We start from the raw sequence: 144,179 nt of genomic DNA on the forward strand, positions 1-144,179 counted from the left end.
ATCTATATGACAGAGAGACTGGCTGTTGTCTCTACATGTGCAGTACTGTCTAAGGGACAGAGGGTGACTCTCATACTGAATTACTATACTACTCCATGTAAACTGAATGAAAGAAAATAAACAAGGTACATTCAGGGTTTATGATGGAATTAAAGGCAAAGAACATTTTTGTTTCCTGTATGCTCCTAGATCACTGTGAAATCTGAAAAATTTTTATAGTGTAAAGGAAAAGATAGCATTAAGGTTTATTATAATTGAAGAGAGATTTGATAAAGTTTCTCTGGATCTTTGCAGCCCACTTGCTGTCCTGGCCTCTGTTGACAGATGTCCAAAAGAAGGACGCAATTACAAAGATATGTCAGAGAAAAAGCTGCTTCTTTCTGAATTTCTACGTACTTGTGTAGCCTAGCAAAGTGGCCCACACGCGATGAAAAGAGTTTCTCTCCCTTTTTCCTTACGAAAATGTAGAGACAAAGCAGTCCTAAACAGTAATTGGGATGAGACATTTTTAATCATTTGCTCTCCCCCACTGGTTTCAGTTTTAGAAAGAATAAGGGACCCTTGCTGTCTTGTCCCACTATCCCATAAGAGGCAGGGCAAAAGGGAGAATGGAGACTGAACTTACATCAAACTGAGGAGAATGGCCTCAGTCCAGTTCTGCCTCAAATCACTTTGCCCTTGCCATAGGAAGCCCCATCTTCTTGCAGGGGAGAGAAAGCAGAGAAGCGTGGGTTTCCCTTAGGACAGGAACTCTCAAACTTTGAAGGCAACTACAGTACATAAGTTCCAGGTAAAATGTTCACAGAGCATACCTTATTATCAGGATTATCAGGGTCAGCTTCCTACCAGCACACAGCTCAAGGCTCGCTGGTGTGTGATTTAGTGACCAGCTGTTACTGTTAGACTCTGTCAATAATTTCAGCTTTGAACTTACCGTATAGAATTGGAGTCAAGTGCACTGCTGAGGGAGCATGGACCAGAAGAGAGAGAGTGTGTGGATGTAGCAGCTAGTTTCTTCCAGCCCCATTTACATACAATGTTTGGGATACACCCAGAGTACAGAATTCCAGTTGGCCTATGACTGATATGGACTACACGGTTAGTGAGTACCATCCACAACTTACTGAGCTGGGGCCAAGAAAAGTGGAAATGGTGACTCACTGAAAAGGTCATGTCACAATTTTCCTTGGAGTTAGAGTTTGCTCCCAAAGTGGAAAGCATGCAATACAGATGTGAGAGACAAAAAAATTAAGGAAGCCTATTCCATAGAGTAGTCGCCCCTTCAGGTACTAAACTCTAGAAATAAATGGCTCATAAATTTTCAACTACATGCCACCCCTAGTCAAGTTTGCATCATTATCCTTGGTCGTTTTGGAATGTAAATTATTCTTTTGTCTAGTTACCTGTCCACTGGCCACTTAGTAGCCTTTGAGATTATAAAATTGACTCTTATAGAAGTACTGTGTTTATGTGAGAAAACACTTACTTTACTTTATAGAATGCAAAATATGAGAGTAAGAATCCTTGCAAGTTTATAAGAGCATAGTTTGAAAACTGTTCTACTTTTTATCAATTGTTATTTAATCTCTTATGTCACCTAATTTATGAATTCAACTTTATTATACGTATAAGTGACTAGAAAATGCATAGCATGTGTAGGGTTCAATACTGTCCTCGTTGTCAGGCTTCCTTTGGGGGAGGTGTCATGGGACAAAGGACTCCTGTATGCTACAAATGATGACATAGAAGCAAAGAAAAGAATAACCCAACCGTTCATTTTCATCTTTACTGAGTACAGAATACTGCTAGAATGCCTACCGAGAAGTGAAATGCAAGAAAATGAATTATCTTTCTGCAGCAATCCTATCATTATGGTTTGAGCAACAAAATACCAGCTGTGTAATTTTGAGGGCCTATATGGAAACTAAATGCTCTCACATTTGCATTCTAAGCAAGCCTTGCACAACATAAAGAAGAATGGTCAAAATAACTTTACAGTGATTTTAAGTATGTTAGTGTGATAGGCAACAGCAAACAAAAAACATCACAGCATGGAGAGAGAGAAAGAAAGGAAAATTCTTTAGAGCTACAAATCTTTGAACAACTCCTTATCCTGCTTTTTGGTCATGGAGCCTCCCAATTCCTTTTTCAAGTTATATACCTCATCCTACTGAAAATGTGTGTGACATCCCTGATACTTTTCTACTGTGGTCTCCATTAACTAAATGTTATTCACTAACTACACTGATTTCATTAACCTTGATTGGTTATGACAGGTGCCTTACCCATTAGAATACACACTTAACACCCTCTTAAAGATTTTTCTCCTCAAATAGAGCAGTGGGGTTGACAGGCTAGCATGATACAACTAATCAGAGCTGGCTTGTTTTTCCTTGAGAAGGATAATCGGTGGTAGCATCAAAGTCCTTTTTAGGGCCGGCTGCCTAATGACTGTCCCAGCTACTGGAACTTTAAGACCTTAGATAAATGGCTCTTTGATCTTTCTCACTGTAATCCATCAAAGTAATACTTTAGTTAAACTTACCGTAAGGCTATCCCACGAAATTAGTGAATAAGTCATCTAAAATTGAGCTTAGCTCAGTTATCCCAATAAGATCATCAAAGAAGTTTACACAATAGGTGTGTTAGTTACTTTACTCATTACTGTGGCAAAATATTGGGAAAAGGAAAGTGCTATTTTCAGTGATTTTGAAATAGTAGCACTTGTTCAGTTGGCCATATTTCACAAATGTCTATAGACATTTTTCGTATGACAACCTGGGGATTAAGATAAAGATGAGTATATAGTAGGTAAAGGTCAGAGATACTGCTAAGCACCTTACAACACTCAGTAATCACACACATTAAGAATTATACAATCCAAAATGCCTATATTGCCAAGGCTAAGCACCCCTTACTTCGGTTAGAACTTAGACTAGCACCTACTGTAAAGTATCCTGCTGATTTAATATTTCCAACAGGAATGTACTAACTTCATGACTCCTATCTTCCAGAGTTTTCAAAGCTATTAGACCAGGGCAAATTTGATCCCCTTATCTCATATAATACAATGAAACCATAAATGAGCAAGATCAAACATTAGCCTAACGGCTAACATATTCTCTTTCAGGGGTGAGAGGTGTAGTTTTTACATAGCCCTGAGTGTCCTGGAACTCACTATGTAGAGCAGGCTGGCCTGGAACTCACATATATCTGCCTCCTTCTCTCACCCAAGTGCTGAGATTAAAGGTGTACACCACCATTCTGAGCCTCATTCAAGATTTTTATGCTTTATTTTTTTTTTTGAGAGAGGGTCTCACTTTACAGTCTTGGTTGGCCTGATGCTCAATATGTAGACCAAGGTGGCTGTGAGCTCGCAGAGACCCTCCTGTTTCTGCTTCCAGAGTACTTGGACTAAAGAAATGCTCACCATTCCTGTTAGGATACAACCCCTTCCCCATTTTCCAGGATAAAGAAATTGAGGGTCAAAGAGGCAAGTGACAGGCCCTTCTCAGTTTCATAGTCTCTGTTGAGAAGTCAGGTGTGATTTTGGTGAGTTTGACATTATATATTACTTGTCCTTTTCCCCTTGCAGCTTTTAGTATTTTTTCTTTGTTCTGTATACTTAGTGTTTTGATTATTATGTGGTGGGAGGACTTTCTTTTCTGGTCTAATTTATTAGGTGTTCTGTAGGCCTCTTGTATGTTTATAGGCTGATCCTTTAAGTTGGGGAAATTTTCTTCTATGATTTTATTGAAAATATTTTCTGGGCCTTGGAGATGGGAATCTTCTTTTTCCTCTATTTCTATTATTCTTAGGTTTTGTATTTTCATGTTGTCTTGGATTTCTTGGATGGTTTGTGTTAGGATTTTTTGAGATTTATCATTTTCTTTGATGAATACATCAATTTCTTCCATTGTATCTTTCACACCTGAGATTCTTCTGTCTCTTGTAGTCTGTTGGTTATGTTTACCTCTGTAGTTCCTGTTTTCTTCCCTAAAGTCTTCCTTGCCATGATTTCCTCCGTTTGTGTTTTCTTTAATTTTCCAATTCTATCTTCAGATCATGAATCATTTGGTGTATTTCCTTCACCTGTCTGACTATTTTCCTGTTTTTCCTTCAATTTCTTCACCTGTTTGTTTGAACATTCCTTTGTTTCTTTTATTTCTTCCAGTGATTTAATATTTTCCTCTGTGAAGGCCACAAACTGTTTGGTTGCATCTTCCTTTATTTCTTTATGGATGGCCATACTGTTTGATTTTATCTTCCTTTCTTTCTTTTCAGATGGTCATAATCTGTTTGACTTTATCTTTCTCTATTTCTTTACAAATTTTATTTGTTTCCTCCATTATCCTCTTCATAAGCATAGCTATAAGGTCATCTTTTTGCATTTCACTTATGTTAGGATGTCCAGGGCTACTTGCCCCTGCCTGGATAACTGGGTTCTGGAGATGCCACATTGCTTTGCCTTTTGTTGGTTGAGCTTTCATGCTGGCCTCTATCCATCTGGCTATCTCAGGTGTTGGCTGTTAATTTCTGGTGCCTGCTGAGGTCCTTTGGTAGGGAGAATCCCCTTGGCATTAAGATGGTTGTTCCTAAAGGAGGCCTCCTCAACTTTTTGGATATGGTCAACTGAATGGTGGTGCTTCTCAGGAATTGCCACAGTTCACCTTAGGCATGTGGACCTGTGTGGTAATTGTGGTTGTTGTTGATAGTCAGGGCATCTGTTCTCTCACCAGGAGAAGTCCTGGAGACAGCTGCTCTGCTCCTGGGTTTCTTGTTCTGCTGCTGTTGCTGCTTTTACACTGTGTTTGCTGGGTGCAGCCCTCTTGAAGAACCAGGAAGCCTACCAGTTTTTTTTCAGCTTAGCTAGGAAGACAGGTTGCACCTTGGACAGTATCTGTGGGCTGATTCCATGGATCCCAGGCTTCTGTAGGTCTGAGGCTGGAGCTCTGTGCCCCAGGACCCAAGTGGTAATCAGTGGCAGGTGAGTACAGCACCCATGCATCCAGCAGGAGCCTAGAGCCTGTTGGAACCCAGAAACATTTCCAGAGCTGGGTGCCCTGATGTTTCCCCTACCTTGACCCAGAAACTCTTCCGGGTTTTAGCTGGGTGATCACAGAATGGACCCGATTGCTTCCCATACAGTGGGTTCTCCCCTCACTTGGGAAACACAATCGCTGGTGTTTTAGGGCCCAGAGTTTGGTCTGTTGGTCACTGTGCAGTCACTGCTGCCCTGCTCCTCAGACACAGAGAAGAGCATAAAGAAAACACTTCAAGGTACAGACGTGGGCAAGCACATATGGAATAAAAGTAGCCCAGGAGACAATAGCAAGAATTGGCAAACAGGATTACATCAAACAAAATTCCATGCAAAGCAAAGAAAACAATTAGCAGACTAAGTAGGCAACCTAGTGAATGAAAAAAAAAGAAGTTTGCAAACTATATAACAAAAGGATTGATATCTAGACTATATAAAGAAGTGTAAAAATTCAATGCCAAAGGAACATATACTCCAATCAATAAATGGGGTAATAAATTGCACAAAGATCTCAAAACAAGTAAAAATTACCAATAAATACCTGGGGTTTTATTCAATGTTTTTAGCCATCTGGAAAATGTAAAGTAAAACTATGCTGAGATTCCATCTCAACCCAATTGGAATAGCTGTAATCAAGAAAAGAAACAATCGCCTTTCACCTCAGCACTCAGGAGGCAGGGTGTATCTCTGTGAGTTCCGGGGGTCTACAGAGCAAGTTCCCAGACAGCACAATGAAACCTTTGTCTTGGAGAGAGAGAGAAAGAGAGAGAGAGAGAGAGAGAGAGAGAGAGAGAGAGAGAGAGAGAGAGAGAGAGAGAGAGAGAGAGAGAGAGAGAATTTTAAATGCTGACCAGGATGCAGGGGGAGCTCTTCTACATTGCTAGTAAATTCATCCAGGTAATAAGGTAATAATTATGGAAGTTCATCAAAAGTCTAAAACCAGAACTAGCATGTTACCGAGCTGCAGCACTCCTAGGACTACACCTGGAAGGAGTCAGCACGCCGCCATAGATACACCTGCACACCCATGTTTGCCATAACACAAAGCTATTTTGAAAGGTCTCAGGAAAATCATGGGGACGAAAGGCAGGCGGTCTTGAGGAAACCAGTAGCCATGACAGAGCAGGCCCACTAGGTGGCAGTGCGAGCTCATTTTGAAACCTCCATTTTCAGCTTCCAGGAACACCAACATCCCTGTAGCTGGCAAGCAGGATGTTCACAAAAAGCCTCTTATGAAGCCCTGGTTCAAGTGCACAGTAAAATGCCACCCAGCAGGCACCTGCAGACCCTAAGAAACACCCATTTTTGGGGAACGGAGGTAGTAGTAATGCTGTGAGGCCAGGGTGGGTGTGGAAGACAGCATTTTCCCTGAAAAGGTGAAGCTTTCTGAGCCCCATGATTGATTGGCTCAGGATATGGGATGCCATCCCAGAGCTGAGATACTCAGTTAGGACCTCCCTCTGCATTTCCCACTTCTAATGCCTGGAGCACTCCTCAGCTTAGTAAGATTGTGCTAACACTTCTGTGAAAATGTAAAGGAGCCAAATTTGACTGAACAGTTTGACAGTGAATCCAAGTTATAGGGCTTCTGGTACAGTTTGAGATATGTACTGTATATCCAATGTGCTGGTGGATGTCTTTATCTCAGCACTTCGGGGTACCCGAGGCAGGGGGATATGTGTACTTCAAGGCCAGCTTAGGCAACACAGTGGAATCTTGTCTCTGAAAAGTTAGCTCATGGGGGCTAGAGCAATGGCTCAGTGCTAAAGGGGACTGCTCTATCAGGGGACCCAATTTCAGTTTCCCAATCTTCACAACTGACTGTAACTTCAGTTTCAGGAGATGCTTTGCCTGTAGCTTCTGTGGATACCTAAACTCATGTGCACACACCTCAGAACACACACACACACACACACACACACAATTAATAAATAATAACAAGGAATCTTTAAAAATTACTTCATAATAATTTATCATAAACTGACTCTAATCTGGACATTCTTTGGTTGATACTGGTTGGCAGAGACTTTTATATGGATTGAGGCTCAGAATGAGTATTTATCAACCAAATATCAAAGGCCTAAATCATACCGCCTCCCCAATACTTTTACTCCTGCCGTCCAAGTTCTATAAAGACACAGGGGACAACGGGACCCATGTAAGGAGGGCCCTTGTATTAGTCAGCTTTTTCTAGAAAACAGAACTGATTTCCCACTAGAGATGTATTTCCATCCTCAGGTGTTTTGCTGCTGCTGCTGCTGCTGCTGCTGCTGCTGCTGCTGCTGCTGCTGCTGTTTTGACACAGGGTCTCAGGTATTCCAGGCTGGCCTTGAACTTGCTATGAAGTTGAAGATGACCTTGAACTTAGGATACTCCTGCTTTTCTTATCTTAACTCATACATAAAAATGTAAACTTATAAATACTAATGGAGTGCCAGTAGAGGTTTTTATACCTGCATGAGGTGCTGGTGAAAACAGAGTAATATTTAAATTACCCTAACTTAAAATATTTAAATTAAAACCACATTATCTTTTTAGTATATCTTTTTCAAGGAGAAAACACTGAAAATTTCTTCTGTAACTTTGCAGTAGACCACCAGAACTTCCTACTCATGTATGTAACAGGGTTGATATTTGATCTCTATTTCCCCGTCTTCCTCTCCCCTCCCACTAGTGATCTTGTTTTTATTCTCAACTTCTTTGAGACGAACTCTTCTTTTATATGTTTGTGTGTGCAGCAAGCACATGCCTATGTGGGTATGTGCATATCTGCATGCAGGTGCACATGCTAGTGAGTACATGTGCACGTGGAGGCCAGAGGTCAGTGTCAGATGACTTCATTGACTGACACCTGCTTTTTTGAGACAGGGGTCCCTCATTGAACTTGGGGCTCATCAATTTGACTAGAATGGCTGTGCCATGAACTCCAGCATCCCCAGCCGTAAGGTTACAGGCAAGCATCACCGTGCCAAGCTTTTACATGAGTGCTAAGGATCTAAACTGTGGCGTGCATCCTTGCGTGGTGGCCACCTTCCTTACTGAGTCACTTCTCCAGTCCCTGAAATGAACTTTAAAAATCCCACATATGAACGAGACCATGCAATACTTCTCTTTTTTATGTAATTTATTTCACCTAACATAATGATGTAACGAATCCCTGCTCCATCCATACTGTGCAAATGACAGGCTTTCATTATTTTTATAGCTGAATGATATTCCACTTCATATATACATACAAACATACATACATATATACATACATATATGTGTGTGTGGTCCACATGTTCTTTATTATTCACTTGACAGACATATAGAAACTGAGGTTGTTTCCATTTCTCAGCTACTATAAATATTGCTACACTAAAGATGAATGTGAATATTTCTCTTCAAAATACTAACCTCACTTCTTTTGGATACATCCCTGTAAGTGGGACTGCTGGATCACAGATAATTTGTTACTGAAGAACCTCCATACTGATACCTGTAGTGGTTGTGCTAATTTACATTCCCACAAATGGTCAGTGAGATGGCTCACTGGGTGAAGTCCCTTGCTGCCATTCTTGATGACCTGAGTTTGATCCTTACAACTCATGTGGTAGAAGATGAGAACCAACTCCTGTAAATTTTCCTCTGACTTACACATACAAACTGTGGCACATGTGTATACACAGACACACACTAATAAAGAAATGTAAAAAAAAATTAAAGAATTATCTTCATTTCACATGTTTAACACCATTTACTACCTTTTGTCTTTAGTGTATGTATATGTCATTATTACCCTAATTTGGCTTGTGTTTTCATGGTTAGTAATTTTAAACACTTTGTGTATCCTCATTGATCTTTTGTATGCTTTTATTTGGAGATATGTCTTTTCGATCTAGTGTCCATTTTTAATCACGTCATTGTTTTTTCCCATTTTTTGAGGTTTCTAAGTTCATAGCACATCATGGATATTTCCTCACTCTTTTTCCTTTGGCTGTTGAAAAGGGTTTGTTTTTTTTTTTTGTATTTTTCTTTTTTTTTTTTTTTTTTTTTTTTAGTTTGGTGTTATTCCACTTGTCTATATTTACTTTCATTTCCTGTACTTTTAGAGTTATGTTAAGAAGAAAAAAAAATAAAAACAGATTGCCCAATCCAAAGTCCTGAAGTGTTTCCCGTGTTTTCTAATAGTTTCATATCTTACACTTAAATCTTTAATCCATTTTAAGTTATCTTTGTGGATTATTACAGAGCTATGGGTCCAGCTACAGTCTTCTTGTGGCCATCCTGTTTTCTCAGAACAGCCCCATGTCATGAAAAGTTGCCTGTTTTCCACTGTGTGTTCTGAGCACCTTTGTTGTAAATCAGCTGGCTGTGGTTGCATGGACTTATTCCTGGATACCCTCTGTGCTTTTATGTGAATACTATGACATTTTGATTACTATGGTTTAGTGGTTAGTTAGCATAATGTTTCCTACTTTTCCCCCCTCTTTTTCCCCCTCTTTTTGCTCCCCCTCTTTTTGTTTCATCCTCTGACTTTTACATCCTTAGAAGTTCCTGGAATTGAGACCTATTGATACTAATGGACAAGTAAAGTGGTTTTAAAAAAGTATGTCCACAACTTCATTGATAACACCTTTCTTCACAAGATGTAGCTTACTTCTGTTGGGTACAAACTAGATATGAAGGACATATGATGTATTACTTCCAAGTCTTAAGATAGATCACAACTTTCCTAGAGTACTGTTTTTTTGGCTTTCTCCCACTCTGAGGGAGCCCACCATAGCAGGAGTGCACCCAAACAGCCCAGTGGATTGGTCCATAAGACGGGGAACTCGTTTCCTTTAGTCAGAGCCACCTTAGAATCAGCTACTCTATTCTCAGTCAGGTCATCGGAGGAAGGCCTACGGGAAGTCAAGACAACAACCTCACAGAGGTCCCGGAGGCAGAAACAGACACCCAGCTAAACCACTCCTGGATTATGGGGTCCACAGAAAGTGTGCGATAATAAATGTTGCTTGTTCTAAGGATTTGTAGAAAATATTCAACTAGAATGATTTTGGATAAAAAGAGAAAGAACAGCTCATACTTATTTATTTTATGTATATGTGTTTGGTCTGTCTGTCTGTCTATCTGTAGTGTACCACATTTTTGCAATACTCATAGAAGCCAGAAGTGGGTGATGAATCCCCTGGAACTCAAGTTTAAATGGTTGTAAACCACCATGCGGATGCTGAGAACTAAAAGTGGGTCCTCTTCAAGAGCAGAAAGAGCTGAGACATCTCTTCAGCCCCAAGATTCATCTAAAGTTTTTAATTTTATTTTATGCATATGACTGTTTTATCTGCATGTATGTCTGTGCATCACATGTGTCCTTGCGGCCTGGAGAGACCAGAAGACGGTGTTGAATCTCCTGTAATTGTAGTTAAAGATGCTTGTGAGCCACCACATGGGTGCTGGGAATCAAACCAGGTCCTCTGGAAGAGTAGCTGGTGCTCTTAATCACTGAGCCAACTCTCTAGCTCACCCCCCAAAAAAAATTTTAAAAAAGATAGAAATCAATGCACAGAAGGGTAAATAAATAATAAATATATGGAATTTCAAAGGGTATAACTGCTAAGGAAAGAAAGGAAGAAAGAAAAGTCAGAGGAAGCTACATCCCAGCCTGCTAATGAAATGAGTCTTGTTGTTGAACACTAACTAATGCTAAACTATCCAAATGCCCCGCAACAGAAAGTCAGGTAAACAAATTGTAGCACACACGTACAATAGAGGGCTATTGAGTGATCGAAACCAACAGACTCCTGATGACACACAACGTTGGATGAAGCTCAGCGACATTATAAGGGATGAAAAAAGCTAGACATGAGGAATGCAAACAGCATGATCCCGCTATCAATGGAGTACAGTTTGATGGTAGACTTTTTGACACTAATGCACAAGGCCCTAGGTTTGAGCCATAGCACTAGCTATCCGTATGCGTGCGTGCGTGTGTGCGTGCGTGCGTGTGTGCATACAATCCCAAAATGAAGTTGAGAACTATGAAGAAGTGAAGTGACGCAATGGGACCTCCTGAGCTTATTTGGTTGACGATATCACGGATGTGCAGATTTTTTTGAAGATTATAGGGCTACACTTTTAGAATCGGGCTCAAAAATTGGGCTTTGAGTGTAGTTCAGGGCAACAGATTGCTATCCGAATATGTGTGAAGCCCAGGGTTCCATCCCACATATAGCAGCAAGAAAAAGAGCAAGAACCTATTTCCTGTTGCTCTAATCCGGGATACTTAATTTCCACCTGAGAAGTCTGAAGAGAGCTTTTTCATTATTGGTGGTGAAAAAGACATCTTTCTTCAGCAAGGCATCCAGAAGACATCCACTCTTTCTCGCCTCCACTGCTTCCGTGTGGATGTTCCCACACAGAATCCCTGCCTCCAACCCTGCTTGCTGCAGTCCTTTCTCTGCAAATCAGCTATGTCAATCAGGTCACAGCTTTCTCCTGTTTAAGCCTCCCAATGCTTCCCTAGCACATTTAGAAAGAAATGCATGTTCTTCTTTGTCCCACAAAGCTCTCCATGAACAGGCCTCACTATTCACTCTGTCCCTTTATATTGTGATCTCGCCACTCTGGCCTTCTTTCAGCTCAAAAGCACCAAGCGCTTCCTGATTCCAGACATTGGCTGTCCAGAAAGCTCTTCCCTGTTCTTCTTTTCAGTGATTAACTCTGACACTGTCACTCTTTCTCTATTTCTCAGAAAGGCTTTCCAAACCCACATTTCACTCTTGTTTTGCATTCTTGTAGCCCAACCACATTATGTTATGTTCTCTCTTTTCTTTTTCTTCTTCTTTTTTGTTTGTTTTGTTTTTCGAGACAGGGTTTCTCTGTGTGTACACTTGGCTGTTCTGGACTCACTTTGTAGACCAGGCTGGCCTCAAACTCACAGAGATCCACCTGTCTCTGCCTCCCACAGTGATGGGATTACAGGTGCATGCCAACACTGCCTGATTGTTATGTTCTTTTTTTAATTTATTTTTTATTGTTTTGAGAATTTTATGCATGAGTACTGTATCCATATTGTTTAATTCTTTTATCTCCTTCTGTGACCCCCAACTCCTTCTCAAATTGATGAGCTCTCGTTCTTTACTTATTGTTACACACATATGCAGAAATATATGTATATAAAACGAATATATGTAAAGACACACATACATATTTATTTATTCTATCAGTTTTGTTCCCTTAGAGAACCTTGAATAATATCATATTGTTGAGAACTCATGGTTGCATCTTCCATGAAGACAGCAGCTAGCAGCTGTTCCTCTGACTTACAATCTTTCTTTGTTTTTGAAACCCAGTCTCTCTTCCTCACTGTCCTGGAACTCTCTCTGTAGATCAGATTGGCCTCTAACTCACAGAGGTCCACCTGTCTCTGTCTTCTAAGTGCTGGGATTAAAGGCGTGCAGTACTATGCCCAGCTTTTTAAAATCTGCATGTGCTCTTTATTGAATGTCCATGTGTCCTTTACCCACTATTTTTTTTCTGAAATTTTTTGCTTTAAATTTTTGAATTTTTTTCTATTTTTAATTACTTAATCAATTAATTAATTAATTTTATTTACTATAATTTACTCACTTTGTATAACAGCTGTAGCCTCCTCCTCTATCCCCTCCCAATCCTGCATTCCCTCCCTCTTCTCCCCCCATGGCCCTCCTCCAGTCCACTGATAGGGGAGGCCCTCCTCCCCTTCCATCTGACCCTATCCTAACTGATCTCATCAGGACTGGGTGCATTATCTTCCTTTGTGGCCTGGTAAAGCTGTACTCCACAGGGGGAGGTGACCAAAGAGCCAGCCACTGAGTTCATGTCAGAGACAGCTCCTGTTCTCATTACTAGGGAATCCACTTGGAAAATGAGATGCCATGGGCTACATATGTGCAAGGGTTCTAGGTTACCTCCATGCGTGGTCCTTGGTTGGAGTATCAGTGTCAGAAGAGACCCTTGTGCCCAGATTTTTTAGTTCTGTTGCTCTCCTTGTGGAGCTTCAGTCCTCTCCAGGTTTTTCTATTTCCCCCTTCTTTCATAAGATATCTTGCACTCTGCCCAAAGTTTGGTTATGAGTCTCAGCATCTGCTTTGATACCCTGCCGGGTAGAGTTTTTCAGAGGCCCTCTGTGGTGGGTTTCTGTACTGTTCCCTGTTTTCTCCTTCTTCCAATATCCGTCCTGTTGGTCTTTCTGAATGAGGATTGAGCATCTTACCCAGAGTCCTCCTTCTTGCTTAGCTTCTTTAGGTATACAGATTTTAGTACATTTATCCTATACTACATGTCTAAATCCACTTATAAGTGAGTATATACCATGTGTGTCTTTCTTTCTGCTTCTGAGATACCTTACTCAGGATGATCTTTTCTAGTTCTCACCATTAACCTGCAAATTTTATGATTTCCTTGTTTTTATTTGTTGAGTAGTATTCTATTGTGTAGATATACCACAATTTCTGTATCCATTCTTTAGCTGGGGGACATCTGGGTTGTTTCCAGGTTCTGGCTATTATGAATAAGGCTGCTACAAACATGGTTGAGCAAATGTTCTTGTTGTGTACTTGAGCATATTTTGGATACATGCCTAGGAGTGGTATAGCTGGATCTTGAGGCAGCACTATCACTAATTGTTGGAGAAAGCACCAGTCTACATAGTGGTCCTTTGTACACTATGGGCCTCCAAATATTTTCTTCCAGTTTATAGTTAATCTGTGTGCACATACATGTGTGTACACATGTGTTTGTGGGTCCTTGCATGTGTGTGTATGCACACATGCATATACATATGTCAGACATTCTTCAGTTGTTCTTCACATTACTGTTTTTTTTTTTTTTTCAAAAGCATGAAGGTTATTGTTTTATAGTTTTTTTTCTTACACTATCTTTGTCTAGTTTTGGTGTCATGGTGCAATTGAAATCATAAAAAGAATTGCAGAGGACTTCTTTTCTTCAGGTAGATATAGTGGATAACTAGTGTGAGTTGTTTGTTAAAATACTTGGCAAAATTACCCACTCATTCATACTGGCTGAGTTTTACTTACTTATGTTTTTTCTGGAATTGATTGATTTTACTAACTTCCCAAATGTCTGTATATGAAGAGTTCTTCATGGTGTTTCTTTATGGTTTCTAATGGCTTTTTCTGTAGTTCTTTTAAGACTGGGGTTCAGATTGTTGATTTGATACTTTTTTTCCCTAAGGTAAGTATTTAGTAAATACATTTGCTCCTTAATTTATAAAACTGGGCTCTACAAATTGTGATTTGCTAGACTTCATTTGAAATTACTTCAGGATCTGTTTTTTTTTTTTTTTTTTTTATTTCAAGACAGGGTTTTTCTGTGTAGCCTTGGCTATCCTGAACTCACTTTTAGTAGAACAGGCTCACTTTAGGATTTTTAAAAAACGTTTTCTTGGGGCTTTTCTTTTCATAGGGGTTATTTAGAAGAATGTTCTGTATGTTTCAAATGCTTAGAAATTTTCTTGTTCAATTTTATTCATTGTATTATGAATTGCTTCTTTTGATTATGATCAAGTGGAGATTTCATTATGGTTGATAGTAAAATGTAAATCTGTTCAATTCTTCTGTAAATTTGAGATTTGCTTTGTGGTGCAAAGTATCATCTATCTTAGTATCATGTTCCAAGGTTATATGAAAAGAACATGCACCCTGCTGTTGTTGGGCAGAATGTTCTATGAATGCTAAGATCCCTTTGCTTGATGGTGCTGCTGAGCTTCTCTTCATCTGGTTTCCTCTTCGGCTGCTCTATCAGTTGTTGAAACATTAGCCACAATTGTAGATTTGTCTTTTTCCTTCCCACTGTGCTAATGTTTTCTTCCCAGACAGCTCTGCTCTGCACTTTGGCATGCATTCATTTAGGATTTGGTGAAATGGCTCTTTTATCACTATATCCTCTGTCTCTGATATTTGCTTTCATTGTTCCTGACTTCCTATTGGCAATTTGAACATTTTGAGAACTTGATTGTGGTTATCTCTAGTACTTTGCTGTCTTTCTCTCATTGCAGCTTTGGTTCGTGGTTGCTGTAGGGATTATACTATCCATTTATAACTTATCTTTGCTGCCCTTATTGTACCAATTCAGGTTAAGTGTAGAAACTCTGCCTTTCAGTGTCCCTTTACATTTTCTGGTTTAGAATGTGATTATCTTTTGTGTGGTGTTGATTCTTTTTTTTATTTTTAATTTTTTCACAATTTATTAATTATATATCCTGATTGTAGCCCCTTCCCTCAACTCTACCCAATCCCACCCTCCCTCCCTCTTCTCCTCATCCCCTTCCCCTTTCTCTAGTCCACTGAAAGGGGGTGTTCTCCACTATTGCCATCTGCCCATAGCTTGTTAAGTCTCATCAGGACTCCTTGGATCCTCTTCCTCCGTGGCCTGGCAAGGCTGTGTGGTGTTTATTCTAAACCAAGGGTTTTATGCTTACTAGGCAAGTTGCTCTACCAAAAAACTGTAGTTTTAGCCACTATAACTGCCTTAAATAGTTCCTTCCACATTTATTGATGACCAGCTCAAGAATTTTTGCTTCAACCAGAAATATGATTTGGAAAACTCAAGAGAGGACAAAAAGTACTTATCTTATTTTGTGTATTCTTTTCTTTCTTCTTGACAATGATAATTGTTTTTGTGTTTCCTGTCTATTTATAGAAGTTCCTATGAACATTCTTTTCTACTGGTCTCACAAACTTTTAGTTTCTCTTCACCTGAGAATGTCTTGATTTCACCTTCATTCCTGGAGGGAAATTTGGTGTTGACAGCTATTTTTGCAACCCTTAAAGATATCACTTCCTGTGGAGCATAATGTCATATAGTTGTAATCCCTGTCCTTGGAAAGCTGAGGCAGGAGGATCAAGTGTTTGAGCTTAAGACCATCCTCTATTACATAGCAAGACATCAAAAAGCAAAACAAAACAAAACAAAAAACAAAAACAAAAACAAAAAACCCAGTCACTTCCTTTACTTAACTTTCAGGTTTCTGATGAGAAAATGCCATTATGCAAATAATTTTTCCCATCCATAGGGATGTCAGTTCTCCATAATTTCATGATTTCCTTTTTTTTACTTAGTTCTCAGATATTTAAAACAATTAACTGGGCTGGGCAGTGGTGGTACACACCTTTAACCCCAGCATTTGGGAGTCAGAGACAGGGGGTCTTCATGAGTTTGAGGACAGCCTGGTTTACAGAGCAAGTTCCAGGACAGCCAGGGCTACACAGAGAAACCCTGTCTCAAACAAACAAACAACCTCCCAAAACAATTAAGTGTTTTGTTTATATTATTATCATCATCATTATTGTTGTTGTTGCTGTTATTATTTGGTAGGATGGCTTGAGACAGGATTTCTGTGTGTAGTCCTGGCTTTCCTGGAACTCAGTCTGTAGACCAGGTTGGTCTCGAACTCAGAGATCTACTACCTCCAGAGTGCTGAGATTAGAGGTGCTTGCCACAACCACCCAGATCTTTAATATTTTCAAGTTTATGTATTCATGGGGACATACCTGCCACAGTGTCCATGTCAAGGACAACTTTCCAGAGTCCATTTTCTCTTTCTACTGTTGATGATTATTAATATTTATTATTGTTTATCTTTTAGTTAAACAGTGTTTATTTCTAAACCAGCTGTATACTCAAATCACCACACAGAGACTAGAATGCATTTAGTTAACGTAGAGCACAATGCTGGGCAATGATTACTCCATCCTAAACTTGCATAGCTTCCTCCCATTCAGATTTCCCACATTATACTTGCTTTTAGTCATATCTGAGGTCTGGTTCCTCTCCCCTGGTGGTTCCAGGTTCTCTTCTCCCAGATCTTTCTTCTGACTCCCTCCCACTCACTTCCTTCTCCTCCCCTCAGGACCAGGATGTCCCTATTCTCTCCATTGCTCAGCATTGGCTGGTTATTTTATTGAAAATACAGAGAACAAATGGCATGTTTACACAAACTTGACACAAGTAATGCTTAGAATAAACATCACAATACAGTGTCCAGATTGAAAACAGATAGCGAGGTAAAGAAATCAGGATTTGAATGATCAAGTGTTAATTGCATACATTCCACAAGGACATTATATCAATATTCTACCATGTGTGGAATGATCTGATGAATGGATAGTGAAACTGAGGTAAATATGCACAACGGATAATCATTCAGCTATAAAGGAAATGAAATCATGAAATTTGCAGTTAAATGGATGGAAGTGGAAAATAATTATACTGAGTACAATCACCAGGCTCTAAAAGACAAACATCACATGTTCCTTCCTATACAAGAATCCTGGCTTCAAATCTTGTCTGTATTTAACATGGAGTATACATTGCTCTAGGGAGAGGGAAATGAGAGGCCAGGGAAAGCTTAAACCAAAGAGGAATGCAAGAAGAAGCTACTTGGAAACCTATGATCTTGCAATCCACATAAAAAAACACAGCGAGAGGGGAAAGTAGAATATATGTAATATGAAATAGCAGAGGGATAATACTGAGAGCTAAAGGAGTAAGCAGGAGTGAGAACTATGCGTAAGGGAAACAGAGGTAGGGGTATGTGAACCAAACTAAGAATACATGAAGAAGCCTTATGAAACTTGACTAGTTTGTAAGGTAATACAAACATCTTTTTCTAAAGGAGTTTGCACAGAAATTCTCACATTAGTGAGCAGTGCTGCAACCAGAAAGTATGGGTATTTTCATGAAAATCTCGGTTCAAGGCTCAGGTTATCTTTCTACAAGTTATTGATCCAAGAGGTCATTGTCCTTGATTGCCCAGCTTAACTACGGTTAAGAGGATAAGACCCTTTTGCGGAAGATGCCATATACTTTTGTTTCACTAACACAGAGAAATCAGTCTTAAACTAACCATGAAACTCTCCTTGCTGGTTAATGCTGGAAGATGCTTTGAAGTATCTCAGTAAGAGTAAGAAAAGACAATTTTATTCTATTCTAAGATGGCTAGTTTTCATAGTGCTAGAAGGACCTATTCAGGCTGCTGCAGAAGAAAACACATCAAAGGGATCATCCAGAACTGGACCTTACATACAACAATACTGACCTTCCAGGCACTATTGGCGTAATGATGGCAAGGCTGTTTATTGAGACAACCATTTGAAGTATGCCCCATAGGAGGGAGTTCGTGCCTGACATTGTAAACCACGGCTCTAAAAACCACGGCTAGGAAAGTCATAGGCCCTAAAGGAAAATGATTAATATCGTTTTGCTAATTGGTCATGTTGTCAAACTACCTTATATGTATTTGTGTTTATAGCCATAGATGTGTCCTACTTCCAGCCTTGATTGGAGACGTTATTGCAGTGGATGGTAGTTAATGCAGAGACACATTCTCACTGTTCAAAACACCGAGAATAAGCAACTCTGAGCGCTCAGCCATAAATAAAATGTCAATATCAACATACCCGGCCGCACCTCACCCATGGCCACCAGGGCTTGAGAACACCATGGAAGCAGAAACAGAGTATGAAAAAGCCAGAAGATGAGGAGAAGTGTTGTGATATGTTCTCCTCCTGATAGCATATATTGTTGGACACACAAACTGACAGCAGCAGTGGTTACTCACAGAAGACCTATGCAAGATCAAGCCAATTAAATATTCCAGCATGGACTTCGGAGGGGCTCTTGCTAAGAGGCTCTTGGCCATTGGTGGCAACTTAGGGAGGAAGAGTCGCCTTTTCTTAGGTGTGGGAGCATTGGAAAGTTATTTATGCCTAGTGGATTATCTCCCACTCATGCACATCTAAGAGTGCTAATTGCTCAAATTTTTTTTGGTTCTGTTGCTCTCCTTGTGGACCTCCTGTCCTCTCTAGATCTAACTATTATTTCCCACTTTTTTCATAAGATTCCCTGCATTCTGCCCAGTTTGGCCATAAGTCTCAACATCTGCTTTGATAGTCTGCAGGGCAGAGCTTTTCAGAGGCCCTCTGTGGGAGACTCCTAACTTGTTTCCTGTTTTCTTCTTCTGGTGTCCATCCTCTTTGCCTTTTGGGATGGGGATTGAGCATCTTACCCAGAGTCTTCCCTCTTGATTAGTTTCTTTAGGTTTACAGATTTTAGTAGGTTTCTTTTATATTACATGTCTATATGAGTGAGTATATACCATGTGTCTCTTTCTGCTTCTGGGATAGCTCACTCAGGATGATCCTTTCCAGATCCCACCATTTACCTGCAAATTTCATGATTTCCTTGTTTTTCATTGCTGAGTAATATTCCATTGTATAAATGTACCACAATTTCTGCATCCATTCTTCAGTTGAGGGGCATCTGGGCTGTTTCCAGCTTCTGGCTATTACAAATAAAGCTGCTACAAACATGGTTGAGCAAATGTCCTTATTGTGTACTTGAGCTTCTTTTGGATATATGCCTAGGAATGGTATAGCTGGATCTTGAGGAAGCACTATTTGAGCACAGGAGTCTTTCCTGAGACTCATACTGCAACCAAGTACCATGCATGGAGATAACCTAGAACCCCTGCACAGATGTAGCCCATAGCAGTGCAGTGTCCAGGTGGGTTCCATAGTAATGGGAACAGGGACTGCTTCTGACATGAACTGATTGGCCTGCTCGTTGATCACCTCCCCCTGAGGGGGGAGCAGCCTTACCAGGCCACAGAGGAAGACAATACAGCCACTTCTGATGAGACCTAACAGTCTAGGATCAGAAGGAAGAAAAAGAAACCCTCCCCTACCAGTGGACTTGGGGAGGTGAGTATGTGGAGAGAGGGATTGGGAAGGGAAGAGGGAGGAAACTAGAGGGGGGATACAAAGTAAGTAAAGTATAATTAAAAATAAATAAAAAATATGCACAAGAAAAAAAAAGAGTGCTAACTGTACTTAGTGGGATAAAAAAAGATAAGAAAAAACAACAACATGAATTTGGAAGATGTGAGGAAGTGGCTATGAAAGGAGTTGGAGAGGGGGATAAAGAGTGGGATATTATCATTGTACACATGTATGCCATTTTCAAAGAATAAATTAAATTGAAATGCAGGAGGGCTCAGCTAGTGAGAGTGCCTGAGTGCAGGGCTGCTAATCTGATTCTGGTCAGAAGATCCCACAAGGTTACAGGAGAGAAGGAATCCCTTTGATCGCCACATGTACAACTGTCTTCTGACCTCCACATCTGGAAGCTTGCACATGAGCACGCATGCACACTTGAATTTCTGGGTTCGTTCGTTAGGTAGACATAGGAAGAATTTGGGAAATCTGCATTATTAAACATATCTTAGCCAATGCTGCTGAAATCAGTATTAAAATTTTAAGACTTTTGCCTTGGGGGACTGAAGAGATGTCTCAGCCATTAAGAAAGAGCCCTGGCTGCTCTACCAGAGGGGCTGGGTTCAATCCCTAGCACACACATGGCCACTCACAACTGTATAACTCCTATTCCAGGGGATTCAACAGTGTCACACAGTCACACATGCAAGCAAAACACAGTGCACATAAATTTTAAAAATAATTTAAAAAAAGACCACTGCCTTGAAATAGCTACCCAATTATTCTGAACGGACTAATCATTAGAATTTCCAGATAATCATTAGAATTAAGTGACTAATAGAATGGACACCCAAGTGTTACCTAACCCCTACTACCCAGATATTTTGATTCTATTAGTCTGGAAGGAGACTAGAATATTCAGTAGTTTCAAAAGTTTCCCTGGAGGTCATTTCAAAAGCGTTTGTTGGACTGTGGGAAGAAGACCTCTTAGAGCTGAGATCTTAAGGTCTCTCTAGGATGCTGTAGATGCTCAATACGGAGCTATTTTCTTGAGGAGACATAAAATTGTTGGAGGGCTTAGGTGGAGAGATGGATTAGCAGCTAGGTGCACTTGTTGCTCCTGCAGAGGATCCAGGTTCAGGTCCAGGTTTTCAGCTCTCACATGACAGTTTACAATGGTCTGTAAGTGCAGTCCAAGGGGATCTGACATCCTTTTCTGCTCTCTGAAGTTACCAGACCCACGTGTAGTACATGGATGTACATGCAGACCAAATACCCAGACACCTAAAATAAAAATTAATTTAAAAAAAATTTAATTATTGACTGCACAGGGTGGTGGTTAATGTATTTTTCAAAGTTTAAAAAGTTTTCCTATTCACAATAGCATTCACAGTAGCATCATTCAAAATATACCTAAAGTGGAAACAATTTAAATATATTTATGAACTGGTGAATGAATGTTCAATTTGTTATATCTAGACAATGGAATGATACTCGTGTACTTAAATGCTCATAGATTGTACAGAATGATGGGCCTTAAAAATAGCTGACAAAATGAATGAAACCAATCACAAAAGGCTACCTATTTGGTGACCCTAATCAGAACTAGTGGTTAGGGCTGATGACATTTGCGGAACATGCGGAGGTAATAGCTATAGAATTTCTTTGGGGAGGGATGAAATGTCCTGAAATCAAAGACTGTGGTGGTTGTAGACTATATACAACACATTGGAGTCTCTGAAATGGATGACTTTCAGGGATGCGGTTTAAATTAGTAGTGCTGTTTGCCTTGTGTGCCTAAGGCCTCGGATTTAATCCCTAGAACTGCAAAGCAATTTCAAAAAAATTAAAAGGCTGGATTTTATGGTCTATGTATTCTATGTCAATAAAAACCCTCACCAGGTAATATCCAATTCAGTCTAGTAACTGGCACTATAATTGTGTCCTCTGTGTGTTCTGGCCGTATTACGTGAAGTGACTATGATATTCAAGAAATTTAGAAAACAGCCTTGGGTGATAAAGAACAACTAAAGGGTTTTCTCTCTTATGTAAAAAATATGTTCTTTTCCCCACTGTGGAGGTTCCTTAACAAATTAAAAAATGGAACTATCATTTGACTCAGCTATATCACTCCTGGGCATATACTCAAAGGACTCTGTTCTGCCACAGAAATACTTGTATATCCAGGTTTATCGTTGCATTATTCACAATAGCAAGGGAATAGAAATGGCCAAGATGCCCATCAACAGAAGAAAGGCTAATGAAAATGTGGCATCTGTATGCAATGAGATTTTATTCAACCAGAAAGAAAAAAAAATAAGATTATGAAATGTGTGGAGAAATGGATGGATCTGGTAAGTATTCTATTATGTGAGGTAACCCAGGGTCAGAAAGACAGAAATCCCATATTCTCTCTCATAGGCAGATATTAATTATATCTTATTTCTTGACTATTGCACACGTATGTACAGTGTATTGTGATTATATTCACTCCATTACCTTCTCTTATACTTCTTCCTTTCCTATGAGCTCCTTCTTTTCACCTAGTCTCCCTCTCCTCCAGTAACCAGTAACAATCACTAGCTTCTTATCACAGGATGGAGCTTCTTAGGCATCTCTGTACCTTCGTGGAAAACTGGCAGATGGCGAACTTTCAATGTTTCAATCTGTGTAAATAAGGGTGTGTGTGAGAGCATATAAAGACGATGAAATTAGACGGAGGTCATGCAGGAGGAAAAAAAGTGATGAGGAGAGAAAGGAGGTCAAAAGGCACATGTGACATGAAAGTGGAGAGGTTATTGGGAGGGAGGGCACAAGAGACAGAGTAGGAAGAAAGTGAGAAAGCAAAATAATTAAAATAAGTTTTATTTGAAAAATGCCAGTATAAGTGGATGAAGAGAGGGAACTGGGCAGGAGAACGAGTGGGGAGAAAACCAAGGGTGGGGATCAGATGTGGGGAGAACTGGGGTGGGAGGTGAAAGGGCTGGGAACAAAAAAGGGAAACTGAGGGGAGACATGTCTTTGTTAAGCTGGAGGCCTGCTACAGGGTAGGCTCCTGGGAGGACATGGGTGTGACTCTAGCTGAGACTCCTATGGGTGGGGGGAGGCACATGAAGACTGAAGTGACCATCTCCTAGCCAGGCAGGACTAGTGGAAGGAGGGGAACAACAACTCACTGACAAAACCTGTGATACAGAAATTACCCTTCCTACAGGAAGTGCAGAGATAAAGAGGGAACAAAGATTGAGGAAATGTTCAAGCAATGATTGGCCCAACCTGAGACCCACCCCAGGGTAGAGATCCAGTCTCTGACACTATTAATGATGTTCTGCTCTGCTTGTAGACAGGAGCCTAACTAACTTGACTGTTGTCTAGGAGGCTCCAGCCAGCAGAGGATCCAGACAGATGCTGGGACTTGCAGCCACGCATGGGGCAGAGCTCCAGAGGTTCTGTGGAATTGTTGGGGGAAAGACAAAAGACCTGGAGAGGAAAGGAACCTCACAAGAAGACCAACAGAGACGACTACCCCAGTCCCATGAGGGATTTCAGAGACTGAGACATCAACTAAGGAACATTCGTGATCTGGACCTAGGCCCCTGGATATATATGACCAGTAGGCAGATTGGTCTTCTTGTGGGATGCCTGGCAAGTGGAGGGGTGGGGGCTGTTTCTAACATGGACTCTATTGCCTGCTTTTGGATCACTTCTTCCTGGCAGCACTGCCTTGCCTGGCCTCAGGGGAATGAAGATATGCTCAGTCCTGATGTGACTTGATTGCTGGAGAAGGTTTATACAGGGGTAGGGGGAGGTTCCCCTTTTCTGTGGGGAAAGGGGAATGGAAAAGGAGGAGAATGGGGGAACTGGGAGGAGAGGAGGGAGGGGGCACTCTTGCATTGTAAAGTAAATAAACTGAAATAAAAAAAGGAAAAAAAAGAAAAATGCCATAATGAAACGCAGTTCTTTGTATGTTAATAAAATGAAATGAAATGAAATAAATGCTATTTCCTGAAACATTTTGGTGACTTATTAGAATATATTTAATTTAATCAGAATCATTGACCATGTGTTTGTCAAGCAGCAATCGACTGTTCACATATTTGATCTGCTTTAAACAATAGGAAATGGTCTGTCTATTTGGTTCTTATGTTTTTTTTTTTGTTGTTGTTTTTGTTTTTGTTTTGTGAGGGTTTTGTTTGACTATTTTCAGACAGGGTTTAACCTGTAAAAGTAATCTTCTATTTGCCTGATTTAACTGTTGTCTTGGAGGGTTACTGCCTCTGTGGCTAGTCTAGGACTAGTCCTGGAAGCTTGTAGCTTTCATGCAGTCTTATCTAGGCCTAGAATGTTTTCAGCCTCTGAGACTTACTGCTGAATAAGCTCACCCTTTCTAGCTCTTTCTGAATTCTGGCTGGCTGGCTCAACTCAGCTGTTCTGGCTCACCTCTCTAAGCTGATTCAAACTGGCTTCTCTGAGTTTCTCACTAAATCGCTCTGCTTGGCCTCATATTAACTTTGGCAATCTGCTCTAATCTCCTGGCTCTTTCTCATTCTCTGGCTTGTTCTATCTTCAACCACTCTCTGTAAAAAGTATCCTGGTAAAACTGCTTCTGAATTCCATAAACTAGACTGCCATGAACTCAAGTCCACTGCACTGCCTCTCAAATGGTTTGGAAAGTGGATAAAGTATATGAGTTAACTTACAGGAAATTAAATACAAGTGGCCCATAAAATTATGCAAGTTGTTCAGCTTACACTAATTAAATAAATACAACTCCTGAACAGCACTGACTAGAACTCAGAGATCTGCATACCTCTGTCTCTTGAGTGTTGGGATTAAATGAATGTACCACCACACCTGGACCTAAGCTTTTCTTTACCTAAAACTTGCTCTATACTAGCCTGGCTTGAACTCAGAGATCTGCCTGCCTTTGATTTCTGGGATTAAAGGTGTGTCTGTATTCTAGCCAGAGTAGCCATGTTGCTGGATTAAAATTCACCAATACTAACACTTTCCATGTTTTTTCTTGCCTTTGGAATACAGATATGAACATTAAAAATAAAACCATGAATGTACTAAGAGAAAATATTTAATGAATTTATGATGCCAGGATAGGGAGAGCTTTTAACTCCTGACAAGAAATTCAGAAGCCATAATGGGTATGAAAGCCAAACTTAATGGGAGAAAAATTAAAAATTTTTGTTAGTATTAAAAACAAGGTTAAAACATGTATTAATAAATTGAATTAAATAGTTACAACACATGACTGGACAATAGTGTTACTGTTTAACAAGCTCATGGAAAATATTTTTAAAATTCAAACTTCAATGGTTTGGAAAGTGGATAAAGGATATGAGTTAACTTACAGGAAATTAAATACAAGTGGCCCATAAAGTTATGCAAGCTGTTCAGCTACACTAATTAAATAAATATAAATTAAAACAACGATATGGCAACTTTGCCTATTACCTTTGCAAAAAGTAAAAAAGAAAATAATTAAAAGTACCTTGTTTGGACTTAAATATGGAAAAGAGGTTCAGACACTGTTTCTATAATGAAAATTGATGCAAAAACATCAAAAGGAGAATTTATTTTGGAGCCAGATGCGAATCTTGTAAGCTTCAGAAACTTCCTAAGATTTATTTATATTTTCTGAGCCTTCATGAACCTTTTTCCAGAAGGGACTCTCTTTCAATATGCAGGAAATAGCTATACTACATTTCCAAGGACTTAATCTAAATGAGTCAGTCAGTCAAGGTATTGGAAGCTCCATTATTCAAGGGTGGGGAAGTTTCGAATTAACTTCTCTCAGGGAAAATGTAGACAAATGTCTATTACATTTCAGAGACAGAGAGAGCAAACTAACTAATAGTTGCGTCCAGGCTTACCTTGGTGAAGCACTGTGAATACTGAGTTTACTTATAGAGCATAGATGAACTCCTAAACAGCAACACTGAGGCTCACCGTATCACACACAGGTGGCAATTTCCCCATGACCATGTAGATGGCGCTTTCCCTCCAGTTAAACTTCTATACTCCAGAACCTCCTGAGACCATGAGACCAGGAGCAACTTGGGAAGAATTACATACAGTTGGGAGAGAGGTGTACAGCTGGGAGGGAGGTACAGGAACACGAGGCTGGAATCTCAGCAGAGGATCTAATGTTTCTCCCCGTCCTGTTCTTCTTTTACAAAGGGATGCCAACAGGCTTAATCTTGAGGGTTGCTTGTGAGTAAGTGCAGCTGCTCTGACTAAGATGGCAGGGGCTCTTATAGTGCTTGGATAATGTCCCAGAATGGGAAGGTACATCAGAAAGAGTGAGGTGCGTGGTTCCAAAATAGATGTTCTATCCTTTTAAAAACTTGATTTGTTTATAAATAGGAAATTTTAAAAGATGAAAAAGATTCAGTCTTTCTTTTTTTCTGAGACAGGGTTTGTCTGTGTAGCCTTGGCTGTCCTGGAACTCACTATATAGACCAGGATGTCCTCAAATTCACAGAATTCTACTTGCCTCTGCCTTCTGAGTGCTGGGATTAAAGGCATGCACTACCACTTCCCACCTAGGTTTATCTTTTTGTGGGGGGATTGGAGTGAATTGAGATAGTGTCTCTTATGTAGCTCAGGATGGTGTCATACTCACTATGTAGCCAAGATTGATCTGTCTCCACCTCCCGAATGCTGGGGATACAGGCATATACAATCAAGTTCAGATGGGGTGTTGTGGATTAGACCCACAGCATAGTGCATACTAGACATGATCAACTGAACCAGGTTCTTTCTCTTCCCCTCTCCCTCTTCCTTTTACTTCCCTGCTTACCTCCCTTCTTTTTTCCTTCCTTTTGTTTTATGAAAATGAATTCTTCTCTCATACAATAGAGCCTGACCACAGTTTCCCTCCCTCCATTCCTCCCAGATCCTTTCCACCTCCCACTCTCCCGGATCCATTACTCCCCCCCATTTCCCTTAAGAAAAGAGCAGGCCTCCAAGAGACACCCAAACACAACAAAACAAGATACAATAAGACAAGTCAAAGCCCTCATCGTTTGGACAAGGCAACCCAGTAGGAAGAAAAGAGTCCCAAGAGCAGACAAAAGAGTCATAGACACAGCTGCTCCCACTGTTACTAGTTTCATAAAACCACCAAGGTAACAACTATAACATATACACAGAGGACCTGGCGCAGCCCTATGCCGGCTCTGTGCTTGCTGTTTCAATCTCTGTGAGCCTATATGTGCCTTGCTTAGTTGGTTCGGCAGGCCGTGTTCTCCTGGTGTCCTCCATCCCTCTGATATATATAGTCTTTCTTCCCCTTCTTCCATGGGGTTCCCTGAGATTTAAGAGGAGGGGCCCAATAGAGATCTCCAATATAGACTCTCTCTGTGTGTAATGTCTAGCTGTGGTTCTCTGTATCAGTTCCTATCTACTGCTGGAGGAAGTCTCTTTGATGATGACTGGATACAGCACTGATCTATGAGTATAGCAGAATATCATTAGGAATAATTTCTCTTTCTTTCTTTTCTTTCTTTCTCTCTTTCTGCAGTTATGTTTAGTTCCACCTTAGTCTCTAGGCTATCCAGTCCCCAATTCCTGGCCCTCCAGGCAGTTTAGGGCTTGGGCTCCCTCTCATGGCAGGGACCTCAAGTTAAACCAGATATTGATTGGCTACTTTCACAAGTTCTCTGCCACCATTGCTCAAACAGAAACTGCTTTTGTAGCTGAATTGGTGTCCATTTCCATAGCCTGCAGAGTACCTTTCCACATCAAATAGACTAGAACTTAGGGGTGAAGGCTTCATGCAGGAACCTGTTATACCTTTCTAGTTCAATGATCTGTGTGGGTGTTGTCCTTGACAATAGGGCACTGTCAGTTTTCAGGGAGTGACACTTTGCCCTAGCATCAGCCTGAGTAGTTGAGGGATCTCCATGGGACCCGATAGGCCAACAACTCAACTGAAAGTAAACCCAGTCCCTCCACTGGAAGCCTTGCCTGTGTACAAGAGATGGCCAGTTCAGATTCTATATCCTCCATTACTAGGAGTCCTATCTAGGATCACTTTCATAGATTCCAGAAAATTTCCACTGCACTAGGTTCCCACGAAAACCCCCAAGTGACCCCCCATTCCAGCTGTCTCTCTCCATACTCTCTCCACATCCCTCACCTGATCCTTCCTGTTCTCATTCCCACCCACACCCAGTGTATCCACAGAATCTAATCTATTTTCCCTTCCCAGGGAGATTCATACATTCCCCCCCCCCATTGCCCTCCTTTTTACCTATCCTCTCTGGGTCTGTGGATTATGGCTTGATTATCATTTACTTAACAACTAATATCCACTTATAAGTGAATACATACCATATCTGTCTTTCGGGGTCTCACTCAGGGTGATTATTATTTCTAGTTGCATCCATTTCCCTGGAAATTTCATGTTGTCTTAAAAAAGAAAACAAAACAGTTGAGCAATGTTCCACTCTGTAAATGTATCACATTGCCTTTATCCATTGTCTGGTTGAGGAACATCTAGGGCCTATTTTTTGTTTGTTTGTTTGTTTTTGGTTGTTGGTTGTTTTTGAAATAGGGTTTCTCTGTGTAGCCCTGGCTGTCCTCGAACTGACTTTGTAGACCAGGCTAGCCTCAAGCTCAGAGTTCTGCCTGCCTCTGCTTTCTGAGTGCTGGGATTAAAGGCCTGCACCACTACCACCTGGCTAGGGCCAGTGTTTCTATACACTGGCTTTTCCATGGTTGCTGGATTTAATCTCCTATCCAGTCTTTGACTCACCTTGATTTCATGGTATATTAAGTGTTTAGAAGTTTATTAAACATACTATCCTAGGTGAGCTTCTCTGCAACCAGAATCCGAGTTAAGGGGTTGGAGTTTTAGAATTTATTACAGAAAAGCCTTCAGGAAGAAGGGAGTAAAGGGGGCAGAATAGTGCGGGGGGACAGAGCTGAGCAAGAATATGAGTTTCAGCCTGCACCTCCAAGCCCGAAGCAGATTAAGACCACAAAGCAAGGGGGCTGTGCTAGGCAATCATTGACTTTAGGTTGGGTGGGAGGATGTAGCAGGCTGCTGATGTAGTAATGCTTAATGATCTCCAACCAAGGCACTTACCAGACATCCAAGCACTTTTCCAGAGAAGGGGAGTCTGGCCACATTCGGATGATGGGTGAACTGGCTAAGAAAGGAAGAGCCACAGTTTCAAAGCCTCAGATGCCTACTCCTCCTCCTATTTCTTTTTTTTTCTTTTCCCTTCTAGTTTTGTTTTTATTTTTTGAGACAGGGTTTCTCTGTGTAGCCTTGGCTGTCCTGGCCTAACTCTGAAGACCAGGCTGACCTCAAACTCACAGAGGTTTTTTTTTTTTTCCCCTAAGCCTAGGAAAGCAGGTCGAAACACATATCTGATGAGCTGAACACCAAGTGATTTCCTGTGTTCCTGTGTGGCCATGTAAAGAGAACAAGCTCTGCTGCCAAGAGTTCTTCTATCTCCACGTGACAAGAGAGAAAACCAGGAGACTACATTTGAGACAGAATGACTTGAGATAAACTGGCTTAGTACAGCTAAGCCAAAGTTCTGACTTGTTACATTTTGAAGTACATATTGTAATAGGAGTCCAGTGCTGTTGACTTTTAAAAAGAGCCACAAGGAAGAGAAAAGAATGATGAAAAGAAGCAGTGTTTCTTCTTTGATTAGTGAAAATGGTTTTCACTAATCAAAGTTGGTTAAGAATTTTTCATACCAGTGGTTTTCTCCAGAATTGAAAGAGAAAAGCACAAGTTTGTCAGCGCTGTGGGCTAAATAGGAATGTTCAAAGTTGGAGCTTCTGGAAGGGGAGTCACATCATGAATGAATTAACTTCATATATGAATGCATAGCATAGTTAGCTTTAGAAGAAGGACTTACTTATAAAAGTTCTCTCTTTCTCTGTCTCTCTCTCCTTCTACACACCACAACATGGATCTTTCCTTTGCCACATCCTCTGCCATCACATCCTGCCTCCACAAGCTTAAAACCAACTGGACCAAGTAACCACAGACTGACATTTCTGTAACCATTAAACAAATTAATGTTTCCTTCTTTAAGGGCTTTTGTTTTTCATGTATGGTGTCACAACAATGCAAAGCTGATGTACGTCTTTTTTTTGGGGGGGGGAGATGTGAACAAATGTGTATTTAACACCTGAAGGGGTACCAATGACAGACCAAGGGAACAACTCTATCCAAATCTAGCATAGTGAACCAATGAATTTATTACGCTTCTTTACAGGATCCTGTATGGTGATTCTAAGGCAGCTGCATGACCAAAAAAGCTCACGCTAGTGTGAGTGACATTCTTGGAGCTCCCTGCACGACATGCAAGCAGCTGAGCTAGTAGATCTCAGCTGCTCAAAAAGCAAAGGAGAGAAGTTCCTTTCCCAGCACTCATTTCAACTTGTAAAACTTGTTGGGGTGGGGGGACCTTTGTGAATCTCAAATTTTAAGGTTCCTGAGACTCATCAACCTCTTTTCTGTCTCCCTACTCTACTAGAAGGGAGTGTTTTGTGCCGAGGATATTGCTCCCCAAACTGGACACTAAAAGGATACAGCTTTCGTGGGGGGTTACCCATGCTGGGGTGGATTTTTGGTATCTCATGTTCCTTTAAGTAACTCTTCACTCCTACTTCTGTAACTTCTGTAACTCCTACTTCTGATAAACCCACTGGTTCCCTGAGACTTGGGAAGAATCATTTCTTTGGTCTGTTGTCAGTACCTTATCTGGGGTGAGTAGACCTTTTGTTCATATCTCCTCAGGAAACATCATACAACTAAGGCAGACTGAAAACTCAGGGGCTGGGGGACAGAAAGAAGATAAATTTGAAAAAAATATCTAAAAGGCAGATGGCTGGCAGGATCTGATGGCCTTGTGCACGTAGGGAAAGGAAGAGCCGAAAGGAAGTCCTGGGTTTCTGGAAAAGATGAAGCTGTCACCAGGGTGCTTAGACTGTGTGTCAGGTGCACCCCGGTGCCACCCACAGAATACAGATTCTGTTGCCTCCAGTGTTCCTGATCCTAGATAACCACAGGGACCATGCTGCTACTGCCTCCAGGGCAAGAGCTAGAAGGAGACTATCATAGAAGGAAGGAAGGGGGAAGATAGAGATTTCACGATTTTCGCCCAGTGGTCTCTACACCCTATTTGTGACAGGAAGTTACCCAAGTGACAGAACCTGTTGGGAAGCTTGTGTCAGGTCAGCACTGGGCCAAAGTTTCATCAGCAGCTATTTTTATTTTTAGCCTATGCCACATCTTAGAGCAATCAGGTCTATAAATGTCCATACAGCTTGCCATGCCTGGGCCCCAGGCAGAGGGGAACAGCTAAAAAAGGATTGTGCTAGGTCTCGTCATGGGCTCTTAAATGCCCTTAATCAGCAAATGTCAAAAAATGTTATTTTGAATTTCTGTGTTCCCCATCACCATTACTAAATCTCTTCCCATTGGGTTTCAGAAAAGAGTGTCCTAGGAGCACAAGTAGATGGACTGTTATCAACAGGTAAATTACAAAAACAAACAAATAAACAAACAAACAAAATCCCTGATCCTACAGTGTCCTACAGTATGGTGCCACCTGGAGCTGGGTGGCTCATGACCTCCTTTCTCTGACTCCTTTGTAACCTGCTACTCTGGCTTTCCTGGGCTCCTCTGCTGAGCTTCTTCAGATGTATCTTGGCTTGCTGGGCTAGTTGCCCTATTGCTATTATTAAGGAGTTCTGAGAGTTGCTTGAGAGTTCTGAGTGAGGCAGCTAATCAGCTTAGGGGCCTCAAGTCTCCACACCTTTGTTAAGAGGAAGAATAGGCCTTATCTCATAAGACTCTGACACTGAGATAAAATGCACAGAGAGTAAGCCCCTTGTCTTGCTTATGCTTAGGGAGTGAAGCACCCTCTAGGCAGCTTAGTCATTTTCTGAGGCTTAGTTTTAGACTTTACTATGCTAATTTGTTTCCTAATTATTTCTATTTACAAGGAATGACTCAAACTCACCTTATCCCCTTCACACATACTGGCCCTCTCTACCTAACTCAACTTTTCTTACGGTTTTGTCACCATCTAATATACTAGGTATCTTCTTGTTTTACATTCTCTGGCCCCAAAGGCAGGGGTTTTGACCTGTACTATCTACTGATGTTTATTTAACCTGTAAAACATTTCAGAAGAGCAGACCCTGGGGAGATTGCTCAGCGGTTAAGAGCATTTGCTGCTCTTTCAGAAGACCTGGTTCCAATTCTCAGCACCCATATGACAGCTTACAATCATCTGCAACTCCAGTTTCAGGGGGATCCAGTGTCCTTCTCTTGCCTTCTTGGCACCAGACACTCACTTGGTACAGACTTAAATGCAGGAAAAAATACTCATTCCCATAAAAAAAATAAATGGATAAATAAATATATAACCCAATGCTGAACACACAGAAGATGTTAAATAAATATTTGTTGAATGAATCCCCTCTCCTATGCAATTATTGCCATATTCCCCACTTTAGCCCATTTTCTTTACCCAAGTCAAAATACTGGTGGTCCTCCATTACAAGCTTTTCCTCAGACCGGTGTTCAGTCCAACATTAAGACTTTATATTCTCCAGTGTTCCTAGCACCCACATGTTTCTTTCCAATCCTTAGTCAGAAATTTATTGCAACTACATTACAGAAGTAGACTGCTCAAGTCTTCTGGACTCCACTCATACAGATCAACCCCTATGCTGCAAAGAGAATGCTTTTATTGAATCTGTACATAACATAAACTTTTTATTATTTTTCCAGTACTTGGTAACTGAACCCAGTGCCTACTGCATGGTAGTTCTTAATCACTGACCTATATTCCCAGCCAATTTGTGTTTTACCTACTTTTGGAAAAAGATCTCATTAAGTTACCCAGGAAGGCCTTAATCTCTTTCTATAGACCTAGAAGTCCTTGTACTTGTCATCATCTGCCTCATACTCCTGAGTAGCTGTGATTACAGACCTGAGCCATTAGACCCATCTATAAAACTTTTATAAATATCAATTCATAAAATATTCTTAACAATCCTGTGAGGTGCCATTATTATTAACATTATGTAGATGATGAATTTGGAACAGAGAGAGGTCAGATAACATGCCCAAAGCCACACATTGACTTATTGCAAAGTTAGAATAATAACTCAAAAATACTTGCCTGCCGGGGCCAGCCGGGCAGAGTCGAATGGTTCTTGAGTTGGGTGTGAGGATTAAAATTAATAAAATAAACACACAGCACACAGGAAACTTTTTAAAGGTCCAGACTCGACAGCTTTTGCAAAAGGCAGACTGCTGCAGCAAGCAGTGCCAGCAGCCAGTCTCCAGTGCTGCCTCATCCTCTGCCTCCAGCCTTCTGACCCCTTTATTTATTTTGAGGAGTTACTTTAGCCAGTAAAACATCTCAGAACAATAGGTCAATTTGCACAAGGAGGCTGAGGAAGAGGTGTAACCCTCACAAGCTATCCCACCTGTTGTCACAAACAAAAGAAGATGGACTTGCAAGTTCTCCTCTGCCATTAGTAAAGACCTGCTAAAAGCCATCTCTCCGCTGAGATTTAAATATCAAAGCAGGCCGCTGAGTCACGGCTCCCGACACTTGCCCTTATAGCAACAGTTCCTCCATTGACTTTCATATAAAAAGCCCATCCAAGAAATTTTAAATAAAACAAAGTAAGACTAAGTAAATAAAAATTGTAGAAATAACAGTCCTGTGGAGGGGAGGCAATGGGAAGAAAAGACGGAGCCACACAATAAGTGAAAGATTATGTTTGCTGTCAGTCATGGTGTAAAAAAAACAAAAAAAGGCCGTAAAGTAGGATGAATCTAGAAGAAATGGAAGGTGGTAGGCCAACAGTATATATATGATATATGCCAACAGTATAGTACTGCCCTAGCATTCACTATATGAAACTCCATGGTGCATACAAAAGTATTTGTATGAGGCAGGCAGGTAGGGTCAGGGAGCTCAGGAAGGCAAATATCAAACAGTTATGCCACCAGTAGGAGAATGTACGACACAACACTGGGCTTGTCTATAAACAGGTCACTGAGGACATCTAAGCAGTTTCCGTGGAGTTCCGGAGAAAGAATCCAGACTGTATGGGCTTACGAAAGGTAAGGGTATGGGAAAACAAGATGGGAGACTTTATTCCTCTCTTAGCCATGAAAAACAGCCTCGAGAGACAGGTCAGATCTTCTTAAGATGTGGTGATTGCCTGGTCAGTGCACACCTTTAATCACGGCACTTGGGAGGCAAAGGCAGGTGAATCTCTATGAGTATGGGGCCAGCATGATCTACAGAGTGAGTTCCAGCACAGCCAGAGCTGCCTAGAGAAGCCCTGTCTAGAAAAACCGAAAGTGAACAAACAAAAACCAACCAAAAAAATGATGATCAGGGCACGCTTAATGGCAAGAAAGTGAGAAGTGAAATAGGCTTACACTGGAACAAAGTATCACTTCTACCTATCAGCAGCCTCATAAAACATAAGTGTAGCGAGGCCTGCTTGCTAGGTAAAGGAAACTGGCCAGAAGAGCAGTATTGGGTAGGAATTCCTTCCTAGGAAGCATCTGGTGACACCAGACATAAGATAGGAAGAACTGGAATGAGAAAGTATGATTGAGGATGAGGGTAGTGAAATAATTCAGGGCCTATTAATGAATAAAAATCATCTAAACCTAAACAAACCTAAAATTGGGGAATAGTAGGAAAGATTTGATTGAGAGAGACAAACAGTGTGCTGTAGACTCTAAACAACTTTTAAGGTACACAAGGCAAGCTGCCAAGGTGACATTTCAAGGGTTTGCTCTGCAGAGGTCTACTGGGGCCCAAATCTGAAAGGTCCTGGATCCACAGTGACAGGGATCAGGTCCTACTACCTTCTTCAGGTGAAGGATGCTGGGGTGGGGACAATGATACAGGGCTGAACAGCGCTAGGAAAGGATATGGAAAACATTACCCAACCACTAGAGAAGAAAAGGAAAGAATGAAAAGCATGATGATTTTGATAATTTCTTTTAACAGATTTATTGAGCAAGTACTTTGCACCAGAAATCATAGGCTTTGAGTACCTTCAGAAAGCTTACAGTCTAGTAGGAAGGTCAAATCGATCCAAGGAGTAGGTGGTCTGAAGCATAGAAATATGCAGAAAGACCTCTTGGGTCTTGGTGTTGATGTTTAGCACACAGGCCTACACAAGGTACCATAATAGAGCTCATACTGAGAAAGCCAGTTGGGGTTTTGGCTTAATCTGTGTAAGTATATACATCTACTAAGTTGCTACGTTTTGTATAGTGCCACTTTTGCATTTTATAATGAGATGTGGACATTTTTCAGATTTTAAGTTTATATCACTGTGTTTTTCTACACTTGAGCTTATGCCAAAAAGAACAAATAACATGTGTTATTATGTGTTATTATGTTCGAAGAAAAATGAATCTGTTATAAGGCATTTGCCTGCCAGGGGAGAATCTCTACTCTGTGGGAGCTGCATGTCCTCAACTCTAGAGAATGGTATGACTGAAGCAAGCTGTTGTACTTTGATAATGCTAGCAAGTCACTCTTGAAAACTTCCTGCAGTGTTCACCTTCAGGGGCATTTTTGTAAGATTCAGCATGTACTATTTAAAAGAGAGATCCTTTCCTGATTACAAAAGTAAGGTGTAAGCAAACTTGAAAAGAAAGCATCAGAGATATTTTATGATTTTTTTTTTTTTTACTTTGAATTGTGTACATGTGTGTATTTCTGCTTGTGGGTATGTGCACATGAGTGTGGGCTGGAGAGGTGGTTATAAGCCTGATATAAGGGCTAAAAACTGAAATCAGATCCTCTGCAAGAGCATCTGGCGCTCTTACCACTGAGACATCTTTCTAGCCTCTAAAAGAGATTTTTAAAAGTCATTTAAAATGCCATTTGTGGACTAGTGTTCAACAGTTCTATACAAACAAATAAATAAATGATGTCACAATAAAATATAAACTCCTTGTGAATAGTACTGTAATTATTCAAACAAAAGGTACTTGGGAGGCAGAGGCAAGCAGATCTCTGAGTTCAAGGCTAGCCTGGTCTACAAAGCAGAGTTCAGGACTGCCAGGGCTAAACAGAGAAACCATGTCTTGAAAAACAAAAAATCAATCAAACAAACAAAAAACCACCAAAACCATAATAAAACCACTGCATTTATTTGGCTAAGTGAGACTGTTATCATGATCATCATTTGACTTTAATGAAGATTATAAATTAGGCAAAACTGTACAACTTCATTCCCTAAAGTTGTATAGAATTTTCATTTGGGCCCCAAGATCTGTACCAGTGCTGTATAATCTATTTTTCTTAACTATGTGTAGGACCTGTGACATGCTTCTAGTCAATAGAGTATTGCAAAGGTAATGGATGTCACTGTCATAATTATGCTACATTTTATAAGGCACTATGTCAGCAGATTGGAGAAAGAGCTTTCCCTGCTGGCCCTGAAGAGACAGCTGCATTGTGAACAGGTGATGGAGAGGGCTGTGAAGCCAGGAACATTAGCAGCAGTCAGATAGATCTGTGGGTGGCCCTCTGCCTCTATACATACAGTCATAATGAGGTGAATTCTGCGAAAAGCTTTCTTGAGCTTTACCGGGAGGATTATTTCCCAGCTGAGCTCCCAGGTGAAAAATGTGGCCTGGCCAATACCCTGACCACAGCTTTGTGAGATGGAGCAGGGAATCCACCTAAATCAGACCCTGAGATAACACTTAAGTATGTGCTAAGCTGCTGAATATGTGATAATTTACTACAGCAATACAAAAACTAGCACACAGTCACCCATTGGTCGTAAACCTCATGTAGATAGTCTTTCTTCAGTAATATTTAATGATTTACCTTTGTTTTTAATTACGTGTGTGTGTGTGTGTGTGTGTGTGTGTGTGTGTGCGCGCACATGTGTTTGGTGCCCACGGAGGCCAGAAGAAGGTGTCAAATCCCCTGGGCCTGGACTCATTCTATGTGGGTGCTGGGCACCAAACTCATGTTCTCTGCAAGAGCAGTAAGCACTCATATCCAATGAGCAATGTCTCCAGCCCCTTCCCCAACAATATTCAAAACAATGAAAATGAGGGATTTTCATGTCTTTCTACACTTATTTCCCCAGTAATTCTCTATATTCCAATACACTGACCTGAAAGGCATCATGAACTGTATGGTCTCTGGTTGACTTGTGCTCACATCATTCCTCCTAACCCAGATTTCCCCTTGTTCCTTGCCCATAAAACCTTCTGAACTTCTAGACCATGAACAATTGCTTCCACATTGTTTTTTACTTGTATCACTTTTTTTTTGTCTGTGTTTGATAAACCATCATGGAATCACTTCTGAAATCTTATTTCTCAGAAAACATTATACATGTATAGATATATACATACATAGACCATATACATAGAATGTCTACAAACAACATAGAAAACATTTGCAGATAGGTGTGTGATCTTTTTGTTAAAATTGTCCATTCACTGAAGCCCAAATATTCCAACCTGTGTATAGCACATTACTAGAAATACTCTGCATTATAATCATCATCACCATCATCATCTCATCATCATCATTATCATAAGTGGTGCGGAGGAACCAAACTCATGGCCTCACATGTGCTGGGCAAACACTGTGCTGCAACTCTACCGAAAAATAATGTCACAGCAGTTGGAGCAGCCCATGCTTGTAGGATATGCTGAAGCATTCGGAGACTGAAGGATTAGTTCAGGGCCAGCTTGAGATACAAGTTTAAAAATTGAGTCATATGAAGTACAAAAGCAACTGTAGCTGGCCAATTAATCAGTACTTACATTGGGTCAGAGTTGATCACTCCCTTTACTTAAAATTAAGTTTCAGTACCATCAACACTACGTATTTCAAAGATTAAATGAGTTTACTATGGGTGCCTGACACTTTTGTGGACGTTCAATAAATGTGAGTTGAAGCAGAATACCACCCATGGATAAAAACTTCACAGAGACAACAGTGGTTGAAATATCGTAGGCTGGCCAAAATTTCAAAGCCGAGAAAGCTGTCCTTAGAAAAGGAAAGCTTAGGGTAACTGTTTCAGCAATAGTTTCATTTTTTAAAGTGGCTACATGCTGAATACAACCGAGAAAACGACACATAAACACTGATCAGGAAGAGGAGACTAATCTAAAGGAATTCGAACAAGTCTGGCCAGGAAAGAAGTTTGCTGTTACTGAAATGTTTTGGTCTTAGCCACTGGCAGGATTGATTGATTGTAGTTAGCAAGCATTTTCTGTGTAGTCTGTGTAAACATCTGTTTCTGTACAACTGTTGCTCAATTCTATTTTCCTTTCAAATTACCATCTTTGAAGCACAAAAGAAAATTCATCCAAAGGACCAAACAAATTACCCTAGCGGCTTCAAAGCCTTTAAAGGAGAATCCGAACTTAAAGAGGGTCCTTTACTCCCCTGCCCATTATCTCCAGCATGGGTTCAAACTACACTCTTCGGTTTGGCCCAAGTCCCTCCCTTTACCCTGTCATCTAATGAATATGCAAATTAAACATAATTGGCAGCCAATGGCGTGGGTTCTGGTCACATGGTGCTGATGGTAGGTGAGCAGACCGAACTTGTGTCAGTGAACAGAGAGGGCTCTCAGTCTGGGGCGAGCGCTCTAGTGAGCGTGGACGGATGCTTCGGCAGTAGTCCTGGGCAGCAGCAGCAGCGGCGGGCAGTAGTGGTGGCAGAAGAGGGGAAGAGAGACGGCCCTGAGACCCACATATACTCACACTTTCAAGTTCCCTTGGAGGGAGAGGAGTTGGGGCTGCAGAAAGGGGAGGCCAGGAGCGGTCCCATCTATCCTATCCTGTTTCCCCCTTTTCCTCTTGCTCCCTGTCTCTGCTAGAGTTCAGGATTTGGGTAGCCATACGTGGCATTGAGGGAAAAGGGTCTGGGAGAGTGGGGAGCAGAACCAGAGGTGTAGTGGAAGATGCCCATCCTGCTGTTCCTCATAGATACGTCCGCCTCCATGAACCAGCGCACTGACCTGGGCACCTCCTATTTGGACATTGCCAAAGGCGCTGTGGAGTTATTCTTGAAGGTAAAAGGAAGGGAGAGGAGAGTGGGGTTCGCTCCTGCGGGATGGGGGGTGTTGGACTGAGGTGCTTCTGTAACGTTTGTATCGCTTCCCCTCGTTTCCTATGCGACCCCTCCGTCATCCCTCGCCCCGCAGCTGCGCTCCCGGGACCCAGCAAGCCGCGGAGACAGGTACATGCTGGTCACCTACGATGAGCCTCCGTACTGCATCAAGGTAAACAGGCCAGCGGGGGAAGCGGGGAGCGGGAAGAGCGTGGGCGTCCGCCTGCCTGGGCTACTGATCCCTTTCGTCTCCACCCGTGGCGGTACTGCGTCGCCCTGCAGGACCGGCTGGAGTGAGGGGCGCCGAAGGCCAGGAGGAGCGGGGCAATCAGCGGCCGCCGGGGTTCTCAGGGAGGGGTCCAGGGATGGGCAGCCCGGGTAGAGAAGGCGCAGGAGGGCCGAGCTTGCAGTGCGGTGGCTGCAATTGCCTTGGAAGATGGCGGACATTTTGCTTTTGTATGAGGCAGCCGGAGGCAGGGTGAGGGCGCTGCTGAGATGGAAAGGAGGGAGGGAGGGGAGGAGGCAGAGGAAGGAGGGCTCAAGGCCCTTGGTGAGGCTTCGGGCCCCTTCGCCTGGGACTCCGCCCTGATGTGCTCCTAGCCCAGCGCGGGCTTTCCTGGCCCCTGGGCTCCTCCTCTGGTCCCTCCTTCCATCCCTCGGCCCGCCCCACCAGGGCTTCCTCTTCGTCCCCCCGCCCCCTGCTCCTGTCCGCTTCTCCTTCACCGCATCTTCCCCTCCTCTTCCTGCCAAGTGCGGGGGCCGCACTAACGCGGGCCTCCCAGAGCAGCTCATTTGCATTCAAGGCCCTGGACCCCGCCCCTCCCTCGCCCCCGCCCCTCCCTCGCCCCCGCCCCCATCCCTGTCCCTCCCGCGCCCCCACCCGCTCAGAAATGGTTAGCCTGTGCTGCTCACAGCTCCCAGACCCCGCATGCTCCTTTCTGCTGTGTGCCCAGTCAGGTTGAGCCCAGTTCTCAGTTACCTTAGCGACTATTGCTGTTTCATTGGAAATTCCTGCGAAGCAACCACGGAGTGTGTGTTGTCGGGGTGAGGTGGGAGGGGGTGCCCGGGTAGAACCTTCATAGGGAACTGGTTTAACAGGGGCCAGAGCTTTATAGGGAGCTGACCTTCCTATTTGCATCCAAAATTAGGTTTGTATTTAGCTACATAGGGATTTTCCAAGGGGACAACTGGACTCAGCACTGGTCAGATTCAATGATTTGATTCTCAGGGTCTTATCCTTAGCCTTTGTGGAGTAGTTATTTGTGTTCCTATGGTGAAGAGATAAAGAACTGGTTTGCCTGCAGTGGCTAGATAAGAGGAATTCAAACTGTTAAATCATCCTGCATAAGGATCATGCTTGTTTGTTACTGTTATCCTTGATGTCTTTCACTAGTGTGTCACCTTTCCGTTTTCCCCTACCCCCAGCACACACACACACACACACACACACACACACACACACACACAAGCACACGTCTAACGCATCTTAGTAAATTTACAGGAAGTTCAGTCTGGATGTGTTGTAAGCCTTGGTTTAGTGAGTTGTTTTAATGAAAGGTACCTCTCAAAGTAAATTGGCCAAGGAATGTTCTTTCGGACAAAGTGAAAGCGAAGAAATTGATTTGGTAACTCTTGGCTTTGACCAAAGGTTTAATTTGTAGGTTTTCCCCAACACTATTCTGGTTTCGCTGGTTGGTTGTCAATTTTTATTTATCTCCCCCCAAAAATTTTGAGCTAGTAGACATCTTACAAAATGTCATGTTTTTAGAGATGTTGGTTTCCCAGGGCAGCCAGGGCTAACATATTGAGAACCTAGGGCTGGAGTCCTAAACTTCAGCAATGTAGCACTTAAAAATATGAAGACTTGCAAACATTCTGTCCTCACCATTGAAAAATAAAAGAAGATTCGGAGTCCGAATGATTTACATCCTTTGACTACCACTACTAACAACAGTAAGAGCCTACCGTATGTATTGTGGCTATTGGAGGGGATAAGCTACAAAAACAGTGTTCTTATATATCGTTTTCTTTAAAAGGGCAGCTTACTGAGCATTTTGCAAGGACTGATAATAGTTATTGGAATTACATTATAGCCTGTCATGGCATTGCATGCCTTTAATCCCCAGGACTCATAAGGCAGAGTAAAACGGATCTTTATGAGGTTGAGGCCAGCCTGGTCTACACAGCAAGTTCCAGGGTTCTATAGGAAGACTCTTTCTCAAAAAAGAAAGAAAGAAAAAAAAAAGAATTATGTGACAATATTTACAGAATCCATTCCCTTAGAAAAAATAAGATGTCTTGCCCTACTTTAACAATCATTATTACATCTTTAAGTCTAGCACTGGAATTCTGTGGCTCATACTACCTTTTTCAGTGGTAGGGATAAAACTCAGGCCCTCCTGCATGCTAGGCAACTGTTTTGCCACTGAGCCACATTCCCAGCCAGTGTGCTTATTTATACTGTGTTTTTGCCTCTTTTTTTATTCAGCAAATTATCCTGAGTTGCCACATACTTTTTAGTGGCTGTGTATCTTAGCCACATGATTAAGAAGCTTTCAATATTTGTAGGGAATAGAAGAAAATGTTCCATATTATATTTAGTGAAAATTTCATTTTTTTCTCCTGCCACGTTACATTCTCCTCTTAAATAGGAAGCATTCTTCCTTTGATTTCTTTCCCCATGTAGATCAAGTGTGAGAAGATACTTTGAATACAGTTTAATTATTACTTTTTATAATTATAATTATTGTTTATTTTATGTGCATTGGTGTTTTGCCTGCTTGTATGTCTGTGTGAGAGTGTCAGATTTCCTGCAACTGGAGTTAGACAGGTGTGAGCTGCCGTGTGGGTGCTAGGAATTGAACTCGCATCCTCTGGAAGAGCAGCCAGTGTTCTTAACTGCTGAACCATCTCTCTTGCCCCTCTATGTTTAACTATTTATCACTTACTCTTTATGCTTTCCCAAACCTTTTCAGGTTCTTCATTTTACTTAGGTGAAAGGAAAGGTTAAGCATCAAATAATATGCTTATCCTTCACCAACATTACTATTGACAGGCCATTATTTAGGGAAGAGTTTTCTGAATTTTTTACTTTGCATTTACCTTTTGCCTTGTTCAACTCTCTCTGCCTGTGATCACTTCATTCTTTTGCTTTTTAGGTTGCAGCTTGCTTAGAAATTTAGAAATTTTAGGCCATCTGGTGATACTTTTCTCAAAATTGAGTATAGATTTTCACTTGCTAGTAGCTGGGAGCTCTGTAGGACTGTTTTCTGTCATACATGCTACCAAACAGGTCTTTCTTTGATTGTCAGCAGGCACTTTAGTTCCTGCGTAACTTCACTCTCCATTAGGGGCCCAAGATCCTCCAAGCAATGTGATGGTTTGGTAGTGTTTTATTGGTAGCAAATATCTCTGCAGAATAAATAAAGTAAGTGTCATTTTCACTTTCTCTGAGGCTGCAGAAGCTTTGTAACATTTGCTTCTAAGATATGGATTATATCCAGCTCCAAATGCTTCCAAATGAATTTTATTTTGCTAGTGGGTCCTCTTCTGTTGCAGCTGTAATAGGCATGAGTGGTGCATTTTCGTAGATTTCTTAACAGGCATGCAACTCTTCCCAGTATATCCACTTACAAGCTTTGACAATAAATCTTGTGAGAAGTTACTAGAGCAGGAATTTTCACTAATGTATGCTGTTGAGTATGTAAATACAGTTTTTACCAAACACTTAATAACTTTGTACTGCATACCTCTTGGCACACAGTTGTCTACTCTTTTAATAGTAGTCATACTTATTCTTTGCTGTGTGCTGTGTGTGGATGGAATAAAACTTCACTTGGGGTGATGCAAACATTGTGGGTTAAATCTCTGTTAGTGTTGCTTTGTAAACGTTTCACACATCATGTTACAAGTCTTAACACTATAAGTATATAGTACTTATACACGTTCATTGTACATAGCTAGGATAGCACTGTTCAGTATTTTATAATACACTATATATAATATACAGTGTATCCTTGGAAGATGAATATAGTGCAGGGCTTTAAAAATGTTGTGTGAGAGGTTTTGTGGCAGTAATTATAGTTCTTAATAGTCTTGGCTGAGATTCTGCTGTCTTGTATTGTTTAGTTATGAATCATAATTTCCTTTTATTCTGTGATAGGGAGAGGCTGGCTTGTCACAAAAAAGTAAGCCATTAACCTGGGTTCTCTCCTAGTATAAGTATTAAAATGATTTTATATTAGGAGCCACCTTATAAAATTTATTTTTATTTAAAGGAGATTATTTTTAACATAACACAGAATCATCTTTCCAGAAATAGTTGAAGCACATGTCTAAATAGTAATGAGAATTATGTTATAATAAGATATACACCCTAAGCTAGTAATTTGAAAAAGTGAGTTCTCTTTTTTTTTTTTGTTGTTGTTGTGATTGATTTTTTTTGTGACAGGGTTTCTCTGTGTTGCCTTGGCTGTCCTGGACTCAGATTGTAGACCTGGCTAACCTCAAACTCAGCGATCCGCGAGCCTCTGCCTCCCTGAGTGCTGGGTCACATACATGTGCTACTGCCACAGGCTGAGCAGTTCTCATGGATGTTGCTTTTTCACATTGTGTAGTTACTTTTGCTTACTGGTACTGGTGTCTGCATGCCTTTGTCAGTATGAGCTAGAAGGAGGAAGAATTCTGGCTTACAGACCAAGGAAGTAAAAAAAAAAATGATCCATGTAACATTTATTAGGATTTTAATTAAGATATTAAAGGAGCACCCTTTTTTTTCCTTTTCCTTTTTTTTTTTTTTTTTTTAAGTTTTTCCAGTGTAGCCCTGGCTGCCCTGGAACTCCCAGACTCTAGATCAGGCTATTCTCGAACTCATAAAAGATCCACCTGCCTCTGCCTCCTGAGTGCTGAGATAAAAGGCATTCGCCACCACCACCTGGGTAAAGGAACAACTTTGTGGCAGTGGAAGAAGGGGACTCGAGACAGGGTTTCTCACTCACTTTGAAGATTAGGCTGACCTCAAACTCACATCGACCCACCTGCCTCTGTCTTCCAGAATGCTGGAATTAAAGGTGTGTGCTACCACACCCTCTTAAGGGAGGAATTTTTAATGGAGTCCTCCATTATGGTTGAGAATCTGTAGAAATGCTTTAGGGTGAAATAGTTACATGACCCGTGAGAATAAGGTTCCTTTTTTTGTTTTTTCCATGACAGGGTTTCTCTGTGTAGCCTTAGTTGTCCTGGACTCACTTTGTAGACCAGGCTGACCCTGAACTCACAGAGATCCGCCTGCCTCTACTTACCGGAATGCCGAGATTATAGACATGCATCACTGCACCTGGCTTCCCCCCACCCCTCCAGGGTTCTTTTAAAAGTAAAAATCCAAAACTGCTCAAAAGTAGCACTTTCAGTTTGATGATTAATTATTTCCCCCATGATTTTGCCACCCCAACAAAGTCTCTATATTGCCTTGGTTATACTGAAACTTCATGTAGACCAGTCTGGCTTCAAAATCAAAGAGTTCATCCTCCCTCTGGCTCCTAAATTCTGAGGTTACTGGTGTACACCACTATGTCTAGCCTGATTTTGGCTTTCTTTCTCACTTTCCCTCCTTACTAGCCATTATGAAGCATTTGAAAGTAGTTATTATAAATTAACAAAAAAGAAAATTCATTCTAGAAGACTACATCTCTGGCAAAGGTATAATTTTCTAAGTGCAATGTTCAGACTAGAGAACAGTGATAAAATTGTAGAAATCTATCTACTTTGTATCCCAGACCTCTTACATCCATTCATTCTTTAAGTTTTCCCATTTGTCACTTCTCATCTGGGCTACTGTTACAGCTGACATTCAGTTGCTAACAGGTCTTGCCCTCCAGCCATTCTTTCCCTTCATGGTTAACAGTTTGTTAGTCTTTTAAATAAAATGAAATAGTCATTTTATTTTTTCTGTGAAAAATTCATCAGGCCACTCGATAAGGTGGCTTATGCTTGTAATCCCGGCCTGGCCTGCATATCCATATCTTGTCTCCAGAATAAAACCATGCCCAGAATGGTGGCATACTCCTGTGATTCCAGCACTTGGAAGGTTGAGGCAGGATGATTGCCGTGAGTTCTCAGCTATCCTGGGTTACATAGTGAATTCAAAGATAGCCTGAGCTAAAGAGTGAGATATTGTCTCCCAAAAAGTGGATAAATTAAGAGAAAAAAATCTGTCAGGATTTTCCATTAGAGGTTAGAATAAAGCCCAAACAAACACCTTGGCCTAAACACTAGTCATGGCCTTTATCTGGATCTGTGTTACCTTTCCAACAGTGTCTCCCCACTTTCTTCTTTTTGCATGAACCTGGGCTCTAATCAACACAAGTGAAACCCTCATCTCCAAACTCATTATACTTCTAACTTCTGTGTCATTGTATATGTTGTTCTCTGTAGTTTGGACATATTTCAACTAATTCTGTTTCATTTGACTAGGATATCACTAGATACCCAGACAGACCTTGAATTTGTAGCAGTCCTCCAGCCTCAACCTCCAGAGTGCTGAGATTACAAACTTGTGCCATCATGCTGGGCTTTGTTTCATTGCTCTATCCTCCTGCTTTAGCCTCCCGGGTGCTAGAATTAAAGGCATTCATGCTGCTGAGTCCATTCAACTTCCACCCTTCATTGTACATTCTCCAAAGTGATCTGGCTCCTGTTCCTTACTTCCACTCCAAGCAGTGTAGCAAGTCCCCTTTTGATTGTCTAATACTGTTCCCTTAATACTGTCCCCATAGCCCCACCTCTGCATTGAGCACTTTATTACTGTATGTGTGTTGATATGGTATTGAATCCATGGCCTCATACATGTTGGGCAAGAGTTTTACTCCTGAGATATAGCCATAGCACCTAGCATGTTAAATATAGTAGTCCTCATCTTGACCTCCCTCGTCTGAGCATTTGAACATAAGAATATTTGTACGTCTAGTACTAGAGAGTGTCTAGATCTTTGTAGGTACTCAACAGGAAAAAAAATATTTCTGGCAATATGTACACTAGAAAACTACCCATTATTCCCAGCAACAGCCCCGTTTTCAAGATTTTTTTTCCAGATGGTAATCACCATTAACAATTCTAATTTTCCTTCATCTGCCTGCAGTCCTTTTGCATGGAAGTGCAACTTTGATCATTGCTGTGATGTGATCAAAATGTTGCTTCCCAGGGTGGTCTGACAGTGCCTCCCTCCATCTGCAGTCTACACATGCATTTATATTTATCAAACAGCCTCTGTGCACTAGGCTTTGTTATGAGGACCTAGGGTAATACCAAGAAACAAACACCCAGCTCAAGGGGAAAACAGGAATAATAGAATAGTAGACTCAACCCAAAGGATTGGAGGGGAAGGCGTGACAGTACGTAAGATCTCTGAGAACTCAGGTTATCTCATTAGAACAGTGACTACTTCAGACAGAAAGCACAAGACTTTTGAAACAGACAAGCTACGGTTTGTATACTTTTGAGAAGGTTTCTGAGGTGGATTTGAAGAAAAATGGGGTAGGGTTTGTTGTCTGTGCCTGTTTGCATATTATTTCACAGCATTCGTTGAAGTGGGCCAGGGTGGAGAGGAAGTGGAAAGATGGTGGGGTAATGCTGAAGGTTTAGTTGAAGTTGCCTGTTTTTTAATTAATGCCAGCTCCTTGAAAAGTATTTCATCCCGGCACAGGGATTGGAGAGTAGAGGGCCAGGTGCAGGTAAGGAGAAGGCAAATATTTTCCTTTTCAGTTTGCCTTTGCTTCTGGAAGAGAATATGAACTGCTGAGAACACAGGGTTCTTAGTTTCACAGTGACCAAACAAGGCAGCTGTTCTGTCTTGGAGAGAAATGTGCTTTCTAGGGAAGGACCAGATTGAAGGGCCTTCTGTATGGGTGGGGGTGGGGTCTCAGTCAAGAAAACTTAACTCCTTTAATTCAGATCCTTAAGCCAGTCTCCTGTTACCTTAGAGAAAGAAAGAGTGTGCATGTGAGATCTAGTCCAACCTCACGCACAGATGTTGGCAGCCTGGGATACTTATCTCTTGAATACAGGGTTGCAAGTGATGATTGACTTTGCAGAGCTTCCTTCCTAGGAAAACCTTTTTAACCCATAGAGGTCAATCAGCCACACAGCTATTGTGTTTATTCTTGTTTCTGTTGGTAAATGGGTCTGGGTTTCCAGCTTGACCTGTTAAAAACACATCTCTACTCACCCCTTTTTCCTCAGAGCTCCCGGTCAGGTGTTGGCACTTCCCGTGCTGACTGAGGGTGTAGACAAGGCTGCAGCAGAGATAGCCAGGGGCCGACATGGTGGAGGTGTTTAGCATGTTTTTTTTCAAATATGTCAGCTAATCATACTTTTTACATTTATTTATATGTTATGTCTGTCCCATGTTCCTCTGCATGTGCCCCTCTGGTGCATGTATGGAGGTGGAAGAACATCAGTTCTCTCCTTCCATTAATTGGAACCAGGGATAAAACTTAGGTCATCTAGCTTGGGGCAGGCACCTTTTCCCACTGACCTATGTCAGTGGCTCTAAACTCAATATTGTTCTACTGTTTGGTACAGCATCCACAGCCACGAGTGATTATTGAACACTTCAAGAATGGATGCTTTTTAAGTGTGCTAAACAATGCAAAACATATTTTGGTTATATTATGTTAAATAAGTTGCATACTATTCCAGTTATTTTTTTTTTTTAGTGTGTGTGTCCTTACTATGTTTCCCAGGCTGGCCTAAAACTCCTGCAATGAAGTGATTTTCCTATTACTAAGTGCCTCTCTAGAGGCTGGGGCTACAGGCACATCCCACTCTTCCTAGATTTTACATGTTTTTAAAATATGGTTGCTTGAAAATATAAAATTACGTATATGCCTTGCATTGCAGTTCCCTGAGCAGTGTCACTCTGTCCTCTTCCTGAAGGTAGTTTCTGAGGTTCAGGCCCTGGCAATGGGTTCTGAGGGAGGCTCTTTTCTCTGGAGTTCTGTTGAAAATGAATGCAATCATAAAGGCCTCATTTATACAGGAAAGGTTATCTTACAGTTCAGAGCTGATGGCTAGATAACCCTCGGCCCTGGGGCAAAATACAAAAACTTATTCCTGGCTGACTGAAAGCTAGTTTGGTTGCTTAGGTTTTTGGATACAGTTGCTGACCCAACTGGTTGGGTTAGAATTTTTTTTCCCCTGGGCGGAAGTATAGCATAGTATATATGTGAATGAGTCTAACTGATAATTCAGGACTCCATTTACAACATGTTTTCATTGGTGGCACTGTATATGTCAAACTTTCAGTGTTAACTAATCTATTTACTGTGCTCATGATTGTCCAGTAACAATTTTCTTCAGGAAAAGCAAGATAAAGAACACATTTTCCAGCTCAGCATAGTGCAAATCTAAGAAACAAAACCGAGTTTGAATTATTGCTGTCACGGAAGTTCATTGTAATGCTCCTTGCACAGCCCTGTCTTATCATGGGAAGTCAGCAGAAGCCTTAAAGGGGAATGCTTATTGCGGGTGGTGGGGTGGTCCACCTGAAAGAAAAGCACCTAGGAGTCTTTTAATAAATTAATTAATCATTAATTAATTAATTCATAATACAATTTATTCACTTTGTATCCCTGCTGGAGCCCCCTCCCTTGTCTCCTCCCAGTCCCACCCACTCTCCCTCTTCTCCCCCTGTGCCCTTTCTGTAGTCCTCTGATAGGAGACGACCTCCTCCCCTTCCATCTCACCCTAGTTTATCAGGTCTCATCAAGACTGGCTGCATCATCTTCCTCCATGGCCTAGTAAGGCTGCACCCCCCCAGGGCTGCACCCCCCCAGGGGGAGGTGATCAAAGAGCCAGCCACTGCGTTCATATTAGAGACAGTCCCTGTTCCCCTTACTAGGGAACCCACTTGGAAACTGAGCAGCCTATGGGCTTCCTTTGAACAGGGGGTTTAGGTTCTCTCCATGCATGGCCCTTGGTTGGAGTATCGGTCTTTGCAGGGCCCCCCTGGGTCCAGGTTTTTTTGGCTTTGTTGGTCTCCTTGTGGGGTTCCTGCCCCCACCCCCAGGTCTTTCTATTGCTCTCTTTTTCTATAAGGTTTCTGGTACTGTGCCTAAAGTTTGGCTATGAGTCTCAGTATCTCCTTTGATACCCTGATGGGCACAGTGTTTCAGAGGTCTTCTGTGGAAGGCTCCTGTCCTGTTTCTTCTACTTCTATCCTGTTTGCCCTTCTGAATGAGGATTAAGCATCTTCCCTAGGTTCCTCCTTGTTTACCTTCTTTAGAACTATAGATTTTAGTATGTTTATATTATGTTATATGGCTAATAACCACTTATAAGTGAGTATATACCATGTGTGTCTTTCTGCTTCTGGGATACCTCACTCAGGATAATCTTTTTTAGTTTCCAACATTTGCCTGAAAATTTTATGATTCCCTTTTCCTTAATTTCACAGTAGTATTCCACTGTGTAAATGTACCACACTTTCTGTATCCATTCCTTGGTTGAGGGACATCTAGGTTGTTTCCAGATTCTGCCTATTACAAATAAAGCTGCTATGAAGATAGCTGAGCAAATGTCCTTATTGAATGGTGGGGCATCTTTTGGGTATATGCTCAGGAGTGGCAAGCAGGATTTTGAGGAAGCACTATTCCTAATCTTCTGAGAAAGCACCAGATTGATTTCCAAAGTGGTTGTACAAGGTTATATTCCCACCTGCAATGGAAGAGGGTTGCCCTTTCTCCACATCCTTTCCAGCATGTGTTGTCTCTTGAGTTTTTTATCTTAGCCATTCTGATGGGTATAAGTTGAAATCTCAGGGTTGTTTTAATTTGCATTTCCCTATTTACTAAAACACAAGCATTTCTTTAAGTGTTTCTCTTGTCATTCGATATTCCTATGATGAGAATTCTCTGTTTAGCTCTGTACCCCATTTTTAATTGGATTACTGTACCTAGAATTCTTATTTCTGGGGGATTCAACTTTTTAGTGGGGTTTCCAGGGACATCTGATCGCATTGTTATAAAGGCTTCAGTTTAAAGAATAAATGTGTAATTATAAGGATGCAAGTACAGATAAACCTCTTAATAACATGCAAAAGATGTGGGAGGGGCTAGAGTGTAACTCAGTGGTAGAATAATTATTTAGAGTATGTGAGGCCCCAGCAGTATAAACCTTTTTAAAGACATAGGTCATTTTATAGCCATGTTTTGGATTCTCCTAAAAATCCAGTCTCATGGTCAAATGTGTTGTTTAAACCTTATCATATGCCATACATTTCAGATACGAATTGACTTCTGTCTGTGTCTTTGTACAAATGAACAGTCAAATGCTTGCTTTCTAATAATAGCAGCTGACAATTATTGAGCAATGCTTATATACAGGGCAGTTTGCCAGTAAACATAAGGTGTTTATTTAGTTTATCTCCCCAGTTAGCCTATGTCATAGGTATTATCAACACTTAATAGATAAGTCAGAGACATTTATCTGGGGCCCAGGGAGGTTAAGAAACAGCCGATAGCAACATGCTTCTGTTCCACAGTCTTCTAATTCGATGGTGCATAGTAACTTAGCAGTCTCCCAGAGAAGGAAAATTAGTACAGCAAATGTTATTTTTATTATTTAGCTGTGTATTTCTAGGTGAATATCACTGTACATTTCTGTCTTTGATATCTCACAGTTGAACCCCTGTTTAGCACAGATGTGGAGTTATTCAAGTGCTGAGTGGATGGAATTTGAGATAGTGTATATTATGTATATTCTATCCAGTGGGGAGGCTGAGTAGGCCCTGAATGAGGGTGAGGCATGGGAGGAGAAGGGGGAGGAAGGGCCTGCTTGGGAGGGGATGAGGGACAGTTATACAGCTGGGATACAGAGTAACCCAGGGTAGTTCTTGGTTACTCAGTGATGACTAGAAATTACTGTTTCTTTGCTTTACCAATCACATGATAAATGTTTCTACTGTGAAGAAAAGCATTTAGTGCCTTCCACAGAAGCCGTTTGGTGTCTTCTAATCTGCAACCTGTAGTTGAAGCAGGTTTTTAAAAACTAATAATTAATTAATTAATTAATTAATTAAACCACTTTACAGACTGCTCCCAGTCCCCCCTCCTCTCCTCCCAGTTCCCCACTCACACCCCCTCCCTTCATCCCTTCTCCTTTTCAGGGAAGAGGAAGTCCGAAAGGCACCCCTCCCCCCCCACCCTCACACCTCAAGTCACAGCTGGACTAAGCTCATCCTCTCCCACTGCCAGACAAGGCAGCCTAGTTAGGGAAAAGGGATCTAGAGGCAGGCAGCATAGTCAGAAACAGCCCCTACTCCCATTGTTAGAGGATCCACATGATGAACACTCTGCACATCTGCTACATATGTGTAAGGGTACAGGTCCAGCACATTCATTGAAGGAGTTTTTAAAAGCTCTAGGTGCATGACACTGTGTATCACTCTGTGCTTTTCCTGCTGGTATTGTTTTTTAATATTAATACTATTGATTTAACTTTTAGTTAAAACAGTGGTTATTACTAAACTAGCTGTATACCCAAAGCACTACACAGAGACTAGGATGTGTTTAGTTAACCTAGAGCACAATGCTGGGCAACAGTTACTCCATCCTAAACTTCTAAGCCCGCATAGTTTACCATTCAGATTTCACCCATTATACTTGCTTTTAGTCATATCTTAGGTCCGGTTCATCTCTCCTCGTGATTCGAAGTCCTCTCCTGCTGATCTCTGCTCTCCGACTCCTCCTACTTCCTTCTCCTCCCCTCTGGACCAGGATGGCCTACCCTATTCTCTCCATTGCTTAACATTGTGGCTGGTTGCTCTATTGACAATGCAGAGAACAAATGGTAGCATGCTTTCACAAACTTGAGACAGGTGACACTTAGAATAAACAGCACAATGCAATGTCCGGATTGAAACCAGATAGTGGGGTAGAGAAATCAGCATTTGAATGAACAATGGGAAAATTGTATACATTCCAAAAGAACATTATACCAACATGGTATGGTCTTCCTTTCATCCGGATCTCCCATTCTCCTCAAACTGTGGAGAGAGAGTTCTCTCTTACCAACTTACATGGAATAGAGAGATGGATTTCTCTCTGGAAATACCTGGAGATGCTGGCAGAATGACCGACCACTGAGGTCTTGATTGGAGAAACATTACACAAAGAATTTGTGGTAATGTGCCATGTGCTCACAGAAAAAGTTGAGCTTTGTGTCTTAAATCATATTCTTCTGATTCTACAATTCATTAGTCCTTGCCATGCTCTAATTCAGTGGTTTGCAACCTGTGAGTCCCTACCCCTTTGGCATACCTCTATCTCCAAAAACACATTATGATTTGTAACAGTAGCAAAATTAGTTATGAAGTAGCAACGAAAACTGTTTTGTGGGTGGGGGTCACCACAACATGAAGAAGTGTATTAAAGACTCAAAGCATCAGAGAGGTTGAGCACCACTGCTATAGGCTATGACAGGCAATGTAGAACTGGCTTCATAAAGTTGTCCTCTGACCTGCACATCTGCACTGTGTCACGTGCCCCCCCCCCAATCCACACATGCACAATAATAACAAATACAAATTAAAAAAATAATTTCTTGGGATTTTACATTTCTTTCTTCTCCTTTCCCTTAGCTAAATTTGACAGTAACTGCTTCCCTCCAGAAACTTGGTACTTCCTTTATTCTGTTCCTCTGCTTTTCTGTCTTAACATCCTTGTCATATCTTTAAATTTTTCCTTTGATGAGTGCATCCTGCTCTCTTCATAGTTTTAGATATTTTGTCTGCGTGGATGCTTCCTTCTGTTTTTCACCCAGGTATCTCAGTTGACAATAGGATGTCCTCACTGGCTAGCTGTTCTACCAGTTCTAGTCACAGTTACAATATCCATGGATATAAAGCCTTCTGTAGTCCCATCGTATTTTTCAAGACAGGGTCTCTCTGTATAGCCTTGGCTGTCCTGGACTCACTTTGTAGACCATGCTGGCCTCGAACTCACAGAGAGTTTCGCCTGCCTCTGCCTCCCTGAGTGCTGGGATTATGGGTGTGTGCCAGTGTGCTTGGTTAGTTCCATCTTTTAATCACTTAGGATTGAAACCAAACCACGATACAGCTTTGATTATTTCTTTTTTTTTTTTTTTCTAAGCTGGCATCCCTTTGAAATGTCTCCTACCACCCCTACCTTCAACTCAGTTTTGTTTCCATAACCTCAATCCAAGCTCTCAATGTTTTCATGCTGTCAACCTTATACCAACCTTGTAATTGGTCTTACAGGGCTCTCCCATGTTTCTACTACTCTTCACTCAAACCAGCTGTTCACCTTCTTTAAAATTTCGTCTTATCACATTACCCTCCACATGAACTTCCAAAAAATTTTTTTTTAATGCCTATGGGGCCAAGTCTTACTCTTCTTACTTTTATTAAGCCTATGGCTCTCTGAGACCTGCTTCCTGTGTCTGTCTATAGTTTTATACCTCATTATTTGTGGCCTAACTCTTCAGCCAGACCTGTCTCTTATACCTGTTGAGTGATTCTCCACACAGTCCACCCCAAACTCAACCTTTAGGACCTCAGTTAACAAAGGAACCAAGAGTTCCACTGCCAGGCAAGCTGAAGGCCTGAGTTGGGGAAGGGGACAGGAAGGAAGTGAAATGAAAGTATCCCATTAAGGGTGTGACTTGACGGGGATGATGTGACAGAAGGTGCTTTTAAAGTATTTTTATAATGATGAGAGGCTGCCAAGGGAATGGAGGAGGTAACTGGAGTATGGCCTTTAATGGTTTATTAGCCTGAACCAGACCAAGGTGGTTTGATTTAAATTGGCCTGAAGTTGCCTAGAAGCTCATTTGTTTAGTGAGAAGTCCCAGTGTCTGCATTTCTGTCTCCATGGAACAAAGCCTGCAGAACTAGGCAATAGACTGTGGGATTCTTGAGACAGTAGCAAACATTTAATTCAACTATGGCATTGGAGAGCAAGGACTCCCTTCTGCTTTATTTCTTAAGCAAGAATGTCAGTGTTGCACAAGCAGATCTTTCATTTTCATGAAAATTTCCACAGCTATACAAACACTATAAATTTACTTTCACTTTTTTTTTTCTTGAGACAAGGTCTCTATGTAGTCCTGACTGTCCTGGAACTTGCTATGTAGACTAGGCTGGCCTGGAACTTTAACATCTATCTGCCTCTGCCTCCCAATTTCTAGGATTAAAGGTGCACACCACTATGCCCTATGTAAACTCCATTTCAAAGCTTTTAAGCAGTGTGTTAAAAGTAAATTCTAAAACTGGGTATAGTACATCCTGTCTGCAAAATGATGCTTTCCACTGCCATGGTTTCCTGCAGGTTGTGCCATTTCAGGATACCTAGATTTTTTAATATGAGTCTGCTACCAATTACACACATGACCCCTGGGCAAGTCACTTAATCTTTTATGGTGTCGGTTTCCTCATCTGTTAAATGAAAGGATCAGACTGGATTATTTCCATGGTTCCTTTCCCGAAAAGGGGGTGGGAGAAAAGTGTAGGCCTAAAAGGCAGGAAGTGGAATAATTGAGGATTAGAATTCAAGGTGATTTAAAACTTACTTGAAGTTTCAGAAAATAGCTGCTCCTTGGTGTGCTTTAATGTGCTCCCTGGCATGCTTGCTTAAGTTGTTAAGTGGCACCCCAATTTATATTGTTACTGGTTTGGGCTATAATGTTTGGATTTCACAAGACTCCTACCAGTGATTACTTCAGAATCCAGGTGGTAAAGGTCACATGAGCAGACTGGTTTTAGTTTTATGTGTGGATTTTCAACAATAAAAGAATGTCATTTTTATTTTGGTCAAATCAACTCAGAACTCTTTTGAGATGATTTTAAAAAAAAGAATCAGTCCACTGGGAAGAGAAAGTCATAACTGACCATGTTGTTATGAGCCACTGTTTTGTCATGTTTTCATTGCTTAGTCTTATTCATGACCAAGGAATTTGGTGTTTTTTCCCTAGGTCATTATTGTGGTTTTTTTTGTTGTTGTTGTTGTGTGTATGTGTGTTTGTTTGTTTGTTTGTTTTTTGTTTTTGCAACAAGGTTTCTCTGTATAACAGCCCTGGCTGTCCCAAAACTCTCTTTGTAAACCAGGCTGGCCTCGAACTCACAAGGATTTTTCTGCTTTTACCTGTGAGTGTTAAGATTAAAGGCATGAATTTTTATTGTGTATACGTGTGCATAAAAATGTCTCATTGAACTTAGATTAGGGCTCACATACTTGGATTCCTAGCAGTCAGGAAGCTAAGGCGTAAGGCTTCAGAGTTTCAAGCTAGCCTGGGCTGTATAGTGAGACTCCTTCTCAAAAAATAAGTCTCATATTAAAAGCCGATATTGAGCTGAGTGTGGTGGCAAACACCTTCAATCCCAGCCTGGTCAGGACAGCAAGGGCTATTACACAGAGAAACAACATAAAACAAAACAAAAATGCCAATATTGAAACAAAAGTGCAAAAGTGCATGTAATTGGCACATCAGCTTTTAAAATTATTTATTTATTTTTATTTGCATGTGTGTATATGTACATAAGCCCACAGAGGCCAAAGGGTGTTGGATTTCCCTAAAGTTGCAGTTACAAGTAGTTGCAAGCTACTTGGTATGGATGCTGGGAACCAAATTCAAGTCCTCCTGAAGAGCCATGTGTGTTCTTAACCATCAAACCATTTTTCCAGCCTCCAATATAGCTTTTTCTGTAAGATAACAGGTACTGTTGGAAGACTTAGTCTAGGGTCTTGAGCATGCTATCACTGAACTACTTCTCCAAAACTTCCCTCTGATTTGCTTTTTTTTTTTCTCTCTCTCTCAGTTCACTTAACACATGTAATCCTGTGAGTCTTTTACTTTTGGAAAACAATTCAACAGGCCATAAATTTCTCTAATAATATATTAGGGCAACCTTTTTTTTTTTTTTTCAAGACAGGTACTCCATGTAGCCTTGGCTCTCGTGGACTCTGTAGACCATGCTAACTTTGAACTCATAGCTATCTACCTGCCTCTGTCTCCTTGAGTGCTGGGATTACAGGGGTGCACCACCTAGCCCTGCTCAGGGAAACACTTTTTAACAAAGCATTTTGTTTTGTTTTGTTTTGTTTGTTTTGTTTTTTGTAGGAGATTACCTTGTTTGGTAGCATTTCCTGAAGCATGATGGGCGGCAGTAGTGGGAACCACAGAATGCTAGCATTCTGTGTCCTAGTGCAGAGAAGTCATCTAGTGAATTAGAATGGGCTTTGCATATTTTAGCAAGTTCTAGACACAAGGGCCCTCAAGAAGTATAAAATCAAAACAAGTGTGTTGTAAGAAAGAGCTATACTACACTGGTGTGGCGGCACACACCTTTAACCCCAGCACTTGGGAGGCAGAGGCAGGCTGATCATGGTGAGTTCAAAGCCAGCCTGGTCTACAAAGTGAGTCCAGGACAGCCAGGGATACACAAAGGGAAACTTTGTCATAAAAAAAAAAATGGGGGCAGTGGAGGAGAAAAGAAAAAGAAAGAGCTATACTAATCTAAGACTAAACAAATGCATCCTTTGAGCCTTCTAGACCTGTGTTAGTACCTTGACTCAAATGCAAAAGCACAAGACTACTTCTCTGTTTCTGTGAGTTTGACGTTAGCCTCTTCTACTTAGCAGGTTCCAGGCCAGCCAAGGCTATGTCTCAATAAAATAAAATAAGGAAAAAAGTGAAAATCTTTATAAAGAAAACCAAGTTAAAAGAAAAGAAAAGAAAGAAAACCAAGTTTAAAAGCTCAATGTTGAGGGAAATTATGTGTCATAGAAGGTGACAAAACATCATGTGAAAAGACAGTTCCTCTGTGCACAAAATAACAGTTTATTTCTTATAATGCTATGGCATCTTCCCAATGTGTACTTCCTTATAGTAACACCTATATTAATACCTCCATTCACAGTTGGATTAGATATGAACAGTTTGAATGGATATTTTAATGATTTTTGTCGGTTACAGTGTTCTATTATTGATACATCTCCTATGTATAGGTTGGAGTGCAGACCTGGGTGTGGTGGCTCATGTCTAAAAACTCAGCACTTCAGAAGTGGAGGTAGAACTTGTCAAGAGTTTAAGACCAGCCCAGTCTACATATTGAGTTCCAGGGCACTCTGGGCACCACAATGAAACTCTGCCTCCAATAAAAGCCAGCGATAGGACTGTAGAGATGGCTTAGCAATTTAAGAGCACTTTCGAGCTTGAAGAGGACTGTATTTCCATTCCCAGCACCCACATGGCAGCTCACAACCATTTGTAACTACAGCACTAGAAAATCCAATGCTCTCTTCTGGCATCCCTGGGCACCAGGTATGTATGTGGTACATAGACACACAAGCAGGCAAACATACACATAAAACAAATCAGTTTTAAAAACAAACAAACAAAAAAAAACAAATAACTTTGAAACCCCAAACAAACAAACAGACCAAAACAAGCCCCCAAAGTGGGGATGGGGTGAGTGAAGAATTGAATTGGATTTTTTTTATAAGAGAGGCTCTTTTTTAAATTTTAATTTACATTGGTATTCTGCTTCCATGTATGCCTGTCTGAGTGTGTCAGATCCACTAGAACTGCAGTTATAGACAATTGTAAACTTCCATGTGGGTCCTGGGATTTGAACCTAGGTCCTTTGGAAGAGCAGCCAGTGCTCTTAACCACTGATTCATTTCTTCAGCCTCTGGAATCCATTTTAATGGTGAGGAGAAAATTCTTTTTTTCCTGAGACAGGGTTCCTCTGTGTAGCCTTGGCTGTCTTGGACTCACTCTGTAGACCATACTGGCCTCAGACTCACAGAGATCCAACTGCTTCTACCTCCCAAGTGCTGGGATTAAAGGTGTGTGCTACCACCTCCCAGGAAGGAGAAGACTCTTGACACCGAAAGTTTTAAGTTGCATAAATATTTAGCATAAAGCAAGGACCAAGAGAAAAAGTCACTTGTCTTCTGAAGAGACAGAGTGATTGGAAAAGCTGGGCATCTTGTTTCTTATATTATTCCATCTTACCAGTTTACCCACACAGAAACAGTTCGTAATGACAAAGATGATACAATGTCAAATTGAAGACCAAAGTAAATTGGTTAAAAAAAATCCTATCAAAATGGATTTATTCCAATTGTCTGGGCTGCTGCAGAGCAAGCGTTCCCTAAACTTATGGAGAGCAGATGGAAAAAGGAAAATTGTTTATCTTTTCAACAAGAGAATTGATGGCTCTGCTATATTTAGACTCTTTGGCTTTAACTTGGGACATCTGGGAAAATGCTCAAATCCGTTAATCATCTAGTTTGTAACCATCTACAAAGAAGCTCAAAGTCTAGAATAGCCCTTTAGCATGGGCTTATGAAGAACAAATACTACCAGGCTGATTTCATTTCCTTTCATGCAAAACAAAATGTGCGTCGAGGAGGGAAAGCAACATGTATTGTCTCCCTGATAGCAAAAGCAGCCTATGTTATTCAGTGGCTGTAAAGGGCTTTCATCAGCTGGGATGGCTCGGTACTTTGCAATAGCTTAAACCATGCTAAAGAATTTCAGTAATCTATTTTTTTTTTCTGTTCACAAATACTCAGTTTACATATAGCATGTAAAGGACACTTCCCTACATGGACATTTAGGTGCAGCTGTCCTAAGTATCTTGATGCCTAACTTTGGGTGGGGATGCTAATGTTGTGTTTATTAAACTTATGAATTATGCTAAGGCAAGCGAGGTCACTAATATTTTGGAGAAGAAGCACAAATGACCTTTAGAGATAGAGCAGACGCTTTCAGAAAGGGCTGTAACACCACTCCCACATCTCTCCCCCTCAAAGCACAGTTTGATCTTCTGTCTCCTTTACCTGTTTATACTTCCTGGCAAGGTTTAATAGAGGGCAGAGTTCCTCTGTTAAAAAAATAAATAAATAAAAACCCCATATCAGAGAAGTGGTCTCTGGGAAGTGGGATGACATTCAGGATACTGAGATTGGTGAGTTTGGGGGCCTGCTAAATACTTCTCTTTTTCTTCCATTTGAAGCCAGTGGAGAAATAGACACGGAGTCCCTTTTGTTGTTTGTTTTTGAGACAAGGTCTGTCTAGCCTCCAACTCACTGTCCTCCTGCCTCAGCTTTTTCGAGTGCAGGGATTACAAGGCATCAGCTCTAACAGCCAGCTCGGGCTTCAAAGTAACACCTTTATTCCTGATGAAGGCCCAAGTACAAATCCAATCTAGATGTAAGCTCGTGAAGAGTTTTCAAATATTGCATACTGATACACCTCCCTTGTTATTCTGTTTAGGGACAGGTGCTACTTCATAAGCAGTATGGGTCAGAGATCAAAGCAGGCAGTTCAAAGGGGCCTTAGCAAGAGTTTGGGAAAGAGTCTGGCTGCTCGGTCCTACACCTGGCAGTTAAGTTAGAAGGTAGAGGTGGTGGTAGTACAAAGTGTACTTTTTAGGTTTTCCACCTCTGAGGAGACTGTCTCTATTGTGTTCTGGTATAACTGGGCAATAAGTGACTAGTGGCTGTCAGGCAGAACTGAGAACAGAACTGAGGTCACTGATATGCAGAACATTCTGTGTTTTTCTGTTGATAGGAAAAGATATTTTGAGATGGCTATGCAAATTTAAACGGCCTAAAGTAACATACTTTGTAAGGCAGTAGGTGTTCCTTCTGCAGGTCAGTTTTACTTGAATGATTATTATAAGATAGAATTATAGGTAAGAAAAGGTTTCTATAGGAACGATGGGAGATGAAAATTAGAAGTGATGTTAGTGTTTTTTGTTTGTTTCTTTGTTTTGTTTTTAATTTCTTTTCTCTTTTGAGACAGGATCTCCCTGTGTATTTCTGGCTGGTCTGCAACTCTGTGTGTAAACCTGGCTGTCTTCAAATTCACACTGATCTGCCTGTCTCATCCTCTCGAGTGCTGTGGTTACCCCCAAATCATGCCTGGCTTAGGGTTGGTTCTATAGCCCTTTCATTTCTTGGATGAAATAAGTCCCACACACTTTTTTCTGGAGTGTGCCAGGTTAGTCTGTGAGAGCCAGGACTAGACCAGGGTCTTATGCTTTTGAATGTCATCTGTGACACACCTTTACACCTTGACCTGTGAAGACAACAAATGCCTTATTTTTGACTTATCTCATCCCAGCTTACTTCTTTGCCCTAAACCTCCCTTCTCTAGATCTCCCAGGATAGGAGTATTGTCACCATCTTACCTTCTCCTTTTAGGCCTGTCCTTCATTACCAAGTCATAGCTTGTGCATTTCAAATGTTTTTCAATTTACTCTGCCTCTATTCTGTCCCTATTCTGGTCCCAATTGCTCCAAGCCTGGTTTGGTATACAGTTTCTTTGTGTGACTACCTATTTTTTTTCTTCCTCTGGTCTGCTGTGGTTTTTACTACCAGAATGATCATTCAGAGGCATTGTTTTATCTTGTTTTCCCTGGCACTGAAATTTCTAATGACTCCATTGTCTGCTCCCTAGAAGGCCAACCCTCATGCCTGACCTCCATGTCCTTAACAGATCATCAGTGACCAAAAGAAATAACACAGTGTCTGCCATACACAATTTAAAATACAGGAGTAGCAACAGTTTTAAAATGCCCTCTGTGAGGACATGACACATGCATTTAGTTCTAGCACTTGAGAGGCTGACACAGAAGGGACAGGAGTTTATATGGACTATACCGTACTACAGTACACTTGTGCTACTATGTTTTTAAAGATTTATTCTCTAATTTTGGATGTGTGTGACTATATGTTGGTATGTGTACTTGAGTACAGAGGTAGAGGAAGGAGTAGGATACTCTGGACCTGGAGGTGCAGGTGGTCGTGAGCCATCACCCAGCATTGGTGTTGGAATCCAGCTTGTATCCACCACAGAAGAGTATGTGGTCCTAACCACTGAGTCATTTCTCCAGCCCCGTATTAGTTTATTTTAACTGAACGTGTCTCAGAGAGCATCATTTCAATGTAATCAATATAAAACGAACTGTGAGATTTTATATTATTTGGGGGAGGAGTTGATATGGTCAAAACCTCATTTATAGAGCGAGGGAAGTAATTCTGTGGTAGAGTCCTTGCCTAGCATGTGAAGAGCCCTTGGTTTTCTCCACAGGACCACTAAGAAAATTCCTATATGTAGTCTATTATATCACATTTTCACTTCAACTATCCAGATTTCATGATTTCAGTAGTCACATGTTGCTCTACTTGCCATTACTGTCACGTTCATAAAAAGAACCAAATCTCACCTCTTCCTTGCTAGTTCCAAAAAAAAAAATTAAATAAATAAAAGAATGACAGTGTACCTATGTGGTTGGTCTATTCTAAGGCACTATGAAGTGTTAAAGTACTTTGTAAGCACAGTTCTGCAAGAATGTATGGAAGTTATTATCTCATAGGACAAATAGAATGTCTTGGAAATAATTTTTTTAAAGATTTATTTATTATTATTTATACAATATTCTGCCTGCATGTGTGCCTGCAGGCTAGAAGAGGGCACCAGATCTCATTATAAGTGGTTGTGAGCCACCATGTGGGTGCTGGGAATTGAACTCAGGACCTCTGGAAGAACAGCCAGTGCTTTAACCTCTAAGCCATCTCTCCAGCTCAGTGCAGGCTCTTTTGTTGTTGTTGTTATTGTTGTTTTTGATATAGCATCACACTATGTAGCCTAGCTTGGCTTTGACTTATAAGTGTGTGCCACCACCGCACCTGGATTAATTTCTTTCTTTCTTTCTTTTTCTTTTTTTTTTCTTTTTTTTGAGACAGGGTTTCTCTGTGTAGTTCTGGCCATACTGGAACTCTGTAGACCATGCTGGCTTCAAACTCAAGAGATTCACCTGCCTCTACCTCCCAAATGTTGGAATTAAAGGCTATTACAGTCCTGCTGGTTTTCTAAAGTTTTTGATTCTGTTTCCCAGTCCTTCTTCCTTATGGAAAATGGAAATAGGGTCATTTACTCCCTTTCTTTAAATAGGATCCAGGCTGCTATAAAAAACAAACAAACAAACAAACAAAAACAACAACAACAACAAAAAACATTGCTTTTTACACTTGGTGGTACTCAAGTATAGAATAAAATTAATTTTTTTCATGTTGTCCAATTCAATATAAAGGCTAAGAATTGACCTAAAAGCAGATGTTAGATATTTAGATGTTGAAACCATTTGTAAAATGCATTCAAGATATTTAGATGTTGAAAACATTTGTAAAATGCATTCAAGCCATGCTATTAAAAAAAAATTTAAGGAGTGAGTGTCCTGACAAATTGATGAGTAAGACTAGTAAAACCCAGAATGCATGCATTCTTTTAAATACCATTTTGTTTGGCTCTTTTTGAGACAAGGTTTTAGTCTGTAGATTAATCTAGTGCCTATTTTGCTCAGGCTGGCCTCAAGCTTTCTGCCTCAGTTTCCTGAGTGCTGGGTTACAGCTGGGCACTTCCATGCTCAGCTGCCCATTAGAAATTATTGATATTTATTGGCTTATTTATGTATTTATTATGTGCATGTGTTGGATTCGAGCTTGCCACAGAGCATGTATGGCAGTCAGAGGACGACTTTCTGGAGGCGTCTTCCTCCTTCCACTACATAGGTTTTAAGGATTGTACTCAGGTTGATTTATTTATCCAACAAATACATGTGTGTGCATCTATGTATATATGTGCTCATGTGTGCCATGACACACATATTCAGCTCAAAGGACAGCTTGTGGGAGTCAGTTCACTTTCTGCTATTATGGATCCTAGGGATTGAGCTCAAGTTGTCAGGCTTGATGGCAAACACTTTTTACTGTCTGAGCCATCTACCCCTCTCCTTTTGAGATAGAGGCCAGGCTGGCTTTCATTTCATTTGTAGCCTGGCTGGACTGTCTCCACCACATGAGTGTTGCATTTACAAAGTAGGTGCCACCATAATTTTTTTAAAATAATGAATTTATTCCTTAACATTTTTAAAATGTTTTCTTGATTCTTTGTGAATTTCATACATTTACCCCAATCCCACTCATTTCCCTGTCCCTTCCTATCCACTCCAACCTTGCAACCTGCTCCCCCCAAGGCAAATAAAAATAGAAGTTAAAAATAAATAAAAGAAAAAGAAAACATCTTACAGTGGAAGCTGTGGTGTATCCTGGTGTGTCCCACCGTTATACCCTTTTGCCCAAACAGTGAGTCCCCGCGCTAGTTCGAGGCATCTGGCTTCTGCTACACCATCAATACTGAATCTCACCAGGACTTTTCTCATATTCTGTTGGTGCCCTGAGGTGCCACTATGTTAAACAATATTGATGAGTTTTAAAGGGATTTCCAAATAGTACACTAATTTTTCTTCTGTCATACCCTGACCTGTCCTGTGGACCTTTAGGAGTTCAACATTTAATGTAAATGTAAACATAAGTTTATAGTGTGGACCTAACATTGCTGAATGAAGTAAGGAGTCCATCATTCATAAGCTTTTTCAAGCCAGGAATCCCAGACCTAACACACACCCCCTTCTCCCTCCCCCGTTTCACAAAATTAGGTGCTGAATCCGTACAACTCCACCTCTTGAAGTACCTCATTAGTCTGCAATTGCCTCTCATCCTTGCCGTGCTAGCTCAGGCTTTTGCCCTAGCTCAGGCTTTCATCACTTTTCTTTTAGCTATTGCAACAGTCTCCAAACCAGTTTTCCTGCCTCAAGCTTCAGTCTTCCCTCCACCCCTCAATTTAGTCTCCAGACCGATCTTGCTAAAATGCAGATCTGATTGCACCACTCTCTTAATTAAAAAGAACACTGAGTTCTTCCCAGGGCTGCAGATGCAATCTAAACTACCGAGTGTGTTGTACAAAGAATTTAATAGTGAGAGCCCAAATTATCTCATTAGTCTTCACTTCTGCCATCAATCCAGAGCAATAATAATATTATTAGTGGTTCTCCAGTAAGACTCATCCTTTCAGGAACTGTTCACTTCTTTTGATGGTCCTTTCTGCTTCTCACATCAATAAGCCATGTCATCTTCAGACTTGTTCTAATGTCTTCTTCTTCTTCTTCTTCTTCTTCTTCTTCTTCTTCTTCTTCTTCTTCTTCTTCTTCTCCTCCTCCTCCTCCTCCTCCTCCTCCTCCTCCTCCTCCTCCTCCTCCTCACTGTGGTCATTTGTTCTTTTATCCTCTGTCTCTTATTTTTCTTTGAGATCATGAGACTAAAATATTATTTGCTGTAGTTGTATTGATAGTGGGCATTATGACTTTAGCTAAACAAGAAATACAGATTATTGAGTTCATCTCTGTATTACTTGCTCTTTCTCCCTCTAACTGTACTGCTCTGGTTGGTGTACCTTCACCGTTCAGCCTGTCATGCTTTTCCGCAGGGTGCTCCAAGATTGAATGACTGACAGCTCAGTTGCCAAGGTGTGCTTTCTGCATTCACCTTTGCTGACACACTCCTCTGTGACTTACTGAAAGCTGTTATCAACTTCTTTCGGTTTCTCTTCTTGTATCTCATGTTGCTTTGTTTTTATAACCACTACTGACCAGGCAGTACAATCCTTTCCTTCCTTCAATTCTATGGACTAATTAATCATAGCAACTGTTGGCTGTTGACCTTGAGTTTTTGGTTCTTGTCTGCTGTTTATAGCCTCTGCGGGGAGGAGGAGTGCCTAGAAACTGTTACTTTATTGAAAAACCTTTTCTTTTTCTATATTTGGGACCTTCTGAATATAGTGTCAGTAGGATTGTCTCCAAATAAACAGGACTCTGCTTTATTCATTCACCCACTTGCATTATGTATGTATGTGTGTGTGTGTTAGCTATGTGTATGTATGTGTGCCTGCTTGTCTGTATTTGTACCACATGTGCAAAGGTGACCCCATAGACCAAGAGAAGATGTTGGTCTCTAGGAACTGGAGTCATAGGCAGTTTTGAGCCACCCAGGGTATATGTTGGGAAGCAGACCCGAGTCCTCTGCAAGAGCAGCAGGTGCTTTCATTCACCTAACCATCTCTCCAACCCCCCTATGTGTATACTTTTTTATTGTCATTTAACAGTGAAACTATTGCACAAGGATCTTGGTAATCAAAATTCATGTAGCTCAGACATTCAATAGCCTTGTTTTTCCTCTACCAAGGACAGTGCATTTACAAAATAACTGCTTTTTACTCTCCCCTTACTCCATGCTCATTGCTTATTGCTACTATTAAGCTGAGGGAGCTAATGTATAGAAGTTAAGCCCTCCTGCCTGCTGTAATGAATGAACTTATTGTTTGCTTGAGTTTTTTTGCCTTTGATCAGGAAAGCTAGCAGAACTTTTGAAAGTGACTGCTTGCTTTGCTTCCACTTGAAATGTCAAGATATAGAATGGAATTAGTTTAAAGAGGGATTAATTTGTCAGAGGTTTGATACTGTGTTATTTAGTACTTATTTGCACTTTATATTATTCATTTTATAATTGAAAATTTCTTTGTCAATGTTTGGTTTTTCAGGCTGGTTGGAAGGAAAATCATGCCACATTCATGAGTGAACTGAAAAATCTTCAGGCTTCTGGACTGACTACTCTTGGTCAGGCTCTAAGATCCTCATTTGATTTGTTAAATCTCAATAGATTAATATCTGGAATAGACAATTATGGACAGGTAAATTTTTTAGTGAATACAATTAATTTATTTTGATGACTTAGGCTAATAGGCAAATTTGGGCAAGATTTGTGCTACTTGTGGTATCAAACAAAAAGAGGTTTAAGCCTCTTTTAGGTGCACACTTCATATGAAAACATAAAACAAACCCAATAGTGTTAGTTCTTATACATCAGTTTGTCAATGGATTATACAGGTAAATAAAATGTCCCATCCTTTCATCATCAAAAACCTGAGAATATAATGAAAAGTGTGTTGCAAAATGTTTGAAGAAGACAGTTGGAGAGAAATCTTCTGTGTCCTTACTTCTTTTTCCCTCCCTGAATCTGATAAAATATTTTTTAAAGCTCTGGGAAAAGGGGGAGGGCAGAGAGGCACTTGCTGCTGCCACCACCGTACTTAAAACTATGCTCAGTATCCCCAGAGACATTGTTGAGGATGCAGAGCATATGCCAGGTTCCGCAGTCTGTGCCAGGATGTTAACTCAGGTGAATAAGTGCATGAGTATAAGTGAGGCTTCTGTTTCTTATTTATCAATGAAAGATTTATCATGTTTGAGGGATCATTGGTAAGACATATGTAGAAGTTTAAATACAATTATATTATTTTACACAGCTCTAATGCTTTTTAAATATATTTTAGGGAAGAAATCCATTTTTTTTAGAGCCGTCTATTTTAATTACCATCACAGATGGAAACAAGTTAACAAGTACTGCTAGCGTTCAAGAAGAGGTGAGATATATATTTTTTTAATTTTATTTAAATAGCAGAAAACATGCAGCTATTTCTGTGGGAGATCTGTATTTCCGGTTTAGAATAATGTTTGCACAAATCTATCTTGGTAATTCTTGAGAGATAGCTTAATTCTGTTGCGTTCCATGAAAGCAAAGTGAGCCCGTTAGCTCTTTCTTCATTTCTACGTGGGTTGTTATGATGAACCTTTTCAAATTTTGCCTCATCAGCTTCATCTTCCTTTGAATTCTCCTCTGCCTGGAAGTGAACTAACCAAAGAACCTTTTCGTTGGGATCAAAGGTTATTTGCCCTGGTGTTGCGTTTGCCTGGAGTGGCTTCTACTGAGCCAGAGCAACTAGGGAGCGTGCCAACTGATGAATCGGCCATCACACAGATGTGCGAAGTCACGGGAGGTATTACTGTTGTGTCACCTTTCTGAAGGGAGAATTTGGGGTAGGACGGTATAGTTCTTCTTAAATGCCATACCTAGCCTCTGCCGGCTTGCCTTTGAAATCTGTGAACTCTGCTGATCAAGTTCATACCGTGTCCCTGCTCATGTTACTGTGATGATTTTAGAGTTTCAAATGCTTGTATTGTGAGCCAGCATTTGGTTTGATTAAATGGTGTGCGCTTTATTTTTTTCTCTCTGGCATAGGTCGCTCCTACTGTGTGAGAACACAAAGAATGTTGAATCAGTGTTTAGAATCACTAGTTCAAAAAGTACAGAGTGGTGTAGTTATTAATTTTGAAAAAACAGGACCAGATCCACTTCCTGTTGGAGAAGGTACAGTAATTATTTTTTTCAGCAACACCATGTTTTACCATAATACACTGTGTGGAAGGATGATCTGACACTGAAAAGACATTAAGCAAGCATAAGTAGAGTCTTCAGCATCTATCTGCATTCTGGCCATCACAAACATTCATCCAAATAGCTAATGCATAATCTTGTCCATGCATGTGTCAGGTGGCCAAACTCTAGCAACCTTCATTCCATGTCAGTCATTTTCCTAAGAATATTTCAACTTTTACTGACCCCAGTTTTGGGATGACACTGATTCATTCCATTCCTCTGCTCCCAAAATACTTGGGTATCCTCTATGGTATGGCACTTGAGTAGTGATCTCAGTGGGGGCTTGTGATCACTAAATATGCTAAACTTTCTGTGCCAAATCTCTCTGAATTGCCACCCTATAGGAAGAGTGTGAATATTTATTTAGAGACTTACAGAATTCTGTAAGGTCATATATTGGTAGGTTTTTGTGATCATTCTTTAATTGCAGAATGTTTTCCCTTCAAGTGAGATCTTACAGAAAAAATTTGACATCTATAAAAATACAGAAGCCATTGCTAATTTTGCAGAAGGAACTTAAACCATAATGAATATCCAGATGGTTTGTCAAGTGGAGGTTTCTGAATGGGTTTCATAAGGGATCAGGGGAAATAAATCACACCATGGTGATATAGTGCAGGACTTCCTTAAAGCCCTGTTCTTTGTTCTCCTTTTTCTCAGCATGCACGAACACGCGTGTGCGTACACACACACACACACACACACACACACACACACACACACCGTACTGTTTTGTTTGATCTGATTCCCCTGGGTAAGGCCAAAGGGATCCACTATATACATGGCAGAAAGTGGCATTTTTTTTTTTTTTTTTTTTTTTTTTTTGCCTAAAGTGATGGATCTTGTGTTTCTTGGCTTACTTTACTCTTTAGCTTTTGAACTCCTTTGAGAACTTGTCAGAAAAATATAGATTCCTTTCCCTGGAGAAAAGGAATTAAGTCACACACTTATATGCCTAATTTCAGTAGTTTCTTTGATTCCTAAATTACGAATATCTGCCAAAGAAAACTGAGGCCTCACAGCATATTTTAAATCAGGCATATATGAAGGATGTGCTAGTAACGGAGTTCACAGTCAGTAGTTTTGTGTTTATGACCTTAGTATGAATGGGAAACTTTCAGATGGAAATATTAGTTGGAGTTGTTGTCATATAAACAGCTCAGGTTTTCTTTCCAGCTCCAATTTGTTTTCTCTTTGTCCGAAGTTTTTATTTTGAAAAACCTGATAAAAGTAAATAATACTTTTCTCAGAAAGATGGGCATCCTCAGCCTTGTGAGCCCAAGTTTAGAGGGATCCTGAAATATATTTATGTATTTTTCCTAGAGTCCATGAATCCCTGAAATATCTCCTGGCCTGAAGTAATCACTCACTGAAAATAGTGCTGAAATAAGTAAATCAAGTCTTCTGTAATTGAAGAAAAATGATACTCAAATTGCTAAAATGTTCTTCCTACTTATATTTTAAACTACAAGTCATGGCATAAAGGGAGTTTTGTATTTTGGGGGGGGAAGGCAAAAGAAGTAATCTAATTTAAATAATTAAAGTGTATTAATGATGCATTATTATGCATTATACAGTGGCCAGATTACAGAGAATTTTAATAGTATATGGAGAAAATGGAATGCACTTTTCCACCACAGCCTTGAAGCATTTGCTTTATATTCCTCATCCCTGTATATACACAGATTATGTCATCTAGCTGTCCTATATCTTCAAGTGAATTTAGAAAGCTTATGTTTTGTTTTTTGGGTCATTGGGTGTAGAGCAAAAATGTAAACAGAATTTATAACCTATTTTGCCAGATCTTAAAAATGTAAAGACTATCCAGGGAACAAATTATTTCATTTGCCTAATTTGGTAACTGAATTCTTGAAAAATGACCATTGTGTTGTGCTGTGCTTAATTTAATGTGTCTAAGTCACATAAAATGTGAAACTAGTTCTGTGCTAGTTTTCCATACAGCTTCATTTTCTCATAGTAAGTTAAGAATAGTGGAGGACCATTAAGGCAAAGTAGATTAAAATTGTCTCTTGAGAGAAAGCAGAAATCATTGGAGTGCCACTGCTTTTTCCTTCTTTCATTTTCATAAACCATATTTTTGTTTTAGTTTATCCTTTGCCTGAAATTGAAAATTGTGTACAAGAAAATAAATAACTGTAATAAACAGTCATGCCTTCTGTCACATTTCTCTTGTAGATGGACTGACGGATTCGTGTAGGACAAGCAACTTATTTGTTGTTCAGCCATGGCATAGTTGCCATAAACTCATCTATGTACGGCCTAATTCTAAAACTGGTGTTCCTGTTGGACACTGGCCAATTCCTGAATCTTTTTGGCCGGAGCAGAATTTATCTTCACTAGTAAGTGTTTAAAAGAGTAAACACTGGTCTGGACTTTTAATTATATGACAGGGAAGCTTATTTTAAATAACTCTGAGGCTTTTAAGCTGTGCCACAGGCAAGTAGACATTTTTGGTCTTTTGGTTTCCATCTCTTACTGTTAGTTCTGTGCCCTAAAGCCGGGGAAGAAATGTCCTTTATCTTATCATACCTTTTAGTCTTTTGTACTTTTGCCTTTGCCATGTGATTATTTACGCATTGATTTTATTTTTAAAAAAATTTACATTTATTTATTTAGTGTGTGTGTATGAGTAACCAAAGCTTGCAATATCTTATTTATTTATTTATTTAATTATTTCTGAGATAAGGTCTTACTGTGAATACTGGCTGTTCTGAAACTCACTCTGTAGACCAGGCTGGCCTTCAACTCATAGAAATCCCCCTGCCTCTACCTCCTGAGTGCTGGGATCACTAGTTTTTATAGGTATAAGAAGTTATTTTGAATATGGCTATTTTGATGTATTTGAAAGCAAATCAGGAGAACATTATTTTAATGTTTTCTTCCTCCCAAGAGAAACATTTCCAAGTAGCATTTACATTTAGTATGTATGTATCTGTTTATCTATGTATCTGTGTGTTTGTTTTTCTTGTTTTGTTTTGTTTTTCATGGCAATATTGGGAGTTGAATCTAGGGCTTCACACATTCTAGGCAGCTACAGCCCTACACTGAATAAGTCATTGCTTTTACTGTGGAGAATGAAATGGAAAAATGCAAGACTGAGTTTTACAGTAAATATTCTTTTAAGGCATGAAAATGTAAGACTAGGCAGTTAATAGCTGCTCTCAAGTATGAGGTGTAAGAGATACAACAACCAGTTGTCTTCTGTTTTTGAAGAGAAGTGCAGATGAAAATATGTGCGATTTTGTTTAGGTACACTTTAATGTCTTACTCTGTATTTCCTATCAGCTGCCTTATGTTATTCATTTTTCAAAATTAGCTTACAAAGTAACAGGTTTCTTTGTGAGTTTTTATACATGCCTCATTTTGGTTGAGTCTCCCTTTGTTCCTCTTCTACATTCCTTTGCCCTTGCCTCATGTTAGCTTTTATCTCCCAGCCTTCTACTTCCATTTCAATGTCTCATGTATTCTGCTGCCTTTCCCACCATACTCCATTAAGGCTCCCCCGCCATCTGATGCCCCTTTCTGGTTTCCTACCCTTTATCTACCTTTTCTACTATCTAGATGTACATATTTAACCATTACAAACTAGGATCCACATATGTAATATATGTCTTTCTGAGCCTGAGTTACCTTGCTTAATAAAGTGTTTCCCAGTTGCACCCATTATTCTACAAATTTGACAGATTCATTTTATGGCTGAAACTCCATTATGTATATGTCTTTTTCATCATTTATTCATTTATTGATGGACATCTGGTTGATTCCATGTTTTTAATCAAGGGACATCTATTTCAAATGAATTAACATTTTTGTATTTGTTTTCTTTTTTTTTTTACACTTTATTCACTTTGTATCCCCCCATAAGCCCCTTTCCCCTCCTCTCCCAATCCCATCCTCCCTCCCCCTTCTTTATGCATGCCCCTCCCGAAGTCCACTGATAGGGGAGGTCCTCCTCTCCTTCCTTCTGATCTTAAGTCTATCAGATCACATCAGGAGTGGCTGCATTGTCATCTTCTGTGGCCTGGTAAGGCTGCTCCCCCCTCAGGGGGAGGTTATCAAAGAGCAGGCCAATCAGATTGTGTCGGAGACCGTCCCTCTTCCCATTACTATGTAACCCACTTAGACACTAAACTGCCATGTATTTGTTTTCTTAAGACGGGTTCTCACAGTGTAGCCCAGGCTGGCTTTGAACTCACTCACAGCTCTTCTTACCCAGCTTCTCAAGTACCTGTAGGTATGCCCTTGTGAGCCATTTACTTTTAATTAGTAATTACACAATCTTTAAGAAAATATCTCTAAGCAAAAGTTTGTCTTTCGGTATCTGCATTTGGTAAAGAAAATTGAATGCTGCAGTTACTCTTATTAATAGATAAAGTTGGTTTCTTCAGGGATAGTGCTTAGGAGAACAGGAGGCTGTAGGAAACATACTTTGTTCCTCATCCCCAAGGAAAGAAAGCCTGAGTAATTCATGTGTGGGCTGGGGCTAGGGATGTAGGCTACAAATACATTGCTCTTCTAACACACTACTTGCCTGTTTCAGGTAATCTGTATTTTAAGTTCTAGAAATTTTCACAGTGAACAGTTTTCTCCTGGGTTCTTATATTTGCAAGAGTAGCCACGGATGACTCAAAGAACCCAGACACATTTTTGCCCCTTCTGTGGGTGAGGGAAAAGGTTCTTCTGCTCTCCCTCAAGTCTCCAAGGAGGCAAACCTGTCAGCTCTTAGCTCCTTCAAACCCCCAAGTTAATGTCTTAGTGGCAGATTTATTTCATTATTGATAGCTATGGGGCTTCACTCAGGTATTTACTGATTTTTAAAAATACTCAGATCTAAGAAATAAGAAACATTTCACAAGACTGATTAGAATTGAAGCAAGGGAGAGCTAGAATAATGGAAATTTCAGTAATTGATATATCGTTTGTGTTACCATTTCCCCACATGCAGAAGTTCATTGGAGAGCTGGTTTTGTCTACTGTCAAACATCTTATAAGTTTACAACAGAGAAAAGTGAATGCATGCGTTTCCCCCTTTTATAAAGGAAGCCAAGACATTCTCATCATGTTTGTATTAACCTCCCACATGTCTCGGTCCTTGCTGTCCTCCTTTTTCTCTGTAGTGTTCTCAAACCTGGTGATAAAATCGCTTCTCATTCAGGCCTTTGAAGTCTTACCAAAAGCACCCACAACTTCATTTATTCAAAGCAAACATGTGGGTATGAGCAGTGCTGTAAAATTCCTTTGAGGCCCCAAGTTGGGACAGATCATTATCACTGTGTACCTTGCTATTTTTTCATTTGCTTCTTAGTGGCTTGAGCTCTGCAGTTACTTTATTAGAAAAGTTCAAAGATTCTTCTTGTCTAGTGGCATCTCAATTATCTAACTTTGTGATACAGAAGACTGAAGCTCAGGGAATACCTAAAGGTCACAAAATAGATTTGAAAGTGAGAGTTCATGCTATGGATCATAAGGGTCACTTTAATAAATGTTATACAGTTCTTGTTTCACTGAAATTCTAGCGCTGAATTACCTTATCTTCCCTCTTCTATGTTGAAGTAAACACCACCCTCATGGAAACCATTGGTGATTCTTAAAGCTCTAAAAACTCTTAAATAACTAATCTGTATCTTAGTGATGGTTTGACAAAAATATAGCAGGGCTTTTAGAATGGTTAGAATTGTGTGCTTGTTTGATATCTAATCATATTTCCTGTCTCTTCCTCTCTTTTCTTTTTAGCCTCCACGAACATCACATCCTGTCGTGAGGTTTTCCTGTGTCGATTGTGAGCCAATGGTAATAGATAAACTTCCCTTTGACAAATATGAACTTGAACCCTCTCCTTTAACTCAGTACATCTTGGAAAGAAAATCTCCTCATACTTGCTGGCAGGTACTTATCCTTTCTTAGTAGCCAAATGTCTATAATTATTCTGGGATCTGGGAGTTGTTTATAAAAGTTTCAAAATTTGGGGGTCTAGAGAGATAGCTTAGTGGTTAACAATGCATTCTGAGCCTGGTGGCGGTGGCACACACCTTTAATCCCAGCACTTGGGAGGCAGATGCAGGTATATATCTGATTTTGAGGCCAGCCTAGTCTACAGAGTGAGTTCCAGGACAGCTATGGCTAAACACAGAGAAACTATTAAAAAAAAAATCAAACCAAACTAAACAAACAAACAACTTTCCCCAAATGTATATTCATCTTACGGAGACCCTAAGTTCAGTTTCATTATTTATTTACATCAGGTGGTTCACAGTCTCTTGTAATTCTACCTCCAAATGATCTGCTGCCATCTTTTTGTGGATGCCACACACGTGCACATACCCATTCACACATATACACATACTTTAAAAGAAAAATAAGTGTCTGGACAGATTGTTCAGCAGTTACAAACACTTAATTCTCTTGAGGAGGATCCAGGTTCAGCTTTTAGTATCTGTGTGCCATGGGGCAGCTTATATATAGCTGTCTATAACTGCAGTTCTAGAGATCAGATGTTTTCTTCTGGCCTCCATTGGCACCAGGGATGCAAACACACACACACACACACACACACACACACACACACACACACACGTGCACGCGCATTCATTGCATACAGGCAAAACCAAAACACTCATACACAAAATAAAAATAAATCTTAAAAACCTTTTAAATCTTTTAAAATTATTTTAAAATGTTTCAAATTTGGTAATAATTGGTGTCTTTTAAAAATGCTATCAAATAAACAGCACAGCCAAGCATATAATTTTAGAAAGGTACAAAACATAAGCTGTGGGCTGGCTTTCCCCAGGATCCGAGGATTGTTCAAGGTTCCTGAATAAACTGCATTGAAAAAAAAAAAGTTAATTTAGGCATAGAACTTTAAATTTGTCAAGATAGATAGGATAATCAGATACTCTCTCTGAAATTGCTAAATACACATGGACTGGACATTGCCCATGTAGATTTTACCTAACAGTTTCCATAATTTCATAATTATTATTGTATTGAAAGAAAAGGAGCCTTTTATTGGACTTAAAGGGGGAAATGTTGGTATAATGTTCTTTTAGAATGTATACAATTTACCCTTGTTTATTCAAATGCTGATTTCTCTCCCCTACTCTCTGGTTTCAATCTGGACATTGCATTGTGATGCTTATTCTAAGCATCGCCTGTCTCAACTTTGTGTAAACATGCCAAAATAAAACAACCAGCCACAAAAAAAAAAAAAAAAAAATCAATGTACTGTAAATTTCCATTTATGGAAGTAGAATCTGATGAAACAATCTATTTGGGGATTTAGGTTTAGGTAGGCCCTGTCATATCTGCTCCAGGTTAAGAATTGTTAAACTATGGGGTGTGATTTGATTCAGGTATAAGCAAGACTTTAAGCTCCAGTTTTGAATTTGACAAATGAGAAGTCCTGAATATTTTAGACCAAGAACCAGAAAATCTGAAATTCCCTTTTGTATGAGCACAATGTGATAAAACTATAGTTTTATTACTATAAGACCCACAGATGAGCTGGGCATTGTGGCGCACGCCCATGATCCCAGCACTCAGGAGGCTGAAGCGGGCAGATCTCTGTGAGTTTAAGGCCAGCCTGGTCTACAAATTTAGTCCAGGACAGCCAGGGCTGTTACACAGAGACACCCTATCTTGAAAAAAAAAAAAAAAAAAGAAAGAATAACAAAAAGAACGACAACAAAAAGCCCCACTGCTATATAGACTGGGATTTTTCTTAGATGAGGCAAGTGCAGATATAGTATTCATTAGCTCTTCCAAGTGTTGTATTACAATAAGAAAGACTTGCTTGTTGCTTAGCAGAGTTAGCTCTGGAACTTGACTTATAAAATTCTAGATACAACAAAAAGTCCCTACATTATAAGAATGTTTGTTCCATTACTGAACTATAGGACCACATACTACCCAGTAAGTTTTAGGTTCTATTGAAACATATCTAGCATCTCTTTGGATCTACGATGTGAGGTCACTGATACACAGTCTTTATAAGCTACTTTAAGTCCCTCAAGAGGCCAAGAACAAAGGAACAAAGGTAAGTCAGATGCAAAGAGATAAACAAAATTTCAAAACTACAGTACTGAGTAGAAGCTAAACAAGAAAGATTATATATGTGTACTTTTTTATTGTGTATGTGTACTTTTCTATATTCAGACAGCTAAAATTAACTTACCTTGTCAGAGGTCAGAGTAATCGCTCCTCCTAATGGTTAGTGACCAGAAAGGGAAAGTACTGGGTTTCTTGTAGTGTAAATAACAGCTAGGTAAAATAATTGAAAACAAAAACAAAAACAAACAAAAACACCACTACTACCAAACAGAACAGGACCTTTTTCCAGAATATTCACCAAACCATATACATGTTTACCTCCTAAAATTCTAAAAATGTGGACAGTGGAAGACTAATTGAAATACAGGAGGCTTGAATTTTCACAACAAAATTAAATGCAATTACAGATCACACCCTTTCTCCTAATTTTTTTCTAATATTTATATTCCTTCTAAATCTTAGCCCAAAGAAATGGAAAGAAATCTTGCCTGTACTCTTGCACAGCCTCTCAAATGCCATTATTCGTTGTCCTGACATATAATAGTTGGATCTGATTGATTCATGTGACTGAAAAAGAATAAATCAGGGTCCAGGAAATTCCTCAAAACCGTAGTAAAGAAGATATTTTGGTAGAGCTGTGGAGAAGGCTCAGTTAATAAAGTGCTTGCCCCACATCCATGAGCACATCACTTCAAACCCTAGTATCTAATTAAAAAAAAACCCTCAGCCTGAAATAGTGGTACCCACCTGTAATCCTAGCACTTGGGGAAGCAGAGGTAGGCGGATCACTGTGAGTTAGAGACCAGCCTGGTCTCCAAAGTGAGTCCAGGATAGCCAAGGTTACACAGAGAAACCCTGTCTCAATATTTTTTTTTAAAAAAACCCATCAAAGACATGTACCTGTAATTGTAGCATGGAGAAGGAGAAATGGAATGGAGGCAGGCTAGCTGAATTGTTGAGTTCCAGGTTCAGTGAAAGAGGATGTCTCAGAAAACAACAGGACAACATTTAACATTAACTTCTAGGCCTAAACACATGAATATGCTTGTGCTCCTGTGTATGCCATATGTTCGTTTGAGCTCCTGCATGCACACACACATCACACCACACATACTTTTTCATTATGAATAATTTCTCCTTGTTCTATTTTTTTTTTTGGGGGGGAGGACTGATTCTATTTTATTTCCACCACCCAATTAAACCGTAAGGGACATGTCCTGTGAAGTTTGTTTGCTACATCCTGTGTTAATTAGTCCTGTATCCATTTCTTTCTCTTTTTTAAATTTTATATTAGTTTATTTATTTTATATCGCAAGGATGCCCGCCCCCTCCTTCCTCCATGTTCTTAGGAAATAAAATATACCCCCTTTATTATAGTTACCTTTTTTTTAAAGATTTATTTATTTATTATTTATACAGCATTCTGCCTGCATGTGTGTCTGCAGGCCAGAAGAGAGCACCAGATCTCACTAGAGGTGGTTGTGAGTCACCATGTGGTTGCCTGTGCCCTTAACCTCTGAGGCATCTCTCCAGACCTTATAGTTACTTATTTATATATTAAAGTTTGAATTGAAAAAAAAATCGAAAAGAATCATTATTAACACTACTTTAATTTTTATGGAGTCATTAATTATACAAGAGAGATATTTTTCTTTCCTTTTTTTGTTTTTCTTTGGGGGGGCATTGTTTGTTTATTTGTTTTGTTATTGTTTTTTCAGATAGGGTCTTTCTACATAGCCCTGGCTGTCCTGGAACTCACTTTGCATATACACCAGGTTTGCCTCAAGCTTACAGAGATCCGCCTGCATTTGCCTCCCAAGTGCTGTGATTAAAAGCCTACGTCACCACAGTGTGTATTTTCGTAATAAGTAAGTTTAAGAAGAATTTCCTATGCTTAGTGTTCTTGTCATCAAGGAAATGCAAATCAAAACAATCCTGAGATTTCACCTTACACTCATCAGAATGTAGGATCAAAAACTCAAGTGACAACACATGCTGGAAAGGATGTGGAGAAAGGGGAACCCACCTCCATTTCTGGTGGGAATGTAAACTTGTACAACCACTTTGGAAATCAATCTGGTGCTTTCTCAGACAACTAGGAATAGTGCTTCCTCAAGATCCACCTATACAATTCCAAGGCGCAAGCATACAACTAGGACATTTGCTCACCCATGGTCATAGCAGCTTTATTCATAATAAACAGAATCTGGAAACAACCCAGATGTCCCTCAACTGAGGAATGGATACAGAAATTGTGGTACATTTACACAATAGAATACTACTCAGCAATTAAAAAAACAAGGAAATCATGAAATTTGCAGGAAAATGGATGGAACTAGAAAAGATCATCCTGAGTGAGGCATCCCAGAAGCAGAAAGACACACATGGTATATACTCACTTATATGTGTATGTTAGTCATATACTAGGATAACCATACTAAAATCTGTACACCTAAGGAAGCTAATCAAGAAGGAGGACCCTGGGTAAGATGCTCAATCTTTATTCAGAAAGGCTAATGGGATCGACATCAGAAGAGGGAGAAAACAGAGACTAGGACAGGAGCCTACAACAGAGGGTGTTGAAACAGATGCTGAGACTCATAGCAAAACTTTTGACAGAGTGCAGGGAATCTTATGAAAGAAGGGGGAAATAAAAAGACCTGGAGAGGGCAGGAGCTCCACAAGGAGAGCAACAGAACCAAAAAATCTGGGCACAGGGGTGTTTTCTGAGACTGATACTCCAGCCAAGGACCATGCATGGAGATAACCCTGCACAGATGTAGCCCATGGCAACTCAGTCTGCAAGTGGGTGCCCTAGTAATGGGAACAGGGACTGTCTCTGACATGAATTCAGTGGCTGGCTCTTTGATCACCTCCCCCTGAAGAAGTTGCAGCCACAGAGGAAGATAATGCAACCATTCCTGATGAGACCTGATAGGCTAGGGTTAGAGGGAAAGGGAGGAGGACCTCCCCTATTAGTGGACTTGGGGAGAGGCAGGAGAGGATAAGAGGGAGGGAGGGCAGGATTGGGAGGGGACTACAACTGGGATAAAAAGTGAATTAATTGTAATAAAAAATGCTAGGGGGAAAAAAAACAGAGACCAATCTTATCACATTACTAACATGGAAAAAAAAAAAGAACTATTTCCTGAACTCAGCTGATAGTGCTATTATGAAGAAGTAGCATGGTATATGGCTGTTCTTAAGGAATCCTACCAAAGGTCTTTGGGAAGGGTCTCTAGAAGGTTATACCGGTCTACTCATTTGGGCCAAAGAGTCTAAACAAGGAACACAGATAAAACGTGGTAGACTGGAGTCTGTGGCACAGTAAATCAAGTGTATAGAAGCTGCCAATATAATACATACCAACTCAGGAGTAACAATAAAGAACCAAAGATAGTTATGTCAACACAACTAATGGTCTAGTCTTTAAGTTTGATGTAGCCAAGAATAGGCATTCCAGATTGAAGTAAAGCATCTCCTTGCTGCCTCAGACAATTTACCATAGTTTCTGTCTTGTAATAGGTCACTCTATTTACTGAGTGAAAACTGAATAAATGAGGAAACAGGAAGACAGTAGTAGTATACATAATCATTTAAGTGGCCTTTCTTTTTGGAATGTATGCTTTAAGCATGAAACCATGTTCCGTTGTTTTTTAAGTCTACTGTAATCATGCTTTGTTCTTTTGGGAAGTTAAGTTGGCATACTTAATACCACTTCAGCATCATCTTCCATTATACTAACCAAATAAATTTCTGGGTATTACTGATGTTTCCTGTGGTCTCTGAGTGGTTATTGTGCCATCTATATTAATTTGTAATATAATTATGGAATATCTATAATTTGAATGTTCATATCTAGCCCATTATTTTTACATAACCCTATTAAAAATACCTAGTCTATTTTTTGATGTGCTGTGCCACAGATGTAGTTGCAGAGTGTTGTTTTACATATAAATAATTGTTGCTGTAACTGTAAATTGTTTCATATTCTTCTTAGGTGTTTGTTACCAGCAGTGCAAAATACAACGAGCTTGGATATCCATTTGGCTATTTAAAAGCTAGTACGACTTTAACTTGTGTAAACCTCTTTGTGATGCCTTACAACTACCCAGTTTTACTTCCTCTTTTAGGTGAGTAAAATATGTGGTATTTAGTCATCTTTAAAATATGGCAGACATACTAGGTAGAAAAAAAAAAGATGAATAAGTATTTCAAATTCCATCAAAGAATAACCAATGCCAAAATAAGTAAATGTGAATAACCAATGCCAGAATAAGTGAGTGTGTAAAGACTGATTAGGAAAGGTAGAACTTCATTCTTTTCTCTTCTCTTTCTCTCTGTCTCTTGCTTGTACATCAAATAGAAGAGACACCTGATCTTTGCTGTTCTTCAAATTGCAAGCTCTATTAGTTATCCTCACTTCTCCATTTTTGAAAGAATCTTGGCTTTTCTGTAGATGAGTTTGAATGTCCTAGAAAACTAGATGGTGTATGTGTGTGTGTGTGTGTTACCTGCCCACATGTGTATGTGTTGTGAAGACCATAGGTTGATGTCAGATCTGAATCATTCCACTTTAATTTTTGAGACCCAGTCTCTTGGTGTATATGGAACATGCTGGTTGGCTGGACTGGCTGGCGACCAAGGTGGGATTATAGGGACACACTCCAGCACCTGACCTTTTATGTGGGTGCTAGAGACACAAATCCATGTTTCCATGCTTTCACAGCAAACATTTTACCAAATGATCCACCGCTCCAGCTCCAAAATTAGTGCTTTTTGTTGGAGAGGAATTTTGTGGCTTTCTCCAGAAAATAGGACTTCCATAAGGGTACTGGCTCCTTACACGCCTTTCTCCCCAGAATATTACATGCTATAAAAGCATACGTTTTAAGTAAGGTAGAGAATAATGGTACAAGAGTCTATTCTACAATAACAGATTTTGGAAGTTATGGATTCCATGACAAAATTCTAAAAGGGACATCTTGAGTAGCCATTACCTGATGCTATTGAAAACGTATATGGAGTTGTTTTCTCATTTGAAGAGTTATGTAGGTTTAGAGTAATATACTCCATGACATCCTAGTTGTAAAATTTGGACTTTTTTGTTTATGTGTTTTGGGTTTTTTTTTTTTTTAATTTGGTGAGGATTTCTGGTTTTTTGCTTAAAAGATGAAACATTTACAAAATTTGGCCGTGGCACTACTGTTAATGTACCATGTATTTAAAAGGCAATACTTTGTGGTGACTTAGAAATTTAATAGTAAGTCATCCTAAATATATGAGCTCGGTTGCTTTGTGTATCTTAGCAACTTTATCTGTTAGTCCAGTGGGAACATAGCTTCTTTGTAAGACTTGCTACTAGTAGAAACTATCAGTTATATGTTAGAGGATAGTAAATTACCAATAAAGGGGCTGGGGACATGAGTCAGCCCTTAAAGGCCCTTCCAAAGGACAGCTCTTCCAAAGGACACAGGCTCACCAGTTTACAACTACCCAAAACTCCAGTTTCAGGAGACATGACACCCTCTACTGGCATACAAGAGCACTGCATGAATATGATGCGCAGACATGAATACTGGCAAAACAGCCATACACCTACAATAGGAATAAGTAACATTTTCGCAAATTACTAATAAGACGTGTTTTTACTTTATGTACTAATCTATCCCCTTTCTTAAATGTGTCTTTATGACTTCAGTTTCCACTAATATATAGTCAAGAAAACAGAGTAATTTTCATTTAGACTGTTAACAATGTTATTTTTCTATTTTTAAGTATACTTTTGGTCCACTTTATTGCACTAGGATTGACATACAAAAAGCTCTAAGTATTTAATTTCAGGTATTCATGAGTGTACAACAATGAAACTTTATTACAATTTATACCCTAAACATAGCCTACTCATGTCTTTCAAAGGTTTTCTTTATTATTATTTATAATGAAAGCATCTACCAATCAGATCTACTGAATAAAATTTCAATATACAAAGCACTATTTCTAACTATTGTGTTGGAGAATGTTATGCTGTAGGAAACAAAGGAGATGTAGAAGGACAAATAAGACACTAAGCCATCTCTCTAGCCCATTCCTTATTCAAGCAATACCAAATGCTTTATGTAGAAGCTGACTTAGTCTATTTCTTGACAGTTTTTTTTTTTCTCATTGCTGGGGATCAAACACAAGCCCTTAAGCAGACGAGGCAAGTGATAATACCACCAAGCTAAAGCCCACCTCTTGCAGACTTTTCAAACTTGCACATAATTCCCAAAAGATTTCAAGAGGCAGCATGCTATAGCAGGATATTTCCATAGTGGTTCATTGCTTCCTGTTAAGATGTGAATGGCCTGTAAAGGACCTGAGGGCTTCAATTCAGGGGTATCTCCTGATCCCTTTTGCTTTCTTCTAGCCTATGGGAAAAGAACAAAAGACCTGCTTTTATGGTTCTGTAAATTTATTGAAATTTGTTTCAGCAGAAGTAAATAATTTATTAGGGCAATAAAGAAATAAAAAAGATCTAATTACTTTTCTTAACCAGCCTCTTAAACAATAGACCTAATTGTATAGAATGTATGCATGTTTTTTCCTCTGTAAGTAAAATATTTACCTCATGAAAGTTTAAGGAACAATAGGAGGATGAATTGCTACTATCTGCTGCACTTATACTATGTGTGATGGGTAGAAATTGGTGTCTAAAGATACCAGTTTGAATTATTAAGTTAGAAATATTTTTCTCACAATGGAAGGAAAGAAAGAGGACATTTGGAAGTTCTCATGCAGTATATGAAATGTGTGTATTTAGATTTCTAAAATAATCACGTTTAAATATTAAAAGATAGGGAATGTCTGCATATTTAAGGTAAATATCTTGAGTTATGTTGGTGTACATGGTGTTCAAGAGACATGTTAAGCCAGATGTGGTGGTGCATGCCTGTAAACCCAGTAATTAGGTAGCTGAGGCAGAGGGATCATCAATAAGTCAAGCCTGGCTAGGTAGTATATTTAAGCCTTATCTAGGTTTATGAGACCCTACGTTTAAAAAAAAAAACACACACACAAGAAGAGCCATGTCCCTGAGCCCTACCCTCTACATGTTTTCTTTGTATGTTGGTTTGGTGCTTCAAGACAGTTTCTCTGTATAGTCCTGGAACTTACTTTGTAGACCAGGCTGGTCTCAAACTCACAGCGATCCACCTACCTCTGCCTCCCTGAGTGCTAGGATCAAAGGAGTGCGCCACCACGCCTAACCCACCCTCTGTTTTTAAATCAAAGAAACGTTAGGCTGTCAACCAGTGACTATGGATCCTCCCAGGTGAAAATTATAATTACTAATGGATATTATTTCAAGCAGATCCAAGTCACTATTACATTTTAATATTATACCATATAAGCATTGCAAATGGAAAATGGATGTATAATTGAAAATTTAATTCATTATTTAGAAAAGTATAATAGATATGCTTCTTAACTTATAATGAGGTAAAGTCTAAGTTCTAAGTTCAAAATGCATGTACTACCCTTAACCTCAAACATCGCAAGTACCACAGCATTGGGAGAAAGTACTGTACCATACATCACCAGGCTGAGGAAAGATCACATTGTAAAAGTTGAAATGTGGTTGATATGAAATATGTATTACTTTCCTACCATGTTTAAGTTTTTTAAAAAGTCTTAAATTCAGCTGTTACAAGTTGGAGGCCATCTTATATAACTTTGGTAGATACAATAACCAGGAAAGACGATCAGATAAAATCCAACAAAATGTTCATCTAATGTGAATTAGATCCAATTTCTAGATGTTAGCTGCTTGATTTTAGATCTTGCAAGCTGGTTCTGAGCTAACATAATGACTTGGTTTTGTGTTACAGATGACTTGTTTAAAGTTCACAAGCTTAAGCCAAATCTGAAGTGGCGACAGGCTTTTGACAGCTACTTAAAAACTCTGCCTCCATACTACTTAATAGTATGTATTTGTATGTGTGTGTGTATATACATATATACATATGTATGTATATATGTATATATATATATGTGTGACCTGTCAATGATGATTCTTTTCAAAAGCAATAAGGAATCAAAACCTTAACCCTGCAAGAAGATAACTATCTTTTTACTTTACAAACATTTGTGTCATCACTGTCCTCTCAAGCCACCTGTAAGAGTTTAGAGATGACATGACGGCACAAAAGAGCATTGTCTTTCTCTGTTTCCTTTATTTTTAACTGCCATGGTCATTGTTATAAACACATCTATGTTTCTCTTATTAAAACTAACCTTATAAAATTGTAATTTTGGAATGTAAGAACAAATATGTCTCGATTCATGTTACACCAATTTCCCTTCTGAACTCTAGAAACTCAGTGTGGTGTTTCACTCCTTAAACAAAATTTGGAAGAAATTAGAGTTGTTTATTGCCAGTAAAGTGCATCTTTGACACAACATAATGTGGAGGCATTGGGACTGGGGAGGATCCAAGGAGAAGAAAACATGGCTTGGCCACATTCTGGTTTTTATACTTTAAAAAAAATGATGCCTAATGATTCTGAGCTGATCGTGGAATCAAGATAATGAAAGGCCATTTCAGAGGTCATTGTCATAATTTAATGCCGAGTTTCTAGAGATGAAAAGGGACAATTGGTGTCGCTGGGAGGAGAAAGTGGGGTATGTTGTTATTTACTATGGCAAGTGTGGGCTCTGCAATCAGATGCAATGGGAAGTGACTTGATGATCGGGATTAAGACTGAAAGCTATGTACTTGTTTGAATTGGCTGCTACTTGCTCTTCTTACCCACTCTCTTCTGATTTTTTTTCTTTCTGCTCCTTCTCTGCTATTTTCATTGCCACTTTTTTAATGTTCCATGTTTGGTTTTATGTATAGCACCTTGACTTCTAAGAAATGAATCATGTCCCCTTGCCCCTTATAACTGAACTTTTGAGTATTTGAGATTTATTCTATTCTTACTGTTGTGTATTTTGTTTCCTTATAGCCATTAAAGAAAGCACTAAGGATGATGGGAGCTCCAAATCTGATATCAGATAATTTAGATTGTGGACTTAGTTACAGTGTTATCTCTTACCTTAAAAAACTCAGCCAACAGGTAGTATTGGTAAAAATGAACAAACCAAAATCCTTTGCCCTCAGAAGTGCATTTCCTTATTCTTTAGTGTAATTGTAACTTTTCAAATTAAATGTGTATATTATCTCTACACTTTATGGATTAGTAATAATGTGATTCTCTATGGCTTCTAGCTTTACCATTAAATGCAGTTAAGGGTCTGTCAGTATCATTTGATGCTGTGCCATTTCTTCTTCTGCCTGCCAGTTTGTCCTGCCCATATGCTGGCTGATATTCTGTGGCCTAAGAGGGGCAGGGGCTTAATAGGATTTTCTTGTGGGTCACATTTTGTCGGTCCTCCAACTAGCTGCTCCTCAGTTCACTTGGCTAGAGCATCCCCCTTTTGTGAATGGGCATGCCAAGGTCTGGTGTGATTCAACACCTCACCTGAAATTGCTTTTCTGGCAGCATGTTAAGTTCTGTTATTCACATGCTAGACCTTGCATAAATAGCTGCCTGCTATTCCCTGGAGAAGGAGGAATATGAGATTATGAATATGAATATGAAGAATACCAGTATTCTTCACCCTGGAGGGTGATAGACCCCAACAGGACCTGGAGAGTTGAGTTTTTCCTCCTCTCTTCTTGCCTTTCATCTATTCCTTTAGACCCCACCTATTCACCATTATTTATCTGGTCCCTTGCCTGCCCCTCTCTATTAGTTCCTCATCTTCCACTCACTCCTCCTTATAATATTTCTCACTTTTACCTAGACCATTCTTGTAGGACCGAAATATTTGAAAACTACTAAGTTAGAGTGCTACTGCCATACAGTTGTGTTGTGTGATAAATTAATGCAGCAGCTTTATGCTAATATTCAAAAATATATTCTTAGGTAGGGAGTAGCATTTGTAGCAACTACAGCATTTAAAGCTGGGCATGTTTATAAATTTGGCCTTAAGCAAAGTTTCAGATTTCATTAAGGGACCTATAGGGCTCCATAACTGGGATGCTGAAACTTAAAACCAATTCTAAAACTCACTAGTGCTTACTAGTCTAGTGTGCTCACAAGTGCAAAGGAAAATAAAGGCAAGCCCAGATTTTTGACCTAACACGTTCCCCTACTCCCATTCCTCTCTGCTAATAGATTTTTGTTGTTGTTGTTGTATATACCTTGGTTATTTATCTATCTATTGATCTATTGTTTTTTTTTTTTAATTTGATGTTTATGTTGGGCCTTTAAGGCTTTGTCAGGGTATGGGCCACAAAGAAAAAAAAAGTGAACAGAGTTGACACTATTGCAAGTGTTGGGACCTTCTGGGACACACTGCATTCTTTTAGTGAATGAGATTTCAAAGTCATTCAAGGAAACAGACCCTTTATCTACTTCTGTCTCATATTTAATGACTTAAGAATTTGATATATATTCCAGATAATTAGCTAGGGGAAATAATTATCTCTGGCCAGCCTATCAAAAATAAAAAATTATTGGGAGCTTATTGAACATTGATGGAATTTTTATCTTTTAGAAAAAGAATAGGTTGTTACTGATTTCTATTTCTCTAATTACTAATGTAATACCTATGTCACTAGTGTTTCTTGAACCATCTTAGATGTGTGTAAAACACAAAATATGCCAAATACCCTGCATTCATTCATTCAAGCAAAATTAATTAATATAATGTCTTTTAAGGGGATTTTCCAATGTTTGTTAGTGATAAATTTACTGAGTACACCTTAAAATGTACTTGCTTAGTAGTATTTCTTAAATTAAGCTTTACATTTATAAGGCTTACTGGATAATCTGTTATTTTAAAAAAGTTTCATTTTTAATGTTTTCAGATATAATCTGTATAATCTGAATTTAAGCAATAATTTAATGTATGAGTACAGAGTCTTAAACCTTTGTGTTTGTATCCAAACTGAATGTGTTGATTTAGATTAGATTTTGCAGTAACAGGATGTGCTTTTTCATGTCTATGAATGAAATTCTTACTCATGGTTTCTATTTTCTCCATGACTCGCTCATAGTTTGACACCTGCAAAAGAATATTTGCATGAGGTCATTTGTCTTTCCCCGTCCCCTCTGTGTTTGCTGTGGTAGAACAGAGAAGCATAGGGAAATGTTTACTTACTGTTTTTTTGTGATTTGCACACATGAGAAATGTTTGGTGGGGTTCTTAAAGTATTTTTCTTAAGTAAGGAAATGATAAATGGTAGATATTTTCATAACATATTCTGTACTTTCATTTTAGACCAAACTAGAGTCAGAACGAATATTAGCATCGGTGGGGAAAAAACCCCCGCAGGAAATTGGTATCAAAGTGAAAAATCATTCTGGAAGTGGCTTACCTTTGGCCCACAATAGAAATTTTAGAAAACTGTTGAAAGAAATCATAGGGGAAAGTACACCAAGACTGACAGAATTGAATACCAAAGAATTTGCTGGCTTCCAAATAGGGCTCTTAAACAAGGTAAATTGTGACATTAAAAGGTCATATTTGTCTGATTTGTCCAGTGTGTTTGTTGTTTGTGTTGCTTGAGTTTGAAATTATGATCTATTTTGGAGTTGTTATCATCATCATCATCCTTATTGTGATTTTTGGAGACAGGATTTCTCTGTGTAGCCCTGTCTGTCATGGAACTAGCTTTGTAGACCAGGCTGGCCTTGAACTCACAAAGATCCACCTGCCTCTGCATCTGCCAGAATTAAAGCTATGCACCACCATGCATAGCTTGGAGTTGGTAATTATTAACAAAGCCATTTTGAGATTATTCTGCCAGCACATGCTAACCTGAAATTAAGTAAACAACAAGTGTTGGTTGATAGGAATGGGCAATAAACAGGTATAAAAAGTAAGATGGAAAGGGAAACTGAGCAAGACCACATGAAACCTCTGGCCCCAGGCATTCTCATGGAAGAAGTGAATGTGATCACAGCTGGTCGGGCCCTCCACTCTGCACTTCTAAGTCCCTGGCCCCAAGCAGCCTGGCTCATGCTCAGATCTGCAGCAGGCTCCAGCAGGCTCCAAAGGCATCGCGGCTGGGCCCTCAGCTAATTTCACATAGGCAGTTGCCGTCCTGTAGGGAGACTGCTGCAGCCCACCTCCCTGCCTGCTGGGGGAATAAATCTAGATTACAAACAGTAGTAGTGCAAGACAGCTACGGGTCTATATAAGTCTTGGATTTGGGAGTTTTAAATGATATATTTGAAAACTGATAGCCCCAGTGACCTTAATAGCCTATGGGTGTGTTAGCATGCAGAACAATAAATAGAAGTTTTCAACTGGAAAAAAAAGTAGCTATAGTCAGTTTTATTACATATTGTTCTCTTGAATAAAATTTTAAGTGGGTTAGATATTAAATGTCTTTGTTTAAAAGCTGCCGGAGTAACTGGGACTGTTTCATTTGAAATAGGACTTGAAACCTCAGACATACAGAAATGCTTATGATATTCCACGTAGAGGACTTTTAGACCAGTTGACCAGGATGAGATCCAATCTACTGAAAACACGCAAGTTTATTGTTGGGCAAGATGAAGGTAATTGAACAGTGGAATCTTTTTCATTAGGAGAGTAGCAGCTATGACTTACATGAAAGTCTTTATTGCAGAATTTATTTTGTAATATGTTAATATGTATAATATTCATATTCACTCAAACCCTACATCTCCCTAGTTTTCTTTCCCACAAGTTTAAAGACAGGTGTGTATTAATCAGCATTCTGTACCACCATTGCTATCTTTCCGTGTGGTCATTCTTACAAACCTCAAAGTCTCAGGAGATAGACACTGATTTACACCCATTTTATAAACAATGAACTGAAGATCGAGCATTTTAGCAGCTTGCTTGGGCAGGTTTAGCCCAGTGGAAAGTACCAGAACCTAGGTCTTTCAGATTGCCAAACCTGTACACGCAGGCATTGATTACATCCAGCCTGCCATGAAAAAGTCAGTAGAGAATATCTGTTCTCCATGAAACTAATAAACTAATGTCCTAGCTAATGTCCAGGAATATTCTGGATGTTTGCATTTTTTCTTTATCCTATTTTGTTAATTTTGAATGGGGTCACGTATCCACAAATGTGAACAACCCCCTAGCCAGTCCTCTGACATTAAACAGAGGGTTCCTAATGGAGGTTTCCCAAGAAGAGAACTTGTATTTAATCAAATCCTCAGAGGGATAGGTCATTAACCAAGGTTCTCCGTGTGACAAGAAAATAGCCTAAGTAGCTGGGAATGGCTGCTCAGCACTCAAGAGCCTGAGGCTGGAGGATTCTAAAGATCTGAGGCCAGCATGGGCTACAGAGTGAGATTCTTTTATTAATGTATGTATGTATTTATTTACTTATTTATTTTCAGAGAGAGAGGGGCTGTAGAAGTAGCACAGTGGTTAAGAGCTTTGGCTACTCTTTTACAAGAGATCCAGGTTCAGTTCCCAGTACCTACATGGTGGCTGTCCAACTGTCCATGACTTCAGTTCCAGGGGATCTGGTACCTTCTTCTGGACTTTGCAGACTCCAGACATATATGCAGTGCAATACATACCTGCAAGCAAAACACACACATAAAACAAACAAAAAAAATCTGTATTAGAAAACAAAGAACATGAGAACACCATGGAGCTTGGGTGCTTCAAAATGCAGGAAAATATAGCATTTTTATTGAAGTAGTGATATGCAGGAAGCCAGCCCATTCTTACATGGTGTCGGGAAGTAAAAGAGTTGCTTGGGTCCCTGTGAAGTGAACCTGTAGGCAGTACAGTAACTGTAGACTGCTGGTTAGCAGAAACAAAAATGACTCTAGATGATGGAATACTAGATTGGAGATTTCAAACTGTAATGCCAAGCTCCATGTTGTTGAGCCAACTATGACTAGATCGTTTCAAAAATGACCATATAGTTCAGCTGTAATTATCAGTTTTTTGTTTGTTTGTTTGTTTGTTTCCTGCTGGTGATTTTACAGATTCACTTCATAGTGTCCCAGTTGCACAAATGGGTAACTATCAAGAATATCTGAAGATGCTGGCTTCTCCACTACGAGAGATCGATCCTGATCAACCAAAAAGACTGCATACTTTTGGCAATCCATTTAAGCAAGATAAGAAGGTAGTATACCTATTTCTGTGTCCATTTTTTTTTTGCTATAACTCTTTCTATTTTAGCCAGATGTATACAAGGTAGAGGTAAATGTGACACTAAAACTACTGAGTAGATGGGAAGTGGAGCCTACTAATGCAAGCTGTATTAGTTGAATAACATAATAGCTGTCATTTGTTGAGTATGGAGTAGGACTTGATTTTTTTTTTCTTTTTTTTTTTTTATTTTTTATTTTTATTTTTTTATCAGTTACATTTTATTAACTCTGTATCCCAGCCATGTCCCGATCCCTCATTCCCTCCCAGTCCCTCCCTCCCTCCCTCATCTCCACCGTGCCCCTTTCCAAATCCACTGATGGGGGGACCTCCTCCCCATTCATCTGATCCTGTTTTATCAGGTATCTTCAGGACTGGCTGCAAAGCCCTCCTCTGTGGCCTAACAGGACTGCTCCTCCCTTCGGGGGTGGGGAGACCAAAGAGCCAGTCATTGAGTTCCTGTTAGAAATAGTCCCTGAGGACTTGATGTTTTAAGTCATTATGTTTGTACTCTGTTTGGAAAGATCACATCTACCCTGTAATATCTAGGCATAAAGTGGCTAGATGTCAAAACACTGATACAGCTGACAAAGCCAGGATTTGAACTTACATCCTGGATCCATAGTCTATCTCATTATTATCATACACTAATTCTTTTAATATAGAGAATACAAAGTATTTCCTCCATTTCTATGAACTATATATATATGTACTATTGGATGCTGCTTTATTTGAATTATTCTAGAGTCATCAATATGAAGGCTGTGTGTGTATGTGTGTGTGTACTGTGCGCTACTGACTTGATCATTGAATGATGGAAGGAAATGGGATAATAGCTACACTTCTGGAGGCTCCCTGGGCACCTACGTGAATGTGGCGCACACAAGTATGCATGCACATACACCCGTAAAGTTTTGTTTGCTTGTTGGTTTTTCTGTGTAACAGAGCCCAGGCTCTGTAGACCAGGCTGGCCTCAAACTCCGAGAGATCCTCCTGTCTCTACTTCCGCACTGCTAGAATTAAAGACACGTACTGCCACCCCTCCGTGCCATAAATTGTTATTAAAAGACTTTTAAAGATAACTATGGTTTTATCTGATTTTCATTGGTTTGAGACTCTCTGTTAACCTTAGACAAAAACTTGCATGTTAATTTCCTCCTTGTTCCACTTAGGATTAAAATTAGTTCGAATTCTTTGATAGTAGAGTTGCTATAGGGATTATAGTTATGGCTAATGTAAATGATGTGAATGGTGGAGGAAGTCTGTATAAAAAGAATTCTTGAATGTTTATTTTGTTTGTTTTCCTTTTTGTCAATTGAACTTTTGTTTTAAATGAAATGTGTTCATTGATGTTTTTCAGGGAATGATGATTGATGAAGCAGATGAGTTTGTAGTAGGGACACAAAACAAAGTGAAACGTCCTGGAGAACCCAACAGTCCTATGTCATCTAAGAGAAGGCGGAGTATGTCCCCGCTGTTGAGGAAACCACAAACACCACCTACTGTAACTAACCATGTGGGCAGAAAGGGACCACTCTCAGCTTCATGGTTCCCATCTTGTCCAAACCTCATAAAACCCACCCTTGTACATCCAGGTATAGAGTAGTGGTTGTGATTTCCTTATAGCTCCTAGAAGACTAACATGTTAAAAATTTTGTTTTCCTTTTTGTTCCTTTCTATGTTTATTTTGGTTGATAAGTGAACCATTATTAAAGCTTCTGTGGTTGTAGCACAACAGACCTCATGGGGAGCAGATACCCTCATTCAATGATCTTAGCCATATGAGTGGAGAAAAAAAATCCATGATTACATAATAGTTAACATAATATTTACATCATAATTAGTGATTAATACATGCTTAGTAAGTATCAAAACTTTTTGTGATAGTACAAAAATGAGGGGTTTTGAGCCTATCTGCTATCACCATTTGGATCAAATTCCAAAGTTAGAAAGATACATCGAGTTTCCAAGGTGGTAGAGCAAACAGGTTCACTATTAAGAGGTTGGATCAGCAACTGTTCTCTGTGCTGTTAACTCCTGTTCATAGGATCTGCATCTTTGACCTCTCTGAAACAATTAGCAAGATCACCAGTATCTTCTGTACATTGCCATCCTTTCTCAAGAGTTTGGCTTAGTTGTTCATGCCTTCATCTGTGGAAACTCTTGGCTTAGCAGACACATAGTTTTCTTTTCCTACCAGGAGAGACTCCTTTCCATCCTTTACTGTTTGTTCCCTTTCTTTCTCGCATCTAAATACTATAGGTTCCACAGTTCAATCCTGAAACCTTATCTCACTGCGCTCTCTTCCAAAGGTGGTCCCAAGGGGCCTTGGGGCTTTAAATTGGGTTTCTACTTGAACAACTTTCAATATTTATATCTCTGGACTACAATTCATTCATCTACTTTCAACCCTGTTTTTTTTTTTTTTTTTCATTGCAGTTGTTGTTTGTTTGTTTGTTTTTAAGACGGGGTTTCTCTGTGTAGCCTTGGCTGTTCTGAACTCACTTTGTAGACCAGGCTGGCCTCGAGCTCACAGGGATCCGCCTGCCTCTGCCTCCCGAGTACTGGGATTATAGGCATGCACCACTGCACCTAGCTCTCAACCCTGTATTTAACCACAGACATGGTGTTTCCATTTTGGAGCCTAATAGATAGTAATGTTTTATGTGTTACAACTAAATGCCTAGCTTTTCCTCTCTCTAGAACAGCTCTGCTGACATCGCTCTGCATGGCAGTTAATGAAATTATCCCTCACCACTGGAAAAGCTACAGTACCTTTAAGGATTGGTAGAGTAACTAATGCTATATTATTGGTACCAAGTGATCAACTTAAGGTTACTGAATCAGACTCAGGAAGAATTGAGTATCATCGACTTTCAACACCAGAAATAGGCTGGCTCTTGGACACATGATAATTTATCTAGTGGTTCAGGTGACAAACCTAAAAAATTACCATGATTTCTAAAATTCTCTTTCTTCCATTAACAAGATGAGGTAATTTGACATTCCGTTTAATCCTTGTACCTTACTGTTTGTCTCCATTCCTTCACTCCATGCTTCCATGGATTTTTACCAACCTACAATTCTTTGATGATCTCTCTGCTTCCCATTCTTTTAGAATTCCTACCTAACTTCTCTCTCCACTTGAACTCAGAGTGAAGATGTTAGCATATAAAAATAAAGCATGCCACATCCATAGATAAACCACATCCTCCATATTCCTAAGCACTCAGGATACAGCCTGACTCCTAACCCTGGGCCACACAGCTCCACACAGCCTGACACCACAATGCTTTCTTATCTCAAGTTCCAGTGATAGCTGCCCCTGGCTTACTCTCCTGTATCTCCTGCCCTCCCTACAATCTAGCATCCTCCCAGAAGGTTCTGCCACCACCTGGAAGCCCTAGAATCTTCCTTTGATGATCCTTCTTTAATCCCCTACTTATATCTTTCCTCAAATAAATGCAGTTATGAGTGTGTTATTGCTCACTATGGAGTTCCTCTCTGATGTCCTCATGACACTGTAGGTTCTATAAGGGAAGGGTCAGTTCCTTTGTTTCTTGTTCACTGCTTATACCCAGATCTTACCATGGCACCTGACACAGAGAGAGGATAAGTAAATGGCATAGAGGTGTTGGCCTGAGAATAGAAAAATAATCATCCTGACACAAAAGGGGAAATAAGTAGAATCACCTGCAGATAGGCATTTGCTCACCAGGTGTGGCCAGAGTATTTGGTCAGTCCCAGTAGGCATCTGAATTTTTTCAGGATATTTGGTGTATACAGGAGGCAAAAGGTGGTATTCATACATTATATGGATTCAAACTCAGTAATGGGTATCAGTTTATATGTGATTTTGAGGCATAAAGGGTGACATTAAGCCCTGAGCTCCAGGGACCTATGAATGCTTGTTAGTGTCTTGATTTTTGTATGCATTCATAGTGGGAAGAGGGAAGAAGGCTTTGTGTTACAGTCCTAAGCTCAGTTTGAACACTCTCAGATCTCCATCTGTTCTAGCCTCTTCACTGATGAGAGTACTCATAGCCTTGAAACTGAGGGACATGGTGATGTACTTGTAGGATTGACATGATGTACTACTCACTTCACATATAAACTTCTTAATTTGCTTTCCAGATGCCACTGTCATTCATGATACCCATGAAGAGAAGATGGAAAATGGGCAAAGCCCCGCTGATGGCTTCTTACTAAAGTCTCCTCCGGCAGAGTTTATGAATATGGCAGGAGATGGCCTTATATCCAGCCAGTTGGATTCTCTGTCTGATGACTTTACTGGTCTCAGGAAAGATGGACTCATTCTCAAACCTGGTAATAATATACTTGTAGGAGAAGCCAAAACCTGCAGTCTTTCTGTAGATGACCGAACAATCACAGTGGCATCTGCTTTGGAAATGGTACCAAATTCAATGCAAATCACTCCTGCGATGGCACAAGGCATCAATGCTGACATAAAGCATCAATTAATGAAAGAAGTTCGAAAATTTGGACGGAGTAAGTAGGCATGCAATATTTATAAATAATGCACTGGGAGATCCCACTTGTTGTAAGATTCAGAAGAGATTTTTATTGTTGGTTTTGAGACAGCCTTTCATACAACTTGGGTTGGCCTCGAGCTCACCGTATAGATCTTCCTGTCTCCAACTGCATAGTGCTAGGATTCCAGGTATGTGCTACCGCAGTCCATTAAGATGATGCTAATGATTGGATTCAGGGTCTTGTGCTTGTTAAGCAGGCACTCTACCTGTTGAGTTATAGTCCTAGCCCCAGGGTAGAGCCTTGACATGCAGTGTTTTCTTTTTGTTGTTGTTTTTTGTTTTTTGTTTTTTGTTTTTTTTGCTTCATCTTGAGCTTTCACGTGACTTAAAAGTAATTCTTCTGGCCTTGACTTAAAAGGAGTATCATTTTTCTGCTATAACAAGTTATTAGACAGTCCATAGCACCAGACAGCACAAACTGATTAATTTACAGCTCTGGAATTCAGACTTTGGAATATATTTTTCCTGAACTAAAGTGAAGGCAAGCGAGCAGGGCAGTGTTGCTTCTTAGGGGCAAAGGCAGCGCCCATTTCCTTGACTTTCCTAGCTTCTGAAGGCTACACTTTCCCGTGGCCTTGGTCCCTTTCTGCATCAAGTCAGTAGCACAGCACATCTCTCTTATTTGACGTCTGCTTCTCTTACTAACATTTTTTCTTTCTGACTTTTAAGATTTTGTTTTTATGATCATGTCCTTAGATGCTGCAAAATCCAATACCCTTTCATGCTTAAAGTCTTGGAGAGATCAGGGATACAAGGAACAAACCTAAACATAGTAAAGGCAATATGCAACAAGCCTGTAGCCAACATCAAACTAAACGGAGAGAAACTTAAATCAATTCCATGGAAATCAGGGACAAGGCAAGGCTGCCCACTCTCTCCTTATCTCTTCAACATAGTACTTGCAATCCTAGCTAGAACAATAAGACAACTAAAGGTGATCAAGGGGATACAAATCAGAAAGGAAGAAGTCAAAATATCACTGTTTGCAGATGATATGATAGTATACATGAGTTACCCCAAAAATTCTACCAGAGAACTCCTACAGCAAATAAACACCTTCAGTAAAGTGGCTGGAAAAAAATTAACTCAAAAAAAAAAAAAAAACAACAAAAAACCAAAAAATCAGTAGCCTTCCTGTATACAAAAGACAAACGGGCTGAGATAGAAATTAGGGAAACAACACCCTTTACAGTAGTCACAAAAACCAAAGTATCTTAATGTAACTCTAACCAAGCAAGTCTTTATATCAGAAGATGGAATGATCTCCCATGCTCATGGATTGGTAGGATTAACATAGTAAAAATGGCTATCCTGCAAAAGCAATCTACAGATTCAATGAAATGCCCATAAAAACACCAACTAAATTCTTTATAGACCTTGAAAGAACAATTCTCATATGGAAAAACAAAAAACCCAGAATAAGTAAAATAATCCTGTACAATAAAAGATCTTCTGGAGGTATTGCCATCCTTGATCTTAAGCTGTATTATAGAGCAACAGTAATAAAAAGTGCTTGGTACTGGCATAGAAACAGACTGGTGGATCAATGGAATCAAATAGAAGACCCAGAAATAAACCCACACACCTATAGACACCTCATTTTTGACAAGCCAAAGCCATACAATGAAAAAAAGAAAGCATCTTCAACAAATGGTGCTGGTCTAACTGGAGGTCTACATGTACAAAAATGCAAATAGATTCATATTTCTCCCCCTGCACAAAATTAAAATTCCAGTGGATCAAAGACCTCGATGTAAAACCAGCCACACTAAATCTGTTAGAAGAAAAATTGGGGAAGAGCCTTGATCTCATTGGCACAGGAGAAAACTTGCTGATCAGAACACCAACAGCTCAGGCTCTAAGAGCAACAGTTAATAAATGGGACCTCCTGAAACTGAAAAGCTGTAAAACAAAGGACACTGTCAGCAGAACAAAATGACAGCCTACAGACTGGGAAAAGATCTTCACCAACTCTACATCTGACAGAGGGCTAATATCCAGAATATATAACGAACAAGAAATTAAGCAGCAATAAAGCAAATAATCCAATTAAAAAATAGGGTACAGAGCTAAACAGAATTCTCAACAGAAGAATATTGAATGACTGAGAAACATTTAAGGAATGTTCATGGGCTGGAGAGATGGCTCAGAGGTTAAGAACACTGGCTGCTCTTCCAGAGGTCCTGAGTTCAATTCCCAGCAACCACATGGTGGCTCACAACCATCTATAAGGAGCTCTGGTGCCTTCTGGCATGCAGGTGTACATGCAGACACAATATTGTATGCGTAATCCACCATGTACTCATGGGTGAAAGGCCATCCACTGGAGCACAGTCAACCTACCCCCTTGTCATTTTTAACAAAAGCTCAAACTTTCAATTTTACCAATAAAGACTTGGGAGCCAGGTGCTGGGGTCAAAAGCTTGCTAGCTCAGAGAGGCAGAGAAAGCAAGCAACTGACCTTCCTCCTCAACCGACATCCCAGAAGAAATGCCTCCTCTCCCACTCTGTTTCAAAAACCTCTTTCAAACTGAATTTCCTTCCCTTCTACTTCCTGTGGGTCTATCTGTACTCCTGACTTCCCATTCTTTTCTGTCTTTTTTTTCTTGATAGTTCTATGTTCACTTCCTGTCAACTGGTTGCTTGCTCAGCTTCTTGACAAATGGTTGACTTTATTTAATCCTGTTTACAGTATTCAAGCAGAAAGTTCTTGGATTAAAGGCCTGTGCTAGGGCTGAGCCACACCACAACTAGAAACAGGTTTTTTTTCCAGGAAATAACATAATCTTGGGAGTCACAGTGTGATCAAATACCCTGCAACACTTCCTCTTCCAGAAGCTATTAACTGTCCATACTCCATAAAGGATAATTTTAATGGTTTCATTGAAACTCTGTGCATTATCTTGGAAAACTCAATATCCAGAGCATAATTCTACCAGTGTATAATGCATATATCATAATATACTTACAGGCTTCACGGATTAGGGCAGTTTGGGGCAAGCAGTATTCAGCTTATCTCGTTTGAGTATTGTTTATAAGAATTCCCCTCATGACCTCCCCTATCAGTGGACTTGGGGAGGGGCATGCGTGAAGAAGGGGGAGGGAGGATGGGATCGGGAAGGGAGGAGGGAGGGGATTATGGGGGGGATACAAAGTGAATAAAGTGTAATTAATAATAAAATAAATAAATAAAAGAATTCCCCTCATGAATGTGTGTAGACATTTGATTTTAGTTTTTAACATACTAGCTATGCTTATGAGTTTTTACCCATGAAAAATGATTTCCAAGGATGAGTAATGATTAAACTTCATTTCCCATTCATATTTTTATAACACTCATTTTTTTGTACTATCATCAGAGTATGAAAGGATTTTCATTTTGCTTGAAGAAGTTCAGGGACCTCTGGAGATGAAGAAACAGTTTGTTGAGTTTACCATTAAGGAAGCTGCAAGGTGGGTATAAACCAAACTTCTAAAGATTTTCTAATTGCTTCTGGTTCTGTTTTGGGTTTTGTTTTATTATTATTATTTTTTGGGGGGGGGGTTAATTTAGTAGTAGGATCCAATTAAAGACAAAGAGGGGAGAGGCTCTGTTTTGATCTATGAAAGCACTTGTCCTCATTCCTAGTTAATGCTGCCTCCTACAGTGTTGAGATGGCTACTGCTGGAGTCCTGGCTCATGGGTTCTAGCTAATGTCTGTGCGTGCCTTGGATTGGCACTCTCCCTTGCCAAGCCATGCCTTTCCATGAGGATGGCTTCTACTCCCTTTAACTTGCAGGTTGCACAACACTCTGAACATCGTGAAGTCCTCTATGGTTCTTACGGTTAGTAATATTTGTTTGTATTTTCAGGTTTAAAAGAAGAGTCTTAATTCAGTACCTTGAGAAGATACTAGAGAAAATAAATTCCCATCACCTTCCTAACAATGTGAATCACATCAACAGTAGATCATCGTGTTAATGCCAAGCCAACTGCGGGAAAAGGACACATTTTCTGTGCTGTTGGATGGAATGGGGGCGTTACTGAAGCCCTCTACAATGTTTGAGTGAAGGGAATGACCTAACTCAGGCTACAAGAAAGCACTTGACTAGAGAGCTCTTAACAATTATCTGGAAGCAAAATCTGGGCTTTTGCCTTAAGAATTATGATTGAAAATATTTTTTTTCATTTTCTTGTTTTTTTTTTTTTTTCAATTAGGAGAAGTGATGTTAAATCGTGAAGCACTACTGTTCCTACTCTAGCTAATAGAGTTCACTCATTTGAGCGATGCTCCTCCAGACACTTTTCTGAGTAGGGGACACCTGCGAGGAGCACAGTACCTGCTGTCCTCATTGTGTCCTGTAGAGCAAGTCAGTGTATAGAATCCAAGTGGTAATCATGTGCTAATCACATTTCTCAACACTTTCTAGCTGTGCCTTTTAAACCATGCAATATTCAGGATAGTTGGAATCAAAGAGTAAAAAGCTGCTACTTACGTAACTTCTTTCTCTCTGGGAAGGGGCAGGGAGATTCACCCCACAATCTACCTCCAGTGCTCTTTCATTTTGTCTAAAAACATGGCAAAGTACACCTGAGGCTGCACGAAACTCTGGCATTTGTTCTTGCATGTGACAACAGAAAGTCTTCAGGTGGACTTGTTCATTTTGTGCTTTGGAAGCACTAAAAGGAAAAATAATATGTATATTTTCTTTGATGTTTATATAAAAGTTTATATGGAGCAGTATTGTTCTTTTTATTTGTAAAAATGTAAGTGATCAAAGATATTTTCATTCTGCGTATATGAAATAAAATCATTTTATTGATTTTCAAAAGTACATTTTCATGTGTATGTCTCTTGCGGTGGCCTTCTTTTCAGAAATAAAAATTACACACTAGCAAACAAATTAACATGTTAACAAGAGAGCCCATAAGATGGCTTAGCAAGTAAGATGCTTGCCACGAATCCTGATGGTGTCAGTTTGATTCCTAGCATCCCAATGGTAAAGGGAGAGAACCAACTTCCAAAAGTTGGCCTCTTACTTCTACATGCACACTGTGGTGCAAGCACGTGTGTGTATATACATAAAGGAAGGAATACAAATCTTTTTAAAATGTTAGCAAAGTAGTTGAACTTAGAAACATAACTCACAGGGATGAATGCTGTTATTGGAAAGCGTGGGGAGGCCAGATGTTCACAAATACAAGTAAGCGAGGGGAGAAAACTACCAAAATCAACTTTATTGCGACTCTGAAATATAGCCAAAGGGCTTTTTCCCCCTTTGAGAATGTCATTTAATGTATTTTGAACATATTTACCCCTGCCAAGTCCTCGCATTGTTACCCACTCTGCCCAACATGCAATTTTGAGGTTTCATTTTTTTTCTACTTTAACCAGCTAAAATAGAAAGTCTGTACTTGAAAACTGACATGGAAAATCCCTAAAAGAGTTTAACAGCAGACTTTAGCAGACTGAAGAACCTGTGAAATTGAAGATAGGTTTATTGAAATTATCCAGTCAAGGAGCTGAAAGAAATTAAGAAAAATGAAAAAGGCAGAGGATATAACTCCCAAGAGATCTGGGTGCTAAGCCTTAGCAGTAACACCAAACAAAAAACACTAAGTAGAGTTTCATAAACTCACTTCGTCCTATGGGCCACCATCAAGCATGACAATTATATGTCTTAGTTACTTTTCTGTTGCTGTGACAAAACTCCATGACCAAGGCAACATTTAGAAGAAAATATTTATGGGAGCTTCTAGTTTCAGAAGATGAGTCCATGCCCATCATGGTGGGGAGCATAACAGAGGACATCCAGAAGAGCTTACAATCCTTATTTGCCTTAGGAGGCAAAGGAGAGAACTAACTGGGAATGATGAGGGTTTTTGAAACCTCAAAGCCCACCCCCAGTGACACACCTCCTCCAACAAGGCCACACCTCCTAATCCTTTCCAAACACTTCCACCAACTGGAGACCAATTATTCAACTATATGAGCCTACGAGGCCATCGTCATTCAAACTACCACAGTGTACATAATAGGATCCTGGCAAGAAAAGGTGAGAAGCAGTGGGACAAATATATATATATATATATAAAGATTCAGTCATTCCAAACTCTCAAATTTACTAATAGATATGCATCTGAATATCCATACAACTCAAGGAAGTGTGAAGCAGATAGAGAGCCACTGTTATATTATAATCAAGCCATTGGCAGCTCAGTATCCAAGAGGATTCCCCAGTAATAGGCACAGGGACTGTCTCTGCAATGAACTCAGGGGCTGGCTCTTTGATCACCTCCATATGAAGGGGGAGCAGCCTTACCAGTTCACAGAGGATGACAATGAAGCCACTCCTGATGAGACCTGATAGACTAGGGTCAGATGGAAGGGGAGGAGGACCTCCCCTATCATTGGACTGGGGGAGTTGCATAGGAGAAGAGGGAGGGAGGGTGGGATTGGGAGGGGATGGGGGAAGGGGCTACAGCTGGGATACAAAGTGAATAAACTGTAAATAATAAAAATAAAATAAAAATTTTTAAAAAACTAAAGAAAAAAAATTAAGCCATTAAGATACAGAAAATTCTGAAGGCAGCCAGAGTATCTTGTTACATACAAAAGACCCACCCAAGTTTAACATTTGGTTTCTTATCAGAAGCATGGAAAGACAAAGAGCTATATAATGACATGGAAAATGTTAAAAAAAAAAGGTTGTGGATGTAGCTTTCTTAGAGTACTAACTAGTTTGCACAGTAACCTGGGTTTTGTTACCAGCAATGCACAAGAAAGGGATAGATTCAAACAGCAGAAGGCAAGTGCTATCATTCAAGAATGATATCTCTAGCCAAACAAGCCATTGCTAATAATGAAGGAGAATTTAAGGCATTCTTAGATAAACAAAGTCATAAAAGAGCTCATCACTATTTGATTTCTACTGCTTGAAATAACAGCATCCTCCAGGCTGAAAGGAACACATGTATATAAGACAGTAACTGATAGAAAACATCAGTGATGGTAACTGCCTTGGTTACTTTTCGGTTTTAGGTTAAATCTTGGGATATGAGGACAATATAATTAATGGTTGCAGAGCTTCTCCTTGTGGGAGTGAATGCATTTGGAAAGAGTCATAATGGTTGCAGAAAATCTTGTATGCAAAAAGCCACTGAACTGTGCACTTAATATGGATGCAAATAACAAATACGTTATACATATTTAAGCATGATTTTTAAAATGTCAGCTATCCAAAGCCCCTGTACTCTAACTTAAAATGGATGAAGAGCACTCTGTGAGAGTTACATGTCAATCACTTTGTCAAATATTGGGGAGGTGGTTTTTTGAAAGAACATGATATAACTGCACACTGTGCGCAGCCACAGGCAGATTGAAAACAAAAAGCAAGGCAGTTACTCCATGCAAATTCTCACCAAAAAGGTTTGTGACAACATAAAACAAAATAGATATGAAGCCAGAAATTTTTACATGAGACCAATAAAGATCTTATATATTGATAAATGGCTCAATTCACCAAGATGTAAATATTTTGAACACATATGCTAAATGAGAAAAAGTTAATGAAACAAAAATTGAGAGAATGGAGAAATATAAAACTCCACAATAGTTGTTCGAGATCATTAAGTAGGGCTATTCAGAAGACGAATAAAGAAACAGAGAACTTGAGCAATGCTAAAAAGAAAATTATATTAGACACTTATAGAATGTAGAATGCCACCCATTGTTTGTCACATTTTGTGCATCTATCAGGATTATAATTGATTTTGCTCACCAGCTTCAAAATCACTTTTTCTTCCGGCTCAGTGAAAAATATTCTGGCTCCTTTAAAGACCTTCCTTGTGGCAATTGCCACTGATGCCTGTCTCCAGAGGACTCCTGGACAGTATAAAGCCCAACTTCCTGGTTTTCTGAGCTAGTGGTAGCCAGTTTTCCTGCTCTCAGGCTTGTGTATAGCAGGTTTGGGTTGATCCCCAACAGCTTCTCCAAAGGCCCTGGCAAGTTCTTCATGACTCCACTTGGCCAGGGGAACAGTGACCCAGCAGCAATAGCTGGCCATTTACTTCTTTTCTAGTCTTCTCAGCTACTAATAAATCAGAATCCCTTCATTCGGTTCCACACATCCTGGGGAGTGTTTTCCAATGCTCAGAGGACGGGTTTCTACTAAGTTCCAAGCAACTACACAGTCACTAGGCCACCTCCACAACATCAGGATTGCATAGCTGAGGTGCATACCGCCGTTCCCTCGGTGAGAGCTCTCATTTAATGTGGAGGACAACTCGAAGTTGGGCATTCTCTGTCTATTGTGGGGTCCTGTTCCATAGGATGTTTATGATGGCTCTTTGAGGACACCTCTGATCCTTGTTTATTCAGAGATGGAGAATGGCTTTCCTACAAGTTCCCAACTGTTCTCTAGACTAGGGTGGGCTTCCCTCTGGTAGAGTTTCATCTCTAGGGTGGGCTTCCCTCTGGTAGAGTTTCATCTCAGTTCTCTGGAGGAATTCTGGGCAGCCAGTTCCTACTCTGCACATGGCACGCTCCTTGTATGCGCATGCACCAGAATCCTGAGGCAGATAGAATTCTGCGATGTCAGAGGAGAGCCAGTGAGGCTCAACCGCTTCCTTTCGACCATCTCGATTTCTCTGTGACTCCTCTGGAAAGTGTTCCGTTAAGCGTAAGTCTCCGTTTGGAATTTGATGAGGATAAATCCTTAAGGACTGAGGGAGGGGTTTTGTTTTTGTTTTCTGGGTCAGCCATGTTTGGCTGGGTCTCATCAACTCAGCGGTGGGAATTTTTCTTGTCCTCAAACTCAGGCAGGCTAGGACCTGGTCGCAGCTACAGAGGGGTGACTGTTTTCCTTGTATTTTAGAATTGAGCCCTATTGGGCCCTTGGCATAGCGGTTTTTCTTGTGTCCTTGAAGTCAGTTATGGTGGGCCTCAACTGTACTCAGGGATGGCAATTTTCCGTGGATCTTTGAACTCAGCCAGGCTGGAGCCTCACTTCAACTACCCAGGGGTGGTAATTTTTCTGGGTCATTGAATTTGTGATGTTGGGAGATGCCTCAACTACCCATAGATGGTGATTTTGCTTGAATTCTTGTCAGTCATACAGGAGACTCGGCTTTAGAGCTGTGTCTATGCCCTAGGGCAGGGTTTCGGTGAGCACTTTCAACACTGGTGCTGTGTAAAGACACACCGGGATGATTCGCTTGAGCCATGGGGTGGGAGAGTCCACCTGGATTCTTTTGTTGTTGTTCCAGAGGGAACAGAAACTTCCAGTTGTACTACCAACTTCCCCCAGTGTGTTGAATTTTTGCCACTTGGTTTTCCATTGTTTTGTCACTCAGGTGGCAGGGCAGAGGTCACTCACTGTGTCTGGACTTGTATTTCTATGGTGAGTAGGAAGGTTGAGAACCATTGTGCTTCTGCCTTCCTGCGCAAAATTTGTTGGGATGTTTGTATTCGGAAAATTAGTTTGTGGTTCTGTGTATATCCTGAATTCTCCCTATTTGTTGTTGCTGCTGCTGCTGTTTTGCTTTTGATAAATGGCTTCTTATATCTCAGGGTGGCCTCAAATTTGCTTTGGAGCTGAAGCTAACTATAAGCTCCACTCCTGTCTCAGCCTCCCATGTGCTATAGTTACAGACTGTCACTTCTATACCTGAACAATTTAACTTATTTTAGGCATATATTCATTGCCATGTAGATGTCAATATACCTAGTAACTACAAAAAACAAGCAAAAGCATTCTGTCTGCTCAAATATCCTCAAATATAGTGTGATCTATGCACACATAAAAAGGCAAATTTTAATTTTTTTCATCTCCTTTCTGTTTTAAAATTTTTTTTTTTCAGTTGGGTTCTTGTTGTTAGGGCAAACTGGTCTCAAACTGTATATTTCTGCCATAGCCTCTTCAATGCTAGGATTGCAAGAATGTGTCCCCAAGTCCAGTAATAACATTGTGTCTTTTAGTTGAATGGAAATTAAGATCCAATTAATCTTTGTGGCCAATGGTTATATTCTTCAAAGAAATCTTTAGTTAAGATTGCCTCGTGGTACAACTATAACCCTAGCTACCTGGGAAGCTGAGACAGGTGTATTGCCTGGTGGGAACTTGAAGCAGGAGTATTGCAAGTTGAAGGTCCGTCTGGACTACCTAGCAATTTCATACCAGCCTGGGCAACTTTGTGAGACTTGTCTCAGTAAATTAGTAGATAGATAGATAGATAGATAGGTAGATAGATAGATAGATAGATAGATAGATAGATAGATAGATGACATAGTAAAGATGTATCTCAAGGTACAGGGCTTGCCTAATACCAAAAATAAAATATCCTGCCCAAATATCCATAAATATAATATCCTAAGTATATTCACATGTCTTCCATGAACTAGGAGCCAAAGGATAATTGTTCTATGTATCTATGATGTCAACTTTTTTCAAATACTTTTTTCATTAAAAATTACATACAATATATTTTATTATGTTTTCTTATCCCCCAACTCCACTCAGATCCTCCCCTTCCTACCCATCCAATTTTGTTCTTTCTTCCCCATCAACAGAAAACAAAACAAAACAAAAAAAAAAAAAAACAAAACAAAGAAAGGAAAGAGCAAAACAAGAAACCAAAAAGCCCCCTCAAATTCTGGAATTCATTTTTTTTTTTTTTTTTTGTTAGCCAACTGTTCCCGGGTATGTGGCCTATGCTGAAGTTGGTCGACATATCCAGTGATCCTCCATTGAAGAAAACTGATTTTCTCTTGGCTAAAGAATATCAGCTGCAAATAGCTTCTCAGTGCTGGGACCAGATCTGGCTTGGGCATGTGCAGGTCTTATGCATACTGCTACAGTCTCTATGAATTCGTATGTGTACATCAGTCCTGTTGTGTCTGGAAGACACTTTTTTTGGGGGGAGTCATCCACTACCTCTGGCTCTTGCAATCTTTCTGCCTCCTCTTTCACAAAGATCCCTCAGCCTTGAGGGGAGGTGCTTGATAATGACATTCTAGTTAGGGATCAGTGCTCCAAAGTTTCTTATTCTCTGCACCTTGTCCGCTTTGGGGCATCTGTGTTAATTCCCATCCACTGCGAGAAGCTTCTTCAAGTTTCAAGCTTTCTATATGTGTGCTACAGTCTGAATAACCACAGAGGTTAGATGCCTAGGAAGGGAACTGAGGAGGAGAGGGTCTCAGGGAAACAAAAATGGAATAGAGTGTTAGGAAGACATAAAAGGAACTTTTATTCTGCAATATGACTCCTAATGACAGACTGCTGAACCCATACATCAGTGCCTTGCTCGGCTCAGCCCTCATCAGAGAAGCTTTTTAATGTGGACTTATTTAATAGAGTGTGTTCTCTAGACTTGTTTGCTGGCCTCAGTGCCATCAATCTAGTTATGTTCTTTTCATACTTGTTTTTAGGTCTTATATCTCCTTGCAGTGCTGTATTTCCCTCTCTTTGCTCCAATATCATATTATGTCATTTATATTGGCTTTTACATGTGTGTAGGTTATATGTGGGATGTGTGCATATGTGTACACATGCATGTGGAGGTCAGAGAATAACTTCAAGTGTCATCCTCAGAGTCATTGTGTACCTCCTTTGAGTGAGAATCTCCCACTGGTCAGGAACTTACCAATTAGGTGAGTTTGGTTGGCCAACAAACCCCAAGTATCTGCTCTATACAACTCTGCCTCTCTATTGCTGCTGGAATTACAGGTGAATATCACCACATACAGCATTTTTCTGAGAACCAAACCTAAAGACTTCATGCTTTCAAAGAAAGCTCTTGACTAACAGCTCTCTCCCCAGCCCCTCTTTGATTTTAAAACTCCTGTCTGGGAATGTTTCTTCTAATACGGTTGTTTAACTTAAAGACTGGATGGTTGCCAGGCAGTGGTGGTGCATGCCTTTGATCCCAGCACTCAAGAGGCAGAGGCAGGTGGATCTCTGAGTTCAAGGCCAGCCAGATTTACAGAGTGAGTTCCAGGACAGCCAGGACTACAAAAAAAAAAAAAAAAAAAAAAAAAGACAGGATAGTCTAAGCAATTTCACATCCATACTCATAATTGGATTGCCATTTTTCTTTTTCTTTTCTTTTTTTTATTAATTACACTTTAGAATTGATGTATCTGTCATTTTCCAGAATCAATTAGCATAGTGGAATTTTGAGTGAAATTGTCATTATCTTTCTAGAAAGAATTAATGTTTTAAAAACATGACCTCTGCTCCATGGAAAGACTATTCTTTTCAAGTCACTGCAGTCTCCATTTCTCTAAATGAGGGTTTACACTTTCTATGTAATGCATTAGCATATCTGCCAGTATATTCCTGTACATACTGGTTTAGAGCATGCTTTCGTTGATACTTCGAGGTTTGTTTGCTAATTGTTTTTGTGCTTACTATACAGAAATTTAGGTGCCTTGTAATTCTTGTCCCTAGGTCTAGAAACTTGGCTATATTCACTTAGTAACTGTAATGGTTTTGTATCATGTTAAATGGTCTCTCCAAATAGAAATGCTCCTGTGGGTAATGACTCTTGCATTTATCCCTTCCCAGCCTTTGAGCTTTCATGTTTCCCTGGACTGCCACAGTATTTGCTGGGTAGAGTATGCATCCTTGTCTTGGTTTGCAAATTTGGGGAGGGCATGCTTGATATTTTTAAATGGAATTGAATGTTGTCATAGATTGTTTTTTTTTGTTTGTTTGTTTTGTAGACACACTTTTACTATTTGTTAATGGTTGAGCTGGCCTGCATCATCATGAGGGGTGTCATCAAGACTGTGTCCCTCATGTATGACTGGCTTTTACTCTTGTTCTCCTCCTGTCCTCTTCCCTCCCCTCTTTCCACCTCTGCTACTGTACTTCCTCTATCCAAATGGGCCTGCTTCTGCTTCCTGTTGTGTGTACCTAGTCCTAAATCTAGATTGTCATATGAGAGAAAACACAGGCTATTTTTTCTTTTGTAGAAACAGTTCAGTGGGTTACAGCAGTTGTTTTGTGTTCTCAGTTGCTGATCCTTTGAGATCACAAAGAGGATCTGAACTTTAAGGCATCTTTAAAATGACCTTGTTATTTCTCTGGCCTCTTTACTGTGCTTAATGCTGATTGAAGTTAAAGCAACCTTGCCTTTCTGCATTGAGCTGTACCCTGATTTGCTGGATGGTTTCCACCCACCTTTAGTTTTTATTTGATGGTCTTTTCTTTAAGATGTTTATCTCTATTTTCAGGAGATATTGTGCCTTCTTAGTTCTGTTTCCTTTTAACATATTTCTTATAGGTTGTCATTAATTTTCTATTGGCGTCACAAAATACTTTAGAAATGGACCAGTTTTTTTTTTTTTTTTTTTTTTTTTTTTTTTTTCTGCTCATGACAGAATTTCCCCAAGATATTTTACCTCCTCTGGAATGCTTAGAGCACTCCTCAACAAAAGCCTGATGGATACAAAAGTTGCCAATTTTGCTTTAAAAAAAATGTTACCAAATACAAAGAAGACATTTTTGTTTTGTGTCCCAGGTTGCTTTTTTATTTTTTATTTTTACAGTGAATCTATTTTTATCTCACTTCAAAAACCTAAAGTGACACATTTAATGTTTAACCCCTCCTTCCCCACCCCCCATTTCTGGTTCACTGGTTATATAGTCTTTTCATTCTCTTCTGTCATTACACTTTGCTTCTGAGCTGTGATCTCATTATGTAGAGTAGACTGACCTTGAATTTGTAGCAGCAGTACTACTATCTGGGTCTCCTATGTGCTGTTCCAATAAGCATGAAGGCCAGCGCCAGCTTGTGTGTGCCCTCTTCACTGTGGTAACAGCTTTGTTTTGCTTTTTAATTTTCCACAACTGCTATCTGATAAAACACAATCTTTTGTATCTCTTAAGACTCACTTTAGGGCTGGAGAGGTGGCTTAGAGGTTAAGAGCATTGGTTGCTCTTCCAATGGTCCTGAGTTCAATTCCCAGTAACCACATAGTGGCTAACAACCATCAGTAATGCGATCTGTTGCCCTTTTCTGGAGTGTAAGCACATGTGCAGGCAGAATATTGTATAAAAATAAATAAATAAATAAATAAATAAATAAATAAATAAACAAATCTTTTAAATTTAATTTTATTTATATATTTATTGGTTATAATTTATTCACTTTGTATCCCCGCTGTAGCCCCCTCCCTCATTTCCTCCCAGTCTCACCCACCCTCCCTCTGATCCCTCTATGCCCTTTTCCTAGTCCCCTGATAAAGGAGGACCTCCTCCCTTTCTATCTGACCCTAGCTTATCAGTTCTCATCAACACTGGCAGCATCATTTTTCTCTGTGGCCTGGCAAGGCTGAAACCCTCAGGGGGAGGTGATCAAACAGCCGGCCACTGAGTTCATGTCAGAGAGCCCCTGTACCACTTACTAGGGAACCCACTTGGAAACTGAGCAGCTAATGGACTTCCTTTGAACAGGGGTTCTAGGTCCTCTCCATGCATGTTCCTTGGTTGGTGTATTGGTCCCTGCAGGCCTCACTGGACCCAGGTTTTTTGGCTCTGTTGTTCTCCTTGTGGGGTTCCTGTCCACTCCAGGTCTTTCTATCTTGCTCTTCTTCCATAAGGTTTCTGGCACTCTGCCCTAAGTTTGTCTATGTGTCTTAGTATCTTCTTCAATATTTGGTGAGTAGAGTCTTTCAGAGGCCTTTATGGAAGACTCCTATCCTGTTCCTTGTCTTCTCCTAATTCTGATGTCTATCCTATTTGCCCTTCCTAATGAGGATTAAACATCTTCCCGACAGTCCTTGTTGTTTAGCTTCTTTAGGACTATAGATTTTAGTATGTTTATCCTATATTATATGGCTAATACCCACTTATAAGTGAATATATATCATATGTGTCTTTCTGCTTCTGGGATATCTCACTCAGGATGATCTTTTATAGTTCCCACCATTTACCTGCAATTTTCATGATTTCCTTGTTTTTAATGGCTGAGTAGTATTCTATTGTGTAAATGTACCACACTTTCTGTATCCATTTCTCGGTTGAGGGACATCTAGTTTGTTTCCAGATTCTGGCTATTACAAATAAAGCTTCTGTGAACACAGTTGAGCAAATGTCTTTATTGAATGGTGGGACATCTTTTGGGCATATGCCTAGGAGTGGTATAGCTGGATTTGGAGAGGTAGCACTATTCCTAATTTTCTCAGAAAGCACCATATTGATTTTCAAAGCGGTTTTACAAGGTTACATTCCCACCAGCATTGGAGGTGGGTTCCCCTTTCTCCATATCCTCTCCAGCATGCATCATCCCTTGAGTTTTTATCTTAGCCATTCTGATGGGTGTGAGGTGAAATCACAGGTCGTTTTAATTTGCATTTCCTGAATGACTAAGGAAGTTGAACATTTCTTTAAGTGTTTCTCTACAATTTGATATTCCTCTAATGAGAATTCTCTGTTTAGCTCTGTACCTGATTTTTAAATTGGATTACTTGATTCCTTGGTGTTTAACTTCTTCAGTTCTTTATATATTCTGGATAGATGTAGGGTTGGTGAAGATCTTTTCCTAGTCTGTAGGCTGTTGTTTTGTTCTGATGACAGTGTCCTTTGCTTTACAGAAGCTTTTCAGTTTCAAGAGGTCCCATTTATTAATTGTTGGTCTTAGAGCTTTTGTTGTTGTTGTTCTGTTCAGGAAGTTGTCTCCTGTGCCAATGAGTTCTAGGCTCTACCCCACTTTTTCTTCTAACAGATTTAGTGTGTCTGGTTTTATGTTGAGGGCTCTGATCCACTTGGACTTTAGTTTTGTGCAGGATGATGAATATGGATCTATTTGCATTTTTCTACATGTAGACATCCATATTAGACCAGCACCATTTATTGAAGCTGTTATCTTTTTTCCATTGTACGGTTTTGGCTTCTTTGTAAAAAAAATTCAAGTATCCATAGGTTTGTTGGTTTATTTCTGGGTCTTCTAATCAATTCCATTAATCTATGATTCTGTTTCTATGCCAGTACCATGCAGTTTTTATTACTATTGCTCTGTAGTACAGCTTGAGATCAGGGATGTTGATACCTCCAGACAATTTGTTGTACAGGATTGTTTTAACAATTTCGGATTTTTTGTTTTTTCATATGAAATTGAGAATTGTTCTTTCAAGTTCTGTAAAGAATTGTGTTGGTGTTTTGATGGAAATTGCATTGAATCTGTAGATTGCTTTTGGCAGGATGGCTATTTTCACTATGTTAACTAACCGATCCAAGAGCATGAAAGATCTTTCCATCTTCTTATATCTTCTTCAATTTCTTTCTTCAGAAACTTGAAGATTTTTTTCAAACAGGTCTTTCACTTGCTTGGTTAGAGTCACATAAAGGTACTTTATGTTATTAGTGGCTATTGTGAAGTGTGTAGTTTTCCTAATTTCTTTTTCAGTCCTATTGTCTTTTATATACAGGAGGGCTACTGATTTTTTTTTTTTTAGTTAATTTTGTATCCAGCCATTTTGCTGAAGGTATTTATCAACTGAAGAAGTTCTCTGGTAGAATTTTTGGGGTGACTCATGTATACTATCATATCATCTACAAAAAGTGATATTTTGACTTCTTCCTTTCTGATTTGTATCCCCTTGATCTCCTTTAGCTGTCTTACTGCTCTAACTACTTCTCTTAGGTGTGTCTGCTTCTTTATTTTTTCCCCAAGGGCTTTTAGGTGAGGCAGTAAGTTACATGTATGAGATGTCTCAAACTTCTTTCTGGAGACAATTAGTGCTATGAACTTTCCTCTTAGCACTGCTTTCATTGTGTCCCATAAATTTGGATAAGTTGTGCCTTCGTTTTCATTGAATTTTAGGAAGTCTCTAATTTCTTCTTTCATTTCTTCCCTGAGAAAGCTGTCATTGAGTAGAGAGTTGTTTAGTTTCCATGTGTATGTAAACTTTTTGTTATTTCTCTTGTTGTTGAGATCTAGTTTTAGACCATGGTGGTGTGATAGGATACAAGGGGTCATTTCAATCTTCTTGTATGTGTTGAGGCTTGTTTTGTGCCTGAATATATGGTCAAATTTTGAGAAGGTTCTCTGAGATACTGAGAAGAAAGGTATACTCTGGAGTTCGGGTGAAAAGTTTTGTAGGCATCTATTAGATCCATTTGATTTAGGACCTTGGTAAGTGCCATTATTTTCCTTTTTAGCTTCTGTCTAGATGTTCTGTCTCTTGGTGAGAGTGAAGTGTTGAAGTCTCCCACTATTACGGTGTTGGGAACGATTTTCATATACAAATGTAGGTGCCCTTGTATTTGGGGCATAGATGTTCAGGATTATGATGTCCTCATGGTGGATTTTCCTTTGATGAAAAGTGTCCCTCCTCATCTTTCTTGATTAATTTTGATTGAAAGTCCATTTTATTAGATATTAAGATAGCTACCCCACATTGTTTTCTAGTTCTGTTTGCTTGAAAATATTTTTCCATCCCTTTACTCTGAGGTAGTGTTTATCTTTTTTTGTAGGGGTGACTTTCTTGGATGGAGCAGAATGTTGGATGCAGTTTCTGCAAGCATTCTATTAGTCTGTATCTTTTTACTGGAGAGTTGAGTCTATTGATGTTGATAGGTAATAGTGACCAATGAAAGTTATTTCCTTTTCTTGTGGAGTTGGTGGTGTCACTGTGTCACAATGCTTGTTTTCTTTTAATTTTTGTTGTGAAGTTATCTATATGCTGTATTTTCTTGAGTGTATTTGATTTTGTTTGATTGGAATTTTCCATCTAGTATCTTTTGTAGGGCTGGGTTGCTGTGTAGATATTGTTTAAGTTTAGTTTTGTCATGGACTATTTTGCTTTCTCTATCTATGTTGATTGAAAGCTTTGCTGGTATAGTAGTCTTGGTTAGTGTCTGTGGTCCCTTAGAGTCTGTATGACATCTGCCCAGGCCCTTCTGTCTTTCATAGTTTCTGTTGAGAATTCTGGTGTGATTCTGATAGGTCTACCTTTGTATGTTACTTTGCCTTTTTCCCTTGCTGCTTTTAATATTTTTTCTTTGTTCTGTAGATTTAGTGTTTTGAATATTATATGACATAAGGAGTTTCTTTTCTGGTCTAGTATATTTGGTGTTCTGCAGGCCTCTTGTATGTTAATGGAAATCTCATTTTTTTTTTAAGGTGGGAAAATTTTCTTCTCTGATTTTCTTGAACTTATTTTCTGGACCTTGGAGCCTCAAATCTTCTCTTTCATCTATTCCTCTTATTCTTAGATTTGGTCTTTTCCTGGCATTCTTGAATTCTTGGATGTTTTGTGCTTGGAAATTTTCTGATTTTACTTTTTCTTTGAGAGACGTATCAATTTCTGCAATTGTATCTTCAAGGTCTGATATTCTCTCTTCCATTTCCTGTATTCTGTTAGTGATGCTTACCTTTGTGGTTCTTGACCTTTTCTCTAAGTTCTCCAGTTCCAGGGCTTTCTTTGTTTGTGTTTTCTTTATTGATTCTAATTCTGTTTTCATGTCTTGTACCATTTCCTTTATCTGTTTGAATGTGGATTCCTGTCTTTCCATGATAGCATCTAATTTTTTTATTCATTTCCTCTTTATGTGCCTTTATTTGTGTGGCTATGTTTGCCTGTATTTCTTCTAGAGCTTTGTTAATTTCCTCTTTATGTGCTTCTATTTGTGTGGTTATTTCTTTGAGTGTTTTGTTTGATTCCTCTTTATGTGCCTCTAATAACTCTATAAGCATAGCTTTAAAATCATATTCCTGTGTTTCTGATGAATTAAAATGTCTGTTGATTTTGGGGGTTACTGGTGAAGCCATGATGTTCTGATTTTTGTTGGATGTGTTCTTGGGCCTGTCTCTAGCCATCTGATGGTCTGCAGCCTTCGCTGATTGTTCCTGGAATCTGTACTTCAGACTGGGTCTGTCTTTCTCTGGTGTCTGCAATATTCTTTAGGAAGATGAGAGAGGCCCACTGGTTCGAGAGTGGATGTTGGTGTTTCAGCTTTAGCTAAGGGAGGAAGGTCGCAGGCACATGTGCACAAGTGTGGGCATGTATGTGGTAATGTGTCTTGAAAGACAGGACCCTAGAGTGTGTAGATGCCTGGAAGAGTGGAAGTTAAGAGCAGGAGGCAGTGATGGTGCTGTTTGTGGAAGCAATGTGCATGCACAGGTGCCCTGAATACCACAGTGGCCTACAGGCCTGTCATACTGTACTCCAGGTATTCATATCTGTCTGGGATCCAGGAACTGTTTGCCTGGACTCCAATGGTAAACCCACAGAACAGGGGCTTCAATGTTGTGAACGCTGTCCCAAGGATCCCTATTTTGCCCACAGTGGGGGTGTGGGTGGGAGGTAACCAACATCTGGCTGCTAGTATAGAGAGACCCTGGATCTGGGGCTCTGCATGCCCTCACTTGAAGGTGCACTCACTTGCTTACAGGCCTAATCAGAAGGCACAGGTGGTTCCCCCTGTTCTCTACTCTCAGATTCGGGCCTGCAGGGGCAAATGACAGTGTAGGGGATCCACCAGCTCAGTGGTGTCCACTGTTTGGCTGCTGGGCAGGGAGACCTGTACTTGGGGCAGTCAGGGAGCACAGAGAATCCTGCTTGGGGAAGCCACCTCTGCTGTCTCAGTCAGGGAGCACGGAGAATCCTGCTTGGGGCAGCCACCTCTGCTGTCTCAGTCACCAAGCACAGAGCCTCCTGCTTGTGCTAGCTGCTGCCCCACTACAGCTACAGACCTGGGAGGCCCATACAGCTGCCTGCCACAGCCACAGACCTGGGAGGCTCGTACTGCTGCTGCCTCTGCCTTCTCAGTCAGCAAGAATGGAAGGTCGTGCTTGGGGCAACCACTGTGGCTCCCGCGAGCAGGGGCAAGGGCAAGTGCAAGGAGGTTGAATAATCACCATTCTTAGTCCCTGGAGATGTTCACGGGTGACCTGGATCCAAACTGTCCCAGCTCACGGGTTGTCTCCTTTAGCCTAGGAAGTCTCAATGTCAATGTTCTGGCTTTCAGCTGCCCCTCCACGCACTAATTTTGGAGATTTGGATCCTGTGCCCCTCAGATTTGGTGTGTCCTGGTTACTGCCATCTTGGACTCCTGTTTTTGCTTTTTGTTGACATAGTGTTTCTTTGTGTCTTTCTACGACTGGCCTGGGACATGGTATGTGTTATGTTTTATTTGCAAAACCCCCAAAAGACCACCAGGAGTCGAGTCTGTTGCCAAACACACGAGGATCTTCGTTTGCAGCTCAAGCTGGGATTCTCACAGGAACCAAGGCATTGGTATTCAGCTGAGAGCCCCTACCTCTGGATTGTGGGTGATTTATAGTCCCCAGTCCCTCTCAGCACACCCAAAGCAGGGCAATTCCAGCTGGTAAAGGGGGCAGAAGAGCTGGGACATGGGGAGGGTGAACAACATGCTGGTGGAAGCATTGGGAGGGACAGGGAATGGGAAAGATCCACAGGGGCCATTGGCACGGCCAGATGCCTAGCTGAATCCTCTGGGAAGATTGTATGGACCTCAACCATTTACTTTTTTAACGATTTTATGCCCTCTTGAACTCTGTCTTTAAAGTTCTTTTTTCAACTTTTCCTTACGGTACTTGTTGACTATTGGTCTTGTGCCAGTATTTAGCCTTAGATGGAGTTTTTCACCCTCTTTGGACTACACTCCCAAGCAACCTGACTCTGGGAAGACTCGTGCCAGATCAGAGGCCAGAGCAGTAGCAGAGCTCCGCCAGACCAGAGACCACCACAGTAGCAGAGCTCTGCCAAACCAAAGCCTTCCAGAAATAGGCAAGAGTTGTCTAGGGAGTTAGAAGCAGTATGTCGCATGTTATACATTGTCTGAGTCTCATCCAAATAAATGAGAACAGTTATTACAGACAGCAAGACAGACAAACAGAAAGCCAAACAATGGATTCCACCAATCCAGCGGGTAAGTACCCAAAACCAGTACATTGGTGGCACTTCCTGTCTCCGTGGGAGTGACCCATTTTCTTCTAGGCCTACCACATATACTTGGAACTCTGTCCTCACCTATCAAACAGACTTGGGACCCAGCGTCCCTTGCAGCGATATAGGGCCCTCTGTCCCCAATGAGATTTGGCATGTTTCCCAGATCCCCATGACCTTCCAGTCAGCTATAGCCCTACCAATAGGACCATTTCTTTGGCCACTCACTGACTGCTGCCTTAAGATCTCAAAAAGACACAGAATAACAGAACAGAGACACAGGATGACAGAACAAAGACACAGAACTTGGCCAAGGCAAAAGCACTTACCAGGGGGTTTAATCCTCTGGCTCGGGGGTCCCCAGATCTTGGGGTTTCCTGGCCAATGCAGCAAATATTATGCTTGATTCGCAAGACCCCTAAAAGACCACTAGGAGTCGAATCAGTTGCAAAGCACACAAGAATCTTTATTCGCAGCTTGAGCTAGAACTTTCACAGAGACCAAGGCATTGATATCTAGCTGAGAGCCCTGAGTTCCGGATTGTGGGTGATTTTATAGGTCCCAGTCGCTCCCAGTGCACCCAAAGCAGGGGGATTCTTGCCTAGCAAACTTCTAGTTGTTAAAACAGAAAAGGGGAGGCTACATTTCAGAAACAATTTGCTATGGGAAGGTTCCAAAACCATGTACTCTCTCTTGTCAGGGCGGGGGTGGAGGGAACAGCCGGCCTTGGGTTAAGAGTAGTGATTAGCTCAGTTTGTGCTATTGTAAGGAGCAAAGCTATGTGTTGGAAAGAATTGGGGGCCATCCAGGCCAGTTTCCTGGCAATGCTATTTCTAATGAGCAGCAAGGCCAGCTCTTCCCTGCAGTTGGCTGGATCAGTCTAGAAGCAGCAAAGTCAACTGGCCTGATATGTTTTAAACATTTTACTTCAGTAACCCAATAAACCTAATTTTTAGTTCTCTGACCTCTCATATGTAGACCAGACTGGTCTTGAATTTCCAAAGATACACTTGTGCCTGACTCTTGGAGTTCTGGGATGAAAGGTGTATTCCAACTTTGTTGCCCACTTTTTCATCATCATCTCTATTTCTGCAGCTTGGATGAATATAGTGAGGTAAATGAGCTCATGCCATGCTTGTGCTGGAAGCCCATCCTCTGTGTTCCTTAGCACCATGGACACAACCCAAATCCTGAGTGTAGTCTTCAAGAGCCTGTATTCCATCATTCATTTCTCTCTCCTGTTTTCCTTGTCACTCTCTGCCTCTGTCTTTGGCCTCGGGTTCATACCATTGAGTCCCTCTGCATCTGCACAGGTTGCCTTTGTTTCCCCCCTGGCTTTTGCTCAAAGGACTCTTCTGAAAAGCCCTGCTGTCACCCCAATGGTCCTGTGGCTTCCCTTTGTCTTTTATATACCCACGCTCATTTCATCAACACAAGGGCAGCTATGAATGTCTGATAGCTGAGTTCAGTTCATCCCTGTTGTCCCCAGGGTTCTCTGAGTTCTGTAGGACAAGGGTCTTATCTGTCTACCTCATTGCTCATCACCATGTCCTGACTGGTCCCTGGCATGGCAGAAAATGGGTAATGACATAGGAGCATCAGACTAGAAGGGAAAAGAATTCACATAGAAGAGAATGAAGGGTGAACACATTCACAGATTGGGATTTGGAGTGAAGAAGTAACATCTTTTATTTAAGATTTATTTCTATTTTTTTAGTTATGTGTATGTATGTGTCAGCACAGGTAATCTTGAAGGCCAGAGGACTCATATCCTCTGAATGGCAGGTATCTTGCTCAATCACGCTTCACCTTCTGTATTGCCCTAGTATTTCACTTTAACCCAGAACTGGCTAATTCAGCTAGTCTAGCTGGTAAACTTGATACAGGGATCCGCTTCTGCCTTTCTCCCACTGAGGTTACAGGTAGGACAACATACTCACTTAGCTGGTCAATTTCGGTGCCGGGAACTGAACCTGGAGCCTCCAAAAAAAGCAGTGCATACTCATCACTGCTGAGCCAACTCTTCAGCTCCTAGAAATACCATATATGTTCAGATCATATGATATTTTCATCCTCTAAAGTACATCCAGGCTGGACTAAACCACGCATACCAGGTATCTATACATTTTTTTTCCTTCATTGTCCTGTCCAACTAGTTTGTGGGTGTGTTCATGGATCCAGAAGGTCATTGTGTCCTGGGGTCACTTTATCATGGCTGATATTTCTCTTTCATGTCCTCTCTGCCTCTGAAATAATTTTAGACCCCAGGGAATACAAGGATGCTCATGTCGGATGACAGAGCTCACCTCCTTCACAGCTCAGATTTTCTCTTTGCTTTCCAGGTGCTACTATCAGCCCAAAGACCCAGGAGGGCATGATGGAAGGTGGTTCCAGAGGAAGTGAAAGCTCCCCAAAATGCATTGAGGGAAAGAGTGTTCCCTGTGACAAACCTACTTATCTTATCAATGCAGAGCTACATCCCGAAGGTGGTGATAGCACTTCCCCAGGAGGAATTGTTAGCAGTGAGATCCCGGAAGGTGCCCCCGGGGCTGCAGCACTGGCTGCAGGGGAAGCTATGCCCAGTAGGTACACAGTAAGCCATGAGAGATCTAACGCTGACATAAAACGTCAGCTAATGAAGGAGATTAGAAGATTTGGACGAAGTAAGTACTGGGACAATGGCTATGCACATAGAAGGAAAAGATCTCGAATTCTTTCAATTAATTTTTTTCATGCAGTATATTTTAATCATATCCTTTCTTCTCCCAGATCCTCCCCAGTTTCTTACCCACTCAACCAAATGTTCTCTCTCTCTCTCTCTCTCTCCCTGCCAAAAACAACAGACAAATATCTCAAAACAAAAATTCAGACAAACTACAAAAAGACAAAACAAAACAAAAGCAAAAAACAAACAAACAAACAGACAAACAAACAAACAAAAAACCAGTAAGTCAGGAATACCAAAACAAAACACAAGCATGTCCAAATACACAGACACCCAGAAGCACAGACAGACAGGCATACACATACTCACAACCCGCTTACAAAAACCAATCAACCAAACAATATACAGGCTCTGTTTCGTGTTGGACAACTACACCTGGGCATGGTACCTGCTCTGGAGTATGATTGACTCCCCTCCCCCCCGTGACACACCATTGGAGAAAGCCCATTTTCCTTTTGCTAGAAGGAACTAATTATAACTAGTTTCTCTGTTAAGGGTGGAACCCTGTGCCTGCTTACCCCTCTCCAGACGAGGATGCTGTCTGGCTTGAATCTGTACAGATCTATCATGAGTTCTTATGTGCATCAGTCCCGCTGTGTCTGGAAGACTGTCTCCTTGGAGTCACTCCTTCCCCATTATCTGTTATAATCATTCTACCTCCTTTCTGCATAAACCCCTGAGCCTTGAAGGGAGGGCTTTGGTGAAGCTATCCTACTTAGAGAGCTCCACAGTCTGTCACTCTGCACACCGTCCCATTCTGGGCCTCTGTGTTAGTTCCCATTTGCTGCAAGAAGAGGTTTCTCTGAAGCTCTGTTAGTTGTATGGTTAGAATAACCTGAAACTGCCTCCAGAGAGAGAGAGAGAGCCTTTGCCACAACCAAGCCTTTCTATAGAGTTCCGCGCAGTCGCTCTTTGACTAAAATATCTCAGTAGACTCCATCTTTCATCTGTATTGTCACTTCGTTATTGCTCACAAGAATTGTGTCAGTGTCTGTGCATAGGATACCTACCATTTCACATTCTTGACCAGGAAGCATACTACTGAGGAACACACAGATTCACCCAGATCCTGTTCTATTTCATTTCTAAGAAATGCTGAAGTATTCTTATATTCTCTTCAGAATATGAAATGATGTTCAAGCTTCTTGAAGAGGTACAAGGACCTCCGGAAGTCAGGATACAGTTTGTCGAGTTCACCATCAAGGAAGCGGCAAGGTGGGTGCACAGAGGGACTACACATCTTCTTCCAGCTCTTGGGTCACTGCAGTGGTTGGGTGAGGGCTGGGGCAGTGCCTGCCTTGAGTTTCCTTAGTCCCCGGCATTATAGTTAAGGCTAGTGGCACAACCATTGAGGTTGATGTCACCTGTGTTTAACACAGCCTTGCAGGCTCACTCATCTCTCCTTTGATACTGCAGTCTGATATGGGCTCTGATCCTTAGCAGATACCCTTCATATGGGCTAGAGCACCTGGTACCTGGGATGCACTCACTATGGTGAGCCCCTGCTTCAGATCACACAGCACAGGTTCTTTGGGAATCTTTTTTTTTTTTAATGACATGTAAACTGGAGACATTGCTCACAGATTAAGAACATTGGCTACTCTTCTAGAGGACCGTGGTTCAACTCCCAGCACCTAGATAGTGGCTCACAATAGTCTAACTACAGTTCCAGGGGATCCAACACCCTCACACATACATGCAAGCAAAATGCCAATGCACATAAAATATAAAAAGGAATTATTAAAAATGGAAATTATTTTTCTTTTCAGATTTAAAAGACATCACTTAATTCAACTCCTTGAGAAGAAACGTGAAGAATTGTTGTCTGACAGCTTGCTCTACAACAAATGATCTACTGCTTGATATGTAATCCCATTATTACTGTTGTCAGCAAGAAGGAACGAATAGTTTAGTGTGTTCAGTATGTAGTAGGAAGATGCTAGAACCTCTTCTCATTTGTTAGCTAAGATAATTATCTTTAAGTAAAATGGTTTTAAATGACTATTAGTAAAAGAAGGGCTTTCACCCTTTGTGTTTTATTGGAAAGCCTAACTTCTTGCTAGCTTGTTGCTGTTGTTGTTGTTTTTCTCCTCTGTGATGTTATTGTATCATAAAGTAAATAAAGTGACAACTCTATATTCTACAGTACGTCACTAGTGTCATCTCTGGTATTTAGAACCATTTTCTTTTTCAACCATTGCCTATTCCTATTGCTCAGAGATAACCCCTCAACAGGTCATTGTCCTTGGCTTAATGGGTTGTTTCCAACCTTCTTTAATGAACATCTGTGCTGAGCCATTCCATGTTCTGCATGAATCTGGATGCTATCTGGATGCTATAAATGTCCATCATCTCTAATCACAAAGCATGAGTGCCAAGAATAGCTTCACATCTTCCACACAGTCCTCCTTAGCTCTTTGTATAGTAGCATCGAGTTTCATTTGAAAAAAATATGTTGTAAGTTCATAATTTACAATAACGCATTTGTGCCTATAATTAAGATAAATTGATTGGATCATCCAAAATATTTAGATGACACCTGCAATTTCCACTTCAGTGCAGACTCTTTTTTAAAAAAGATTTATTTATTTATCTATCTATCTATCTATCTATCTATCTATCTATCTATCTATCTATTTATTATGTATACAATATTCTTCCTGCATGTATGCCTGCACTCCACAAGAGAGCACCAGATCTCATTCTAGATGGTTGTAAGCCACCATGTGGTTGCTAGGAATTGAACTCAGGACCTCTGGAAGAACAGCCAGTGCTTTAACCTCTAAGCCATCTCTCCAGCTCAGTGCAGGCTCTTTTGTTGTTGTTGTTTTTGATATAGCATCACACTATGTAGCCTAGCTTGGCTTTGACATGTTTACATCACTCAGGCTGGTCTCAAATTAATAATTCTCCTGTCTCGGGCCTCCAAAGTGCTATAGTTACATTCATACCTTACCATAGATGAATCCACGGAAATCTTTTAAATTTCTTTGGTGAAAATATTTAGTGAAGTGATAACCTACTATAGTTCTACTAACCAAAATTAAGTAAAATTGACAACTCAAACATACTGAAGCCAGGCATGATGTCACGTGCCTGTAATCCCAGCATTTGGGAGAACGAAGCAAGAGAATAGTTTTGAGTTTCAGTCCATTCTGCATATGAGTAAATAGCAGGCCACTCTGAGTTACATAGTGAAAGCCTGTCTCAAAAAAAACCCAACAACTACTAAAAGGATTAATACTTAGAGAATCCCCACAATATTTGCTGAGGCCATGAAGTAGTTTATTGAAGAAACCATTATTCATACTGGATGCTTTCAGACAGGCCCCAAAAGGCAAAATGAAAACTGAAGTGTCAGAATGTGACTCCATGGTTACACTGAGCTGGCCAGGTCAGGATTATGGCAACAAGATTATGACAGCTGGAAGCTTATGGCAATAAGTTTATGAGAGCTGGCAGCATGATTCCATCACTGTGCCTCATTTTCCATGAGTTCCATGTTTAGACGTAGTGCCATGGGGAATATCTTGACTGGTATAACTTTTGGTCTATATAACTTTTCTGAGACGACGAATGTTTTTCTCAAAATACAGTGGATGGTTACTGAGATTCATATCCAGAAGCTGGAGAGATGACTTGGTGGTTAAGAGCACTTGCTCTTCTTCCTGAGGACCAAGTTCAGTTTCTAGCACCCATGTCAGGCAACTCACAGCCACCTCAAATTCCAATTCCATGGGACCCTACGCCCTCCCTTCTTCTGTCCTCCACGAACACCCACATGCATGTGACATGCGCACACATTAAAATATGAATATCGGCAAAAAAAAAGAAAGTTCATATCAGCCTTCTACTCCAAAGCCGACCAACTACTCTGGGACATGGTGCCATAGGTAGGATTCACAGTTTGCCTCTACCTCTGACATATTGAACATTCGGCAGTGACTGTGCCAACATCAGTCTTAGTGAATAAAAGTTATTTTCTGTGTGCCTATACATAAATAACCTCTGCCTCTCACCATGTGACCAGAACACACCATTATATTTTAGAAATGAAAGAGGTGTGAAGGTGTGGGGTTAGTCCTAGGAACTTCACATGGCCTTTTAAAAGGCAAAGAAATGAGCACCACAAGCTTTGAGAAATGAGACCTGTCTGATGACCCATGTGAAGGCAAAAGCGGCTTCTCTGCAGGTTTTAGTCATTTTCTTTAAAAATAGAACAAAAATGATACACAGAGAGATATGGGAAAAAAAGATTTATTAAGGCCAGTGATTCTTAACCTTTGGGTTGTGACCCCTTTGGCAAACCTCTCTATCTCCAAAAATATTTACATAACAATTCTTAACAGTAGCAAAATTACAGTTACGAAGTAGCAACAAAAGATAATTTTATGGTTGAGGGTCACCACAACTTGAGGAACTGTATTAAAAAGTTGCAGTTTTAGGAAGGTTGAAAACCACTGATTAAGGGGATGACTCACTTAATCATGGATGCTGCAAAATACCACAACAGGCTATCTGCCAGGTGGAGATCACAGAATCCAGGGAGCATGACTCATCCTAAGCTCAGGAGATTTAGAATCATGGAAGTTGATCCGATGCCTCTCAGGCTAGTATTAAGGGCCTTACAATCTGACTGGAAGAAGTGTAAGTGTGAGCCCAGACTACAAGGCTCAGAAAACTTGAAGTTCTGACTTCCAAGGGTAGCTAAAGCAGCTCTAGAAGACAAATAGTTCACCTCTCTGCTTTCTCCCTTTCTCTCTCTCTCTCTGTCTCCGTCTTTCTCTGTCTCTCTGTGTGTGTGCACGTGTGTGTGTACGTGTGTGTGTGTGTGTGTGTGTGTGTGTGTGTGTGTATAGATGAGAGAAGACAGCCTTCTCCTTTCACCATTTTCACCATTCATTCAGGCTCTGTAGATCAAACTCAGGTCATCCGGCTTGGTAACAAGCGTCTTTGCCTACTGAACCATATCTCTGACCCACCCTCCTCATTTTACCCAATCCATGTCTCTAGCCAATCGGATGGTGCTTAACCAAACTAAGGGTTAATCTTCTTCCCACAGTCTACAGACAAACTGGACAGTTTCACCCAAAAACTCCCCCACATACACACATGGAGCATCTTGAATATTCAAATACATTATCAACAGAATTTGGGAGGCAGAGGGAAGTGGAACTCTGCCAGTTCCAGATTGGCTGTTTCTACGTAATAAGTCCTAGGCCAGCCAGGACCACATAATGAAACCCTGTCTCAAAACAAAACCCAAGTAAAATGTCAAACCACCTGTATGACTCTTTCAGCAAGGAAGAGGTTGGTTTACCGTTTATTGAAACACTGAGCTTGTCTAGTCTAAGTGTTCTTTATGCCAGTTAAATTGACAACCCAAATCAACCAGAATACTGAATATACAGCTAGTCGGCATCATGGTTAATAGTTTTATACTGAGTTTATGAGACTTTAGGAAAAAGAAATAATTGATCTTGCTATAATATCTGAAACTGACTAACAGCACTGCTGGACAACACATTTATGTTTTTGTAAGATGCTGAATTGGGATCATTTGTCTTGTAGCAATAGGAACCTAAAGTAAGAACTGTGGCCAGCTTTGATGGCTCATATCTATAATTCTAGCTACTTGGTAGAGGTGAAGCAAGAGGACTGAAAGTTCATGGTCTGCCTGGGCAAATCAGCAAGAGGCTGGCTCAAAAGTAAAAAGTAAAAAGAGGGCTGTGGATGAACCTCAGTAACCTGGTGTTTGCCCAACTTGCATGAGGTCCTGTGTTCAGTCTCTAAAACCACAAAAGAAGAGTATATGTAATCAAGTTAAAATCCTGAAAAAATCAAACACTAAGTGATATAGAGTATCATGTTCAGGTTGTCAGCAGGTTCTAGAAGGTAAGCTAACTCCAGGACCCTCCCACCTCCTGTTTGCATTTCTCACAGGGCTATATCAGTTTACTGTCTGTCTTGTGAGCATTATTTGAACATTCCTCAGAACACGTGACCATTACAAGTTTCCCTTACATATAAGCTGCTGATTTTGTGTAGGATTGATTCCCACATTTTGCCTTGCAACTGTCTTACCACTGTGTCTGGTTCCTTTTTGTGTCTTTCTCAGAATTATGTCATCAGTGTGATAGAATGGTGTCCTGTGTGGTATAGGATCAAGCCCTCTAAAGAGTCATTTAAGATTCAAGCCTGGAGAGTTGATACAGCCATAAAATAACAAATGATGGTGGACTCTGGCCCTTCCCAGGTAAAAACCAAGCATTCCTGAAGGTGATTGCTGAAGAGAAACAACCATTCGTCTCAGCAGTGCTCTGTGTTACCCACTCAGAGCACTGAGTGTGTTGCTCACCAAAGCAACAAAATCACAGGTAGGAGTGCGAACGTAACTGAGCAGCCATCACATTCGGTTCCCAAGAACTCCCTACTAGTCTCTAAAGTGCAATTGGTTCTGCACAGGAAAAATAGGCAAGGAAAAATGGATGATACAATAATCACCTCCATCCTTCAAGTCTTTGGTGGTGTCAAAAATCAGACTAGATTTGGGTGAAACTGGAACCATTTCTTTCTTTTTTTTTTTAAGAAAACGAAGGGCATGACTTACTCATATCAGCAACAAGAACTAAGAACAAAGGAAATTTAATCAAAGACTGATGGGGAAGAAAAAGTGAATGAGGCCAAAGACAGAAGAATTTAAGCTGTTCATTTGCATTTCAAGAGCTCAGTCAAAGGGAAGTAGTAAAGCAATGAGAAATACAGTGTTGAACACGATCTAACCCTTATAGCACGACTTTCATTTCTGGTACAGCTCCAAAGTATATTTCACAATAATGCCAACTCTGTGCTTTTCCTGACTTGCATGGTGTCACGGAGACTTGATTTTTTTTTTTTACTCCTTCACAAAATTTAAACTGATGGTGTGTGTGTGTGTGTGTGTGTGTGTGTGTAGCATAAAATAACAAACAGCTAATTGGTACAGTTGTGAAAACATTTGAGACACCAAAAGTTACATTTGAAAAATAGGTAATGTGTAGTGTTCAAAATTTTCCCAAGAAATACTGGCAACATTTACACCCAAATGTACATACATTTGATTTTTTTTCCCCAGGAGATATTGCTACATATGAAAATTACAATGTCACTGAAAAATGAATAAGTGTTATACCTGTTTAAAGTTTTGGCTATAAATATCACCCTTCTATTATGTTACATCAGCGATTCTCAAACTCATTTTTCCCAGAGATCTCTTGAAATTATTAAATAAGAATAAAGCCCTAGAAAGTTTTGTATCTCTGTTGTACTACAAAATAACAATTTCATATGACGTATGAAAATCATACTTATACATCTATTCATTTTATTTTATTTTTATATGTTTGGGTGGTTTTGCCCTGTGTATGTGTATGCACCATGTGTGTAGTACCCTCAGAGGCCAGAAGAGGTCATGGGATTTACTGGGATCGACATTACTGGGATTGGGATCTACTGGGTTTGGGGTTGTGAGCCACTTTGTGGGTTTGGGAACAGAACCTGTGTTGCCTTCAAAAGCCCCCAAAAGTGTATTAAAAGAAAAAAAAAGAGAATTACTAAAAAGAATTGTAACTGCACTGGCAAGAGGGGGTTTAACTTTAAAGAGAGTCCTTTGTGCCCATCTTTTTAGCTATCATACTATTGAAACAATGAGCTCTGAAGAATTAATGTTCTCCAGGAATCTCATACTTAGTGGAAGGAAAAGCTGAGGCCTTGGTGTCAGCCATGACCTGGTTTTCCAGCAGACTTTGCACAGTTCTGACAACTTAGTATACATGTATGTCTGCCTTTGTTTCATTTTTTCTATAAAACTGTAACTTTGCCAAAGAATAAACAGAATAAACAGAGAGAAACTAAGAGACTTTCTCTTGTTTAGATAAACACTAAATAAATAAATTATTCTTCATCAACTTGCTCCTAAATATTTTTTTAAGGATATGGCACATTTATGAATCTAATTGCTGCTGTAACAACTTTGGCCAAACCTATGGCAAGTCAATCTCAGACATTGGAGGATTCTGAGTTTCGGGGCAACATTCCTGCTTCTCTGATCAGGGGTGTCTATTGCCTACGGATACAAGCTGATGGTAGATGGAAAGGGGCTTTAGGGCTTTTGACATGGTGAGTATTAAAGGCATGTGAGTCTAACATAAAAATAGGCCGGTCTTGATGCCAGGTTGACAAGATTTAGAGTCCCCTATCGAACGTATCCCTTGGCATGTTGGTGATGGCACTTGCATAGATCATTAACTGTGGCAGGGGTGGGATGAGACTCACCCTCAAAAGTAGTGGCATTTTCCAAATGGGAGCCCAGATTTAGGGAGATTCCAAAAACAAGCAGTGGTGCCTGCCTTTGCTTCTTCCTGAAGAAGCAGATCTATTGCTGCCACTGCCTTTCTCCATTGGTGTTGTACTAACCAATCTTTACAGAAAACCTTCCAGAGACAAGGAAGGAAATTGTCAGGGTGGAAACAATGTTATGTGGGACAGAAGGGTGCTTGCCTATAGTCCCAGTGCTTGGGAGATGAAAGCAGGAAGGAGGTTTGTTTCAGCTCAGCTACCCAAAGAAGAACCAAATCTTTACACAGCATCCCCCATGAAAGCATGATGCAGAGGCTGCAGAGATACTCAGTTCGTAAAGTATGTGCCGCACAACCATAAAGACCACAAGTTGGGATCTCCAGAACCTAGTTTTTTTTTTTTAAATGGCCAAGCATGGTAGGTACTCAGTGTTAGCATTTAGGCAACCTGCTTCTTGGTTGCCTAATAACCCATGATGTCATCATCTGTCGCCATCAGGTAGATGCACCTGACAGGTGCAGTTCAGTTGCGCAGGAGCTATAAATGGACCCCTGCCTCTTACCTTTCTCTCTCTTGCTCTTCCTCTCTCTTTCTCTCTCCCTTTCGTTTGCTCTCTCCTTTCTCTGTCGGGGCATCTCCTCCCCCTCCCCCTAGCATGTCTCTCTTCCTTCTCTCTCCATCTCCATCTAATAAACCTCTTTCATATAATATCTGTTGTGTGCATCATATCACCACTTCACTCAGGAGGCAGAAAAGGGGGATCTTCAGGGCTAGTTGGCTAGCTGGAATTGGCAAGCTTCAGGGTCAGCACGAGAACCTGACTCAGTAAATATAGTGGAGAATGATGGAGAAGGAAGGTATGACATCAACCTTAGGCCTGCACACACATACGTGTATAAATGTACACACATAGTCATACACACAAAAAGGTAAAAAACATAACATAAATAGAATAATGTTCCTGCAGTGTATTTCAGGGATATATGTAGGTGTGTGTGTGTGTGTATGTGTGTGTGTGTGAGCATGTGTGTGTGTGTATTAAAGGTCATGAAAAATGTATTTTATCTTTCAAAGTCCAGCAAAACATTTTCTTCCAACCTGAGTGGAACGTAAACTCTCAGGCTCACTTGGTAGTCAAATAGTCTCTCTGGATGGCAGCCATGCTGCTGGTTTTTTGAATCAAGGATGGTATGCTGATTAATCAGGAAGTGGAACTCATCTCGATGTCTGGATGCACTGGTAATACCTTAACAGTATGGAATTTGTGTATTAAGCCCCCTCACACACACACACACCTAAAATCTTTTCAACTTAATGAAATTGTATCCATCAAACACTCTGGGAAACTAGCAGTGTTGAAATGGAAATAGCAAGTGAATGTTCTCTCTGCTACTGAAAAGGATAGAGAGTAGGTGTTACATGTCTGGGGATCAACTTTTTCACTGCTGTGTGATTCTGTGACTTACTTGCCAAGTATTGCAAAACCCCGCATATTCTACCTACACCCTAGAAGAGAACAGCATTGGTGATTATTCCCATAAGTGCCTGTGTGCTCATGGGCTGCTCCTTATAAGCAGGTGCCTAGGAAATACAACTTGGGCCTGAGATGCAGCTTGGACTACAAGGCAGGTAGACTCCACTTGCATTCCTTTTGTACTGCTGAATAACAATGACCACATATTCGCGGATTTAAACAAGGCAAAAGGCCAGGTGGTATCATATCTCAGCGGGGGTGTGTCACTGGCCCAAGAGCTCTGATTGGCTGGGTATCTCTCTGGAACTCATTCCAGCTGGTGTTCATTCAGCTCTAGTTTCTTAAGATGATAGCCCTGTTTTCATGCTGGCTGTCAGCTGGGGAAGGAGCAGAGCTCCACAGACACCCCACTTTACCCTTGAAGAAGATGTGGTGCACAGCTTCCTTCTGGAGCTTTGACACCCTGTGACCTCTTCTTTTTCTAGGTCGGGAAAATTTTCTGCTTCTTAAGGGCTGCCTTGAGAAAATCAGGTCCACCCACATCATCCCCTTGCCTTTGAGCTGACCAATTTGGTACCTTAATTAGTCAAGCAAAACTTCCCCTGCAATCATATCCAATAATCAGAATGTATTAGCTTGAGCTGCCAAAACAGGATAGCATAGGTTGGCTGGGTTGAGCAAAATAAAATTATAATAAATCTGTTTCTCACCATCCTGCAATGTAAGAAACCAACATGATCAAGTTCAGGCAAGGGCCCTCTCTCGGCTTGCAGTCGACCGTGTATGTCCATACATGATTGGAGAGGGGAGACAGAATGTTCTTGGAAACTAAGAAAACAAGTCCGTATCTAAACCTAACTACCTCCCCAAGTCCCATCACATGGGGGATCAGGGCTTCCATCTCTTACACCTTCCCGTCATACAGCCTAAATTAGATGGCACAGCAGGCCTAACTGATGATTCCTATTTCAAGAAAAGCATCAGTCACAGTCTGGATATACCATTGCTAGGTACTCTGGTGAAATTTACATTGGAAACAATATGAATAAACTGTGGTCCTAGTATTTAAAGACTTAGACTAGGGTAGTGCAGAAGAAGACAGACTTGCCAGCCAGAAAAGCTGTCCCTCTCATAGGCTGTGTCCCTCTGAGAAGTCATTGACTAGAGCTTTACTTTTTTTCTTATTAGAATATAGGTCCAGAGAGATGGTTGAGCAGGTAAAGTGCCAACTTTCATGCCTGATGACCTGAATTCCGCCCCCAGGATTCACATGGTAGGAGAACATCAATTTTCACCAACTGCCCTCTGTGAATGTATGCACTGGCATGCGTACCCTATCCCACACAAGTATAAACAAACAAACAAACAAACAAAACAAAACAAAAGAAACAAAAAATAATAATTAGGGCCAGCTTCAAAGTTCTAGGAATAAAGGCAGCTGTTGCTAAGACTGATGACATGAGTTCAGTCCCCATGACCCATATGATGGAAGCAGAGAACCAATATCTAAAAATTGTCTTCTGATCCCTATGTGTGCATACATATATTCTCTCTCCCCCCACACACCCACATACATGTAAATGTAATACAAATTTTAAAAATTTAAAAAATACAGTACATCTTATCTTTTTTTTTTACCTGCCCTAAGGAAGGCAATTTTTTTCTTTATTAATTACATTTTATTCACTTTATATTCCACCCCCCCCCCTCGTGGTTCCCTTTCTCCTCCCATCCCAATCCCTCCCTTCCTCCACCCTCTGCATGCCTACCCCTCCCCAAGTCCACTGATAGGGGAGGAATTCTTTTCCTTCCTTCTGATCCTAGTCAATTAGGTCTCATCAGGAGTGGCTGCATTGTCTTCTTCTGTGGCCTGGTAATACTGCTTCCCCCTCAGGGGGAAGTAATTAAAGAGCAGGCCAATCAGTTCATGTGAGAGACAGTCCCTGTTCCTATTACAATGGAACCCACTTGGATACTGAACTGCCATGGGCTACATCTGTGCAGGGGTCTTAGGTTATCTCCATGCATAGTCCTTGGTTGGAATAGCAGTCTCAGGAAAGATCCCTGTGCTCAGATTTTTTGGTTCTGTTGCTCTCCTTGTGGAGACAACTTCCTGAACAGAACACCAACAGCACAGGCTCTAAGAGCAACAATCAATAAATGGGACCTCATGAAACTGAAAAGTTTTTGTAAAGCAAAGGACACTGTCCTCAGAACAAAACAGCCTACAGATTGGGAAAAGATCTTCACCAACCCTATATCTGACAGAGGGCTAATATCCAGTATATATAAAGAACTAAAGAAGTTAAACAGCAAAAAAAATCAAGTAATCCAATTAAAAAAATGGGGTACAGAGCTAAACACAGAATTCTCTGCAGAGGAATATTGAATGGCAGAGAAACACTTAAAAAATGCTCAACCTCATTAGCCATCAGGGAAATGCACATCAAAATGACCCTAAGATTTCACCTTATACCCATCATAATGGCTAAGATCAAAAACTCAAGAGAACACATGCTGGAGAGGTTGTAGAGAAAGGGGAACCCTCCTTCACTGCTGGTGGGAATGTAAACTTATACAAACACTCTGGAAATCAATCTGGCGCTTTCTCAGACAACTAGTAATAGCGCTTCCTCAAGTACATCTTATCTTATGCAATGGTTCTGAAAATTTCATCTGATGGTTCAAAACAATAATTCCTAGTTGGAACTCCTAGTAAGTAAGTGATAGTTACTATTTTATTTAAGTATCACACTCTTAAGTCAAAAGACCCAAAAATTCCATCAACCTAAACTCTCTGGTTAGGTTAGGTTATGTTGCGACCGCCTCGACCAGCAAGGAAGACACAACCATCAGCTCTTCCTCAAGCAGTTTATTCAGGCCTTTGTACCCCGGGCCCTTCCCAATTATATAGGCAACCGCATCAGCCAATCACAGCCAACCACGCTCACTCATCAGATCTGCAGCAGGCAGCCAATGGGCCAGTGCCACGCTCGCCTTGACCAAATATGGACTTGTTTATCAGCAGTCAGTACATCCGGCAGGCGCCATCTTTTAGGCTCAGCAACTTAATAGCCTAATAGCCACGGTTTGCCACAAGGTTATATCATTAGGATTGTGGAATGGGATCAGGGTGTGGTGGTGCACACCTGTAATCCTAGTACATGGGAAGTAAAGGCAGAAAGGTTGTTGAATTTATGGCCATTTATGGCTACTTACTATTTTTGAGGCCAGTCTGAGTTAGACCCTATCTCAAAAACCAAAAGAGCAAAAACGAAAAGATGGGTGGAAAGTCCTAGAGAGGTCTCACCCAGACTTGTGGAATTAAGAACAATATAAGGAAAAATTATTCTGAATATATAGAAATCAGTTAGGTTCCTGCACCCCAGGTGAACATAAAGCAACTGCAATGAAGATTAATAGGGAAGTTCATGGAATTCTCTCTCATCAGAGACCGCCTCCCAATACCTTCCCCACTCACAAGGAGCAATACGGTACAATTGGGAGAAAACCAGTTCCCATTTGGGAGGTAAAGCAGTACAATCTAGAGTTTACATCCTGGTTTTTAAGGAGGATTGCCCAAAGGGTTAGTTTCTCTAGACTGAATTTTTTTTTAATTTTTTTATTTATAACAATATATTCACTTTGTATCCCAGCTGTAGCCCTCTCCCTCTTCCCGTCCCAATCCCACCCCTCTTTCATGCCCCTTCCCCAAGTCCACTGATAGGGGAGGTCCTCCTCCCTTTCCATCTGACCCTAGCCTACCAGGTCTCATCAGAACTGGCTGCATTGTCCTCCTCTGCCTCTGTACATATGTAGCCCATGGCAGCTCTGTCTCCAAATGGGCTTCCTACTAAGCCGAACAGGGACTGTCTCTGACATGAACTCAGTGGCTGGGTCTTTGATCACCTCCCCAAGGGGGGAGCAGTCTTGACTGAATCTAAAAATGGGTGAAAATAATGTTCTAGAGAGGGATGTCACTGAACAAAAATACATGCATCAAAGTGCACAGGAACACTAGGTGGTGGCCCAGGACCATGGATTAACACAGCATCTACGCAGCTGCAGTACCACAGTCAGACACCAGGGGGAACCCTGCGGGAGAATGCAGCAAAAGTGTTGGACCTCAGAAACCCAGAAAGGATGCAGAAAAAGGCTTGACAGACTTGCAGAAACTATACAGAATGACTACGTAAAACGTTCCCTGTAAGACATCAGACTACAAAGTTTTGGAGAGGTAACTAATATTTCAGATGCTGAAATTCTAACAAAGCTATGAGGGCAGGGAAACAGGGAGACATGATACACTTAAAGTGTTGCGCCACCTCTTCTCTTTTTTTTTTTGTCTGTCTGTGTGCACACGGGCATGTGCACCCCTCCCGTGTGTGTGTGTGTGTGTGTGTGTGTGTGTGTGTGTGTGTGTAGTGTCTATCTGTCTCTCCCCCTTTCTTTTTCTGTTCTCTTCTTCCTCTATCTTCTCCCTCTTCTCCTTGTAAGACAAACACAAGGCTTGACACATACTAGGCAAACACACAAACTGAGTTACACTCCATTCCTAAAGCAGTAAATGAAACCTCTAAAAACAGAACTTAAAAAAGAAAAGAAGTAAGGCAGGTAAGAGTTGTTTGTCAGACAATACAAATAACCATCATAACTACCCCATGAATTAGAGAACAAAGAGACAACAAAATAAAGTCAGAGAAATGATATATGAGCAAAATGACATTATTAACAAAGAAATAAAGACTGTAAACCTGACCATAAGCCCATGGTGTGTGAGGAATCATAGGCCATAGAGGAGAGAGAACCTGTTGTAGTTGTTTTGTTAACTGGTAATATTGTCAAACAGCCTTCTAAATAGTTATATTTATACCAATAGCTTCATGCTGCTTTCAGCCTTAGCAAGAGAAGCCTCTTTCTTCAGTGGGCAGCAATTGGTGCAGAGAAGCATAACTGATCAAAGTGCTGAGGATGAGTTATTGTGGGGCCTCAGCCCTTAAGTAAGATATCTATATCCCTTTTCCCCAAGGCTGAGGGAACATTTGTAGGAGAAAAATAATACAAAGGTCTAAGAGGTGGTGAATAGAGAGGGTGCAGTAAAATGCTGTCTTCTAACGTTGCTGTTGCAGTCATGAATTCACCGTAGCAGTGGTTAGCTGTGTAAAGTCAAACCAGTCAAAATGCCAGCATGGGAAGGTGAGGAGCTAGTAGCAGCTGATGGGTGCCAAGGAAGGGAGAATCACTTTTCTTTTCCTTGGGGGTTGTGGCCACTGGTAGGTTGCTTATGTTCCAGTGGATGGTTCCACAGCCATGAGCATACCAACATCACTTAACTGTATTCAGGAAGTTATCCAAAACAATTTTAAGAAAAAGAGAACAGGATTTCAGGAGAAAGTTGTAGAGGGAGGAGTCTGGAAGGAGTTCAGAAGGAGTGGGGGCAGAAATGATTAGAATATATTCTATACATGTATAAAATTCTCAAAGAAAAAAATATATTCCTTGAAAGATACCAGAGCAAAACAAAAATATACATCAGCTACTGATGAGCTACAGTCAGTTGTGAGTTAGTTATGTGGCTTTTGGTAATTGAGCCCATATCCTCTATAAAAGCAGTTACATGTCTTAACTGCTGATCCATCTCTGTTGCCCTGTCATAATTTCTTAACAGCAAGAGAAAAACAGGAGAGACTAAGGCCCTTTATCTTTCCCCCTGGAAGACTCTGTAAGAAAAAGCAGCTGAATCCAGGAGAGTATCCTGGATTGAGAGCCACTTAATAAACAGGAACCGATAAGTTGGTCAGGGTGTGTGGTCTGGAGAGGTTACACTGGAAGAGTGACAGGTGGTTTGAATGTTGTACTCATGGACTTTGCATTCTCTTTGGGAGATAAAAGACATCAAAATCAAAGCAAACTCAGATACCAGAAAGAAAGCTGAAACTGGAAACTGGAAAGATGGTTCAGTGGTTAAGAGCACTGGCTGTTCTTCCAGAGGACCTAAGTTCAAGCACCTACCAAATGAAGACCAAGAGACCAGGAGACCAAGCTCACTCTGAACACCAATATCAAAACAAGGAAGAGGTTATTGATGACTGTTTGCCCCAGAATCTGCTTGAACACCTTAAGGGAGAAAATAATGTGGTCACGTCCTTCAAGTTCCATGTCAAAATCTACACAGACTTAACTGAACCTTTTCTTGATGGCAGGAGCTGACCTTTGAGAAAATGAAGTCCCAAGTTTAATTCTGCCGACAGTTGAATTACGGCACTAAGTAAATTTGCCACCTGTTAATGTTAGGTCACTGAGTGGAAATACATGAGATCATGAAAACCAATTGATGAAATCACAATGAAACTTCACTTTGTACCCATTAGAATTGCCCATACTTAAAAAATAACAAAACCAAAACCAAATATGGGGCTCAGAGACAGCTGAGTCCATAAAGTGCTTGCCATGTGAGCATAAGGATGGAAGTTTGCTCCCTACAACCTATGGAAAGAAGCTAGGTGTGGAGTGACTGCTTGTCATCCTTATGTTGGGAAGACAGAGACAAGAGCTCACTGGCAAACCATATGTCAGCTAACCAGTTGAGAGACTTTCTAGAAAGAAAGAAAGAAAGAAAGAAAGAAAGAAAGAAAGAAAGAAAGAAAGAAAGAAAGAAAGAAAGAAAGAAAAGAAAAGAAAAAGATATTCAGTGGACTTGGAAAGGGGCAGGGAGGAGATGAGGGAGGAAGGGTGAGATTGGGAGGGAATGAGGGATGGGGCTATGGCTGGGATACAAAGTAAATAACCTGTGATTGATATAAAAAATAAAAATTATATAAAAATATTCTGTCGTTTTTCACAATATGGTGAATGAACATTAAGGCTGTTGTGCTAAAAGAATGACAAATATTGTATGGCATCACTTCCATGTTGATCCTACTAAAAGCTAGCATTGAACTCACAGAAGCAGAAAGAAGATAATGATGGTTGCTAAGGACTGAGGGGCACAGGTCAAGGGATGGATGCTAGTCAGGCCACACAAAGGTGATTTGATAGGTGTGCAAGAGTTCTAATATATAACCTGGCAACCACAGTTAGTGATAAGACATTTTACTAACAGTGTACTATACACCTGAAAATTGCTGAGAGCATGTTTTTTTTTGTTTGTTTGTTTTGCTTTTATGTTTTTGAGACAGGATCTGACTACATAGCACAGACTGGCTCAAGCATGAGATCCTTCTGCTTATGCTTTCAGAGTTGCCAGGGTTCCAGTTATTGGTAACTAGGCCCAGTTTTAAGAGTAGATTTTAAATGTCCTTACGACACCTCCTCAAATATATGAAGCAATAGTTATATCTTCAATCAGTAATATGCAAATCTGTGCATATATACACTTGCATTGTATATCATAACTGAATATAATTATACTGGCCAATTAAAAATAATACATTTAAGGCTGTGTATGGTGGCACATGCTTTTAATTCCAGCATTTAGGAGGTAGAGGCAGGCAGATCTCTGTGAGTTCAAGGCTAGAATGTTCTATATAGTAAGTGCCAGGACATCCAAGGCTATACTGTGAGACTTTGTCTTTAAAAATTTACAAAAATTAACTCAAATAAATAAAAATAAAGTTAATCTATGAAAAAGAAAAAAAAAAAGAAATAAGGGGCTGAAGGGATGGCTCAGAGGTTAAGAGCACTGTCTCCTCTTCCAGAGGTCCTGAGTTCAGTTCGACAAGGTGGCTAATAACCATGCATATTATTAGCAACCACATGGTGGCTAATAATCATCCATAATGATATCTAGTGTCCTTTTCTGGCCTGCAGGTACACATGCATGCAAAATATTGTCTACATAATAAATAAATCTTAAATAAAAAGTAAATAGCCTTCAAATCACTGGTTCTCAACCTATAGGTCATGACTACTTTGACAAACCTCTGTCTCCAAAAATACTTATATCAGGATTCATAAAAGTAGCAAAATTACAGTTATGAAGTAGACATGAAAATAATTTTCTGTTTGGGGATCACCACAAGATGAGGAGATGTATTAAAGGGTCACAGCATTAGGAAGGTTGAGAACTACTGTTTCAAATATTGGAATGAAGCACAAAATATTTACATTTTTCAGTAGCTCAGACTCTTGACTCTGAAGTATTCTAGTGTTTCATTAGCAGAAATGCAGCTTTGATTCTTTTCTGAGGAGGTCACTTCATCATCTGAAGAATCTGTAGTTATCTCACAGGAACTAGCGGCCTTTGCAGAGCTCTGCTGATCCTCGTTAGAAGCTGCAACTGACCCCCTTTATCTCACTAGCCCCCAAAACAACTCATGAGGAGTTTCAGCATTTTACCAAATGATCGCCAAGACTTCCCCCTTAAGGCAGGACTATAGAGGGTTCCTGTGGGTATAGATTTTAAGGGTGTTGTATGAAGGTTGAAGGAAAATAATGTTGAACAAGACTAAACATTGATGTGGGCTTATTAAACCAAGGCTCTGGATTTAGTGGTTTCATTTCAGAGGTTACAGGAGCCTCTTACAACCTGTTCAGTTAGTGAGCTGAAATCCAGCTCAAGGGTGATTTATTCTAACTTAAGGGCAAATCTCAGCTAGGTCTTGGACTACTCACAAAAAGGACACCTGAAGCCAAAATGAGACTGCAATGTTAGAATGAATTGACCGTGGAGAAAACTGTTTAGCCTCATGTCCTGAGGACATGACTTTGTAAATGATTTCCAAAGAAGAGCCCGGGCACCTCTCTAACGACTGTTCTGTTTGTCAGAAGTTGCTGCGGCTTTGCCCTTGAGGAATGAACATGCACGCTACACTGCAAAATGATTACTCTGTTAACTGTTGTCCTAACCTTTGCCAAATGGACCAGTGATCAGTTACTGGAGTAATGATGCATTGTAAAGGTAGGTGGACTGTTCTGAGTTTTGAGGAATCAGGGACAGCCTGTCTGGAGGTTCATACTGAGAACACTTCTGGCCTCCTCTGAGACCTCTAAGAAAGGAACCCCCAACTCTGCCTTGTAGGCCTAAACTCTTTTTTTTTTATTATTTATTTTATTTAATTTTATTTTTTTCTTATCAGTTACATTTTATTAACTCTGTATCCCAGCTGTGTCCCGCCCGATCCCTCATTCCCTCCCAGTCCCTCCCTCCCTCCCTCATCTCCACCGTACCCCTTTCCAAGTCCACTGATGGGGGGACCTCCTCCCCATTCATCTGATCCTGTTTTATCAGGTATCTTCAGGACTGGCTGCAAAGCCCTCCTCTGTGGCCTAACAGGACTGCTCCTCCCTTGGGGGGTGGGGAGGCCAAAGAGCCAGTCATTGAGTTCCTATTAGAAATAGTCCTTGTTCCCCTCACTTTGGGAAACCAATTGGTTACTGAGCTACCATAGGCTACATCTGAGCAGAGGTTCTAGGTTATATCCATACATGGTCCTTGGTTGAATGTCAGTCTCAGAAAAGACCCTGTGCCCAGATATATTGGGTCCTTGTGGAGCTCCTATCCTTTCCCCATCAGACTAACTCCCCTTCTTTCTTATGATTCCCTGTACTCTGCCAAAAGTTTGGTTATGAGTCTTTGCTTTGAAAACACTGCTAGTTAAGAGTCTTTCAGATGCCTTCAGTAGACTCCTGTCATACGTTCAATGCACATCCCATTTGTCTTTCTAAAAGAGGATTGATCCTCTTACCCCATGTCTGCTCTCTTGATTATCTTTTTTAGGTGTATAGATTTCATTATGTTTATCATATCTTATAGGTCTATATAAGTGAGTATATACCATGTTTTTCTTTTTCCATCTGGGATATTTCACTCAGAATGATCTTTTCTAGATCCCACTATTTGCCTGCAAATTTCATGATTTCCTCCTTTTTGATTGCTGAGTAGTATTCCACTGTGTAAAAATACCACAATTTCTGTACCCATTCCTCCATTGATGGGCATCTGGGTTCTTTCCAGGTTCTGGCTATTACAAATAAAGCTGCTATAAACATGGTTGAGCAAGTATCCCTTTTGTGTACTTGAGCAAAGTTTGGGTATATACCTAGCAGTGGTATAGCTGGGTCTTGAGGAAGCACTTGAAGGAGGGTTTCCCAAAGAAATTTGAACTCATTGGCACAGGAGACAAGTTATCTTTGTTTAAAGACGGCAGCAGGTTCATGTACAAGACTTTGGGTGAAGACATTTCTCTTTATAATTTAATTTAATTCTAGGTGGTCACTATTCCTAATTGTCTTAGAAAGTGCCAGATAGATTTCCAGAGTGTTTGTACCAGTTCACATTCCCACCAGCAGTGGAGGAGGGTTCCCCTTTCTCCACAACCTCTCCAGCATGTGTTGTCACTTGAGTTTTTCATCTGGGCCATTCTGATGGGTGTAAGGTGAAATCTCAGGGTCGTTTTGATTTGCGTTTCCCTAATGGCTAATGAGAATGAGCATTTCTTTAAGTGTTTCTATGACATTCGATATTCCTCTGTCGAGAATTCTCTGTTTATCTCTGTTCCCCATTTTTTAATTGGGTTACTTGGTTTGCTGTTTTTCAGCTTCTTTAGTTCTTTGTATATACTGGATATTAGTCCTCTGTCAGATAAAGGGTTAGTGAAGATTCTTTCCCAATCTGTAGGCAGTCGTTTTGTTTTGATGACGGTGTCCTTTGCTTTACGGAAGCTTTTCAGTTTCATGAGGTCCCATTTATTGATTGTTGCTCTTAGAGCCTGTGCTGTTGGTGTTCTGTTCAGGAAGTTGTCTCCTGTGCCAATGAGTTCTAGGCTGTTCCCCACTTTTTCTTCTAAGAGATTTAGAGTATCTGGTTTTATGCTGAGGTCTTTGATCCACTTGGACTTTAGTTTTGTGCAGGGTGATAAATATAGATCTATTTTCATTTTTCTGCATGTGGATATCCAGTTGGACCAGCACCATTTTTTGAAGATGCTATCTTTTTTCCATTGAATGGTTTTGGCTTCTTTGTCAAAAATCGAGTATTCATAGGTGTGTGGGTTTATTTCTGGGTCTTCTATGCGGTTCCATTGATCCTCCTTTCTGTTTTTATGCCAATGCCATGAAGTTTTTATTACTATTGCTCTGTAGTACAACTTGAGATCAGGGATGGAGATATCTCCAGATGATCTGTTGTTGTACAGGATTGTTTTGGAGATTCTGGGTATTTGTTTCTCCATATGAAGCTGAGAATCTTTTTTTCGAGGTCTGTAAAGAATTGAGTTGGTATTTTGATGGGAATTGCATTGAATCTGTAGATTGCTTTTGGCAGGATGGCTATTTTCACAATGTTAATCCTACCAATCCATGAGCATGGGAGATCTTTCCATCTTCTGAGATCTTCTTCAATTTCTTTCTTCAGAGACTTGAAGTTTTTCTCAAACAGGTCATTCACTTGCTTGGTTAGTGTCACCCCAAGGTACTTTATGTTATTAGTGGCTATTGTGAAGGGTGTTGTTTCCCTAATTTCTTTCTCGGCTCCTTTGTCTTTGACATACAGGAGGGCTTCTGATTTTTTTGAGTTGATTTTGTATCCTGCCACTTTGCTGAAGGTGTTTATCAGCTGGAGGAGTTCTCTGGTTGAATTTTTGTGGTCGCTCATATATACTATCAGATCATCTGCGAATAGTGACACTTTGACCTCTTCTTTTCCGATTTGTATCCCCTTGATCTCCTTTAGTTGTCTTATTGCTCTGGCTAGGACTTCAAGTACTATGTTGAAGAGGTATGGAGAGAGTGGGAAGCCTTGTCTTGTCCCTGATTTCAGTGGGATTGATTTAAGTTTCTCTCCATTGAGTTTGATGTTGGCTCTAGGCTTGCTGTATATTGCCTTTACTATGTTTAGATATGTGCCTTGTATCCCTGATCTCTCCAAGACTTTAAACATGAATGGGTGTTGGACTTTGTCAAATGCTTTTTCAGCATCTAAGGAGATGATCATGTGGTTTTTCTCCTTCAATTTGTTTATGTGGTGGATTACATTGATGGATTTCCATATGTTGAACCACCCTTGCATGCCTGGGATGAAGCCTACTTGGTCATGGTGGATGATATCTTTGATGTGTTCTTGGATTCGGTTTGCAAGTATTTTATTGAGTATTTTTGTATCAATGTTCGTAAGAGAGATAGGTCTGAAGTTCTCTTTTTTTGTTGGGTCTTTGTGTGGTTTAGGTATCAGGGTGACTGTCGCTTCATAGAATGAGTTTGGTAATGTACCTTCTGTTTCTATTTTGTGAAATAGTTTGAGGAGATTTGGTGTTAGCACGTCTTTGAAGGTCTGGTAGAATTCCTCGCTGAAACCATCTGGCCCAGGGCTTTTTTTGGAGGGGAGACTGTGAATAACTGCCTCAATTTCCTTAGGGGATATAGGGCTATTCAGTCTTTCTACCTGATCTTGACTTAATGTTGGAAGATGGAATCTATCAAGAAAATTGTCCATTTTATTTAGGTTTTCAAATTTTGTGGCATATAGGCTTTTGTAGTATGACCTAATAATTGTTTGAATTTCCTCAGTGTCTGTAGTTATGTCACCCTTTTCATCTCTGATTTTGTTGATTTGGATAGATTCTCTCTGCTTTTTAGTTAGTTTGGCTAAGGGTTTGTCTATCTTGTTGATTTTCTCAAAGAACCAGCTTTTTGTTTCATTGATTCTTTGAATAGTTTTATTTGTTTCTAATTGATTGATTTCAGCCCTGAGTTTGATTATTTCCAGCCTTCTGCTCCTCTTGGGTGTATCTGCTTCTTTTTTTTCTAGGGTTTTCAGTTGGGCCATTAAGTTGTTTGTATGTGATATTACGAATTTTTTTCTTGCAAGGCCTAAACTCTTATTAGAGCTTCCAACCTGTAATGGAAGCTTTGGTGTCTTTGTAAACAATTACGTTATGTAAATATGTCTTTTAAGACCCAAGTGTGGGATTTTAATTGGCATATGGTTTGTCCACACCTGTTAATTGTCTTTTGCAGGGCGTGGCCTTTGCCAGCTGGTAACAGCCTTCCATATGCGGCAAGGAGAATGTCGTGGTTTAGGGCCCTGAGAATATAAACATGAGAGCTTAGAAAGAGAAGGTGTGGCTTGGTGTGTGGTGTTGGCCTGTGGCCTGTTTGGAGAGACCAGAGAGGCAGACAGTGTTTTGGTTTGGAGCAGACTGAGGGAGAGAAATGCTTCTGGCGCAGGGGTATGGAAGGAGCCTGCTGGTTGCATCTGCTATTAACAGAGATTGGTATAGAGCCCTAAAAGAACCCAACTTTTAGGTAGAACCTCACAACTTTTTTTTTTTTGATGCTGATAGATATGAGGGCCTGGAACAATTGAGCAACATCTGCAGACCAGAGATGTAGAGCTTCTAAGACATGTCTATCACAGGGGATCTCCCTTCATGCATGGATTGTCATTGTTAGAGAGAATTAGTAATCACCAAAGCAGGTTTGTTTTAAAATGAGGTTGGCTGGGTGTGATAGCATACACCTTTAGTTCCAGCATTTAGGAGGGATATTTCTGTGAGTTCAAGGCTAGCCTGGTCCACATCACGAATACTAGGCCAGCCAGGGCTACATCATGAGAGTCTGTCTCAATATAATAAAGTAAAATAAAATAGAGTGAGGTCGGCCATCTTTCAATCTGTCTAGCCAGAGGCTGCCTTCTGGCATGTTATTACACAGCAAGAAAGACGTCATCAGATGTGAGCTCCTGACCTTGGACTTCTTAGCCTGTAGGACTGTAGAAAACAAAACCTCAGCTCCTTATAATTCCCAGTCTCACATACTCTTGTTAAGGAAGAAAATATATATATATATAGGACTGGGGCAACTCACTTGTTAATAACTGTAACAGATACACTCAGAAATAGTGTTGAATCTGCACAACCTCCAAAGTGCAGTCAAGCAGAAACAAAGTTATCACAGTTCTGAGATTATTTGATACCATCTCTGACGTAATACTCATTTGCGAAAAAGCAAAATGTCACGGTGGCTCCTGGGTCAGAGCAGAGATCAAATGATAATTCAGCTTTACTCACATTGCTCTGATTTGTTCCTGAACTCGTCTTTCTGTTAGTGATAACATGAAATTCAGAAAATTATCATTAGAATAGACTTAGTCAACAAATGGTAAATATTATACATTGGTTCTCTGACTTATGGGGAAAGAACTATTGTAGTATGAAAAGGCCAAATGGAAGCCACTAGCACTGTAGTAATAGCAAACTAAAAATGACACTCCATGCAGGGAAAGATTGTGGTGATTTGTAATGCCACTGACAAAAATGAAGGTTGTTGATCCTCAGACACTCATCTCAGAGAATGACAGCAATGTTAATAATTGTAATCAGATGATTATTTCAAGAACCAATGAGATTCTATACAAGGGTTCCTTGTTTTTACAATCAATATGTTTCTGGGCACCTGATTGTCACAAAGATGAGCTTGACTTCACTTGAAAAACCAATATAATATCACTTCGAATATGCAAGCATGTGTGAAAGTACACACGTTCATATGTGTGTATATGTGTCACACATATGAAAATCAGTCACTTTCCACTTTAGTTTTTGAGGCAGCATCTCTCCCTGAACCTGGAGCTGGTCAATTCAGATCAGATTGCCAGCCAGAAAGACCCTGGGATACTCCTGTCTCCACTGTTTTCAGCACTGGCATTAATTGGTGTGAGCCAGCATGCCTGGCTTTTTGTGTTGGTTCTGGGGATTTGAACTCAGGCTTTCATGTTTGTGCAGCATGCACTTTACTCATAGAGCCATGTCTTCACTCCCTAGTATCACTTCTTACCTCAGGCTTACATTGTAATGTAGCCCTTAAGGATCTTGATTACCAACATATTGCATTGCACCTTCGCATTGGTGACATTATTCTCATTGAACAGGAAATGGAAACCAATCCAGATACTCTAGCAGCATACCTGCTAGAAAGAACATGAGAAATAATTCCTGAACAAAACCAGGGCCTTTGAAATGAGTGAGACTTCAGTGATCACATAATCCAAGGCATATCAAGATAGTGCTTGTAAAATGAACAAATACCCTCATCTTGGCTTAAAAAACAAAACAAAACAAAACAAACAAAAAAAAAACACATTTAGGAAGAGACAGAGCTACAAGTTATGTGTGGCATAGTAGATATAGAATTTACCTCAGGGTAGTGTGCTAAAAGTTTGAGCAAGGCTATGTTAGCTTGGAGTAGGGTCTAAGAAAAAAAAAAGAAGTTTTTCTTGTCTAACATTTATGGCTTTTGGTATACTTAGTTCCCTGTGTCGAGGTGACAAAGAAAACAAGAAAACAGATTTAAATATCATGTGTGACTTTAACCACTAAAATCATGTAGGTACCAAGGCTACGTAGAGAAACTCTGTCTTGAAAACAACAGCAAAACAAAACAAAAAACAAACAAACAAACAAAATAAACCATGTAGGCAGCCCCTATATTAGTTTCTTCACTGTTGCATAACAAGCTGCTCTCACCCAACAACTTAAAGCAACAAAATATGTGAAAGAACCTACTGTGGGTTTCTGTTGGGAGTCTCAAAAACTGAAGTTGAGGTTTCAGTCAAGCCATGACTGACTGGAAACCTCAAGAAAACTCACTTCCAGGCTCATTGAGATTAGTGGCCAGTTCAGGTTCCTATGGGTGTATACAAAACAACATTGTCAGCTACTAGGACCACACCCATACACGTATATTCTTAAGGTTTCCACACTTACAGGATGAGATTATACACTAGCCTGTGAAGACTAACTTCCCAAGATCAATGGCACTAGACACTGGTAAACTCATCCTGACAGTTTTCAACACTGCTAGATCACCTTAGCAAAGGAGATCCTAAAATTAATCCATTGACATGGAGGTGGAAGTATAAAAGCTCACCAGTGTGGAAACGGCATCTTTCTCACTCAACAACTATATGGGGGAAGATTCTTTAATTTCCAGAGTATAAGACTTGGTTATCAAATGATTGTGAGACGCACTACCAGGGCTAAGGAGGACAGTGTGAAAGGTGTGGAGTCCTTTGTGCTTTGTCATTAGAGGTGACGGGCCTTTATGGCAGCCCAGTTCACACAGGACATGGGATGGCTCAGCCTAGATGGTTAAAAAGACTTGGAGACAGCTCACTAAGCCAAGCACCATGACTTCTTGAGGGGCTATGTCTGGACAATGGGATAAGAGATGGTTGGGATACCAGGTATGGCAGCAGTGCACGGCTGTATTCCCAGCACTCAGGAAGCAGAGGCAGGTAGATCTCTGTGGGTTCTGCATCGTGAATTCCAGGCTAGCCAGAGTTATACAGTGAGAACCACTCCCAACAAAACAAAACAAAAACAAACAAAAGCAATACTTGGGAAAGGTGACAGTTCTAAATACCAGTGATGACACTTGTGGTCTGCAAAATGCAGGCTTGTCATGATATTTACCTGATGAGACAATAGCATTGGCCTGTATAGGGAAGAGAAAAAGAATCAGCAAACCAGCAAGAAGTCATGCTTTCAAACAAAACACATAGGGTGAAAGCCCATCTTTTATTAAGAATAGTTTAAGGCAGTTTTCTTAGAGGTAACGCATGCCAGGGGGCTTCAGCATTCTCTTACTACATTCTAAACACAGTAAACCAATTGTTGACTCTTTCTGACCGTTGTAACAACAGGATCACACGCTTGGATGTAGATCACCATTGTTGAGAGACCTTTCTGCCATTAATTTTTCCAGTATCTTCTCAAGATAATTTATTAAATGGTGTCTTTTAAACCTGAAAATAAATATACACATCATGTAAAAATAAAATTAAGAAAAAAAGATACCCAGAAAA

The 144,179-nt window shown here is 40.3% G+C and overlaps 2 protein-coding genes across 7 annotated transcripts in view; one reads left to right on the forward strand and one right to left on the reverse strand.

Moving 5' to 3' along the window:
* Window positions 1–38,396: 38,396 nt before the first annotated feature.
* Window positions 38,397–98,757, forward strand: Sage1 (sarcoma antigen 1). Of its 6 annotated transcripts, none has more exons than XM_060375653.1 (18): window positions 38,414–38,901; window positions 39,034–39,111; window positions 65,400–65,549; window positions 66,192–66,281; window positions 66,512–66,695; window positions 66,938–67,066; window positions 69,332–69,495; window positions 72,890–73,042; window positions 79,206–79,338; window positions 83,074–83,168; window positions 84,193–84,303; window positions 86,516–86,734; window positions 87,678–87,801; window positions 89,224–89,366; window positions 90,753–90,855; window positions 93,527–93,901; window positions 97,305–97,398; window positions 97,798–98,757. In XM_060375653.1, exons 1-18 carry the CDS (start codon window positions 38,791–38,793, stop codon window positions 97,904–97,906), a joined length of 2,565 nt encoding a protein of 854 aa, XP_060231636.1. In that variant the 5' UTR covers window positions 38,414–38,790; the 3' UTR covers window positions 97,907–98,757. The 6 variants fall into 6 exon arrangements, 5 of the variants coding, with proteins under 5 accessions (XP_060231636.1, XP_060231637.1, XP_060231634.1 ...); XM_060375651.1 differs by having other exon boundaries at window positions 38,415–38,901; window positions 90,753–90,987; XM_060375654.1 differs by lacking the exon at window positions 84,193–84,303.
* Window positions 98,758–144,019: 45,262 nt separating this feature from the next.
* LOC110541874 (integrator complex subunit 6-like) overlaps window positions 144,020–144,179 on the reverse strand; it is a 3,207-nt gene continuing 3,047 nt past the window's right edge. Inside the window, exon 4 of the mRNA XM_021628574.2 lies at window positions 144,020–144,119. Within this exon, the coding sequence (XP_021484249.2) occupies window positions 144,020–144,119 (100 nt within the window). The remainder of the gene's footprint in view (window positions 144,120–144,179) is intronic.

The sequence above is a fragment of the Meriones unguiculatus genome, chromosome X (assembly GCF_030254825.1).
Source record: "Meriones unguiculatus strain TT.TT164.6M chromosome X, Bangor_MerUng_6.1, whole genome shotgun sequence".
NCBI classification, from domain to species: domain Eukaryota; kingdom Metazoa; phylum Chordata; class Mammalia; order Rodentia; family Muridae; genus Meriones; species Meriones unguiculatus.

Excerpts from the sequence above, each read along its gene's own strand:
- Sage1 (XM_060375651.1), top strand. The coding sequence starts at position 38,791 with ATGCCCATCCTGCTGTTCCTCATAGATACGTCCGCCTCCATGAACCAG. Across the intron at positions 79,339-83,073 it reads AGTTTTACTTCCTCTTTTAG|ATGACTTGTTTAAAGTTCAC; the intron begins GTGAGTAAAATA and ends TTTGTGTTACAG. Across the intron at positions 89,367-90,752 it reads CATTTAAGCAAGATAAGAAG|GGAATGATGATTGATGAAGC; the intron begins GTAGTATACCTA and ends GATGTTTTTCAG.